Genomic DNA, 144179 nt, shown 5'->3' with positions numbered 1-144179 from the left:
AATGCACTACCTAGAGACCTGAAAATAATCAACGAAACAACTATCTTTCGCAAATCCCTCAAGACATATTTCTTCAACAAAGCCTACAATGAAAATCTAGAACCTTACTAATCCACCTCTGAAAACCCACCGTCTAGTATACCTAATAAATTCATTCCTTCTTCTCTATACTTCTTCTCTAATCAATCTCTGCACAACAATAATTCGTACATGACATCCTAGATTAACTGTATTTAACAAAATTATGTAAACCACTTTGAGCCTGCAAATAGGTGGGAAAATGTGGGATACAAGTGCAATAAATAAATAAATAAATCCCCCAAAAGGACCCCCTGATGCCCTGACCCCCCACAGCTCCCCGACCCTAGGAAGAACCCACCCCCCAGAGATGCTCCCCATTCTCCCCCCACCGACATTACCCAAAACTCCCTGGTAGTTTAGTGATCCCCCCACCCCAACACCAGATGACTCCTTATATTCCTGCCCCAACACCCCTAAAATATCCCCAGTAGTCTAGTGAACCCTGGCTCACCTATCCCCTCCCTGTGTACCTCACTCACTGCTACCTCTGCACTGCCTGACCCCTCGCTGTGCATCCTGGGATGCATTGCACTGGGTCAGTCTGCCAAGTAAGGAAATTTTCCCTTATTTGGTAGTCTGGGAGGAGTCTACCAAATAAGGCAAAAATGTCCTTATTTGGCAGACTGACCACATGTAGCAGGGGGGTCATGGGGGGTGTTGGGGTCCACTAGATTACCAGGGATACTTTTGGGGTGTCGAGGGGATCCAAGATCGATTCTCAGCCAATCAAGAGGAGTTTAGTTTATACGTAATAGAGATACAGATTGAAACTCTTGATGACAGAAGTATGAAGACCTGAGGCCTCATAAAGTTTTAATATTAATAAATCTGTTTAGATAAATGAGAACAATATACTGTTGAACATAAGAATTGCCATAGTGAGTGAGACCAAACATCCATCAAGCCCAGTGTCCTGTTTCCAACAGCAGCAAAATTCCATGTTACTTACCCTCAAGGATAAGCTGTGACTTTCCTCAGGTCTAACCACAGGATCTTGCCTAAACCATTTTAAACCCATCTAAACCCACTGGCAATTAATTCCAGAGCTTAACTATGCACTGAATGTGTTTTAAATGTGCCACTGCTTAACCATGGCCATGTCCTCTAGTCATTGTACTTTAAAAAAAAATAGATTAAACAATCAATTCATACTTACCCATTCCACTCCACTGAGGATGTTATAGACCTCAGCCCAGGGGCGTAGCCAGACTTTGGCGGGAGGGGGGTCCAGAGCCCGAGGTGAGGGCGCACATTTTAGCCCCCCCCCCCCAGCGCCAAAAAAAAAAAGGAAGTCTTTTTGACAGGCACGCTAAAAAGCGGATCGGCGCGCACCCAAAACCCGCGTCTAGACTGTTGAAAGCCATTTTTCAGCGCACCTTAGTAAAAAAGACCCCATAGTGAGCCGAGAACCAGGGAACTTAGGACTTAAATTCTGCTTCTCCTGCTGACGTTGGACAAGTCATATCACCCTCTATATCTACATGTACAAACTAGATTTATTGAGAGACATTTTCACACCTAAACAGATATTACTTTCCACAGCTCCCATCTACTGCATTGGGATCTAATTAATAACAACATTAGGTCACGCACTTTATTAGATCCAGCCCTAAGAGGCTGTTCACTAACCTGCAGTATCCTGCATTAACATTAACAGCTGTTATTTACCATTGCACTGCATGTAGAATCTCAAATAGTAGCAACCACTAGGCTACTCTTCCACTCCTTGGGATTCCGGAATCTTGCTATTCTTTGGGGTTCTACATGGAATGTTGCTACACTTTGAGATTCTGCATGGAATCTTGTCACTCTTTAGGGTTCCAGAATCTTGCTATTCTTTGGGGTTCTACATGGAATGTCGCTATTCTTTGAGGTTCTACATGGAATCTTGTCACTCTTTAGGATTCCAGAATCTTGCTATTCTTTGGGGTTCTACATGGAATGTTGCTACACTTTGAGATTCTGCATGGAATCTTGTCACTCATTAGGATTCCAGAATCTTGCTATTCTTTGGGGTTCTATCTGGAATGTTGATACTCTTTGAGATTGTGCCTGGAATCCTGTTAATGGGTCGATACACTGCCTTTCTGTGGTTTTTGCAACTACATTCAAAGTGGTTTACTTATTATATACAGGTACTTATTTTGTACCTGTGGCAATGGAGGGTTAAATGACTTGCCCACAGTCACAAGGAGCTGCAGTGGGAATCGAACCCAGTTCCCCAGGATCAAAGTTCGCTGTACTAACCACAAGGCTACTCTTCCACTCCAAGGCAGTCAGCAGGGGTGGCAAAAGACAATCTGCCGCCTGAGGCAGAAAATGAGCTGACGCTGCCCCCCCCCCCGCCCTTCCCTCCTCAACCCCCTTCCCTGAAATTACCTTTTCTTGTTTTTCAAAAGAAGGTGGCGACAGTGACTCCCATAGGCTGCCCTGCCGCCAATCCAGCTCCTTCTGTCTACTGTGGGCAGCCTGCCTCTCTGATGTAATTTCCTGTTTCCTCAGAAGAGGCCGCCAGCAATAGAGAGAAGGGGCAGGGACCGGCAGCAGGGCAGCTATGGGAGTTGCTGCCCCGCCTTCTTTTGAAAAACAAGAAAAGAAAAAGGTCATTTCGGGGAAGGTGGCTTGGGAGTGAAGGGCGGGGAAGGGCAATGACATCTCACAAGAGTACTGCCAGAGGCCCCCGCCAGGGCCACCGAGAGGGGAAGGCAGGGGGGACAAAATTCGCCGGGCCTGGGCCTCCAAGGGGGGCCTGGCGCCGCAGTCCCACCCGCCCGCCCTCAGCTCCGTCGTTGACCGTCTGCCATCAGGCCGGGCCCCCTGCATTGAAATCACAGCGCCTCTCACCTCCGTGTGAAAGCAGCAGATCGTCTCCCTTTGGGCCTCCTTCCCTCCCTGTGTCCCGCCCTCATCTGATGTAACGTCCGCAAGGGCGGGACACATGGATGGAAGGAGGCCCGAAGGGAGACGATCTGCTGCTGCTGCCTGCAGTGCTTTCACACGGAGGTGAGAGGCACTGTGATTTCAATGCAGGGGGCCCGGCCTGGTGGCGGACGGAGGGGGTGGCGGTGGCCTCGGGGGGGGGGGGGAAGTGGTGGCGGTGGTGACCTCGGGGGGGGGGGGGCCTTGCCCCGGGCCTGGCCCAGTCTCTCGGCGGCCCTGGCGTCCGCCTCGGGTGGCCTAACGGTACGGCCACCACTGGCAGTCAGGTAACATAAAGGCTGTCCTAATTCTAGAGTCCTTTAACAAAGGTGAAGCGCGGGATAAAGTGGCCTTAGCGTGCCCTTAGGTGGGTCTTTCCCATGCGCTAAGGCCATTTCTTCCTGCAGCTGGAAAATGTCCGATTTCAAATTTCCGGCATTAATGGTCACGTACTGATGTAGCCGTTAAAAAGTATTAATGCGTGAGACCTTTCCATCACCTATTTTGTAGCGTGTCAGCATGTAGTGATTAGCATAGAAATGCCCACTTTCCACCCCCCCCCCCCCCCGACACACTCCTCCACAAAAAAAAGAATACCTTTTAGCACAAAATTAACATGGGAACCTCAGTGTTTCCCACAGCAGCGAGAAGTTCTTACCCTGCGCCGCGTCATTCGCAAAAGTTCAACTCCCGTGACTATGAGATTGCAAGATTTTGTGCAGTCCAATCATGAGTAACTCTCTATTATGCAACATCTTTGTTTATTCTCATATTCTGTACTCATATTTGCTGATGCTTTTGCCATGCATTATGTAGTATCATGATTTGATGTGATTTGATGTGTTAAGACATTATTACTAACACCATATTATTGTTCCAGTATTCCGTAATTTGCTGTATTAGCATTTTTGAATTTAAGTTTGAACAGTGTGCTATGATTTCATGAAGTATTTGAAGTATTTGCTTCTAGTTTTCATTGACCGACTGTTAGTTTTGAGTTGCTTCTCTCTAGTCTTGACCATGAGTCCTGGTCTAACCTGTCTAGTTGTATTGTTAGTTAGGTTGGAGAAGGCATTTACTCCTTTGTAGTAATTTCCATCTGCAAGGGGGGGGGGGGGGATCTGTAGGGGTATTTACCTGAGATCTCACCTTTGCTGGACTGGGCCTATACAAGCCTGAACCATTCTTATAACAAAATGGAGTCTACAGCCTGTGCCTTGAATACATCTGTGACTATCAGAATCCGGCTTTCCTGCCAAGACCAATCATTGCTGAGCATTTCAACATTACTTCATCAAAGGACATATACTTTGGTGCAAACTAGCCGCTATCTCCTGGGAACTTTTGAGGAGTATAGCCAGGCAGGGAGTTTGCATACCATCTATAACGAAAGCTCTGTCCTTGACCATGCAGCTGGCTGGACATTAGGTCATCGTATTTGATTGATCCACAGGTATCATCTGACGCTTGGGTACCAAAGGTTTGGACCGAAGAAAGTTCAGAAGTTGGAAGAAGCCCAGAAGAGAGACACACCGGAAGATTTGCAGGTGAACAGAATGCTCGGAAGAGCCAGAGACTGATTTTCCTAACACCAGTGAACTGTGTGTCTCGTAACAAACTCACAGTGTCTGCTCAGCTACAACCTCAGGCCTTATCTAAGACTGTGTAATCTACATTCAGATATACCCTGGGACTTATCTCTGAACTGAGACTTGCTGAGACCTCAGCTCGAGTTGGAGGAAGAATCCGCTTCTCTTCCATTGGGAGTCTGTCATAGACGGCAAGGTGAGATCAGGATTTATTACCTATAGACGGGGAAAATTAGTCCTTAGTCGTCTGAGAAAGATAGGTTTACGGCAGGACTTTTGGTCTGTGCATTCAGCTGTTAACTGTATATTGGTATGATGTGTGATAAGTTCTTATAACAATCATTAGGAATTCATGATTGTACTGGGTTGTGTAATCACTCCTTTGTTAGTGTTTGGATAATCAGATGATATATATATATCTTGGTAATAATCTAATTTTATAGCAAGTGCTAGGCACTCAAAGAATGGGGAAGAAGTTTCAGGAAAAATCCTGGTTACCCAGATAGGTTGGGCAGACTGGATGGACGGTGCAGGTCTTTATCTGCCACCATGCCCAGTGGTAACATTCCTAAAAAAGGTATCAGGCCATGGCTCAGCAACAGCCTTCGCCATCCAATCGAAATGCGAAGGAGATAAAGAAATGAGTTCATAAAAGTCCCAGAACGGTGATCCCTGCACATATTGGACCTGTGGTCTGCTACGTCTCTCACAAAAAGCCCACATATTAATGAACTAAGAAATCTTATTTGTCAATGATGAAAAAACAAAGCCCCCCCCTCCCCCCTTTAGACAAGAGGTACGTGTGCAGAAGATATACAACTTTTCAAGAACACAGTAGTTCAGTGTATGTGGTGTGGAAAGTGTAACAGGTCAGAGTCCTGTTGACATAAGCAGGGTTAGGTACCCTGTCAAAGAATTGCTTCAGGGCAAGCCGTCCACTACGGCTCCAAGCTCTGTTTACACAGACATTGTGGATTAATTTCAAGCCTTGAACAGGCCACATCTTTTGATCCTGTCAGGAGATCACACACCAAGTGCACGTTTTAAAAGTATATCTATTTGGGGACCAGTCTATTTCCAAATGGGTGACCTGAGAGATTGGGGTCAGGTACAAAAAGGTCCCTTTTGCTTGGTTTGCTGCTTGTCAGTGTTAAGGGCTCTGCATTCTTAAGAGAAGACTTTCTTTTTGTAATAAGAATCAAAAGTTGGAACTGTGTAAAAGCTACCAGCAAAGCAGCCTTAAAGAAGACTTTTTTTTTTTTGGGGGGGGGGGGGGGGGGAATGATTATTTATTTTACCTTTGTTATTTTTGTGATTCAACGCCATAATGTATTTGACTGTAAGTGGTTCACCTCCATAGATTTGTTTAAATAGATTGTCTGTTTTATTTACATTTCTTTTTCCCTCTTCCCTCTTCTTTTTTTTAATCCACACAGAATTGTAGAAGGCACAGTCACTGAACATTTGCACGAGACATAACAAAGTAGATATAGAAAATAGTGTTGGTAATGAGGCTGGTAATTTTCTTGAAATCCTATGTAACCCTCTCCCAGGCCATGAACCAGCCCTCATGCAGTTCGCTCACTCCCGAAAAATTCAAGTCCGCTGAACTTCATTATTCCAAAGAAACTGAACTTTAAAGTAGAGACAAGAGCAGTGGAAACAAAGATTAAATCACTCAGGGTGGTCCCTGGTAGAAATCCAACTCAGAGAGAAGAGAGAAAAAGCAGAACCGACACCACATACACTTTCCATGTATTGTGACTGCAGCAGATTCCAAATCTACTTACTGGGGAAAGTCCCAAATCCTTCCTCCAACCAGGATTAGAAGACTCAAGGGTCCAGTATGCTCGGTTGTTCCTCTCTTCTGATCAGCTGCCAGCTCGTCCTCAGCTGATCTTTTCCTCCCACACTCCTCCTGCTTCTGTATCTCTCAGACACAATTATTGTACAAACAATTATCCTCTTCCACTTCAATAGAAAAAAAAAAACAACCTCTGACCCCTCTCCCTCAACCCCCTAAGCTCTCTTCTTTCCCCTGTCTGTGCCCTGAAGAGGACAGGTACAAATCAAAGTAGAGTATACACAAAAAGTAGCATATATAAGTTTATCTTGTTGGGCAGACTGGATGGACCGTGCAGGTCTTTTTCTGCCGTCATCTACTATGTTACTTTCCCATGAGCCCCCGTGCTTTCTTCTCTTCTTCCCTCAACCTACTCCTTGCAACCTACTCCATGCTCTTCTTCACTCCTTTCCTGCAACCATGTGCTCTCACACCCTTCCCCCAATCCCCATGCTCTCTCCTTCCCCCCCAATCCCCCATGCTGTATCCTCATCCCCCATTTCTACGACCCCCCCCCCCCCTCCCATGCTGTTTCACTTCCCTATTCCACTCTTATGGCCCTTTTTCCAACCACGTTCTCTTCCCAACGTACAGCAAGGATCTCCTACCTCTACAGTCCACCCTCCATGCTGTCCCTTCCTTGTCAGTTACTGGAGTGTGGCTGTCACATAACACCAGGGTACAACACAAACCCCCCCCCCCCCCCCATTCTCTATAGAGCAAGCCGTTAGGCCCACAATAGGACACGCAGTTATAGAACAGCACCAATCATGCATGAAACTTAAATAGTTAACTGGGGCTAAATTGGCAATAAGTATCAATAACTTGTTTTAACAAGCTTTATTTGGCACTAATTGCAGTTATGCACATAACTGACATGACATTATTCTATAAACTTAGCTCCTAACTTCTAGAGTGTGCAACTGGTAAAGGGGTGTTGATGTGGAAGGGGCATGAGCGGGTCACACTCACATGTGAAACTGAGAGAATACTGTAAGTGGGGGGTGGGGGGGGGGGTGCTCGAACGCACGCAGTGGCTGGCAGTGCAAGAGGTGAGCTCCTCCGGCACAACGAACAATACATCAAAGACAATACCGGCTGGAATTCTTTTCACAGGGCCTCCTTATATGTGAAGATGTCCTCGTTTAGACAAAGATAGAAAATAATTTTATATCTGATCCAGGTATAAAATGTCACAAATCAGATCTGGCCTCTCTGACAAAAAGCCTGCGGAATGAAGATAGTGTTGGCATCGGTATGCACATTGATATTACAGATCACTTAAATTGCATAACAGCCATTTTAACAGAAAATAATTCTGTGGTTAAGGATATAAAAGCTGATATCTCTCAATTAAAGGATTGTTTTGATCACTTTGAGTCATGCCTATCTTATGCCGAATCCAGCTGGATGATGATGGCACCAGGAAAGCAACTTTAGTCCACTGAAGACTAACTCAAAATAACCTGTTCCTTAGCTGGGCTCTAGTATTACCATATTGAAAATGCAACCATACCACACCTCTGTGGTTAAGTTTCCGCTAATAAGTTAAACGATTAAATGACTTTCTTGAAATGCATGACTAAGAACAAAAACACAAACTTGTATATGCAATATCACTATTCTTCATGTAAAGCCACAAAACAATGTTTTAGGGTGGATAGTGTTCACAATGAGCTCCTTTTATTATCGCCCAGATAGAAGAGAGAAGAGTTTTCAGTTTTGACACAGTATAAGTCTTCACAAGAACAAAATAGAAGAAAACCAATGAACTGCATTAGGGGCCTATAGCCCATTTAGCAATACATTTTAATTGTAGCAAAGATGGAACATATAAATAGGTAAGAGAGTAAGAGGAGTTAGAAAATCATTAGTGTGCACTAAAAATGCTACCACGCCTAAAGACCCTCACTGAAATTTGGCCATCTGTATTGTATAGAACAGTGTAGAAGAATGAGCAGATTTTATAACTGCTGTTTCTACCAGCTACAATAATTTTTAAGCTGTTTTAGTGATATTCAATTTTTATTTCATGATATTTATATCACAGCGAAACAGAGAGGGATTTAAAGTACAAAGCAAACAGCAACAGGAGCCTTCAAAACTGATCAATGTTAAGCAAGGTTGTTCAGCTATGGAAACTTTGTACATTTTGATTAACTTTTTTAAAGCCTTTATGAAGCAGTATAAGACTATCTTGGAATTTCATTTATGTGGGTAGATGTTTTTAAAAACGCGCCATTTTGTGATCTCACAGGGACTCAGCATATGTTTATATTTATTTTTAACATTTTTTAAAACATTTTTTTTGTGATTCTAATGTGAATGATGGACTTGACTGTGTTCCTTAGCGCCAGACGCTAAAGACATTTTTAGATCAGTGTGACCACTAATTTATTTTCATTTATATATTTTAATGTTGATATGTTTTAATTTGCATGTGCAGACCCCCTGACGCAGGCACTGTTGAAACACTGCCCGTGTCGGGTCAATGATGTCCTGCATCGGTCTATATTACTAATTAAAGGACATGTTCCGGATTTGACGGCTCCTAGTGGTTTTTTTGTTTGTTTTGCATGATACTTATATCTACATATGCGAAGCTTTCAAATAATTTAATAAGCTGTCAAATAAAGTTAAAAAAAAATCTTTTCCCACCACCTTTTAAGGCAGTAGCCAACTGGAAGTGCTTTAGACTTTTTACAGATGGACCAGGCATAAGGCAATCTTTTGCTATTGTTTTGGGTGAGCGAATATGGCGGCAAGCTCCGCCCACTAGTGCCGCAAAGCTCCGCCTACCGGCTTCAGCTCTCATAATGGGGCTAGATCAAGGTATCTAATGTAACCGTCATGCTTGGCTGACGTCACACCGGCCCCTGTTTTCTTCAGCCTCCTCGTCGTCCTTTCCTTTGCTTTCTGACGTAACTTCCTGTTTCCGGCAAGGCGGAAGGGAGGAGGCCTCCGACACTCCGAGAGAAGAAGAAGTTGTGCGATAGGAGACGGGGGCGTCGGAGAAGGAAAAGCTGCGGGATTGTTAGTGGGGTAACCGCAGGTGTGAGTTGAACAGGGGGGGGGGGGGATGTCAGACCCCCTCCCCGAATGCCTCTGACCCGCCTCCACCTGCAGCTCAGTCCGGATCCCCTCAGCCCGTCCGGAGCTGACCCCAGCGCACGCGAACGCCCGGGCCGCAGTCGTATGAAAACAGCCTAACGGACGGCGGATCCGGGGCCCCCCCACCCCTCCCCTCCCCTCCCCCTCCCCCTTAGCAAAGTCTTCACCCGGAGCTTCATGCTGACCTTGTAACATAGTAGATGACGGCAGAAAAAGACCTGCACGGTCCATCCAGTCTGCCCAACAAGATAAACTCACGTGTCATTTTTTGTGTATACCTTACCTTGATTTGTACCTGTCTTTTTCAGGGCACAGACCGACAAGTCTGCCCAGCACTATCCCCGCCTCCCAACCACCAGCCCCGCCTCCCACCACCGGCTCTCGCACAGACCAACAAGTCTGCCCAGCACTATCCCCGCCTCCCAACCACCAGCTCTGCCACAGACCGACAAGTCTGCCCAGCACTATCCCCACCTCCCAACCACCAGCCCCGCCTCCCACCACCGGCTCTCGCACAGACCAACAAGTCTGCCCAGCACTATCCCCGCCTCCCAACCACCAGCTCTGCCACAGACCGACAAGTCTGCCCAGCACTATCCCCACCTCCCAACCACCAGCCCCGCCTCCCACCACCGGCTCTCGCACAGACCGACAAGTCTGCCCAGCACTATCCCCACCTCCCAACCACCTGCTCTGCCACAGACCGACAAGTCTGCCCAGCACTATCCCCGCCTCCCACCACCGGCTCTCGCACAGACCGACAAATCTGCCCAGCACTATCCCCACCTCCCAACCACCTGCTCTGCCACAGACCGACAAGTCTGCCCAGCACTATCCCCACCTCCCAACCACCAGCCCCGCCTCCCACCACCGGCTCTCGCACAGACCAACAAGTCTGCCCAGCACTATCCCCGCCTCCCAACCACCAGCTCTGCCACAGACCGACAAGTCTGCCCAGCACTATCCCCACCTCCCAACCACCAGCCCCGCCTCCCACCACCGGCTCTCGCACAGACCGACAAGTCTGCCCAGCACTATCCCCACCTCCCAACCACCTGCTCTGCCACAGACCGACAAGTCTGCCCAGCACTATCCCCGCCTCCCACCACCGGCTCTCGCACAGACCAACAAATCTGCCCAGCACTATCCCCACCTCCCAACCACCTGCTCTGCCACAGACCGACAAGTCTGCCCAGCACTATCCCCACCTCCCAACCACCAGCCCCGCCTCCCACCACCGGCTCTCGCACAGACCAACAAGTCTGCCCAGCACTATCCCCGCCTCCCAACCACCAGCTCTGCCACAGACCGACAAGTCTGCCCAGCACTATCCCCACCTCCCAACCACCAGCCCCGCCTCCCACCACCGGCTCTCGCACAGACCGACAAGTCTGCCCAGCACTATCCCCACCTCCCAACCACCTGCTCTGCCACAGACCGACAAGTCTGCCCAGCACTATCCCCGCCTCCCACCACCGGCTCTCGCACAGACCGACAAGTCTGCCCAGCACTATCCCCGCCTCCCAACCACCTGCTCTGCCACAGACCGACAAGTCTGCCCAGCACTATCCCCACCTCCCAACCACCAGCCCCGCCTCCCACCACCGGCTCTCGCACAGACCGACAAGTCTGCCCAGCACTATCCCCACCTCCCAACCACCTGCTCTGCCACAGACCGACAAGTCTGCCCAGCACTATCCCCGCCTCCCACCACCGGTTCTGGCACAGACCGTATAAGTCTGCCCAGCACTATCCCCACCTCCCACCTCCCAACCACCAGCCCCGCCTCCCACCACCGGCTCTCGCACAGACCGACAAGTCTGCCCAGCACTATCCCTGCCTCCCAACCACCGGCTCTGGCACAGACCGACAAGTCTGCCCAGCACTATCCCCGCCTCCCACCACCGGCTGTGCCACCCAATCTCAGCTAAGCTCCTTAGGATCCATTCCTTCCGAACAGGATTCCTTTATGTTTATCCCACGCATGTTTGAATTCCGTTACCGTTTTCATCTCCACCACCTCCCGCGGGAGGGTATTCCAAGCATCCACCACTCTCTCCGTGAAAAAATACTTCCTGACATTTTTCTTGAGTCTGCCCCCCTTCAGTCTCATATCATTTCCTCTTGTTCTACCGGGGCTCCCCTCTTCCCCCCCCCCCCCCCCCCCAGCAAACTCTTGATTTCACCCAGACCTTGTACGTGAACCATTGCAGCCGCATTTCAGCACTTTGACATATGTTCTTGCAAGTTTTCAACCCGGCCCGAATCCAGCTCTACCATAAGTGTTGCCATACTGGGACAGACCAAAGGTCCATCAAGCCCAGCGTGCTGTTTCCAGCAGTGGCCAATCCAGGTCAGAAATACCTGGCACGATCCCAAAAAAAGTACAATACATTTTATGCTGCTTATCCCAGAAATAAGCAGTGGATTTGCCCCAAGTCCAATTTAATAATGGTCTATGGACTTTTCCTTTAGGAAGCCAGCCAAACTTTTTTTTAAACTTTGCTAAGCTTAACCGCCTTAACCACATTTTCTGGCAACAAATTCCAGAGTTTAATTACACGTTGAGTGAAGAAAACTTTTCTCAGATTAATTTTAAATGTACTACTTTGTAGCTTCATCGCATGCCCCCTAGTCCTAGTATTTTTGGAACGCGTGAACAGACGCTTCACATCTACCCGTTCAACTCCACTCATTTTATAGACCTCAATCATATCTCCCCTCAGCCGCCTTTTCTCCAAGCTGAAGAGCCCTAGCCCATTGTCCTCTTTTTAGCAGATCTGACTGCACCAGCTGAGAGGTCCAGAGCTCATGTACCGTGGCAATTATCTATCGATGTCTTTGGACTGGTAGTGCTTATAGCGCACAGCTCTGATCCTGCTGACCGCTGGAAGTAGATTTAAATTTATTAATCCACCCTTATCAAGAGTAGCTTGAAGTTTGGATATAATAATGTTAATTGCACATTTGTTATACACAGCAGTGACTGTGCAAGGACAATATGGACACACGGAGTAGGTGAAAAAAAATGAGATATGCAGTACAGAGGAGAATAATTCTGTAGCACTTATAAGTACATCCCCTGCCCTCAGAAGCTTAGCAGAGATTGGGTGGCAGAGCTGGTGGTGGGAGGCGGGGCTGGTGTTTGGGAGGCGGGGATAGTGCTGGGCAGACTTATACAGTCTGTCCCAGAGTCAGTGGTTGGGAGGCAGGGATAGTGCTGGGCAGACTTATACGGTCTGTGCCCTGAAAATGACAGTTACAAATCAAGGTAACATATACACAAAAGTAGCACATATGAGTTTATCTTGTTGGGCAGACTGGATGGACCATGCAGGTCTTTTTCTGCTGTCATCTACTATGTTACTATAAGTATTGCCATACTGGGATAGACCAAAGGTCCATCAAGCCCAGCATCCTGTTTCCAACAGTCAACTTGCTAATAGACAGCAGTCGCTGACAGCCTGAATTGTAAAGCATCCGATTTGTTTTCCTTACAGTGATGTGCTGACTTCTTATTTGATTTACTTAATACTTGTATACTATTTTCCTGAACTGTACCTACAGTGCATGATCATTCATCAAGTACATACATAATCATCAACAAAAATGACAAATCTCTGTAGTACCCACATGATTGAAGTTCATATTCAAAAATACAGTATAAGGCTGTGGAGGGTCACGTCCCAGCTCAGAATTACATAGGTGTATCATTTTGACATGCCTGGGGTCATGGTCCTAAAACATGTGCTCATGTCATTGCTCAACAAAATGCTATCACTATAAACCCCTATAGATTTATCCCTCACTAAAGAAGCCAACCATCCTAGAACCAAATATTGACATCATGGGCTTGACATCTGTTTAGTAGAATCTTGATATGAACCAAATTAAAGCGGATGAGATTTGATATATTGCCTTTCTGTGGTTGCAATCAAAGTGGTTTGCATATTATATACAGGTGCTTATTTTGTACCTGGGGCAGGAGGGTAAAGAGACTTGCCCAGAGTCACACAGCGCTGCAGTGGGAATTGAACCCAGTTTCCCGGGTTCTCAGGCTATTGCACTAACCCATTAGGCTGCACCTCTAATAGGAGCATTACCAGAACCTGTTGATCCTTAACTGAATAGCTGCTTCTATGTTTTTCACACAGACACCAAAATGGATTCTGTACTGTAATGTTTATGAAAATCAGCCTGGGAAATATCCAGATGACCAATATCTTTCAAAAAAGCAATCGGCTGATAGAACACTGCACTCTCCGTTAGTCTGAAAGAATCTACACAACTGGGTAAGAAGTGGGCAAGTTACCCCGTGGAAGATTTAGTAGTAGTAGATTTATCCACTAACTGTCTAGCACTGCATATGCTCTGGATGGTTCCTAAATCAAAATAATGTGTGCTTCATAAAGTTTCTCTCCTGTAATCAGATTTTCTGATTATAGATCTTTAAAGTGTATTTTCCAAACCTGGTTGAAGTCAGCATAAAAGAAATAAAATCATAACAAGTAGGTACGTAAAGATACGTTCTAGATATTAATCCACAGATCAGTTCTTGCATGTGTTATAGATTGGGGTTGATGGTCACGGGCAGGCATCTAATATGTTGGGAAAGAGAAAAGGCAGGGAGGGGTGTGGAGATTTATATGTTTGGACTATTTTTTTTTCTATAAATGTGTATTATGTTGTACACTGCATTGGGCAGGCTTGGTCAACTGGTATGGTATTATAGAAGATAAATGAATATATATTTTATATATATACACACGTTTTCATCAATGGTTTGCTTACTATCAATAATAAACGTTCATTATGAAGTAGTACAGTAATACCAGATCCCCAACTCAAACCGAATGGAATAAGTTGGTGTCTTCAGCATTGTGGAAAGACCAGCTGTACTAGAATCTGGTTTGCAGCTGTGATGATAGGGTAGCATAGCACAGTGCTTCTTAACACTCCCCTGGAGTCGTACCTAGCCAGATGGATATTCCAGATTATTGCAATGAATTTGCATACATTGAGTTTCTCATATGTGCGGCTTTACTTCATGCTTGTTCGTCTTGGTAATCCTGAAAACATACCTGTCTTGATATTCCTCTGGGAGAGGGTTGAGAAATGTTAGCAAAGCAACTTGACTTTGAATGTTACACTTCAAAAGAGCTTTCTGTGTGCTCGGTAGTGAACAGTTCAGGACCCAAAGCAGCCATTAATTTCTTGAGCTGTTGAATTTTCTGGAAGGACATTGGAGATTGGATGGCAGAGGCGGGGCTGGTGGTTGGGAGGCGGGGTTAGTGCTGGGCAGACTTCTACGGTCTGTGCCCTGAAAAAGACAGATACAAATCAAGGGGCTGGTGGTTGGGAGGCGGGGCTAGTGCTGGGCAGACTTCTACCGTCTGTGCCCTGAAAAAGACAGATACAAATCAAGGTAAGGTATACACAAAAAGTAGCACATATGAGTTATTTTGTTGGGCAGACTGGATGGACCGTGCAGGTCTTTTTCTGCCGTTATCTACTATGTTACTATGTTATGACACTTTTGCTGATCGCTCTCTCTTTCTGTTTATCAGATGATGATCACAGGAACATCCGAAGAATTTGGTCCGGAAGTGAAAGATGCCATGGAAAAGATGGATACATCCGATACACAGTGGGGCTGGTTCTTCTTGGCTGAGTGTGGGAAATGGCACATGTTTCAGGTAGATGCATTGGTTGTGCATTGCCTCAGTGAGAAATGTATTAAAATTATGCTAAAATTGACCCTTTTTTTTTAAACTTTGAAGATGGATTCAAATACTCAGTGCTCTGTTAGCAGCGAAGACATAGAAAGGAGTTTCAGACTAAACCCACATGGATCAATTTCTTTCTCCACTGCAAAATTTAACTACAAGATAGACTTCCCAGGTATGTTGTCAGAAGTTTAACCTTCTATGTGCTGTTTCAGAAAAGAGCAGGCTTGGTGGGCCTCGTCTTTGTTCTGTGTATAACAACTACAGGTCCCTTTTACTAAGTTGCGCTAGAAACGGCTCAGTGCGTCCTTATGATGAGCGTCCCTCGTGAGCTTTTTTTTTCTATTTTATTTCTGGCTGTGCAGTAGAAATTCAGAAAAATTTCCACAGGCCACTAGCTGATCAGTGCATCCCCACGCCCCTGACACACCTCATCCCAAAAAGTTACAAAAAATAAATACCTCGCACAGCAAAAGGAACGCAAAAGACTTTACCACATCCTGCGTTAGGGCCATGTTTGCTGAATTAGGTGTGTGTGAGCACCTAACATACCTTAGTAAAAGGTCCCCTGTGTAAAGCAGATTTCAGAATGCTCTGTTACCGGATTGCATATGTGCAAGTGTGTTTTGATACCATTTCTGAGACGTGTGCACCACTATCATTCAGTCAGTAGGACAGATGTAGCTTTGGATTGCTGTGAGTAGTTGCAAAAGAAGCACGTTAGAGTTTCAAAACTAACGACTTAAAGGTGGACATTTTACTGGTAATGGAAACAATATTTCCCTGTTACTGACTGCAGAGGAGGCCCCTCAAGGTCACACGGCAGAGATGCCTGTTAATGGATTTGTCCTCCAGAAACTTGTCTAAACCTTTTTCACAGCTGAAATTGCACAGTTTTGTAAGTTGACCAAAAATTTGGGGCACATTGACATCTTTCACTGTGTGGCTCAGAAACTCGGCTGTGGATGAGAAGGGGGGTGTGTGTTGGGGGGGGGGGGGAGGGAGGGAGCGCTGTAATTACACCTGCAGGTTAGCGTTCCTTGATTCTAAATAACGGAATGGATGCTCTAGATTTAAGCCACCTCGCTAAGTGTTTTTATGTCCTTTTTCTTTCACATTGTGTTTACATTCCTAGTGATGAAACAAACCAATTTAAGTACCGGAAAGCAGCGCCTGATAAGGCGAGCTCCCTTTTCCATTACTGCATTCAGGTAAGAGGCCAACCAGTTTTCCTGTTTCTGAGCGTCTACCTTCTCTGGAAGATCTTTGAGGGAAGAAACTTTTCTCATTGCTAGTTAAACCGGTCATCAAACATTTCAGTTCCTTTGCATACAAACCTGATGCTAGTTATTCCCTTAACAGAACATAAGAATAGCCATACTGAGTCAGACCAGTGGGCCATCTAACCTAGTATCCTCTTACCAACAGTGGCCAGTTCAGGTCACAAGTAACTGGCAGAAACCCAAATAGTAGAAATATTCCATGCTACCAATCCCAGGTCAAGCAGTGACTTCACCCATGGCTGTCTGACTAGCAGATTATGGATTTGTCCTCCAGGAACTTGTCCAAACCTTTTTTTTTAAACTCAGACATGCTATCTGCTGTTACCACATCCTCTGGCAATGAGTTCCAGAGCTTAACTATTCTTTGAGTGAAAAAAATATTTTTCTATTTTGTTTTGAAAGTATTTCCTTGTAACTTCTTTGACTGTCCCCTAGTCTTTGTACTTTCTGAAAGAGTAAAAAAATCAGTTTTCTTTTACCTGTTCTGATTTTGTAGACCTGAATCATGTCTCCCCTCAGCCGTCTCTTTTCCAAGCTGAAGAGCCCTAACCTCTCTAGCATTTCCTTATACGAGAAGAGTTCCATTCCCTTTTATCATTTTGGTCGCTCTTCTTTGAACCTTTTCTGATTCCACTATATCCTTTTTGAGATCTGCCAACCAGAATTGAGCACAATACTCAAGGTGAGGTTGCACCATGGAGCGATAGAGAGGCATTATAGTATTCTTGGTCTTATTTACTGTCCCTTTCCTAATAATTCCTAGCATCCTGTTTGCTTTTTTTGCTGTTGTCGCTGCACACTGGGCAGAAGATTTCAGTGTATTTTCTACTATGACACCTAGATCTTTTTCTTGAGTGCTGACTCCCAATTTGGATCCTAACATCAGGTAACTATGATTTGGATTATTCTTCCCAGTGTGCATTAGTTTGCATTTGTCCACATTAATTTCATCTGCCATTTGGATGCCAAGTCTTCCAGTTTCCTAAGATCTTCCTGCAATTTTTCACAGTCCACATGTGTTTTGACAACTTTGAATAGTTTCGTGTCCTCTGCAAATTTTAATCACCTCATTCATCATTCCAATTTCCAGATCATTTATAAATTTGTTAAATAGCCCCAGTCCCAGTACAGATCCCTGCGGCACTCCACTATTCACCCTCCTTCATTGGGAAAAATGGCCATTTAACCCTACCCTCTGTTTTCTGTTCAAATAACCAATTCCTAATCCACAGAAGGACATTGCCTCCTATCTCATGACTTTTTAATTTTCTCAGGTGTCTCTCACAAGGAACTTCGTTAAAAGCTTTCTGAAAATTCGGCTCACCTTTATCCACATGTGTATTCACGCCCTGAAAAATATGAATCCTGTTCAAACTTCTTCTACTAACCTATAAATGTACTCACTCTGCTGCTCCCCAGTCCTTCCCTACACCCCTTCCCGTGCACTCCGCTCCATGGATAAATCCTTCTTATCTGTTCCCTTCTCCACTACTGCCAACTCCAGACTTCGCGCCTTCTGTCTCGCTGCGCCCTACGCCTGGAATAAACTTCCTGAGCCCCTACGTCTTGCCCCATCCTTGGCCACCTTTAAATCTAGACTGAAAGCCCACCTCTTTAACATTGCTTTTGACTCGTAACCACTTGTAACCACTCGCCTCCACCTACCCTCCTCTCCTGCTTCCTGTACACATTAATTGATTTGATTTGCTTACTTTATTTCTTGTCTATTAGATTGTAAGCTCTTTGAGCAGGGACTGTCTTTCTTCTATGTTTGTGCAGCGCTGTGTACGCCTTGTGGCGCTATAGAAATGCTAAATAGTAGTAGTAGTAATGAAGCAAATTGGTGAGGCAAGACTTCCCTTGGCTGAATTCATGTTGGTTCTCTCCCATTAAACCATGTTTATCTGTGTGTTAGTGATTTTATTCCTTATAATAGTTTCCGCTGTTTTGTCCAGCACTGAAGTAATTTTCCGGATCATCCCGGAGCCCTTTTTAAAAAATGTACTGAATTTCTACAGGAAGGTCATTTTGTGTGGCAGAGCTTGTGAGGCAACATGAACGGCCTGATAAAGTGGCTCCCTTCTCTTTCTGACTTGAGGCCGCTATACCTGCTCAGCTTACAGAATAAACTTCCTATTTTGTTCGCATGGTTAGACGGCATTGTTTTTTGTTTTTTAATGTATTTCTTTTGCTGATGTTCATATCAGAAGGAATTATCTCTGGGATTACTTTTCCACTGCAGTTACTTTGTTTCTGTGTATTTTGGACCAATGTGTTCACACGACTTTTCTTGTTTTGTTTCTCCTTCTCCCTCCGAAGTTATATCTGTGAAAACGAGGCCATCCCTATGCCGTCCCACTGGGAGAACGTGAACATGGAGGAGCCTTACCAGGTGAGAGCTGAGCATTGCCTGAGTGTTTGCAGTGGCAGAAGAGGAGGCTGGGAATGACACGATGCTCACCTCTCTTTCCAGCTTGTTCCGTTGCTCAAGCACACAAACGAGTATAATGAAGTTGCCCATCTCTTTGGCAAAACTGTGGATGGTGACCGCATTAAACGGGTTCAGAGAATTCAAAACTTAGACTTGTGGGAGTTTTTTTGCAGGTGAGAAGTTCTGCGCTGCTAGAAACGCCATCATTTCAATAGAACTCGACTCAATACTGGCACGTGCTAGTAGCTGGGAGTAATTTTAGTGGCTCATTTCATTAATTATCACACTTGTTCTTTGGAGTCTTTGTTTCTTTGCCACCAGTAGTTTCAGGAAACGGTATCTGTCATGCAGACCAGTGTTTTGAGAATGTAAATTGTGGGTAATAATCACCAGGTGAAATGTTTTATACTGAGTATTTTTGTTTCCTTCTGATTATCCTGGAAGCTGCTTCTCTCACAAACGACCTTTCCGAGGGTCTGACAACAGGAGAAACCTTTTTAGAAATGAGCTGTCAAGGGGTCTGATTGGTGTGTGTGGTGTGGAGTTGGTCGAATTGCTCCTGTTGCTTGGGGGGGGGGGGGGGAGGAGGGGTGGCATTATTAATGGAGACAGGTCAGATGTTAATGTGTGCTTGGAAAGGGAAGACCTGCTCGAAAGACTGTTTATAAATATTGTGTCTGTGTAGTTTTGTTTGTTTTTTCTGCTTCACTTTGCTTAGAGGGCTTGATATTAAATAGCGTGCCATTTTCCAGGAAGAAAGCTCAGCTGAAGAAGAAGAGGGGCTTGTCTGAAATTAATGAGGAATTGCTGTTTCATGGTACCAGTAACAAGTTTGTGGAAGCGATATGCATTCATAACTTTGATTGGAGGATTAATGGGATCCATGCTGCTGTGTATGGAAAAGGTACAAAAGCAACTATTCTTTTACCCTGAGCCCTTATCCAAAAGACTGTTCAATTCATTATATTAGTTATGACAAGCACTAGGCAGCTTGTTTTGGGTTATACAGCAGTTCACCACTGGAGGGAGCTCAAGACAGCGTATGAGATCTCTGAAAGGAATGCAGGGAAATGTAGTTCATTGGAGTCCTGAACTGGCAGGAAGTTAACTCATATTCAATAGGACAGTTTGGGAGATGTAGCGAGGAAGCAGCTGAGGTACGTAACAGCTGTAGGTAGTTAATCATCTGTAACCAGTTTGGAAAGGTGCTGGTGAATGAAATAAAAAGCCAGACTGTTTGTAGAAGCAAGAGGATGCAGACTGGAGGAAGATGGGAATGAGCTTAGTTACCAGGAAGCTAAGACTGTGAGTGAGGTAGATGCTTCATGGAAAGAATGACGCTATTAAGGAACAAAGCGTGGCAGGTTAAAGCCTCAGACTCTAGTGCATCCTGGATTCAGTTATACGGGGGGGGAGAGGGGAGGCTGTGTTGACAGTGAAAAATCCTGATTACAAGCCATGGATAAGTATCCGCTTAGTAGATTAAAATACCTGGATAGGACGTCAGCGAAAGTTGGGCAAGCTGAGATGTAATTTTATTACCTGTTGGAAATTCACCCCTGGGGTTAAGTTATGCAGGAAGGTTGTGTGCTGACTGGGAATGTTACTGATTTAGAAGTCCATGGTGAAGAATCTTCCGCTCCTGACAATGTGCTGTAATGTGCGTTATTTATCACTTGATATTTGCAGTGGGAGATATTTGTTAATAATATGACTTGATAAACAATATTCAGTGTTGGACAGAACAAGGTAGGGTTTGTTGTCAACTACTGATTGAATTCTTTACAAGAAAAAGTTGCATAGATTCTAGTTACGTGTCCCTGCCAGTAGAATTAATTTCTTCTATTGCGAAGAATACTCTAAGGCTGTGGTTCCCAAACCTGGTCCTGGAGGCACCCCAGCCAGTCAGGTTTTCAGAATATCCACAATGAGTACTTATAAGAGAGATTTGAATGCAGTGGAGGCAGTGCATGCATGCAGCTTTCTCTCGTGAATATTCATTGTGGATATCCTGAAAACCTGACTGGCTGGGGTGCCTCCAGGACCGGGTTTGGGAACCACTGCGTGCATGCATGCAGCTTTCTCTCCTGAATATTCATTGTGGATATCCTGAAAACCTGACTGGCTGGGGTGCCTCCAGGACCGGGTTTGGGAACCACTGCGTGCATGCATGCAGCTTTCTCTCCTGAATATTCATTGTGGATATCCTGAAAACCTGACTGGCTGGGGTGCCTCCAGGACCGGGTTTGGGAACCACTGCGTGCATGCATGCAGCTTTCTCTCCTGAATATTCATTGTGGATATCCTGAAAACCTGACTGGCTGGGGTGCCTCCAGGACCGGGTTTGGGAACCACTGCGTGCATGCATGCAGCTTTCTCTCCTGAATATTCATTGTGGATATCCTGAAAACCTGACTGGCTGGGGTGCCTCCAGGACCAGGTTTGGGAACCACTGCACTAGAGCCCATCAGACAGAAGAGTTAGTGTCCTGATTGGCTGCCACCATGTCTGCAGCACCCTGCCTATTTTGTCCACCAGTCAGGACTGAGTTTCCTCAATATGTTCACTCGTGCTTGCAGGAATGTGACTGGTGGTCCCTTGTACACTGGTTTTTCCTGTGAATTGTTTGATGAGGAATGCCACTTCAGCAGCAGGGAAACTGAGTGCATGCTTCTGTTAACTCTTGCCATGCCAGTTTCTGAGCCTCTTTACTGGAGAGGGTGGAAGCCAGCCTCACTTGTGTTAATCATTGTAGAAGTGGACTTTTGGAAACTCTTGTTATGGGGGGGAGGAGGAACAGGTGAGGAGATGTATTGTCATTAAAATAACACTTTTTGCTTTGTGCTCAGCGAGAAGGTAGATTGTCAAATCTAAGAAAATAAATGAATGAATGACACGGAGGCCACACAGTTTCCCTGTATTGTCTGTCTGTCATAGCTATTGCCATTCTAAGCCTCAGATTATAAGGTTATAAATGCTCAAGAAATAAATAAAATAAAAGCTATTTATATTCTCATGTTTCTTTCCTCTCATTCTCTCCCCACATAAAAGGAACGTACTTTGCAAGAGACGCTTTGTATTCGAGCCATTTCTGCAGGAATGATGGGAAGCACGGGGACAAGTTTCAAATCCACGGCGTGAGCATGGTGCAACAGCGTGTCCTGCAGTACTGTAAAGCCATGTTTCTGGCTAGAGTTCTAGTCGGGGACTACATTAATGGCGACGCCAAGTACTTGAGGCCCCCGTCCAAGGATGGAAGCTTTGTGAACTTGTACGACAGCTGTGTGGACAATACCTGGAATCCCAAGATTTTTGTCGTTTTTGACTCAAATCAAATCTATCCAGAATACTTAATTGAGTTTTGTTGAGAGCCCCATGCCATGCTAGGTAACTAGTATTTGTGTTTGGTCAGTAGGTCTTGTTGGACAATAAGATAAAAATCTGCTGTTACAATAAACAGCTAAATATCCACATATCTGAATTAAGATGTGAAAAGAGAGACTGTGTTCGCCTGAGCCCGTGGATTGGCTGTAGGACTACTGCACTTTGTGAGTGATTGGTGGCCTGCTGGTGAGAGAAAAAAAAATGCATTGAAAAGCAACCACCAGAGCGCCGAGTCATTTGGTCTGTGCCATGCAGGCCATATTTGCACAATCAATTAGACACTATATTTTTAGCACTTGAACACTGCACTGAAAAAAATGGACCTGGAAGTGGAGGTGAAAGTGAGTGGTTCTGTAGGCTGAAGTTAACCCCAGCGCAGGACGGTTCTCAGGTGATAACCGTTGATTATTAGATTGTCAAGTACAGAAAGGACCTATCTGAGGTGGGGTTTTTATCCTCGTTCTGCAGCTGCATTAGCAGAAAGGTTAGTTTCTGTACCCATGGAACAGGAACACTCTAGGGAGATGTTTTAGACAAAACCGTTAGTCACAGTATATCAGAACCCTCTAGTACCATGCCTAACACCTACTGGATAAAGCTCTAAACATGGTCCAGTGGACTTTTTTTCCCCCTGTACTTGGTTTATAAATTAAAAAGAACTGACAAGATAGCTTCCTTTAACAGGACATGGAAGAAATACCGGGGCCGGTGTTTCCCAGTCACCCTTACAGATCAATAGAGTTCCCTAAAAACTCATCGCAGTGCTGATAAGAGGTTTCAGAGTGAAGCGCTGTCATCGATGTGATTATCATGGGGACCATGAAGTGTCTTTAGTGCAGCTCATAAGAACATTGGATCGGGACTCCCCTGGTCATTAAGTTGAGTGTTTAAATCAGACACAGGTTAGCCAAAGTCAGGATTTGTATCATGTGATTATGTAAAGCCCGGGGGGGTGGGAATTCAGGCCACTAGAATGAGACACAGCTGTGTAATCTTGCTGCTGGGTGCACAGGTGTCTTATGTGTGTGGAAAAGTGGAGCTCAGGTAAGTGACTCTTGTAAATGTACCTGTTCAAGTCTGTTCCGGAGCCCCTTCTCTGTGTGACTGTGGAGGTCCTGCCTTTCTCCTGTGAGCACTCAAAAATCCCATTTTTTTTTGTCCTTTTACCTGCCCACCTTGAACCTTTTTTGATTGATTATATGTAGGAGCCTCTCCCCCCTCTCCACATACCACAAGGTGTGTGACACAGCAGCTCAGTTGCCGTTACTGGAAAGCTCACTTTTTTGTGTGTGTGTGTGTTCTTTCCCAGGCAAAGATGTTTGACGTCCCCTAACAAAAAGCATTGCTGGCTTGTGAATTCTGTATATTTTCATGAGAGACATCCTGAAAGTCTTTGCAGATTATGAAGAGTGTTACTGGAGGGCCTGTTCTTCAGTTCTGGTGCTGACTGTCTCTCTGCATTGCTTAGCTTATAGCATATTTTATCCTATTTGTAGTCCTGCTATCGATTCTGCTGTGGGTCACAGTTAAGTCACTGACTGACCTGTCATTGAAAACATGTAGCACATCCCTGAGCCTTTATCAGATGAAATACATTACCCGTAATGCTCCGACCCCAGTGCCTGAATATATCTGGATGGGGACCTCTCTGCCTCTGTATTCAGCAACCTGCGTCCTTCCAGCTGTAGTTAATATATTTTGCTGTAAAAAATGTGCCAGCATTTCCTGCCTTAATTTTCACTTTGATTTTTAAATCTGTGTTTCATTAAGCATCCCGTGCAATTAGTCTCCCATGTTTCCAGGTTACATGCTGCTCTAACTCCTGAAAATTGGTTTTGAGGGACAAAGAGGGCGTTCCCAACGTCTCACAACAAGCAAAGCTAAAGTTTTGTGTCAGCACTTAATGTTATTTTCAGTGTACAATACCTGGGAGTTGCTCAAAGTAATTCAATGTAACCTGAAATTGAGTGGGCCAATGTATGTCCTAAATTTTCCTTCCTAAAGCGACTTGAAGCAGTTTGGAGATATCTGAGGTTTCTATAGAAGCTGCACAGTTGACAGTGATACAAATATTAACTTATATTTATATATAGGCGCTTATTTTCCTTTCTGAGAATGGACTTAAGCTTATCCACTTTCTCTTTTTACTGTGTACATTGAACATTCTGGGGTCAATATTCAGACGGTGCAGAAAGCACCTGGGCACATAATGTGATACTATATTTATTGGTTCTGGAAATGTGTGTTGGCTGGTAACGGTGCTGGCACTGTCTAGTAGGATAGTGGCTGAACGTGACAGGAGAAGTTTAGGGCCACTTCATCCTGCCTCTAACCTTGTCTACGGACCCTTTTGCGATTCTAAATAGCCTGATATTGTAAGTTTTGAAATTCTTTGGATGTATTCACCAGCCCTGGCTAACACACCATTTGCTTTGATTATCAGCCTGTCTGTGTGTGTTTATTCTGACTGCATTTTTTTTATAAAGATTTGGTGTTCACTATTTTATATCTTGTACCCTGTATGTTATTTTTAGGTGCTCTTTTTTACCAGAAGAGCATCTTACGGGCAAGTCCTGTCTGTCCATCTGTTTGTAACTTTAGTATCTGCGGAGAAACCTGTGGATGGGATTTGATGAAATGTGAAAGGTACAGGTGCACCCTAAGGAGAGTTTTTAAAATATTATTTCAGCAGAAGGACTGCACCATGGGATTGGGGAAGTGGAAGGGCCCCATGTCCCTGACAGTCCCTGAATTGGGGGGGGGGGGGGGGAGGAAGTTAAGAATCCTTTTTAGAAGTTTGTATCTTGTGGCTGTACTTCACGTTGGTACCACTGATGGAATGAAGAGCGAGTGCTAGAAGTCCAGGGTGGCTTGTGTCGTTTGCCAGCAGGATTACCACACGTCTCTCAGGATGTCATTACAGTCAGGACTCATCCCAAGCTTTGATCAAGGGCTGAATTTAACTGGAGCAGACATGAGCTGCCGTTTCATGTTGTTTGGAAGTCTTACTGGTACACGGGTGCTTGTCTTTCAGTATGCGCCTTGATGCCATTTCATTTTTCTTGTTTGAATGCTAAGCCAACCGTGCCAAAGAATTCAGATTTTAAATGTCTTCTGCCATGGGGACAGGGGAGGTCTCTTGATCTCCTGTGGGATGGATGTTTGGGGGGCATTTAGCGTGTAAATTTGCACACAGTAGCTGTTACTACTCTGGCATGACTGTGCATGATGTTCACGTGGTAATCTCTGACCCAGTTGTGGGCAGTAACCACATCCGCACTACTGTTACACTTACCTTCTGGTAAGTGTATGAAAATATGCTAGGAACATCCCCAACAGTTATCACACAGGCTTCACACTTGCTGTGTGGTAATTTGGGGGCAAGTATTGCCCAGTAAGTGCAAATCATTACTATAGTAAAGCATCTGTTCACACTTTCCAAAAATACTAGGACTAGGGGGCATGCGATGAAACTACAGTGTCGTAAATTTAAAACAAAAAGAAAATTTTTCTTCCCCAACGCATAATTAAACTCTGAAATTCGTTGCCGGAGAACGTAGTGAAGGCGGTTAGCTTGGCAGAGTTTAAAAAGGGGTTGGACGGTTCCCCAAAGGACAAGTCCATAGACCGCTACTAAATGGACTTGGGAAAAATCCACAATTTCGGGAATAACGTATAAAATGTTTGTACGTTTGGGTAGCTTGCTAGGTGCCTTGACCTGGATTGGCCGCTGTCGTGGACAGGGTGCTGGGCTCGATGAACCCTTGTTTTTTTCCCAGTGTGGCATTAATTATATACTCCTTAGACAAAAGGTCCCTGCAATTCATGTCCCTCATATTAGCTATTTTTGTACAATTTTTCGTGGCAGTTTCCCATAAAATTCAATGTATGTCAAGGCTTGACAAATCTTGGGTGCCAGCTCACCATGATGCCTAGAAATTGCACCCTGGTGCCTGGGATTTCATGCCTCTGAAAGTTTTTCTACCTCAGAAACAATGCATCTCCTGCCTCTGCACTGCGGTTCAGCTCTCTCTAACCTTCAGCTGCGAAGTCCAGGAAGTTGAAGTTTCGAGTTTCATGGAAACTGGACGCTCAAATGAGCCATCAGAAACAAATCAGAGAGCATTAGAAAAAAACCCACTTAAAATGGTGACATGGAAATGGGATCTGGGGGGCTTAAGCAACTGTAATTGATGGAGCAACCTCTGGATAACTGGACTTCACAATTCATTGAACTATGCTGTTAACAAAATTGTAAGTTTTTTTTTTTTTTGTCAAACTGTACCTGTGATGAATCTCTTCATAAAGGAAGTTTAATAAATCCAAAATTGTTTCTCCTTAACTTTGCAAGCGCCTTTGAGGTGGAGAGAGCACACAGGGTTCTGATGCAGCAAGACCTTGAAGCTGTTTTTGATAAAGGTTTTGTGCTACCCACAAGTTGCAGAAATTTTAGCAAAGTATGACAGCTGATTCTCAAGTGCGTGTAAATCTCCACAGACTTTGGCAAAGCTACAGCAGATAAAAAAGAAACGTGGATGGCTTGATAAATCATTACATACCAGTTGTTTGGCTTACTAAGTGGGAGCGGTGTAGATATCACACCATTCACGGAAGAAAGTGTTTATGAAGAAGCGGAAAAACTGAAAGTGCGCAACGCCGTTGGGCTGGATGGATACACTCAACGGTTTTGAAGGCATTCAAAGAGGGTCTGGTAGACCCACGGAGATGGAGGTTCCATGAGATTGAAGAAGAGCTGATGGAGTCCCTCTTCATAAAAATGGTGATAGAGAAGAAGTGGGAAACTATAGGCTGGTAAGCCTCAAACGATCCAAGGCAATGTGGCTTTACCAAAGGAAAATTGTGTCAGATGAAACTGATCATCTCTGGGTGACCAGAAAACTGGATTTAGGGCAAGTTCTAGATGTGGCCTATTTGGATTTTACTACTACTACTATAAATCACTTTTATAGCGCTACCGGTCGTATGCAGCGCTTTACAATTGAACATGAAGAAGAAAGTCCCTGCTCAAAAGAGCTTACAATCTAAAACAGGACCAAAAAGGATAAGGGAAGGACAGACCGAAGGACACACAAGGATAAGATAAAAGTGACAAGTCAGGAGTCGAAAGCAGCATCAAACAGAGGTAGGCCTTTAGCCCGGATTTGAAGGCAGCCAGGGATGGAGCTAGACGTAATGGCTCAGGAAGCCTAAGGTGTGGCGAGATAGAAGGAGCAGAGTCTGGAGTTAGCGATGGCAGTTTTGCCCCTTTATCTGGCTATAAAGTTAATTGGGATAAAACAGATTTAATGCCAGTAGGGTCAATAGCTTTAACTGTGTGGGTGTCCAGTTTAAACATTTATAGAACAGATCAGTCTGTCTACTATGGCCATCTTGGTAACTGCCTTGATCTTTTTAGCGGTAGCTTTTTATTCTGTTAAAAATGATGACTGCCTCTTGGTACGGTACATGTCCAATATGCTGCTTCTAATATTCCTGAGACACTTTTATTAAACAATTGAGTTTTATTTATCATTGTATCTATGAGCTGCCAGCCTTCCTGTCCCTGTATTCACTGAAACTAAAGCTTAATAAGTTAAAACTCACATAAGAATGTAAGCACATTTTTTATGGAAGTAATTGAATATTTTGAGCCTAATTTTATAACTTTTATTTAAGAATGTTTAAACAATACACACTCATTTGTAATAGACAGTACAAAACACACAAAATAATCATAATATAAAACAACAGTCTGAAACATCATTAAGAGGGGAAATCAAATGCTTCCTGGAACAGTTTTTAAGAGCTTTTTGAATTTCTCCATATTTTGTAAGGCTTCGGAGCTGAATAGGTAAGAAGTTCCACAATCTAGGTCCTGCAATAAAGAAAATCGAGTTCCTATATTTATCCAAAACAACAGCCTTGAAAGAAGGGAACATCAAGCATATTAGAAGATGCTGTGACATCCAGGACTGAGAAGGCTGATGTAAATGCAGGAGCGACTTTATTGGTTATCACTTTACATACCATCAACAAGCTCTTGTATTGCATTCTATATATGACAGGCAGCCAATGCAAAGAGAGAGAGAGCGGGTGTAATACGTTCAGAACGGTTCATTCCCAAAAGAACACGTACAACAATGTCTGCAATCTGTAATGATTGTAAAGCGTATTGGCAATCCTAAAAACAAAGCATTACAATAATCAAAATGAGGCCTTACTATGCTTTGAATTACTAAACTAAAATTCTCAAGGGACAAATAATCCTTCAATCTGCCTGGGTTGGGTGGTCACATTGGTGTCTGTTTTGGGCCTAATGGGAGGTGTATTTTCAAAGTACTTTGCCTTACAAAATATTACATAACTTATGGAACTTTGTAAGTTCCATAGGTTATGTAATATAGGAGGAGTGGTTAGTGTGGTGGACTTTGGTCCTGGGGGAACTGAGGAACTGAGTTGGATTCCCACTTCAGGCACAGGCAGCTCCTTGTGACTCTGGGCAAGTTACTTAACCCTCCATTGCCCCATGTAAGCCACATTGAGCCTGCCATGAGTGGGAAAGCATGGGGTACAAATGTAACAAAAATAAAATAGATACTATTGGAGATTCTACATGAAATGTTGCTACTATTGGAGATTCTACATGGAATGTTGCTATTCCACTAGCAACATTTCATGTAGAAGGCTGCGCAGGCTTCTGTTTCTGTGAGTCTGACGTCCTGCACGTACGTGCAGGACGTCAGACTCACAGAAGCAGAAGCCTGCGCGGCCACATTGGTGATCTGCAAGGGCCAACTTCTACATGGAATGTTGCTAGTGGAATAGCAACATTCCATGTAGAATCTCAAATAGTAGCAACAGTGGAGGAGTGGCCTAGTGGTTAGGGGGGTGGACTTTGGTCCTGAGGAACTGAGTTGGATTCCCACTTCAGGCACAGGCAGCTCCTTGTGACTCTGGGCAAGTCACTTAACCCTCCATTGCCCCATGTAAGCCACATTGAGCCTGCCATGAGTGGGAAAGCATGGGGTACAAATGTAACAAAAATAAAATAGATACTATTGGAGATTCTACATGAAATGTTGCTACTATTGGAGATTCTACATGGAATGTTGCTATTCCACTAGCAACATTTCATGTAGAAGGCTGCGCAGGCTTCTGTTTCTGTGAGTCTGACGTCCTGCACGTACGTGCAGGACGTCAGACTCACAGAAGCAGAAGCCTGCGCGGCCACATTGGTGATCTGCAAGGGCCAACTTCTACATGGAATGTTGCTAGTGGAATAGCAACATTCCATGTAGAATCTCAAATAGTAGCAACAGTGGAGGAGTGGCCTAGTGGTTAGGGGGGTGGACTTTGGTCCTGAGGAACTGAGTTGGATTCCCACTTCAGGCACAGGCAGCTCCTTGTGACTCTGGGCAAGTCACTTAACCCTCCATTGCCCCATGTAAGCCACATTGAGCCTGCCATGAGTGGGAAAGCGCAGGGTACAAATGTAACAAAAATAAAATAGATACTATTGGAGATTCTACATGGAATGTTGCTATTCCACTAGCAACATTCCATGTAGAAGGCTGTGCAGGCTTCTGTTTCTGTGAGTCTGACGTCCTAACCATCCTCCTACCTCAGCCATGACAGTCTTGTGTCTGAGCACTAATGGAAGTGAATTTAAATACCCAAGTGCCCTCTTCCTTCCGTTTATTGGTTAACATTAGCTTCAGAGCCTGTTCCGGGTCAGGGGATGTCAATGGCATGCCTCCCAGGGAAAGGGGCTGCTTTATCTTTTGAGATGCTGTAGTTCTGCATGGCCACCAGTTACCCAACCTGTACCAATGAGAAAATAGTACTTCTGAGTACAGTACATAGTATTAGCATGAGTATGGACTCTGTACATCAGCTTTATGCTCTTAGAATATGAGGCAGGGGACTTGAACTGCTCATGAGCTCCGCTGAAGGACTCATCCCACCCTGCCAGCCATGTTGATGGTGGAATGGTCTTCAAACAAGTTTGTACCAGTTTTTAATCATGTTTTTAAAGTCTTGGAGTGACTAAAGTTTGCTCATCTGTTGCACTTGCAAGCAGAATCGGGGCATGCTGGCACCTAGTGATAGCACTGGTTGATGCAGCTTACTTTGAAGGGCTGATCGGTTATGAGTTAGTGCATGCTGATTTAATATGTAATATGCAGTAGCCAGTTTTCCAGTATATTTGCCTGTTTGCCCATGACTCTGTTGCCACTAGATGGTGCACTTTCACCAAAAATCAATCCCAAGTTGTGGGCTTATTTCTAGGCCAACTGTCCATATACTACACAGAGGGACACTTCAGTGACAGTATACAGGCTGAACTTGCGGAGGGGTGGGTAGGCTTTTCTCTGATGGTTTGCCACACACGTTTCACCTCAGATGGAAATGGGACTTGATATACCGCCTTTCTGCGGTTTTTTGCAACTAACATTCAAAGCAGTTTACGTATATTCAGGTACTTATTTTGTACCAGGGGCAATGGAGGGTTAAGTGACTTGCCCAGAGTCACAAGGAGCTGCAGTGGGAATTGAACCCAGTTCCCCAGAATCAGAGTCCGCTGCACTAACCAGTAGGCTACTCTTCCACTAGCAACGTTCCATGTAGAAGCCTGTCCTTGCAGATCAGCAACGTGGCCGCGCAGGCTTCTGTTTCTGTGAGTCTGACATCCTGCACTTACCCACACTAGTAAGATTAAAACTAAGACTATGAACAGAGTAAGTCTTTTAACTAAATGTGAGGGCCATGCAGAGGCTGAGGTTGCCTGGGATGTCGGCCACGGGTCACCCCCCTAATTCTATTATCCCCTTGAGACTTGGGCCCTGAGAAACTCCTCCATTTTATGGGTGTGTAACGTAGGTATCTGAGCACTCTACAAAATGGATTTTCTCCAGTTTTATTTTTCACACTAATCGAGACACGTACATCTAAGCAAGTCTGACCCTGTGACGTACTTCACAGGGATCTTCAGGCCTTCTCATCCCAGGCCCATATCAACCAGCACACAGCTTGGGGGTGGGGGAGGCTTTCCTTGGTGTTTTGGGGCAGAACATTTTTTGTGAAACGTACTTTCCAGTCATAGTAACATAGTAGATGACGGCAGAAAAAGACCTGCACGGTCCATCTAGTCTGCCCACGATAAACTCATATGTGTATACCTTACCTTGATTTATACCTGTCTTTTTCAGGGCACAGACCATATAAGTCTGTCCAGCAGTATTTCCCGCCTCCCAACCACCAGTCCCGCCTCCCATCACCGGCTCTGGCACAGACCCCGTATAAGTCTGCCCTCCCCTATCCTAGCCTCTCAACCACCAACCCCTCTTCCCCTCGCCACCCAATTTCAGCTAAGCTTCTGTGGATCCATTCCTTCTGCACAGGATTCCTTTATGCCTATCCCACGCATCAACCGCAGTCAACCGCATCCCTGGATTCTAGGGCAGTGGGAAGGGCTCCAACGTCATGTCCGTACAAACAGTGCATGGCAGCTATTAACAGAGCGAGAAAATGACCCCTAGCAATGGTTCTGCTCTTTCTCTTTTGTAACAATAACTTCTGTACAGTTGTAAGCTTTCACTTTTCAGAAGTGCTCCCTCTCCCGTCTCTTTTGGCATAACAGGTGCTGTGGTTGTGCACCGAGGGGAGAAGTGCTTTGAAAGTGCATCTAGTAAATTGCAAACAGCAGTGTGAGGGTGGGTGGGTGGGTAGTCAGCGAGCCTGCCCTGCACGAGACTGGCGCTCCTCAATCCTCTCTGGAGCAAGTGATGAGAATTGGCACTTTCTGCTCATTAAGGGTCTGTCTTCTGACTTTCTGTTTCCATAGTAACAATCTTATTATACTAATACTTATTCAGCTTCACCAGTGGGGATTAAAAAAAAAAAATCATATTTAGCAACACTGCACATATAGCTAGTGCTGGTAAATAGCCATTTAGATCACTGGCTGCTAGGAGCTGAGCCTGCTGCACAAATTTTTCGCTACTATATTTATTATTAAACTAGTAAAAAAGGCCAGTTTCTGTAGGCAAGGAAACGGGCCTTGGGCAGGCAATTCCCCCCCCCCCCTCATGCTACGGCCCCCTCGAACCCACCCCCTCCCGCGAACCTGTCGATCCCCCCCCCCCGGAACGCCAAAAACTGCCGCCGCCGTTGTGCTACCTTCCCTTCCCTTCCCGTAGGTTCTTCAATCATCTTCTTAGAAAGTTTAACTCCGTGCATCTGACGTCAGACGTACAGAGTTAAACTTTCTAAGAAGATGATTGAAGAACCTACGGGAAGGGAAGGTAGCACAACAACGGCGGCGGCAGTTTTCGGTGTTCCGGGGGGGGGGGGGGATCGACAGGTTCGCGGGAGGGGGTGGGTTTCGAGGGGGCCATAGCGTGGGGGGGGGGGGGTGACAGCTGATTCTGAGGCGCGTTTCCCTATCCTCCCCTTGCCTTGGAATCAGCTGTGTTGACGTCAGTGACGTCCATGCTTGTCTGCCTCGCAGACCACTTGCAGCCAGGGAGCCACGGTCCCAAGCATAGAACGTTGGAGGTGAGAATTATTTTATAGGACTAGTAAAAAAGGCCCGTTTCTGACACAAATGAAACGGGCGCTATCAAGGTTTTCCTCGGAGTGTGTATGTTTCAGAGAGTGTATGTGAGACTGTGTATGAGAGAGAGAGAGTGAATGTGCGAGTGTGTGTGTGTGTGAGAGAGAGAGAGTGAGTCTGGGTGCGAGTGTGTCTGTGAGAGAGAGTGTGTGTGAAAATGAGAGTGTGTGCAAGTGCATATGTGAGACACAGTGTGTGAGAGAGAGAGAGAGAGAGAGAGAGAGAGAGTGAGTGAGAGTGTGTTTCACACAGATACAGTGTGTGCGAGAGAGAGAGAGAGAGTGTGTGTGAGACACAGACTCTCTGTGAGACAGAGTATGAGACCAAGAGAGTGTGTGAGTGACTGTGTGACACATAGAGAGTGAATGTGATACAGTGTGAGAGACAGTGTGTGAGAGTGAGAGAAAGACATTGACTGTGTGAGAGAGAGAGTGTGAGAGAGAGTGTGTGTGTGTGTGACAGAGATACCTCCCCCCCCTCTGGTGACAGGCCCCCCTCCCTCCCTCTCTTTTGGTGTCAGGCCCCCCCCCCTCTCTCTCTCTCTGGTGTCTGAGCGTTACTGTGCAGGACACTGAGCTCTGGCTATGCTTCAAGGAACTGACCAATCCTATTTAATAGAATGCACCTCCAACATTCTGAAGCCGAGAAACCTCGTGTGGTTGGTCACTTCTGCTTGTGACGAACCCGGAAGTACGTGATGTCAATTCAGGAGATGGATACAGAGAGCAGGAATGCCTCAGCCATGCAGTCAGCTTCAGAATGTTGGAGGTGTGTTTCATTATATAGGATGGGCTGCTCACATAAAGAATGTATTGGGTTGGAACCGACAAATGCCTGGAGGTGAAGGCAGTTTTACCACGCACTCTGCTCTCACCACTCTACCACTGGTGTTCTGAGCCAACAAATTGACTTTAAAGTTACTTTAAGCAATTAACAGGTACAACACAATAGCAGAGGCAGTAGAACAATATTTACATAGTCTCTTCATTACAGCAGGTGTACATTATCTTCCTAGCAAGAAGTATACTTTGTGCCACAAAAAGACAGTCAGAATCTTTGTTGGGGTGCTGAGGCTCCAAAGTAGCACCTTAGTTTCTTGGTCCAGGTTGGATGTCTGATGATTGAAGTTCCCTGAGGTACACCAAATGACAGTGGGATAGACGTAGAGGAGGATCCACTAAAGTATACACTAAAGGTACGCTGGGAGAGATAAGAAGAAAACCAGGAAAGAACAGAGCCCTGAAATCCAAGTGAGGACAGCCTATCAAGGAGCATGCCTGGAATAGACTTCCTGAGCCAATACGTCAAGCTCCATCTCTGGCCGTCTTCAAATCTAAGCTAAAAGCCCACCTTTTTGATGCTGCTTTTAACTCCTAACCCTTATTCACTTGTTCAGAACCCTTATTTTATCACCCTCACTTTAATATTCCCTTATCTCTTGTTTGTCCTGTTTGTCTGGCCTAATTAGATTGTAAGCTCTGTCGAGCAGGGACTGTCTCTTCATGTTCAAGTGTACAGCGCTGCGTACGTCTAGTAGCGCTATAGAAATGATAAGTAGTAGTAGTAGTCTTTGAGATTCCGGAATCTTTGCTACTCTTTGGGATTCTAGAATCTTGCTACTCTTTCTCCTTAGCCCTTATTTGTCCTGTTTGTCGGTCTTGATTAGATTGTAAGCTCTGTCGAGCAGGGACTGTCTCTTCATGTTCAAGTGTACAGCACTGCGTACGTCTAGTAGCACTATAGAAATGATAAGTAGTAGTATGTGGTTCATATTTCCTCAGCCTCTGGAGCTGTTTCAGGATCCCCAGCAGCTGACAGATGGTTTTGGTCACCTTGCTGGAAGTACACAGCTATGTCAAAAGAACATAATAGCCATATTGAGTCAGACCGAGGATCCATCTACCCCAGTGTCCTGTTTCCAACAGTAGTCAATCCAGGTCACAAGTACCTGGCAGAAACCCAAATAGTAGCAACATCCCAAGCAACCAATTCCAGGGCAAGCAGTGGCTTCCCCATGTTGCTCTCAATAGCAGACCATGGACTTTTCCTCCAGGAATTTATCCAAAGTACATATAAGTACATAAGTACATAAGTAGTGCCATACTGGGAAAGACCAAAGGTCCATCTAGCCCAGCATCCTGTCACCGACAGTGGCCAATCCAGGTCAAGGGCACCTGGCACGCTCCCCAAACGTAAAAACATTCCAGACAAGTTATACCTAAAAATGCGGAATTTTTCCAAGTCCATTTAATAGCGGTCTATGGACTTGTCCTTTAGGAATCTATCTAACCCCTTTTTAAACTCCGTCAAGCTAACCGCCCGTACCACGTTCTCCGGCAACGAATTCCAGAGTCTAATTACACGTTGGGTGAAGAAAAATTTTCTCCGATTCGTTTTAAATTTACCACACTGTAGCTTCAACTCATGCCCTCTAGTCCTAGTATTTTTGGATAGCGTGAACAGTCGCTTCACATCCACCCGATCCATTCCACTCATTATTTTATACACTTCTATCATATCTCCCCTCAGCCGTCTCTTCTCCAAGCTGAAAAGCCCTAGCCTTCTCAGTCTCTCTTCATAAACCCAGGTACGCTAACCACTGTTTGGTAACACATCCTCCGGCAATGAGTTCCAGAACATAACTATTCGTTGAGTGAAAAAAAAATATTTCCTCCTGTTTGTTTTAAAAGTATTTCCATATAACTTGTCTTATCATTTAGCGCATGCTACATCTGTTAGCATGCCTTAGTAAAAAGGACCCCTAGTTCTCCACACATGGATAGAACCACAGCGATGTCAGTATGGGAATAGAGGGAAATTAAAAGCCAATTTCCTTCACTACTGCATTAATAATATTTCAAAGGACTGTTATAAAAGCCCAATCACTGTTTCTAAATTCAGTGATGCACCTAGTGGACCCCGTCATTTCGTAGTTTGTAGGGGGGGGGGGGGGGACCTAAATTCCACCTCTGGTGTCTGCAGCCCTTTTTAATCTCTTATTTTCTCCTTCCGTCCTTCCCCCATCCACTTGCTGAAACTGTCTCACTGAACTAAGAGACTATAATAAGTTCATCACATTGGTTTATATCAGTCGATTTAGGCCTTTCTTTTCTTATTCCTGAAGCCTGTTTGCTTGTTGATGCAGTTTGATGAATACTTCATTTGTTTTTGTTTTTTGTGTCCCTCCTCCCCCCAAATCTTGCCACTCTGAGGAACACCTAGTTTGCCCAGTCACGGTTGAACCAGTCCTGCCTCTGGTTAGAGGGCAGGGTTTCCCACAAACATTTCTTTATACTGTAAATACAATGAACAAGCAAGCCCTTTCCTTTCTTCAACGTAATCTCTGTCGATTTCCTACCAAGCCTGGGACTGCGAAAAGCAGTTATCCATAGCCAACACTGAAGTACATAAGTACATAAGTGTTGCCATACTGGGAAAGACCAAAGGTCCATCAAGCCCAGCATCCTGGTCCCAACAGTGGCCAATCCAGGTCACAAATACCTGGCAAGATCCCAAAAAAGTACAACACATTTTAAATTGCTCATCCCAGAAATAGTGGATTTTCCCCAAGTCCATTTAATAACGGTCTATGGACTTTTCCTTTAGGAAGCCGTCCAAACCTTTTTTAAACTCCGCTAAGCTAACCGCCTTTACCACATTCTCTGGCAACGAATTCCAGAGTTTAATTACACGTTGAGTGAAGAAACATTTTCTCTGATTCGTTTTAAATTTACTACATTGTAGCTTCATCGCATGCCCCCTAGTCCTAGTATTTTTGGAAAACGTGAACAGACGCTTTATATCCTTGGGTCTTTATATCCTTCCAAAGCAAATGGGAACAGTGGGCTCCAAAGAATTTGGTTTCCCATATAAAGTTTATGTACAGCTCTGGAAATGAATAGATCAAAGTGTTTTAGATTACTCCTATGATCCAGGGCAGATCTGCTGTGCTCCTGTCCAGTGTAACCCCCTTGTCTAAACATCTAGGCAGTTGCCTGGTATAAGCCCGGGAAGCTGGGTGGAAGGGGCACATGTCAAATTTGTTGGTTTGGGACCAGGGGTGGGATGCGGGTTTATCTGGGGAGGCTGCAGCAAACCGCACCAGACTTTTACCCCATAATTCACTCCACACACAATCTTTCTGTCTGAACCAAACTTTACTGTCCTATAAATGATTTCTGCAGAGCGCACTTTATCTTCTCTGATCAAGTAGTAACTATTTACAGTTCTTTCCTCCTCTTTCCAGACATAGATGAAAATACAATTAATGGTTACTTTAATTCCCTTAGATGGTTGGTAACGGTCTTTCAAGCACACAGTTTAGGATATCCTACTGTTCATACTGAAAGATTATAACATATTCAGTGCTCAGTTACTATTCACGTACGGTTTCCCCAATATCCAGATGTTGGCAGGAGGCTTCAGTAGACAAGATGGTAATAAGTACATAAGTATTGCCATACTGGGAAAGACCAAAGGTCCATCAAGCCCAGCATCCTGTTTCCAACAGTGGCCAATCCAGATCACAAATACCTGGCAAGATCCCCAAAATGTACAGAACATTTTATACTGTTTATCCCAGAAATAGTGGATTTTCCCCAAGTCCATTTAATAACGGTCTATGGACTTTTCCCTTAGGAAGCCGTCCAAACCTTTTTAAAACTCCGCTAAGCTAACCGCCTTTACCATGTTCTCTGGCAACGAATTCCAGAGTTTAATTACACGTTGAGTGAAGAAACATTTTCTCTGATTCATTTTAAATTTACTACGTTGTAGCTTCATCGCATGCCCCATAGTCCTAGTATTTTTGGAAAGCGTGAACAGATGCTTCACATCTACCCGTTCCGCTCCACTCATAATTTTATAGACCTCTATCATATCTCCCCTCAGCCGCCTTTTCTCCAAGCTGAAGAGCCCTAGCCGCTTTAGCCTTTCCTCATAGGGAAGTCATCCCATCCCCTTTATCATTTTCGTCGCCTTTCTCTGCACCTTTTCTAATTCCACTATATCTTTTTTGAGATGTGATGACCAGAATTGTTCTACCCTTCAGCCCTGTATAGATGGAAAAGGGCTCCTGGTCATTGTAGCAGAACCACAAACTGACCTCCTGCTCCTTTATGTTAGGATTTTACAGGGGCGTAGCCAGTCAGCAGATTTTGGGTGGGCCTAGACAAGAAGTGGGTGGGCATGTGTTCTCCCCCTCCCCAACCAACTTAAAAAAATATCTCAGCTGGCAGGAAAACACTGCTCTCTACCTTGGCAGCCTGCAGCAGGCATGCGCTGAAAACTGAGCATGCGCAGTTGCCAGTATCGGCAGCTTAGGAAGCTCAGACTTCTGAAGTGGAGAGCAATGTTTTCAGCACCATCAGGAGGAGCTTGGGATCCCCACCAGCTACCACTAAATGTGTGCTGCTGTTGGGTGGGCCTGAGCCTTAAGTGGGTGGGCCCCGGCCCACCCAGGCCCACCTGTGGCTACGCCACTGATTTAGTAGTGGTGGACAGGTTCCCCAGTCCTGTCCACTAAAACAAGGCAGTAACTGTTCTACTTCTGTTTCTTGTCCCTAATCCAGGTGCCTTTAATGACCAAGCTGTGAAGGTATGAACTGGCTGGTTCTTTTTCATTTAGGTTGCTGCTTCAGGCATAGTAGTTGCAAGGTCAGAGGTGGGAGATGGACCTAAGACAAAGTGGGATAGCAGCGAGTGGGCTTAAGTACTCAGAGGGTTCTACCACTAGAACCTTCTCTCCAACCATAGCAAAGCTCTCCCAGGCTTCTACCAGCTTCCAGTATCTTCTAAACTGTCAGTTCCAGAGATTTCCTATACTGGAACCTTCTTTAAACTAGCTGGAGCCATTTCTAGCAGGTGCAGGATGCACAGAGTTCAGCAAAGGCCATGGTTAGAACGGGCCTCAGGAAAGTGCTGGAATAACTTGCAAGTAGCTCTCTCCTATTGGCTGGCTGATCTCTCCTTAGTACCACGGCCAGCAGTGAGAACACTGACACCAAATGGACTTTTAAGGAACAGCAGCGAGAATTCAGGTGGATTTACCCTGCTGAATATCTCATAATGTTACACCAGTAGTAGACATGACAACATGTGGAGTCCTTAAATACGCTAATGCAGATTTCTCCTGTGGTCTGAGGCAACATGTGGCATCCTTAAACATGCTAATGTAGATATCTCCTGTGGTCTCCTCTCTGATAGTCGTGGGCAGAGTTCCTCTGCTCCTGTCCTGGTGAACAGGCTTTCCTTGCAGGGTCTCTACATCCACCTACTGTAAACCCAAAGCGATGCACAGGACTGTAGTGCAGTCTCAGTTAGAGAATGTCTTTATTCTTTTAGGAAGACACTCGTATGCTTCATATTTTCACAGTATTTTGAAGGAATTAGCCTGATAATTCTTGTTGGATTTTAATGATTTCACTATAGTGACATCTCCTGGATCTTATATTCTTCAGAGCAGTGAACATAAGAATAACCATATTGGGTCAGACCAAAGGTCCATCTAGACCAGTATCCTGCTTCCAACAGTGGGCAATTCAGGTCACAAGTACCTGGCAGAATCCCAAAGACAGCAAGATTTCATGCTACTGATCCCCAGGGATAAGTGGTGCTTTCCCATGTCTTCCAAATAATGGTTTATGGACTTTTCTTCTAGGTACTTGTCCAAACCTCTGGTAATGAGTTCTAAAGCTTAACTATTTGTTGGGTACAAAATATTTTCTTCTATTTGTTTTAAAAGTATGACTATGTAACTTCATGGAGTTTCCCCTAGTCTTTGTGATTTATGCCCACCTGCTCCACTCCACTCAGGATTTTATAGCCCGCTATCATGTCCCTCCTCTGCCGTCTCTTCTCCAAGCTGAAGAGCCCTAACCTCTTCTTAAGCCTTTCCTCATACGAGAGGAGTTCCATCCCCTTAATCATTTTGGTTGCCTTTCTTTGAACCTTTTCTAATTCTGCTATATCTTTTTTGAGATACGGCGACCAGAATCGGACACAATACTCAAGGTAAAGTCACACCGTAGAGCGATACAGAGGCATCGTAATATTTATCTTATTTTCTATCCGTTTTCCTAAAAATTACTAACACTGTAGTTGCTTTTTTGGTCCCCGCTGCACACTGAGCAGAAGAGTTTGATTTTTTGTCCACGATGACACCTAGATCATTTTCTCTGGTAGTGACTCCTAATGTTGACTCTAGCATCAAATAACTGTGATTTGGATTATTCTTCCCAGTGTGCATTAGTTTGCATTTGTCCACATTAAATTTCATCTGCCATTTGGATGCCCAGTCTTCCAATTTCCTAAGGTCTTCCTGCAATTTTTCACAGTCCACATGTGTTTTAACAACTTTGAATAATTTTGTGTCATCTGCAAATTTAATCACCTCACTTGTCATTCCGATTTCCAGATCATTTATAAATATGTTAAATAGCACCAGTCCCAGTACAGATCCCTGCGGCACTCCACTATTCACCCTCCTCCATTGAGAAAAATGGCCATTTAACCCTACCCTCTGCTTTCTGTCTTTTAATCAGTTTCCATATAAAGCTTTTATACTGAGATTGTGAAGTACATAAAGTATTATTTAGGTTAAATTATTTAATGAACTGTGCAGTAGCACACTATCAGATATGCACAGCCATGTAAGTCACATCAGATGAAGACCCTGCCTCAGAGAGCTTATGCTCTAGATGTGACTACAAAGAGGTGAAGCGACTTGCAGAGTCAAGAGAACACGGATCCCATTTTTCAGGTTTTTCAGCTCTGTGCTCCAAGGCAGCTCAATTCCTACTCTGACATAGGCTGGTAGTGTTCAGAGCCCTTGCCTGCTGCTTGCTGAGGGTTATCTGCAGCTTTAAAAATGATATGTTGGATCTGGTAAAAACCTCTATTAACCATGCGGGGCCCAGGGCAGAAATTTGGGATGGAGGGAACCCAAAGCCTACCAGCAGGCTGAATCTCCTTCAGCTTCAGACAGGCTTGGGGCTCCCTGTAACTGGGGTGGGGGGGCCCTGCTTGTACCCATTAACTGTAGCCCTCGTCCTAGTCCAAATCCTGCCTATGTTCAAAAAGTAGGGACTTTACTCACCTTGCCCATTGGGTTCCTTCCTAGCCATGCTGACACTAGCCTTGTTCAATGTCATTTCTATCCTGCAGTTGCCAAACTGCCAAAGTCTATAACGTTGGTTTTCAGAAGATGGGCACGCCACTTGAAATACTGAACGAGGATTTTTAATGACCGAAGAAAAGATAATCATATGAAGTATTCTGAAGTCTTTCTTTATCCCTGGGCTCCTGCGATCACACTAAGGTTTTCACAAGTTGAGCTCTGCAGGTCTGCGGCTTCCCTTCTAATCCTATGCCTGGAGTCACTTTTCTTGATAAACCTGTTTCTGGGTTGTTTGACATTTTCCACATGTATGACCTTTGCTGTTGCTTTTGCTGTGTCTCTTGGGATGGGGGAAGAGGGGGGGGGGAAGGAAAAAAACCACATTTGTTTTCTTCATGTCCCAAAGTAGAGAGGTTAGGTAATAAGAAAATGACATCCGGGTTTGACAGTGACTCCGCTGGCCAATGCACGTCACCAGCAGATGTTAGACCCCTGCTGTAATGTAAAGTGTTCCTTCTGGGTGTTCCTTCAGGGATCTCCCTGGAAGTCCTGCACCAGGAACATGTGGAGCTGTGTCAGAAATGAACTCTTGTGGTTGGTCTAGGCAGTACGTTTGATGTTACCTGTTACATCATACATAATATGAACTAATCTGAGGCCATGATGTTTCAGGCAATGTGGAGGCTTCGGAGGATAAGACACCTCCTTACCAGAGATTTGTTCCGTACCCTTGTTCACTGGCTCGTCCTCTCCCATCTGGATTATTGTAGTGGAATTTATGCGGGCTGCCAGGCCTCTTTGTTGAAAAAGTTCCAAACAGCTGACTCATCCTTAGAGAACGACGCTTTGCTCACGCCGAACCTTTGCGCTTTAAACTCCATTGGCTGCCAGTACAGGAGCGCATTGCCTTTAAACTTTGCTCCCTGACACACAAAATCATCTATGGGGCTGCCCCGGATTACATGCTCCCCTTGATCGACCTTCTGCCTAGAAATGCCAACCCTGCTGCTCGGTCCTATCTCCACCTCCACTTCCCGAGCTGTAAGGGTGTCAAGTACAAGAAGATCTTCACCTCGTCCTTCCGCTACTGGAGTCCCAAACACTGGAACGCTCTACCTCGCCGCCTTAAAACTCAAGAGGACCATACCCTCTTCAAGAAGCTGGTAAAGACCTACTTCTTTGCCAAGACTTACTCCCTAATTTCCGCTGTAGATTGATGCACCCCCTTGTCCCTTCCCTGCCTAGCTCACACTGTTAGATTCTCCTCCCCTTTTTGCTTCTTGTACGCTTTTCTGCGCTTTCACCTTTGTAATTCTTATTTAACTTTCTGTAAGCCACATTGCGCCTGCATGAGTGGGAAAATGTGGGATATAAGCAACCCATAAATAAATAAAATGCAGTATTTTGTCATTAGATTCCATGATTATGCCATTACTCTCCCTTCCTTGCCTTTGGCCATTTGAGTCTGTTCATATGTGTATTAGTTTGGTTTCTATTGTTCCTTTATCAATAATTTGTGCTTTGTCTTTGCCATGATGTACTCCGAATGGTGGTATAATGAATTTTGGTAAATAAATAAACCATTGCTAACATAACTACTTCCAAGTCTTAAAACTATTTATTTAGGTCATTTATACCCCGCCTTTTGCCGCAGTTTAGCAGCCCCAAAGCGGCTTACAGTGAACCAATGAAATAATTACAATGAGAATTGAGAGGGTAGAAGGAACAGAGAAAGGAAGGAAGGAAGGAAGGAAGGGAATATAAATACAATCTTAAAACAAATAATTAAGTAGGGCAGGGAAATGAAAGCAAAAAGGAGGAAGAAGGAAGGAAAAGTCCAAAATCAGGTCTTGACTCGCTGAGACTCATCAAGGCAGGCGAACAGGACAGCAAAGCCAAGAAGGTAGTGACAGATGCCTGAGACAAGCAGTGTAGGTGACGACCGCGGCCTGCGGGAGGCATTGGAAAGGCTGGTGAAGAATCGGGACACAAAGGCGCCAGGGAAGTGCTGATTGAGCGGCGTCAAACATCCACCTTGCAGATTGGCAATCATATAGGGGCCCTATTACTAAGGCCTGTAGGCATCAAATTGGCGCTACTGCGTTCCCCAGGCAGTACAAAATATTTTCTACCATGGGGCCGTTACCGGCACGCGCGTGAGACCTTACCGCTAAGTCGATGGGTGGCGTTATGATCTCAGGTCGAAAATGGACATGCACTGGTTTTCATTTTGCCGCACGTCCATTTTCTTGCACATTAAAAAAAAATCCCCCCTTTTCTAGGCACACTCAAGACATGGACCAACGCGTGTCCAAAACACACGCCTACACCAGCGCAGGCCACTTTCGGCCAGGCCTTAGTAAAAGGGCCCCATAATGCCCTCTGCTGAAATTGGAGGATGCACCTCACCTACCCCTTCCTCTCCTCTTCCAATAATAGTTCAGCCACAAGTCAGTCTACACCGCTTTCCAAGATGCCAGGCAACATCTTCACGCCCTCAGCTATGGCCCCGGAATGAGCAGGTGTCCTTGCAAAAGAGTGCAAAGAGCACAGATCATATTCTCTTTTACACGAAACCAAAGGAATGGTTAATTTGATGTCATAGTTAAGATAGGAGTGTGGAAATTAGTCTGCATAACAGTGCCAGGGATTATTTACTCAGCCCTCTGCTGTCTGGTACAAACCAAGTTCTCTGCCAAGATACATTTTTCCCAGCATGTGTGCAGTCCTCAGTGGAAGGAGGTTACCTTTCAGTAATATTCACGTGCAGCTACTTTTGTTCAGATCCTGTTTTTCTATGAGATCATTTCAGGATTATCGTGCAGTTGACAATTTTATCATTACTGGATTAGGGGAATTCTCTACTTGGGTTTCTCTTCTAAGCAATTTTCTAGAATTCAGATGATTCCAAATTCAGCTGCTTGGTTGATATTTCAGAAAACTCGGTGGGATCATGTTAACACCTCTGTTGGATGCCCTGCACTGGTTGCCAGTAGGGGCATGGGTTATTTTAAAAGTTCTCTGCTTGGTGTTTAAGTTTTTGGATGGCACTTGCCCCGAAGCTAGTTCCCAGATGGTGAATAGATTAAAGTTTAGGGCAAATTTCAGGAGTTGTAATAATTCGCCGTTAGCTTTTCCTTCTGTTAAGGGGATACGGCTTAAAACTATTTAAATCTTTTTTCATAAAGCTTTGAAAACTTATTTGTATACCAGGTTATGAGGTTTTTATTGTTTTTCTGATAAATTTACTCTTGCCTTTCCTTGTTAACTATTCTGATAGTTTATCAGTGTTTACTTCGTTCACAAATTTGTAACTTGCCTTGAAACTTAAGAGAGTTGGCGTATAACAAGTCCTCATTAACATAACATAACAACACGCAGTGGAAGGGATCTTTACCTACTACTATAAATCATTTCTATAGCGCTACCAGTCGTACGCAGCGCTTTACAATTGAACATGAAGAAAGACAGTCCCTGCTCAAAAGAGCTTACAATCTAAATCAGGACAAACAGACAGGACCAAAAAGGATAAGGGAAGGACAGACAGAAGGACACATAAGGATAAGATAAAAGTGACAAGTCAGGAGTCGAAAGCAGCATCAAACAGGTAGGCCTTTAGCCCGGATTTGAAGGCAGCCAGGGATGGAGCTAGACGTAATGGCTCAGGAAGCCTATTCCAGGCACAAGGTGCGGCGAGATAGAAGGAGTGGAGTCTGGAGTTAGCGATGGAGGAGAAGGGTGCAACTAGGAGAGATTAGCATAGTGAGCGGAGTTCTAGGGAAGGAGTGTAGGGAGAGATGAGGGTGGAGAGGTAGTGAGGGGCTGCAGAGTGAATGAACTTATAGGTCAACAAGAGGAGCTTGAATTGTATACGGAAACGGATAGGGAGCTAGTGAAGCGATTTCAGGAGAGGGCTGATATGGGCATAACGACTTTGGCAAAATATTAGTTGTTACCTCTCAGTAATATAACCTCTCAGTAATGTCCTCTTCTGTTAATATGTGCTCCGATTCGTCAGCTTCGAATACCATTTCTGGCACCAGTATCCCATCCTAATCTTTCTCGGTGAAGACCGAAGCAAAGAATTCATTTAATCTGTCCGCCACGGCTTTGTCTTCCCTGATCGCCCCTTTTACTCCTTGGTCATCTAGAGGTCCAACCAATTCTTTTGCTGGCTTCCTGCTTTTAATATACCTAAAAAATGTTTTACTATGTGTTTTTGCTTCCAACGCAATCTTTTTTTTCGAAGTCCCTCTTCGCCTTCCTTATCAGCGCTTTGCATTTGACTTGACATTCCTTATGCTGTTTCTTATTATTTTCAGTCGGTTCCTTCTTCCATTTTCTGAAGGATTTTCTTTTAGCTCTATTAGCTTCCTTCACCTCACTTTTTAACCATGCCAGCTGTCGTTTGGTCTTCCGTCCTCCTTTTTTAATACGCGGAATATATTTGGCCTGGGCTTCCAGGATGGTGTTTTTGAACAGCATCCACGCCTGATGTAAATTTTTGACCCTCGCAGTCGCTCCTCTAGGTTTTTTTTCACCGTTCTCATTTTATCATAGTCTCCTTTTTTAAAGTTAAACGCTAACGTATTTGATTTCCTATGTATACTTACTTCAAAACTAATATCAAATCCAATCATATTATGATCACTGTTATCAAGTGGCCCCAGCACCATTACCTCCTGCACCAGATCATGTGCTCCACTGACTAGGTCTAGAATTTTTCCAGCTCTCTTCGGCTCCTGTACCAGCTGCTCCATAAAGCTGTCCTTGATTTCATCAAGAAATTTTACCTCCCCAGCGTGCCCCTATGTTACATTTACCCAGTCAATATCGGGGTAATTGAAATCACCCATTATTATTGTGTTGCCCAGTTTGTTTGCGTCCCTAATTTCCTTTAACATTTCTGCATCTGTCTGTTCATCCTCTTTTGCCCTTATTTTCTTGGCCACTTGCTTGGAGAACCACATAGGCTTCCGGTTTCTTTTGTTTTTCTTTAATTTTCTTGTATAAAGATCTGTTGCCATATTTTTTAGCAGCTTTCAGCTTGGACCACTGCCTTTCCACTTCTCCTGTGCCTACCCATGCCATCAGCTCTTTCTTCAGGTCTTCCCCCATTTTACCAAAATCAACATGTCTGAAATCCAGAACTTTGATTTTTGTGCGTCTGCACCAAGGAGGTTTTATGACAGGAGACGGCATGACGCCAAAAAGTTGAAGCCATCTCCCCTGCGCAGATGCCATGTTGTGTGACCCCCAAACATTCACAGATGCTATTGAAAACAGTAGCAAACTTGTGAGGTTTATGACTGCCTATGCGTGTGTGTGTGTTTTTTTTTATTTATTTGAAAGATTCCCATATGTAACCTGAGATACATTTTTTACCTCTGGGTGGTCTTCAGAACTCGGCCCCGAGGCTCAGGCAGAACAGGGCCTTTCTTAAAGCCTTGAGCCTCCCGCGGCACCAAAACCAAGCCTGCTGCTCTAGAGTGACCGCATCCGTGGACCATGGCTCACTCCCCCAGGACCCCCCCCCCCCCCCCCCCCCCGAGGTTTAAAAAAAACCCTCGGATTACTTATGGGAAGCTTTCAAGTAAAAATAAAACCACACATAAACCTCATGTTTGCTATTATTTTCAGCAGCGTCCGCAAATATTTGGGGTCACAACAATATGGTGGCAAACTCCGCCCACTGGCTTCAGCCCATTGATAGGCTCATGCTGTCTCCTGTCATAAAACCTCCACTTTTGGTAATCCATTTCACTGGGCAAGATAGCAGTGCCCCCAAAATAACTAAAATGTTCCTGGATGCATGTTAAATCTAATAGATCTACCACCCAGAAACAGTTCCTGCTTTTCCCCGATCCTTCCTAAATTTATATTATCCAGACTGCAACGGCCTTAAATACAAATCTGCCTACGCACCCAGCTTCTCCTTCATAGGCACACAGCTATGGAATGCAGTACCCAAAATCTTAAGATCAATTCAGAACCATCTAAATTTCAGGAAATTACTGAAGACCACCCTGTCCAAGACGGCTTACCTTCCAGACTCAACCTATCTGTTGTCTTATACATTGCATATTCGATTACTATCTTATTATTACATTGTTTAATTGTATTTTACTAACTGTAGCCTGCACTACGGTATTGTGTAAGCCACATTGAGCCTACACCGAGTGGGAAAATGTGGGGTATAAATGTGTTAAATAAATAAATAAAAGAAATAACATGAAAGTTTTGCAATAAATTTCTATTTGGCTATGGCGTCCTATCCTGATTACAGGTTCAGATGGGGAAATTGGGTTACACCAAACAGCTCATCACGGTTTCTGCTTCTGTCAAGCAGGGACTGTCTCTCCATGTTCAAGTGTACAGTGCTGTGTACGTCTAGTAGCGCTATAGAAATGATAAGTAGTAGCAGTAGTGATGTTTCTCAGCTGATCAGCAGCTGGATCTCTCTTGCCCCAGATGCTGATTTTCAGACCATGTCACTTTACATACGTGAGTAACATAGTAGATGACGGCAGAGAAAGACCTGTATGGTCCATCCAGTCTGCCCAACAAGATAAACTCATATGTGCTACTTTATGTGTATACCTTATCTTGATTTGTATCTGCTATTGTCAGGGCACAGACCGTAGAAGTCTGCCCAGCACTAGCCCCGCCTCCCAACCACCAGCCATGATTTTCTTTTCCAAAGATATTTCAAAATGTACAGAGTTGTACTTTTTCACATACACAGCTAGAATCACCCTGATACCAATGCCCTGGACCTTACAATAACACTTCATTAGCTTTTAAACCCAGACACTGGTCACTGGGGGCTGGAGAAAAATTCAGAGAAGCAGGCGGAGAAGTTCTGAGCGGTTCACACTGATAAAAAAGCCACAAGCACAGACAGGACCAGACATGCAGAAAGCAAAGTCACAATTACAGGCAGAAGGCAAACGCCTTCATCACTCCTACACAGAGCCATGTTCACACCCCCCTTCCTCTTCCATCACTCACAGTGACTCTCATACCTGCCCTCTACACAGGAGCACAGTGACCGTCTCTCCCCATATAATGGGGCACAGTGACAGTCTCCCTTCCAAAACATACCTACTCACACAGACTTCCAGTGACAGTCTTAACTCCTCCCACCACACACACAGAGTGACAGTTTCACCTCCAACACAAAAACATTTGTGCACTGTAACCCAACAAACACACACACACACACACACACACACACACACACACACACACACACACACTCTCATGGTGACTGCTACACATAACCACACATACTCATAGTGACAGCCCCTCCCCCATACACAGTGACTATCTCGCCCATATGTCCCAATACACACAGACACTCACCTAGTTAGATCTCCTTACAAATCCTCCTCCCAGACAGACACACTTTCACCTTCATATATCCACACACACTCACTATGTGACAGCCCCCCCCTCCCAACACATACCTACAGAGTCACTCACAGGCAGAAGTACACAAACTCACAAAAACAGACTCAGCTCTGTCCCTGACACACACAATATATACATAGTGGCAGTCTCTCGTTCCTCAGTCCTACACAAACTTTGTGACAGTCTCCTCCCCTCCCCCAGACACAAATGTAGTGACAGTCTCTCCCCTCCCCCAGACACAAACTTAGTGGCAGTCTCCTCTCTCAATGACACAAACTTAGTGATAGTCTCTTCCCCCTCCCTCACTGACACAAAGTTAGTGACAGTCTCTTCCCCTCCCCCAGACGAAAACTAGTCTCCTTCCCTCCCTCACTGACACAAACTTAGTGACAGTCTCTTCCCCTCCCCCAGACACAAACTTAGTGGCAGTCTCTTCCCCTCCCCCAGACAAAAACTAGTCTCCTTCCCTCCCTCACTGACAGAAAGTTAGTAACAGTCTCTTCCCCTCCCTCACTGACACAAAGTTAGTGACAGTCTCTCCCCCTCCCACACAGACACAAACTTAGTGACACTCTCCCCCTCCCACCCTAGACAGTCAGTGACAATCAGCCGAGAGATTCGTGTCAGACTTTTGGCATCGACCCGCCTCACCCCAGCGAGCACTTTTCTTCCTTCCTCCTTTCCTTCTCCGCCTCTCAAGCACCTGCTTCCGCCGTGTCTGAGCACTGGGGGGCTCTGATCCGGCCCCGGCCCAGTATACAGCAGAGGGCAGCCCCCGTGCAGGTAGGAGAAGGAGGAGCAGATCCTCGAGGCTCTCGGGGCCAGGGACCGGATCCTTTGGCGTCTTAATTCGCTCTTGCGTTGTGCGTTCTTTTCCTATCCGGATGATGTTCACATTGTGTTTCCTCCGGGGTCTCGACCACAACAGGGTCAGGTACCAGTAGTAAAGGAGAGTTTGGGGCAAGTGGTAACTTGATGCACAGGAAACAGAGGCTTTGGTCTTTGGAGGGGAACAAATCGGTGGCTGATCTCTGGAGCTTAGGACTGGTGATGTATTGGTGTCCCCCGAGCCCCACATTAAATCTTTGGGGGTTCTTATAGGTTGTGGGCTTATGTTTAAGCCTCGAGGCTCAGAGATTGCTCCTAATGCATTTGAAGTTTCATTTTGTTTGCAAACTGAAACCTTTTTTTTTTTTTTTTTTGCTCTGGTTGCTTTACATACTGCGATTCATACCTTGGTGGTTTGCATGATTTTGGACCACTGCAACCTTCCTTGTCTTGGACTTTCTAATAAATGGAAGAGGCTTTTGCAGATGGTGCAACGTGTGACAGTGAGGTTGTGGCCAATTCACAGGGGTTCACTACTATTAGGCAGCGAGTCGTGCGCAGTTTCAGGCCTTGGGACAACTTTCTGGGATGCTAGTTCAGGAGGGACCTGGTATGTGGAGGCTGTGGGTTGTTCTGCTGCAGGAAGTTACCTTAATTATGTTTGAGAGACAACTTGGAGCCAATAGGCATAAGTAAAGATTTATAGATAGGCTTTTTGAAATACTGATTGTTGATTGAATAGAAGCCAAGAAGACAGGCAGTAAGTTACCTGTCACTTTTAGACCTGAGACTCGTTTTTTCACCTTTTGGAGGCATTTTGTTTCCAGCACTGCAGACTTTGTGGACTTCTTTAGGGCTGTGCTTCTATGTGAATATTAACCCTTTAGTGTCCAATGTTCCCGTAATAAGCCATATGGGAACAGATTGATGGGAGCATTGGACACTTAAAGGTTTAATGTACATTTCTTTATGTTGTATTATTTATCTTCCTGATTTTATTCTGTATATTATGTTCTGTGTTGTAGTGTTTGGCTTTGTTGATTTTATGTATTTAACTTTCTATATTATGTTTTGCATTGCATTGTTTGATTTATTGATTTTATTGTTTTATTCTGTTTTTATGGGAATATGATGTATAAGTGGTTTAAAGAAATAAATATCGCAACTACGCACACACTCCCCCACCCCATATAGGAACTGCACGTACGCACACACATTCTCGTATAGGGTCAGGATCCTAACGGAATTATGGAGAATGAAGAGGTTGTGATCAATTGGACACTGATAAAACGCTGGATACAAGAAACCCAAAAGCAATGATAAAAGGTGAAAAACATCAGAACAGCATTGATCACAGAGGCGTCACTTCCGAGCAATTACTCTGTGAATTGGGTGGAGATGGAGAAGATCTTTGAGCACCAAGAAAATGTGGCAGAAAGATACAGAAATATTTCCCATCATTTTTGGCCCCAGACCCGATTAAAAGGAATTTCTAAGCACACCTGGCCTATACACATAACTCCAGGGCCGCCGAGAGCTGGAGCCGGGCCCGGGACAAGGCTGCCCCCCCCCCACCCGAGGTCGCTGCCCACCTGAGATCGCCGGGCCCCGCCCACCCAAGGTCGCCGCCCACCCGAGGCCGCCGGGCCCTCCTCCACACGCTATCGGGCCGGGCCTTCGGAACTAACCTTAAGCCTCCTTTCACTTCGCAGCAAGCAGCGGCAGGGTAGACCTCTCCTCCTTCCTTCCGTGCCCCGCCCTCATGGACGTTATGTCAGGCGAGGGCGGGACATGGAAGGAAGGAGTGGCCTGACCTGCTGCTGCTTGCTGCGAAGTGAAAGGAGACTTAAGGTTAGTTCTGGGAGTGACGGAGGGCAGGCCAGGCGGCAGCGGCACCAGGCCCCCCTGGAGGCCCGGGGCCCCGGGACATTTGTCCCCCCTGTCCCCCCTCTCGGCGACCCTGCATAACTCCAGAACTATGAACTCCAGAAGGAAGCTTTCTTTGGCACGATACAAAATGGTAAAGGGGATGGAACTCCTCTCACATGAGGAAAGGCTCATCCACACCCTACCAAAACCCTCATCCACACCCTTGTCACCTCTCGTTTAGATTACTGCAATCTGCTTCTTGCTGGCCTCCCACTTAGTCACCTCTCCCCTCTCCAGTCGGTTCAAAACTCTGCTGCCCATCTTGTCTTCCACCAGGGTCGCTTTACTCATACTACCCCTCTCCTCAAGACCCTTCACTGGCTCCCTATCCATTTTCGCATCCTGTTCAAACTTCTTCTACTAACCTATAAATGTACTCACTCTGCTGCTCCCCAGTATCTCTCCACACTCGTCCTTCCCTACATCCCTTCCCGTGCACTCCGCTCCATGGATAAATCCTTCTTATCTGTTCCTTTCTCCACTACTGCCAACTCCAGACTTCGCGCCTTCTGTCTCGCTGCACCCTATGCCTGGAATAAACTTCCTGAGCCCCTACGTCTTGCCCCATCCTTGGCCACCTTTAAATCTAGACTGAAAGCCCACCTCTTTAACCTTGCTTTTGACTTGTAACCACTCGCCTCCACCTACCCTCCTCTCTTCCTTCCCGTTCACATTAATTGATTTGATTTGCTTACTTTATTTATTTTTTGTCTATTAGATTGTAAGCTCTTTGAGCAGGGACTGTCTTTCTTCTATGTTTGTGCAGCGCTGCGTACGCCTTGTAGTGCTATAGAAATGCTAAATAGTAGTAGTAGTAGTAGTAGGTTAGGGCTGTTCAGTTTGGAAAAGAGACGGATAAGGGGAGATATGATTGAACTCTACAAAATCCTGAGTGGTGCAGAACGAGTAGAAGTGAATCCATTTATTACTTGCTCCAAAGTAGGGGACAGTCAAGGAAGTTACATGGTAATACGTTTAAAACAAATAGGAGGAAATATTTTTTCATTCAGTGAATAGTTAAGCTCTGGAACTTGTTGCCGGAGTGGCAAGAGTGGTTAGCGTATGTGGGTTTAAAAAAGGTTTGGACAAGTTCCTGGAGGAAAAGTTCATAGTCTGTTATTGAGATAGACATGGGGAAAGCCACTGCTTGTCCTGGGATTGGTAGCATGGAATGTTCCTACTAATTGGGGTTCTGCATGGAATGCTGCTACTCTTTGAGATTCCATATGGAATGTTGCTACTAATTGGGTTTCTTCCAGCTACTTGTGACCTGGATTGGCCACTGTTGGAAGCAGGATACTGGGCTAGATGGAACATTGCTCTGACCCAATATGGGTATTCTTAGGTTCTTATGTACTACAGTGAGCTAACCACGCTGCCTGTTGCTGGCTGACTATCGGGGGGGGGGGGGGGGGGGGGGGGACGGGACTGTGTCCTGTCCCTGAAATATTTCAGATACACAGCTGATAGCAGCTGGCTCGTTTCAGCTGTCAAGACCTTTGCAGCTGGCACTGGCCTAGTCGCTGAGCAGTGGGTGACTGGGCTACAGAGGTTCTGTGGGGAAGGGTCACGGGACTGGGGGTCAAGTACTCATTGGGCTACCGTGGTATTTTTGCAGAGCGATGGTACAGGATGGGTTGAGGAATCCGTCCAGCCTTTTATATATATAAATGTCTGCCTTCCTGTCAGAGTATGAGTCAATCCACGCTCATGGACTTGACAGGAAGGGAGACGTTTTACTTGCGATGCAGCAAATGGTACATATTACCATGGCGGTGTCTGGTGTTCTTTTCTGACAGCGCTCACTTTCCTGCATTGGCCGTATAAAGGTTTTTTTCAGGATTTGTGTTAAAATTCTGTGTGCTGAAGTCTAGTGTGTCATTTTAGCCCATTGAATCAAGGCCTCAGTGAGCAAAAGTCCCTCTCGGTCCCAAACACCACCAGCTTCCTCTGAAGCCGTGTTGGTCAAACCTGTCCTTGACCTCTGTCCCTGAGCCCACAACTGACTGATGTTTTAGGATATCTCAGTGGAAGTGACATGAGATATAGAGGGGCATTTTCGATAGAACATCTAAATCAGAATTTCGATGTTTTACACAAAACGTCCAAATTCTGAACAGGAAAGAAGGTCATTTGTTTAAAAGATAAACATCTATCTTTTGTTTTCGAAAATATGAAGGGCGTTTTGCTTTTTGGACGTTTCTGATTCGGACTTCTTTTTGTGTGTGTGTGTGTGTGGGGGGGGGGGGGGCATTTTCGAAAAAAAAAAAAAAAAAGTCCAAACCGTCCAAAATCAAGTCATTGGGACGTAGGAGGAGCCAGCATTTTTAGTGGACTGGTCCCCCTGACATCCCAGGACAGCAATAGGGCACCCTAGGGGGCACTGCAATGGAATTCATAAACTGCTCCCAGGTACACATCTGACCATTGCTCCCTTACCTTGTGTGCTGAGCCCCCAAAACCCACCCCAAACCCACCACCCTCAACTGTACACCACTATCATAGCCCTTACAGGTGAAGGGGGCACCTATATTTGGGTACAGTGGGTTTCTGGTGAGTTTTGGAGGGCTCACAGTTTCCTCCACAAGTGTAACAGGTAGGGGGAGGTAGGAGCCTGGGTCTACCTGTCTGAAGTGCACTGCACCCACCACTAGACTACTCCAGGGACCTGAGTATAACATCTGAGGCTGGCAAGTAATGTTTTTCATCACATTTTTGGGGAGTGGGAGGGGGTAAGTGACCACTGGGGGAGTAAGGGGAGGTCATCCCTGATTCCCTCCAGTGGTCTTCTGGTCATTTGGGGCACCTATTTGTGCCTTATTCGTAATAAAAACAGGTCTGTCTAAAAATGTCTTAGTCCTGGACGTTTTTGTTTTGTTCCATTATGGCTGAAAAACGTCTAAATCTTAGGAACGCCCAAGTGGCATGCCCCCCTTGAGATTTAGACGCACTTCTGATGGGCTTCAGAGAAAAACGTCTAAAAAGAGGTTTTGAAAATACTGATTTGGATGTTTTTGTGAGATAAACGTCCAAATGCAGACTTATGTCCCTTTTTGGATGTTTTTCTCTTTTGAAAATGAGCCCCACAGTGACACAGTAAATGTTGGCAGAAAAACTCAATTGACCCACCCAGTCTGCCCAGTGAGTTTCTGTATGTTGCTACACCTACATCTCTGCTGTCAGGTACTGGGTGTGATCCTCTGTGGGATTTCTCAGTATTCAGGGTTTTCATCTGTGTACTGCAGCCTCTCCAGTAGAAGGAGTTCACAAGGTCCTCACTTTATTTATATGGATTTAGCTCACCCCTTTCAAAGGTGAGTTGTATTCAGGTATTTCCCTGTCCCCAGAGGGCTTCAGTCTGCCCACATTATTATAAATCGCTGGCAGTGAGCTCATTCCCCTGAAGAAGCCTCGTTGGGACCGCTCCTGTTTTTAAGTCAAATGATTTTGTTCATGCACGAAACATCCATCTGGAGACACTGTTAGCTGGTCCCTTGCATTTCTGTCCTGTTTGCTTTTTTGAAAGTAACCTTCCCTAGAGCTCACAGCCTTCATTCCTTCATTTAAACTGTTTATAACCTGTACATGCACAGCATACATTCATTCTCGTTGAGAAGATTTGATAAGAGTTTATGCTTATACCTTGGATTAAATATGGGAGGAGATCCGCCGGCAAGCGGAGAACTCAAACACCCCACGGTAAAAAACAGGAAAGTGCAGAGAGTGGGAGAGCGACCAAGGATGCCAGAAACTGGAGGATGTTCGTTAATAAGGAATTTTATTAAAAGTTTTGAAGACTCGACACAACGTCGTGTTTCGGCCGTCAGGCCTGCATCAGGAGTCTGCCGTGCAGAATGCTGCAGAACAATGATGATGGAGGTCCTTTGAAGATCTCACAGCAGTCTCTTGTGCAGAGTATTGCCGAATAACATTGAGGATAGTTCTTCAAAAGAAACGTAGGTAGTCTTTAAGAAGGCTGTTGAGGAAAAATCCGTCAAAAGCACTGCACGCACTGCTGGTAATACAGTGCGTGACGGCCGAAACACGACGTTGTGTCGAGTCTTCAAAACTTTTAATAAAATACCTTATTAACGAACATCCTCCAGTTTCTGGCATCCTTGGTCGCTCTCCCACTCCCTGCATATACCTTGGATTAAAAATTATGGAGTTTTTTTAAGACCAGTGATAGAGAACTGTTTATGAATTACAAATGTCTGTCTAACTGTGAGTTCGCCTGCTTTTTTTGGTTAGGTAAGATAGTCACAGCCAACTGAGGTCTTTTTCCTCTTTTTTAAAGAAATATATGAGAGAAAAACACATTAAACCAAAAACATAGAAAGTAACTATGCAAAAAGACATATATGGAATGTTATAAAGACTGTGTGGCTGTATGACCATTATATATTATAGGTTTCACGTTCTGGAGTACATTTGAAGTGTTATTGATCTACTATTTACATTTTTCGTGTGTGCACACTTACATAATGGTTCTTTTTTTTTTCTTTTTTAATTTTTCAGAAGTCTTTATTAAGTATTGAGAAATACAATAATTGAAAGAAGTACAATTCCCAACTTATTAAGAAATCTCAATAAGAAAATTGTAACAACGAAGACATAAACTTCTAACTTTTTTGGGAAAGTTTTTTTATCCCCCCCCCCCCAAGAAAAACCTCCCTCCCTGATAAACCCAAACCCCACCCCCTGTCAAAACCAACCCCCTTCCCACCAATGCCCAATTAAGAAAAGTTGGTCAAGAAAGGTTTCCCAAATGGCTTCCCAGAGTTTCTCCATTTCACAAATTTATCAAAGTTTATATGAACAAGAGAGGGAACTAAAGGAGATTTCCACTGAGAAGTCAAAGTCGCCCTGGCGGCCGACATTGCATGTCGCACCAACAAGGCCTGAGATTTTGTGAGCCCTGGCGGCTTCTTAGGAAATAGAAAAAATTCTGGGGCCCATTTAATAGGTTTCGCTAACCATCTCTGAAGCTGAAATTGAATGGCCTTCCAGTAGGCGCTTACACAGTCCTTGGGACATCCCTGCTCCTTGTGACCTTTGGTGAGTCGCACAGCCGCACAGAAGGGAGATGAAGTGTAAAAATCACTCCCTGTCCATTGTCCTCCCTACAGTGGGCGTGCTACAGTGGGCGTGGTAGGGGTGCTGAGGGGTGTGTCGCACAGGGCACGATTCCACTCTAGAAGCTCCTGATAAGGAGAGTGGGTGGGAAGGAACTGCATTTTAACCTGCTCTAACCACTAGGCCATTCCTGCGCTCCATCAGAGAAGGACCTTGGCTGGCCAACGACATGCCTGCAGATTTGTGGATGGAAGAGGAACCCATTTTATGATGGCTATATCTTTGAACCGTGAAACCCTCCTGCAGTGCGTGGGGCTGGTTATGTGAGAGATGGTTAGTGGTAACGGTTAATATTAGCAGGTACCTCTCCTTCCACAGTCTATGCCACATTTATGGCTGGGAATTTCTACAGCTCTTCGGCTTGCAAAGCATAGCTCAGAATAGCTGATGTGCAGTAACTAAATGCAATGCTGATGTTTGAGTCCTAAAATATTCTGGGAATTGTAAATCTCTATAACAAAGGCTGTTTTGATCCAGATTCACAGGTTCTGCATAGAAACCCCATCTGGAACTGGAAAAATAAGTACCAGTCCGTCCTAATAACTGAGCTCGATGGTCCAGTGGTGTAGTCAAAGACCAGGGGAGAATGGGACGAGCCCTATCCATTCTCGCAGGATGGTGGAATGAAACTACGTGGGAAAACTAAACTAAGAAACTTGAGAGACACTGAAGTATCCTGATGAGGTATGTCTGTCCCGTGTCCTACCAGAGACAAGGAGGAGGTAATGGAAAGGTTCCTCAATGTGTGTGATAAAAGGGTGGATCACTGTTTACCGATCACTTATTAAAACCTGACACTGCAAGTAGGCACCATCCAGACCTGCCAAGCACAGCAGAGGGATTCAGGAACTTCTGAATATTTAGACCCAGTTTTTTTTTTTTTTTTTTTTACAGAAGTGATTCCAGTCCAGGGACACCGGACGGACGTGCTAGCAATTTGGATTTCTGGCTGAGTCCAGACTCGGCATTGGTTTGAAACCCTCATCGAACTGCGTGAATTGAACCTGCAATTCCTGCTTCGCTTGGTGCAAGTCTGTTCCTGCACTGAACCAAGGTAATTTTGACAGACTGACAAAGGATGCCACTCTGTTTTGAGGTTATTACTCCTGAACAGAACTTCCCTCCTGATAATCCCCCCCCTCCTGCCCACAGGTAGATTCTCAGCAATTTAAACCTCCTGAGCAGTCAAAGAAGTGTCTGACTGTCTCTTTCGCACTGTTTATTGTTTTTTTAAAGGAAAGTGGAAAAGGGTCAAGAAGCTTCATAATCTTGCAGTCTAAATTCCCTAGAAATTTGTGACTGGAAGAATTTAGATTTACAGATTAAACCATTTAATTAATTCATTTGCAAAGATGTGGTATACCACCAATCACACTGCAAGTGCTGCTAAGTGGTTTGCAGTAACTCAGTGAAATAAAAGGTCAAAGAGAAGGACGTAAGGAGAATTAGAGAAACAAGAGGCAAAGAAGGAATCACGAAAGAAGGACAGGGGAAGAGGGTCAGGGAAAGAGAAATATTTGACATGGTTGCAGGTATGTTTGTTTGTTTATTTATTTATTTACAGCATTTATATCCCACAATTTCCCACCTATGGGCAGGACCAATGTGGCTTACAACAATCTACATAAAAACACAGCATGTCAGGGGTCAAACAATTAATGTCCTAGAAGTATAATGGGGAAAGGGCAAAGCCAGGTAAAGTAAAAGAGCAGAGGTGAGTAATGTGACACCTGGGTAAGACAGATCAGAAGGTAGAGATGCCTGGCAGGAGTGATGCGTTCGCTTTGCCAAACAGAAAGGTCTTGAGGCGCTTTTTGAAAGTATGGGGGATCAGTAGTAAGTTTCACCAGTTTAGGCAGTTCATTCCAGAGATGAGCGCTAGAGTAGGAGAAAGTTGATGCATAGGTGCTTTTGTATTTACTACTACTACTTATCATTTCTAAAGCGCTACAAGATGTACGCAGCGCTGTACACTTGAACATAAGACAGTCCCTGCTCGACAGAGCTTACAATCTAATTAGGACAGACAGACAGAACAAACAAGAGATAAGGGAATATTAAAGTGAGGATGATAAAATAAGGGTTCTGAACAAAATGAATAAGGCTTAGGCGTTAAAAGCAGCATCAAAAAGGTGGGCTTTTAGCTTAGATTTGAAGACAGCCAGAGATGGAGCTTGACGTACCGGCTCAGGAAGTCTATTCCAGGCATATGGTGCAGCACGATAAAAGGAACAGAGTCTGGAGTTAACAGTGGAGGAGAAGGGTGCAGATAAGAGAGAGATTTACCAAGTGAACGGAGTTCCCGGGGAGGAATATAGGGAGAGATGAGAGTGGAGAGGTATTGAGGAGCTGCAGAGTGAATGAACTTATAAGTCAATAAGAGGAGTTTGAACTGTATGCGGAAACGGATAGGAAGCCAGTGAAGTGACTTGAGGAGAGGGCTAATATGAGCATAACGGCACTGGCAGAATATTAGTCGTGCAGCAGAATTTTGAACAGATTGAAGAGGAGAGAGATGGCTAAGTGGGAGACCTGTAAGAAGCAACTTGCAATAGTCTAAGCGAGAGGTGATAAGAGTGTGGATGAGGGTTCTGGTAGTGTGCTCAAAGGAAAGGGCGAATTTTGCTGATATTATAGAGAAAGAAACGACAGGTTTTAGCAGTCTGTTGAATATGTGCAGAGAAGGAGAGGGAGGAGTCGAAGATGACCCCAAGGTTACGAGCTCATGAGACAGGAAGGATGAGAGTGTTATCCACAGAAATAGATAATGGGGGAGGAGGAGAGGTTGGTTAAGCCCATTATATACTGGGTAATGGAGGTTTAAGTACGTTCGTGAGGATCTGTGGGAGTTCCTTGGTGGCAAGTTGATTAGGGTGTCCATGTATGCAGGGGCTTCTCCATAGATGATTTTATGCACAAGAGCACAAATTTTAAATGTTGAAACAACCAAGTCTTAATCTGCTGTTTACATGTGGAGAGTGAGGGTGCAAGTCTAATTTAAGCGATAGAGAATTCCATTGCTGCAGCCCAGTGTAACTAAAGGCTGCGTCCCGTGAAATATCTGGGCAACAAATGAGAAGGAGGAGGAAGAGAACGAAGGACCTTTCGCGATGAATGGAGCATGCGTGAGGCGAATTAGGAATGGAATTTGAGATATAGTCTGGGGCAGATGAGGTTTATATTTACAAGTGCAGGCAAATCTGAACAGCACGCGCTCAGACTTACACACTGTGTAAGGTCACAGTGGGCACATAAATGCCAAAATTCCATCCAAGTGCTATTCTGTAAATATGCGTTATAATGCCTTTGTATCTGTCCATGGTGTGACCGCACCTCGAATATTGTGTTCAATTCTGGTCGCTGCATCTCAAAAAAGATAAAGTGGAATTAGAAAAGTGCAGAGAAGGGTGACGAAAATGATAAAGGAGATGGGAAGATTTCCCTATGAGGAAAGGCTGAAGCAGCTAGGGAAGGGAAAGGGGAAATGGGACTTGATATACGGCCTTTCTGAGGTTTTTGCAACTACATCCAAAGCGGTTTACATATATTCAGGTCCTTATTTTGTACCAGGGGCAATGGAGGGTTAAGTGACTTGCCCAGAGTCACAAGGAGCTGCAGTGGGAATTGAACTCAGTTCCCCAGGATCAAAGTCCACTGCACTAACCACTAGGCTACTCCTCCAGGGCTCTTCAACTTTGCGAAAAGACGGCTGAGGGGAGATATGATGGAGGTCTATAAAATAATGAGTGGAATGGAATGGGTGGATGTGAATCACTTGTTTACTGTTTCCAAAAATACTAGGACTATGGGGGCATGCGATGAAGCTACAAAGTAGTAAATTTAATACGAATCGGAGAAAATTGTTCTTCACTCAATGTGTAATTAAACTCTGGAATTCGTAGCCAGAGAATGTGGTAAAGGCAGTTAGCTTAGCAGGGGTTAAAGAACATCTGGATGGCTTCCTAAAGGAAAAGTCCATAGATCATTATTAAATTGACTTGGGGAAAATCCACTGCTTATTTCTGGGATAAGCAGCATAAAATATATTGAACTTTTTCAGGATTTTGCCAGGTATTTGTGACCTGGATTGGCCACTGTTGGAAACAGGCTGCTAGGCTTGATGGACCTTTGGTCTGTCCCAGCGTGGCAATACTTATGTACTTATGTATGTACATAGTGTGTGTTTTGTAGGTAGGCGGAGTCTGGCAGTGCATGGACGGGACTCATACTTAAAGTTATGCAAATATCATTGATACTTAGGGGCACTATGACTTGCGTCTAGGTTTGAATTTCCACGGTTACGTTCCTTTTTAGAACAGGCCAGAGTCATAGCACGGTATGTGCGGTGAGTGCAGCCACGCAGGGTGCAAGGGAGGCGGGGTTTGAAAATCACTCCCCATCTATTGGCTCCCTTGCTTTGCTGTGATGCAGTGAGATGGACAGGAGTGCCTGGGGGTGTCCAGCATGGGATGCCGCTGGAACGGGCCCCCGTTTATAGGTGCCTAGTTATAAAAATAATTCCACAGTGGAAGAATTCTGTATTGTAAAGTACTAAACATGAAAAAATATCAAAGCAAAGGAAACAGAGCCCTGATATATGTCACCTGTTCAGAAAGAGTTTACTGTTGTTACTATGAGGACAAAGCCACTAAGAGGAATCGTGCCACCGCTCTGACGTTTGTTTCTGTAAAGTCTGGATGTTTGATCATTGCCTTGCAAATACCGAAACCCTCGTGTTTGTTTATTTTGCTTTGTGCATACACCCTTGAGCAACCTTGCCTTAAACTGGGCAACTAGGTGACAGCAAGTGGCTCAGTGGTAGAGATGTGTCACCTACGTAACTGCCCTTTGGCATCTTGAAGGTTTCGAGCCGCCCAGGTTTACTGTGGGGAAGAAAAGTGGGTCATTGGCCCTAATAGAAGAGGGAGGAAGTGGGAAAAGGATCGCGGACTCCAGAGATGAAAAGGACAATCATATGCTTAAGTAGATTTAATGATCAAAGACTTGACACAACACTGTGTTTCGGCCCGAAGGCCTGCTTCAGGAGTCTTATAAATGATTAGATCTCAAAACTTTTCTTAGTAAATCAGGCAAGGTGGTCTTAAAAAAGACCTTTGTGATGGACATTGTGAGCCTTCAAATATGCTTGACTGAAAGTCAGATTCAAACAGAGTTCTCCGCATCCTGCAGATTTTTGTTGGAATCATTGGCCTTGAAACACGTTCTAGTTTGTGGCCTGTAAGGAAGAATTGCCTGCGTTAGGGGTCTAAGACAAATGAACATCAATAAATAAGCATTAAAAAACCCAATAACAAACATAAACCATAAATAGTCTAATAAGATTCATATAAATAATATTAATCATATAAAAAGTGGGTCATTGGCCCTAAAACATGCTTTAATTTGTGATCTATAAGGAAGGATTTACAGCCTGGCTCTGCCTCTTCCATTCCCATGAGTGTAGCTTTCAAAAGAGCCTCAAGTAGACAGTGAGTCATGAAAGTAGAATAGATGCAGGAATGTAAACTTCAACATGCTAAAATGCCAACTTGCCTTTAGTGCTTTTATTCCCAACCCACAGTAAATAGAATTAATTCTGATGGTTCAGAAGTAAAAGCTTAATGAGCAAGAGAATTAACTGGGAGCTGAGTCTGGGGGAAGTGACTTTGTGTGAGTGAGGACCCTTGTGTCAGAAAGGTGGGGAGGAATTGGATGCTTTCATGTCAACGCTGAAGGGTATTAAAACGCTGTGTCTACAGTGAGGCTTCCATTCAAGCCCCCATCAGCTAGGAAGGTTGTACATAAGGATATCAATAGAAATCAAACAAAATAAAACATGGAAAAGAAAATAAGATGATACCTTTTTTATTGGACATAACTTAATACATTTCTTGATTAGCTTTCGAAGGTTGCCCTTCTTCGTCAGATCGGAAATAAGCAAATGTGCTAGCTGACAGTGTATATAAGTGAAAACATTCAAGCATTACTATGACAGTCTGACAGGGTGGGAGGATGGGGGTGGGTCAGAGGTATGCATGGGGACATCAAAGCATATCATTGATATTCTAACAGGATGGGTGTGGATAGGTGAGGGGTGGGGTGATCAACAGAGACATACAACTTTATGGTTTATAATGGGCTAGGAACCCCAGATCCTTGTTAAGTCCTTTCTGTTGGGTGTTAAAATATTCAGAGGTCTTAAGTTCTTGTATGGTTTTAAAGTTACCTTTCAGGATTCTCACTGTGAAGTCACTGGTAGGGCAACCTTCGAAAGTTAATCAAGAAATGTATTAAGTTATGTCCAATAAAAAGGTATCATCTTATTTTCTTATCCATGTTTTATTTTGTTTGATTTCTATTGATAACCTTAAGAGTGGACTAACACGGCTACCACACTCATCTACATAAGGATAGAAAGCCTTTGAATTGATCTTGAATGAACAGTAAGAACAACTGTCCCGTCTGCTAGTCTAGAAACTACAGCTTATACAGCCACATAGTCGGAGTGCAGGAAGAGGTGAAGGAATGAGGGAAAAATAAGACAAGACCATCTTAGACAGGTGATAACTCAGATGTGGTCCTTTGAGTTCTAGTGAGAACATCAGGCAAACTCCTCTCTGTGCTTTCAAATGCAAATCTGGCAGAAGTCTTCAAATACTGGGGCACCACAAAGGAGGAAAGGGGCCAAGCTCTGTTCTTTATTGAGCATGAATTGTATTTCCCCAAGTATAATGAGTTCAGTTCTCAACTTCCAGAGGAAGCAGTGAAAGTGTCAGGCAACATTCACCCAGGGAACTTTTCCAGGCACTCTGTCCACAAGCTTTTGCCCCAAGGAGAAGTTGTGTGAACTCAACCAGTTGCCTGATCCTGGTCTCCTTAATGCTAGTCTTCCTTTTTAATCTAAACTGGCTGAGCGTCTTGTAATCTTCCCGAATCCTTTGACTTCTGTGACGGGGAAGGGATAGGACATGTTTTCTGATGCACTTAGACCCACTCGCACTCGCAGCCCCATTTTAGAAAGGACGTAAAAGTTGGAATTGAGACATCCAAGTCAGGACGTTTCAAGTTTCTTTGTGAGTGGCATAAACATCCATTTTGGGGGGAAAAAAACAGAGAAAATTTCTACGAGTTGAAAACCAACACATAAATGTGTGTAAACTGGCAGGTCGGTTATTATAGCCAGTTTAGAAATATAAATGTATATTTTCCTAATGCTGTCACAGAGACTGGTGTCCCTTGCCTTTTTGGCTTTATGGGGGGACAAAAACCACTGGGGGGGGGGGGGTTAAGAGGACAACCTCCCCTATTTCCTCCAGTGGAGAGCTGCTCAATTGGAGCAGCTTCCCAAAATCTAAATGTTCTTGTTGGTAACAGGTGTACATTTCCCTTCTGAAATGAGGAATAAATGTCTTATGAACTTACCACGCCCTAGTGTCACCCAAAATACACCCCGATCACACCCCCTTTGCCATTTGCACACGCATTGGTTTGAGACATGAATATCTCAGCTTTATAAAATGGGAACTTAGACGCTTATGCAAGAGAAATGTTATGTACTGGTTTGTGCATATCTCAGATGCAAACAGCCCTTCTAAAATGACCCCGTTGGGCATCTCAAGTGATGTAGCCAATTGGTTTCTTGAATTTTTATCAAATAGGCAGTAAAGTGTTAGGTTTGACCCATTAATTTCCAAGGCTTAGGTCTGTAAAGTGCTAAAGGATCCTTCCTTTTCTCTTACTTTAATTGATGTGATTCTACAGCTACTTGGGATAGTTGTTAGATCACTGGGGTGACACACTATAGCTACACAGATGCTGTTTGACTTTTATTCCAACTTGAAGGTTCCATCGACACGACATTTCAGGTGCTTTATACATTTGTTAGTAATTTGTCTGAACGCTAGCGGTCTTTAAAATGAAGCCAAATTTAATGGGCAAACCCCGTTCACATGTCCCAAGCTATGATCCATGGTTAGGTGCAGTTGGTTTCTCCTGGATCTGAATGAATGCAGTTTGGGATTTATTCTTGATTTTCTGATACCTATGACGGATCAGATTAATTCTGTAGTAAAAAAGAAAAAAGATTGTTAGACAAATTCAGCCTCTCCTTTGCCACTCTTTCAGACACGTTGTGTACCGTATTTTTCGGACTATAAGACGACCCGGACCATAAGACGCACCTAGGTTTTAGAGGAGGGAAATAGGAAAAAAAATCTTTTCAAGGGATATGTATGATTATTGATATGGTGGTAAAAAGACCTAAATCTTAATTACCGTATTTTTCGGACTATAAGACGCACTTTTTCCCCCCAAATTTGGGAGGAAAATGGGGGGTGCGTCTTATAGTCCGAAGGTAGAGATTTGGCTGGCTGGCGGGCTGGCTGGCTGGCAGGCAGGCCGCCCGCCCTCCCTCCCTCCCTCCAAGTTCGCGTTCACCCTCAGGGTTACCTACTCCCCCCTCCCTGGCCCTGTCACCACCTCTCCCCTTACTCACACGATCTTCCCTGGTGGTCTAGTGACGTCGGGGCAGGAAAGAGCCCCCTCTTTCCTGCCCAGCGCACTGCTCTCCATCCTCCTGTATGCATTGCTGCCTGACCGTCTCGGCGAGATTCAAAATGGCCGCCAAGAATTGAAGTCTCGGCGGCCATTTTGAATCTCGCCGAGACCGTCAGGCTGCATACAGGAGGATGGAGAGCAGCGCGCTGGGCAGGAAAGAGGGGGCTCTTTTCTGCCCCGACGTCACTATACCACCAGGGAAGATCGCGTGAGTAAGGGGAGAAGTGGTGACAGGGCTGGGGGGAGGGCGATCCCGAACTCGGAGGGAGGGAGGGCGGGCGGGCGGCCTGCCAGCCAGCCAGCCAGCCCGCCAGCCAGCCAAATCTCTACCTTCGGACTATAAGACGCACCCCCCATTTTCCTCCCAAATTTGGGGGGAAAAAAGTGCGTCTTATAGTCCGAAAAATACGGTAATTAAGATTTAGGTCTTTTTACCACCATCCCAGTAATCACACATATCCCGTGAAAAGATTGGAATGATAAAAGACCAGGCCACGTATGAGAAAGGCAATTTATTAACTTACCAATACAGTACACAGAATGAAAGAAAATTTCTCCTAGGAGTACAGTTAGCTTATACAAAAGTATCGGCTATAGACTGTCTCAAACATTTACTAATCAGGCTGCTGCTTATATGCTGTTTCTACACAAAGCCCTTTCACAAAAAACATTACTTCATTCTTTTCACTTATCAACTTTTTTTGTCTTGTGTTGTACAGCCAAAACCTCCCTGCTACATTGTTTCCTGAACTCCTGTACATACCATTCTAACTACAGTCATGTCTCTTAGTTTGGTCGACCTTCGACATCCCTTGATCCATGACCGTGCTGCCATTTCTTCAGTTGTCTTATCTTATTTGGATTATTCTAATGCTGTGTACATTGCCTGCGTTTGACGGTTCCACTTATTCTAGAAGCAAAACTTTCTACCGTCCCTTTCTCCAATAAACTTGATTGGACAAAGCTTCGCAATTCTGGAGCTCACAGCTGTTGTAGCTAAAATCTGGTTTCCTAGTCGGCTTTCACGTAGCTAAACTTTGGCCTAAAATCTTTTCAACTGAAGTGGTTCTAGACATTGGTGGTTCTATGGACCAGTGGTTCTAAATATTGGTGGTTCTAGATATTTATTACTCTTTGGTAAAGTCTTAATTTTGCTTTCTAGTCTATTTCTGTTCTAGATATAATCTAGAGAGCTGGATTTGAGGGGTTGAATAGATAAGGATTACGGCAAATGTATGTCAACATGTATGTTGCACCTTAATGCAGCACCATTTGTAATTCTGTTACCCGGAAATGGCAACCACCACTACGGCAAATGAAAGCCACATTGAGCCTGCAAAACGGTGGGAAAATGTGGGATACAAATGCTACAAATAAATAAATAAATAAATAAAGGATGAAGGTAGGATGTATGTTTAGGTCTTGTAGATATTATGCAGCTGTTGTTTTGGGTAACTTTAATTTTCTTTTATAATTATTCGTGTTGTAATCTGCTGTGAACAAGAATGTGTCTGGTAAACTCAGAATAAAAATGCAGATTTAAAAGCTCACACCTGGAAGCAATGGAGCCCTTGTGTCAGGAAGTGCACTGGCAGCTCTGTAGTATTATTAGAGGGGTCACTGTGTATTTTGAGATTTCACTCTGGACTGGTTATTTATTTTCAAGAAGCAGAGAACAAGACATCAAGAAAATGCTGTAGAGAATATTTTTGAACTGAAATAGTACATTATTTTGGGCTTTCCTCCGTTCCTTGTATAACTCTGTGTGCGTCCCGTGTTACCTCTGGGTAACTGCTTTGTTCTTGTACAAGACATTGATTATGAAAACCTCAAAGGAGCTTGTTGATTAGGAAGTTCAGGATAGAATAACAATGAGCTACTTCATTCAATGTTTTATATGGTGGATGTGACTTAGAAAGATCTGAACCAACCAACGTAGCCTTGGAGAAGTTGCACACCAGTACAATAACCCAACTCAGAAGGGTCCCCTCTAAGGATCCTAAGAACCTCCTCTTTTCATTACTACCAGTGTTCAAATGCTAGTTGCATTGTGTCTTACATATGCTTTGTTTATCAATGGCGGAGTTCTGAATTTAGGTTATCAGAGTCATATTTGAAAAGCAAACAGGGTGGAGTATTTTTGAACTGTGCATAATCCGTATGGCGTAATTATGACATTATTAAGCAATAAATGTCCTATTTTCTCTTGCTGCCTTATCTTTCCCTTTCATGTCTATGGACAGCTGGAATATCTGCACTGTTTCAGTATCTGACCTAGTCTAAAAATTGGCAAAGTACCTGAAAAATGAGCTCCTGAAGGGGTGAGGGAGAAGAAGCAACTGGGTTTTGCTGCTCTCCAATTTCAACCCATGGATGGGTATAATGTGGAGAGGAGGCTGATGAAGCCAGGTAGGGGAGTGGTAGTAGGTGGGCAGGAGGAGGGGGATATTTATTTTCACTGATTGGATGGGCAGAAGTGAGAAAGACCTACACCTGATACTGCTCTCAGCCTCTGGGATATAAATAAATATAAAATATTTCTTTTCATTTTGTTTTTTCTTGTCTTTTTGCTTAAATTCGTTTTAATCTAATTTAATCCCAGTTGGGAAAATCCATACTCATTGCATGTTAAATAATAATAATAATGATACTACATCATAGCAATTATTACATAAAAGGGTAAATGCCATTCAAAGCATGTTGGATGTAAAGTCTGTAGGTACTTGTGACCCACAGACTTTACATCAGTTTTCCGAGGTTGGAAGTAGGGAATGCAAATTGACGTCTTCCATTTGTGCCACTAGATTTTCTGTGAAAGCTTAAACATGCATGATGGGAATTGTGTGTGAAGGTTCCTTCTCTTCCCAAACCCAGATCCTGGGGACACCATCCCAAATACATTACCCTACTAGCACTGAGACCCAAATCACCACAGTCATTAGAAATATAGAAAATGTTGGCAGAAAAGGGCTGTTTTGACCCACCCAGTTGGCTCATTTGTACCTGCTGACATTTTGTCAGAGGTCTGACTAGTTTTGTCATCATCCTCCTCGCTGTCCACTAAGACCTCCATGTGCCTCTCGTACGTACGTTTAAACACTACCAATGGTTTGAAGCTTATAACTGTAGCTGGAAGTCTGTCTCATGCATCCACCACCCTCTCACCGGAAAGGTATTGTATATTTTTGTATCATCTGCAAAGAGGCAAACCTTACCATACAACCCTTCCACAATATCACTTACAAAAATGTTAAAAAGAACTGGAACAAGAACCGAACCTTGCCACACATGACTGGCAACATCCTTTTCCTGAGAGTGAGTTCCGTTTACCGCTACCCGTGTCGCCTTCCTTTCAACCAGTCTCTAACCCAGTCAGTCATTTTACAGTCTCTCCTGAGCACACTCAAATTATTTCTAAGTTGTCTATGCAGAATAGTGTCAAGGGCTTTGCTAAAATCCATATTTAGCCTTCTCCCTCATTCCAACTGTCTTGATCCAGCCAAAGAAATTATTCAGATCTGTCTGATAAGATCTGCTGTCTTGGGTCCTGTAATCCACTGGATTTCAGAAACCTCAGTGTTTCCATTAAGTTACTCACCATGGAGGTCAGATTAACAGGCTTGTAGTTCCCAGCCTCCTCCTTACTTCCACTTTTGTGGAAAGGGACAACATCTGCCATTCTCCAGTCCTCCAGAACCACTCCCAACTCTAGAGAAGCACTGAAAAGGTCAGACAGCGGAACTGCCAGAACATCCCTAAATTCCTTCAGTACCCTCAGATGGAGCCCATCCGGCCCCATCGCTTTGTCTATCTTTAGTTTAGCTAGCTCATTATGAACGTAGTCTTCTGAAAATCGTTCAAGGTCCTCCATACTTCATTCCTATTTGTGTTTGTCTTCTGTAGTCCTGCTTTCATCTCTTTACTTATGAACACAGAGTTCCCACTATTTCTGTTTCGTTTACTGCTTCCTTGTTCTCTGTCTACAACTCTTTGATCTACACATCAAAATCTATTGGTGATTCTGTCCTTTCAAACATATTTGTCTTCATAATATATGAAGTTCTATTTTCAGTACTATGGGTCCCTCATTTTGAAATTTGTTACTACTTGATCTTTGGCTAGAGTCTTCTTATCCGAAATTTATAAGCTGTCTTATAACCTTTCTCTTTTCTAAATGCTACTCTAAGTATGGTTTTGTGGATTGTCAAGTGAAGCGGGGCGGGGGGGGGGGGGATTTGATCTGGAACATATGCCAGAGTTGAATATAATGGATTTCTTTTCATCTGTTATTTTATTTACTTGAACTATATATTGTTTATTTTTATTTGCATTGTATTTGCATTGTGTACTGCTCAGGAGGCCTCCTGTTGAACAATATATCAAATTTTAAAATAACTTGAAACTTGACATCTCTGATATTGGGTCATGAATTTTCAAGGTGTCTTTAAATTCCACTGGAGCATCACCTTCCACTTCCCTCTAGAATCCCCAAAATTTTCAGATTGTTTCGCCAACTCTTCCTATTTATATCTTTAAAGTCCCTTTTTAGTTCAACAGTGATTTTGACTTTACCTTGCAAATGTGCTCAGCCTTATCTTCCATAAATCAACTTCAATAGACCCATATAGAAATCTCAATTCCAATATACGGGGGCAGAATACAATCTCTTATAGCCCAGCATTTGATACTTCTAAAATCCAGAGTTAGAGCAGGTTTTTTTTAGAATGAAAAGTCATAGACCTCAGTGACGACTCATTTTATAAGAGCCAGATCAACTCTTAGCTCGCCTTGCCTCCTCACCGGTCTATAATGACTTTAACTTTGAGCTCACTTATCTTCCAACAAGGACATTCTTTCTCCCATTAGAGAACCTCTGGTTTAATGTCTAAAATTGCTGCATGATTCTGTGTCATTAGTATCTTTAGGGATTGGAGCATCCTCATGATTGTGGTGAAGGACACTTCATTTTCTTGCTCTCAGCCATTTTCTCTGGTGATGGAGGATCCAAACAGCAAAGGCTTCTTCTATTTCACTTAATTTATCATTTCATTGTGACATTTATCCCCAAATCTGAGGAAGTTTGGATATCCTGTGATTTGGGTTAGTTTCTCTATTTATAAGTTTTTTTTTCAACTTACTCATGGGCATCAGAAAACAAATTCCCAATGAAACATCCCTCTGGAATTGCACTGGTTAAAAACTGCAGATTACCTGCCGTCTCTTAGAATCTCTGCCGTATTTGCTGAGCCACTGGCCAAGCAGAACTAGACATATTTACTGAACCCTGATGATGGTAGCAATGATCTGCATGAATACTCCACCTTTAAGTTAAATAAAATTCAACTAGCAGTGCAACGTATCACTTCAGAAACATGCAAACAGTCACTTGTAGGCAGGGCTTTTTTTTTGAAGGGGTACTTGGGGGTACTGAGTACCGGCACCTTTTCCATTGTTTACTAAAATTGACCCATGGTCCTCAAGTTTTAACGAAAGAGCTCAGGCTCTACACACCAATTCTGCCTTGTCATAGATTCTGTGACTGGCTGCAGGGGGCCTGGCTATTGTGGGGTGGGTCCCTCAGTGATCACCCCACCCCTGAAGGGTGGCCTGGCATTTGAGTACTGGCACCTTTTTCACTGCTTGTAGGGTGGTTGGCCTTTCTGCATGCTTCTGACACCTGGACCACATGAAACCCTACAGAGGGAGAACTGGAAATAGAGGTTGATTTTCCCAGGATCACTCGGAGAATCTGACCCAGTGCTGGGGCTTCTGCTCCTGAGAGCTGCACCTGTCCGAAAAGACTGACAGTGGCCAGGCAAAAGTGCAAGCTCGGTTTGTGTCATCGTGGAAAAGAAGGTAATGAAAAGCATTTTAATCATTGTAAATGTTCCTTTATGAGCTTTTGTGTTTTCATTTGGTCTGATGTAGTCAAGTCTTTTAATTTACTCTTTTAACATACGGTGATGCTGAGACATGGTAATTACTTTCCCCTGCTTCTTTTGCCATTGAAGTTGGTTGTGCAGGCTCACCCAGTCCATTAAAAGAAAAAGGCACTATGGCATGGGTTATCAAAGAGCTCTTTTCTTCTCCTCGGCTTTAGTGGCTAATTAAAGAGATGGTTGCTAAGAGATGATGAGACGCATCACTATGGGACTTTGATGTACTCTTCATATCTCCAGCTTCCAGGTCCCAGACCACCACTGGAGATCCAACACGATGGCCGCATCGGAAAACCTTTCCATGGCCAGACCTGGACAAGCCACCAAAAGTCAAGGGGGTCGCGCCCCTCCTGCACCCATGGTGGAGTCAGGGGCAAAGGTGCCCAGCGAACAGGACCCAGGATTACTGGCTATGCTGGGCAAAGCACACGAGTTCTTTCAGATCTGTGACATTGAGGACAAAGGCTTCATCACACGACGGGAAATGCAGGTAAGAAATTCACTTCTTTGTAGCAAAACCCAATGGTTTGCATGCTCCGATCCACTAGGCAATCAATGTGCTCATTCCTCATTAGACCGAATGGCCTGGAAGGGAGTAGGTGGGGTGTAACAGTGGCAGATGTTATAGAGAAGGGCCAATCTAATGTGTTCAGAGTTGCTTCGTTCTTGCTATACTTTAGCCTGTGTGATTGTGGTTTCTCTAGGAAAATTATCAGTTCAAATTTGTTAGATATATTGCAGGTAGTTTCCACAGTTTAGTGCATAAATATCGAAGAGACTTTGGAAGCAAAACGTGTTTTGTGATGAGTGTGTTGTACACACTGGCCAGCCTCATTTCCTTGTGTTTTTGTTTTAAATTTTTTTCTTTATTGCAGTTTTTAAACAAATATTCCAAGTAAATAACTTGCACAGAATATCAGACACCACCCAAAATAACTTCTGAAGAAGACAAAAAAAAGTACAAACACTAATAAAAGCAGTAGCTGATTCCAGTCCACAAGTTTAAAGGGAAGGAAGAAATCATCTATTAACAAGGAAAAAAATGCTTTGGATATTTACCAACACTTGTAAAGGAATTAACCCTTGGGTGGATTTAATATAAAAATTATAAATATAAATAAATATAAATATAAATATAAATTATAAATATAAAAAAGCAATATGGCTAATACAGTCACGACTGAGGGTCCTCTGAATGGGTAGAAGAGATCTGACTAGTAGCCACAAACTTATTACTTAGGAACACAGTCCACTGGGAATGTTACAAATATATAGGTTTGAGATTGATATTTAACTACACATTTACACAGAAATTTCATGCCCCCTGTTTACAAAGCCGCACGGCAGTGCCGACAGAGCCCAGTCAAAGTGTGTAGCTTTGTAAACAGGGGCTAGGAATCCTTCGAAGAAACCGGCGTCTACATTTTTGTGTAGACGTTGCAACATCAGGAAATACTTTAAACATCGTACTTCCAGTTTTTTGTACTTTGAAGGTTCAAGTATAATTTTCATAACAATCCCTATCATAGTCCAAAGCCAATGTTGCTAAAAGAGTGGAAGATTCCTAAAAAACCTGTCAGGTTCAGACTATCCTGAGATATTGGGGCCAGAACATCTACCCCATTCACCTCTTTCTTTCCTCCTAGCAGATGGCAAATAAAAAAAGCTCTGGAGACTGGAGGTAAAATCTGAGGGAACTTTCAAAACTTCCAATGTATAATGTTTAAACATTTCCCGGAATTCTGGGAAAATTAATCAAACAAAGATTCTTCTACATACTGCGAGGGAGAAGGAAGATGGACTGGAAGGGCCCTGCCACCTTGAGCCCCGTGCTCTCCTACCCCTTTATGGAATAAAGACAGCATAAGAAAACCAGTTGTGAGTAAACTTGCAACCAACAGAGGGCACCCAGGGTCTTCTAGTCTAAGGTTGCTATTTACCCAAAGAAAGGCAAGAAGGTTAAGGAAAGATCCATGTTACCCAGGCTGGTTGGGAAGGAACTACCTGAAAAGGGGGAGGGTTTTAAAACTCCTAGAACTTAGGACTTGGGGAGGGGGGCAGGAGGAGCATTTTCCCCAATCCATGGAAGTGGAAGCCACTAACACTAATATAAGTGATTGTGCGAGGGTTCTGCTTCAGACCTAGGCTTGTAAGAGGGTCCAAACAGATGTAAACAAAAACTACTCAGAACTCAAAAATGTCTATTTCATTAGTATTTTCATGGAGAGAAACTGTTTGTGAAGCAGGGAATTTGGAAACTTTCTTTATTGCCTAAAAACTGAACCATAGACTGTTTCCCTGGTAAACTCGGTTTCAGAAAGAGGAAGAGACATTGTGGTTTTAAAGAAAGGGGCCTTCTTTTGAAAAAGCAGTAAAGGGAACTGCTGTGGAGAAGCTAGGGTTACCATATTTTGTCCTCTCAAAAAGAGGACACATGTCCCGCCCCCTGTCCCGCCCACACCCCACCTCTTTCACATTCTTGCCCCACCCCCTGGCACATATTCCCTTCCCCCAGGTCACATATTCCCCTCCTCTGCCCCCCGTCACCTCCCCTCCCCCGGGTCACCTCCCCGCCCCTTACTTACTATCTACTGCCCTGTTGGTCTATTGACCTCTTTGGGGCAGGAAAGAGCCCCCTCTTTCCTGCCCGGAGCTCTGTCCTTGCCCTGCATCCTGTTGCTGTGACGGTCTTGGGATTCAAAATGGCCGCCGAGAGTTGACATCTCGCGAGGCTGCGTCAACTCGCGAGGCAGCCATTTTTATCCTGAGACCGTCACAGCAACAGGATGCAGGGCAAAAGCAGCGCTCTGGGCAGGAAAGATGGGGGGCTCTTTCCTGCCCCGAAGAGGTCACTAGACCACCAGGGCAGTAGATAGTAAGTAAGGGAAGGGGAGGCTAGGATAGGCCCACCGCCCACCCATTTGTCCAGAAATCCGGACAAATGGGAGGATTGGCAAAACCTGTCCAGACGCCCGGACATGTCCTCAAAAAGAGGACATGTCCGGGTAAATCCGGACATATGGTAACCCTAGGAGAAGCTCATTTACATAAAGCTCCCATAGTTCTTGATTGGGCTTTTGGCGGGGGGGGGGGGGGGGGGATTCTGTACAAAGGAAAGGAACAAAATAAACACATAAACTTGGTGGCAACATGCACCACTTTGGCAATATCTAGGTTTCAGATTCAAGTTGTGATGTTTGACTATGACTCCTATTTTGCCCTGAGTTAAAGGGGAATCCAAAATACTGACCCTGGAAAGGGGAACATGCTCTATGGCAGGATTAATCAAGAGCAAAATCAAATATCTTTAACAAAAGTCCTCATATTGTTAATATGGTACTTCAGCCCATTTTGCATCAAACTTGACTTTATGGTTTTTCAATGTCTCTTCAATTCAGTACAAATTTGTTGCCAAGATACAAACTTCGGACCCATTGGATCTTTCCAAGCTCTAGCAAAAGTCATCTTGGAGGCCAAAAGCAACGATAGAGCTAGCTGTCCGAGTGGTAGATAAGGGGGTGAGGATGGTAACAAGCCCAACAATTATATCGTAGGTTTGAGTTCCCAGTGAACATCACTCCACAACTGTGCATCACGGCACCCTGGTGTGCCACAGCAAATTTGCAGGGGTGTCCCGGCAAATCCTGAACTCCCTCCCACTGCCTCCCGAACCGCTGCTGCTCCCTCATTATGTCTCTTTTTCTCTTCCCTTCCCCGTGCCCTGTGAGTCCTGCATTTTTCCTTCTCCCTTTCGCCTGCTCTCCTCTGTAGCCCCAGGCTCCATACCACTCTGGTTGCAGCGATTGAAACAGTTTTCCAGCAACGTCGGAGCTGCCCTCTTCTCTGGAGCGTCCCGCCTACTTTGATGCAACTTCCTGTTATCTGCATAGGCGGGAGGTGCCTGAGAAGAGGCCCCGAGGCTGACGGAAAACTTTCTTAATCATTGTCAGTGCTGGAGAGGTCAGGGGACTGGGGCTACGGAAGAGAGTTGGCGAGAGGGAGAGATGCAGGGCTCACTGGGAGTGGGGAAGAGAGACTTGATTGGAGGAGGAAGGTTGAAGGGGAGAGAAGTCAGACTGTTCAGGGGGTGGGCAGGACTGGAAGAGAGAGGAAGAGATGTGGCACTCAAGTGGGGGAGGGCAGGGCAGGATTGTAAGGGAAGAAGGGAAAAAAGAAGGGAGAAGCTTTATATAGGGAACGACAAGGACAAAGAAAAGATGCTGGGCAGGGAGGAACATTGGGTCAGGAAAAGGGGGAGATGGAGACACAGGGGGGCAGAGGCGCCCCCCCCCCCAGGGCTGCTTAAGATGAAGGTGAGCAGTGGAAAAAATGCATGGGGAGCAGTAGAGAACTGTGGGGGGTGGAGACCTATGTGGTGGGGGGGGGGGGGGGGGGGGGGAAATGCCATGAAAAATTGCTCGGACACTAATAAGGGTGCAGTGAACCGAAAAAGTTTGGGAACCTCTGCTTTAGGTGAAGGCTGTTTTCTGTGATGGTGTCCACTTCGTGGAATGCCTTGCCAAGAATGGAATCTGATGTACATCAACTCAAAAACATTGCCTTCAAATTTATTTTGAAGGAATGTTTCTGTTGAAATCTGTATAAGATATGAAGGCTTATAGTAAGGAGTGGGGTGTTGAGATCCTGTATGTTGGAGGGAGAATTGTTTTTATATTTCTGGGAACGGTGTTGATAATGTGCCAGTTATTTTTTGTTTGATTATGTTTTGGAAATTTACGAATGTATTTCTGTAAACTGCTATGAACTGACATTTGTTAGTATAAGCGGAATAGAAATCCTATATAATAATTCTCACCGCCAACGTTCAAATGTGCAAGGGACCGTGCCTCCCTCGAAGGTGGTCTGCTAGGCAGGCACGCACTGACGTCAGTGACAGCTGATTTGAAACCAAGATTTGGGTCCCCCGTCAGCACAGGTAGTAGACAACAGCGGCAGGGGGGGCGGTTTTCGCCGGGAAGGGGGGGGGCGACAGGGTCGCGGAAGGGAGGTCCACGGGCCGCAATGCGGGGGCAGGGACGGGGTTGAAAATGGAGGGAGGGCAGACTGTGAAACACTGAGGGAGGGTGGGGGATTGCCTGCCTAGCGCCCGTTTCCTTGATTTCAGAAACGGGCCTTTTTCCTAGTTTTTAATAAATATAAAGATAAAGAATGTATGTCTCAGCAATAACATGTATTCCCCCCCCCCCTTTGAAAACATGGAATTATGTTTTCTTTATGTAGGAAATATTTTGACAGATCTGTTTTATTTTCATACAATTTTCTATTGAACTTCAAAACGACATACCGACAGAAAGACAATTAGAACTAAGATCATGGTTCTTCTGTCCTTTTTGATGGCAGCAGAAATCAGGACAACGGAGAGCCACTGGGAAATAATTACAGTTGCTCCAGATTTAGTCTGAGCAGGATATTTTAATTACATATTGATACACCCTCCTTAAAATAAACTAAAAATCCCACTCGTATAATATTATCTAGTGCACTTATACTGAGCATTTGACAGGAAAACTCTTTTGTACAGATGCAGGTTAGCATAAATTAATTGCTTCTATAAAGATGCACACTTTGTAATGAGAAACAGAGAACGGAGCTGCAACAGAATATCTGCGACAAAGAGAACAGCTGCCTTTCCCTCTACAGAGCAAGAATCGTGCATTTATCCACCACTCCTTAGTGCGAGAAAAGTGCATTCATACAGCACCCCTCAGCAAGAGAAACTTGCATTCGTTCACCACTCCTCAGCCTGATAAACTTGCATTCTTCATTCCCCCTAGTGCATGGCTCATGCATTTATCCACCACTCCTCAGCCTGAGAAACTTGCATTCTTCATTCCCCCTAGTGCATGGCTCATGCATTTATCCACCACTCCTCAGCCTGAGAAACTTGCATTCCTCATTCCCCCTAGTGCATGGCTCATGCATTTATCCACCACTCCTCAGCCTGAGAAACTTGCATTCTTCATTCCCCCTAGTGCATGGCTCATGCATTTATCCACCACTCCTCAGCCTGAGAAACTTGCATTCCTCATTCCCCCTAGTGCATGGCTCATGCATTTATCCACCACTCCTCAGCCTGAGAAACTTGCATTCTTCATTCCCCCTAGTGCATGGCTCATGCATTTATCCACCACTCCTCAGCCTGAGAAACTTGCATTCCTCATTCCCCCTAGTGCATGGCTCATGCATTTATCCACCACTCCTCAGCCTGAGAAACTTGCATTCATTCACCACTCCAAATTTGAAAGCTGTGCATTTACCACCAATCCCACATCCTGTAATTGCTTTCTTTCTTTACTTAAAACTTGCCTTACCATTTTAACTGACTCACAGGGCAAAGCGGAATACAGATTAAAATAACATAAAAGAAAGGAACTACATTAACCAAAGTAAAGGCAATCAATCAAACCAATACAAAGTAGACATACACATTTCAGGAGAGGTATTTAGAACAGCCATGGCCCTCCTGAGTCAAGTGCTGTAGGCCTGCTGAAAAAGCAATGTTTTTAACTGCCAATTTAAAACATTTTAAGGAAATCGCTCCATGGATCATTGGGGGTAAAGAATTCCATAAAGATGGGGCAGTATAATAGAATGCACTGTGCCTAGTGCTTTCTAACTGGGCCAACCGGGGTCTGGGAAAGACCATACGATAGTCATTTAGGCAAGAATTGTGCATTCATCCATCATTCTGAGTTTCTTTCTGCTCCACCAGTGACTATTTTTAATAGTAATCATATAGACCAATATTTTGTTTGCGCTTTCAATAAATAAAGTTTCCAAAAGTGTTTTGTAAATATCTTTATCTTTATAAGATCCAAAGCAGCTTGAATTAGACTGGAAAGATGCAGGAAATCACCTCTGACCTCTCCCATGTGAAGGAAGAACAGAGTCAATTTAAGGCAGCCTGGAAGAGCGAGATTAGAATGTGGTTTAGCTTTTCTCATTTTCATTCATTTTTCAGTTAGACATTAAGTACAGAAGTATTGCCATACTGGGAAAGACCAAAGGTCCATCAAGCCCAGCAGTGGCCAATCCAGGTCACAAATACCTGGCAAGATCCCAACAAAGTACAAAACATTCTATACTGCTAATCCAAGAAATAGTGGATTCTCCCCAAGTCCATTTAGTAATGGTCTATGGACTTTTCAGTTTTTAAACTCTGCTAAGCTAACCGCCGTTACCAAATTCTCTGGCAACGAATTCCAGAGCCCAATTACACGTTGAGTGAAGAAATATTTTCTCCGATTTGTTTTAAATTTACTACATTGTAGCTTCATCTCATGAATGGCAAACATTGTAATATAGAAAAACTAGAAGCACAATTGGGTTTTTTTTAAGCCGTCTAGTTGATGTCAACTCATAGTGACCCTCTGGACAGTTATCCTGAGCTGTGTTCAGTTTTCAGTCAGGTAGCTAATTGTTGATAGAGGGGCATCCATAACTATTGTTATAGTATGGATCAATATTGAACCATACTATAACTGTTGATGATAATGAGTTTTTATCCACTCAGCAGGTAGAACTGTGCTTGACCCATGCAAATAGGCTTGCTAAAATCACAGGTGCGCTTATGTGTGTACCTTATGTATACCTCAGGGTTGTCCAACCTCGGTCCTTGAGGGCTGCTATCTAGTCGGGTTTTCAGGATTTCCACAGTGAATATGAATGAGATCTATTTGCATGCACTGCCTCCATTGTATGCAAATAGATCTCATGCATATTCATTGGGAGAATCCTGAAAACCTGGCAAGGGTGAGGTTGGACACCCCTGGTTTACCTGTTTGTTTATGTGCTGTTTATGGAGGCATTCCTGGGGCAGAGCTGGCAAGGGTTCACAGTCACCAATGCTTTTGAAAATTCAAAAATGCGCATGTATTTTATTCCAGAAAAATGGTGCCCCTTAAACTCCACCCTCACGTGTGAATATAAATATGTGCATATGATGTTTCTGAGGTCGTATTCAAAGCAAAACTATACACGTACACCCGGATTCTATAAAGGTCACCCAAATATGGACACCCAAACTTGGACGTGGATACCAGATCTGCATGCAAAATAATTTGTTAATGGGCTCCAATTATTTTATTATTTAATTGGCACTAATTATGATTTGCACATGGATCTGGTTGTGTGCTATTCTATAACAGGCCATGGAAGGGTCATGGGAGGGTCAGGGGCCTTCACAAGATTTAGGCACAGTGTTATAGAATAATGGGATCTGCACCCAACTTGCATGCCAGGGTTCAGCTGGTGTAAAGTCCTTGTGCCCAAAGTTGGGTGTGGAAATCTGCGCTAAGCGCTATTCAGTAAAGGGCGTTTATCCCAGAGCACTCTTTATTGAATAGCGCTGAGCGCAAATTTTTCCTGGCACTTAATTATCGGCCTCATTCACAGAATCTGGCCCATACTGTCATTTGAACATCCATCAGAATCTGCATCTTGAAAAGCACGTGCGTACGTTTCATTAACGTGGGCAGTTATAAATTTACTCCCCACGTGGACGTGGTATCTGGTTAGAAGGTCACAGAATTCTTTCTGTCTTTTATGTGCATTATTTCAGAGGCTTCATGGGGAGTTGCCCCTTAGCCTGGAAGAGCTGGAGAAAGTGTTCGATACCTTGGATGCTGATGGAAATGGTTCTCTTTCGCTGGAGGAGTTCACCACAGGATTCAGTGAGTGATCGGATGTCATATGCTCCCGGTGTGCTTTTCAAGAACTGGTTGATGAAAATGCTTCAGAGCTTACATGCAGCCACAGTTTAGTAACATGCAACTCTGACATTAGTGTGCTTTAAGGTGCTTAATGCATGTTATTTACCACAGGTTCCATTTTATGCAATGGGTCTGGCTACTCATAAGATAAGTTGGATCCTCAGGAGCTTAACCGAGATTGGATAACAGAGCCGGTAGTGGGAGGCGGGGCTGGTGATTGGGAGGCGGGGATAGTGCTGGGCAGACTTATACGGTCTGTGCCAAAGCCGGTGGTGGGAGGCAGGGCTGGTGGTTGGGAGGCGGGGCTGGTGGTTGGGAGGCGGGGATAGTGCTGGGCAGACTTATACGGTCTGTGCCAAAGCCGGTGGTGGGAGGCGGGGATAGTGCTGGGCAGACTTATACGGTCTGTGCCAAAGCCGGTGGTGGGAGGGGGGGATAATGCTGGGCAGACTTATACGGTCTGTGCCAGAGCCGGTGGTTGGGAGGCGGGCATAGTGCTGGGCAGACTTATACGGTCTGTGCCAGAGCCGGTGGTGGGAGGCGGGGATAGTGCTGGGCAGACTTATACGGTCTGTGCCAGAGCCGGTGGTTGGGAGGCGGGCATAGTGCTGGGCAGACTTATACGGTCTGTGCCAGAGCCGGTGGTGGGAGGCGGGGATAGTGCTGGGCAGACTTATACGGTCTGTGCCAGAGCCAGTGGTGGGAGGCGGGACTGGAGGTTGGGAGGCGGGGTAGTGCTGGGCAGACTTATATGGTCTGTGCCAGAGCCGGTGGTTGGGAGGCGGGCATAGTGCCGGGCAGACTTATACGGTCTGTGCCCTGAAGAGCATAGATACAAATCAAAGTAGGGTATACACAAAAAGTAGCACACATGAGTTGTCTTGTTGGGCAGACCGGATGAACTGTGCAGGTCTTTTTCTGCCGTCATCTACTATGTTACTTTGTTAAAGTGGTGGTGCATGTTAATAATTCTAGCTATAGAGTGATATGGTAAGATGCCATAACAAAGCTACTTTCTCAGTCTCTAGTGCATTATAACTCCTCTTTAATGATGCGTGACTAATGTAACATTTTAAGCCATGCCTCAATAAGCTGGTTAGTCTATATGGTGCCTTTGGCAATTTCAGGCCAGTTTCTGTTTGGAGAGAAGATTCCACTGAACGAAGCTTGTGAAGAACACACCAAGCAGCTTCAGTTTGAAAGTGTTTATCAGTCCAAGTGGGAAGAGAGCGTTCACAAAGATGAAGACGAAGACCTCCAGTTCTACAACCTGGTAGACAGTCTGGGAGCCAACAGGTTTTTAGAGGAGTAAGTTCGTTTTCTTCTGCTCAATAGACCTTATGAAGGTTGGGGTAAATGTCACGATCAAGACACAGGCAGAAGGTTAAACTAATGATTCCCAGTTCTGTTGTGGCTATGCCTTCTCCGTGGTCCTTGGTTCTGGTTTGACGTGATATGAATTACAGAAAGCGACGTGAAACGTGCCTGCTGTGCGTTGTGGTGTATTGAATTATGTTTTAAGGGACATTTGGGGGGGGGATGTGTACTGTGTCACACAAAGGGCCCTGATTACTAAGGTGCGTTAGCGTTTTTAGCACGCCTACAATTAGCATGTACGCTAACCATGTAGCCGCCTATAGGGATATTGTAGGCGTGTACACAGTTGACACGCGTAGATGTTTAATGCACGTTAAAAATGTTAACACGCCTATAACGTAGCTTAATAAACAGGGCTCAAAGTCAGTTCAAACATTGCAAAGCGATCCTAAGAAAATCTGGTAAAATAAGTGACGAAAATAGTTATATTAACAGCAGTAGTGCTCATTGGTTCAAACTTCAGTGGAGCATGACAAAGACGTTTTCTGTGGCTGAGGAAAAGGATTTGACAGCGATAAGTTTTCTTACTTCTTTCACTGGTTTTATTTCATTTTCTGATGCATATATAATGGTTAATTGTTCATTAGCTCCTTTCTGCATCTAATTTACCTTTTATGTAGCAGTGGAGCACAGTCTTTTCAGGGGCCCACTCCCCACCTTGCTCTATTTTATAGATATGGTGGGGGGGAGGGGGGGGGAGGCACAATCTTTGTATGTTGTTGCTTTTCCCAAATTTTATTGAGACATTGAGGGGCATAATCGAAAGGGACATCCAAGTTTTGATGAGGATGTCCTCACAAAACGTTCTCAACCCGTATTTTTGAAACAAGATCGACGTCCATCTTTCGTTTCGATAATACGGTCAGGGACGCCCAAATCCTGAAATTTGGTCGTCCTTAGAGATGGTTGTCCCTAGACTTGGTCGTTTCTGATTTTCGGCGATAATAGAAACCAAGGACATCCATCTCAGAAACGACCAAATGCAAGCCATTTGGTTGTGGGAGGAGCCAGCATTTGTAGTGTACTGGCCCCCCCGACATGCCAGGACACCAACCGGACACCCTAGGGGGCACTGCAGTGGACTTCATAAATTGCTCCCAGGTACATAGCTCCCTTACCTTGTGTGCTGAGCCCCCCAAAACCCACTACCCAGTACTGTACACCAAACTGCTCCAGGTACCTGCATACTGCTGTGATGGACCTGAGTATGACATCTGAGGCTGGCAATCAATATTTTTAAAGATGCTTTTTGAGGGTGGGAGGGGGTTAGTGACCACTGGGGGAGTAAGGGGAGGTCATCCCCGATTCTCTCCGGTGGTCATCTGGTCAGTTTGGGCACCTTTTTGTGCCTTGGTCATAAGAAAAACACGACCAGGTAAAGTCGTCCAAGTGTTCGTCAAGGACGTCCTTGTTTCTTTCAATTATGGGTTGAGGACGTCCTCGTGTTAGGCATGCCCAAGTCCCGCCTTTGCTACGCCTTTGATACGCCCTCTTGAACTGTGGCCGTCCCTGCGATGGAGTGCAGTTGGGGACATCTAAAATCGGCTTTCGATTATACCGATTTGAACGACCCTGTGAGAAGGACGCCCATCTTCCGATTTGGGTCGAAATATGGGCGTCCTTCTCTTTTGAAAATGAACCCAATTGTCTTCTGGAGATCCGCTCACTGATTGGTGTTGAACACTTGGTCATTTGAGAGATTCTTACATTGTTTTAATGTAGACTTCTACTTTCTGATAACTCCGTATGTTATTTTGGGTTGTCTTGATAGTTTAAACAATATGACCTAATATATATATCTTGTAATAAGCTTGTATTGCTAATTATAGTTTTCCATGATGGTTAATGCAGTACAGAAGTATAGTTTAATTTAATTTAGTAACAGATGTCGGTGGTGTACGGAGATCTGGATGGAAAGGTTTCATTTCTTTCTTTGTTTTTCAGTGAAACTCACATCAAAAAGCTTTGGAAGCAGTTGCAAAAGGATGAGCCTCATTTGCTTCCCAACTTTGAAGAGCTGCTGGCCAGGATTTTTTCCCAGCTCCACGAGGCGAATACTGAAAAGACAGAGATCGAGAATGCACTGAAAAAGTTTGTACACGTATATTTCCTTGACAGTATTGTGCCTGTAGATTTGCTGAACTGGTGTGGAGTTCTGATACTGGTCCTGACATTAACTAGCAAAAATAGCAAGAGCCAATGCTAAACCTTTCCATAGACCCATTGTATGGCCTGAGCCAAATTTATAGAAGATAGAAGGTTGATGTCTTTGCATTTTCTTGGCTGAAGCACGTTGGAGACACCCATTGGTTCTTCCTTCCATCGATGTTCAGTTCACCAATTAGAAGCAGATGACAGACAATAGGCTTCATTCTACTACTACTACTACTTAGCCTTGGGGGGGATTTCTTCAAAAAAAGCAATAAAATAAGTAATAAATACAGTATTCAGTTTTTATGTCAGAGTTGACGGACTAGAATTCCATAGCCTTCCAAACTTTTTAACTTGTACTGTAAGGGCCGGATTCAGTAAATGGCGTTCGAAAGTTGGCACCAGAAAAAAATTCAGCTCTCAGTGCTTTCTATAAGGTTGCTCCGGGCTGAGCGCCGTTTATAGAACAGCACGTGGCGCCAATTCTCACGCCCAGATTTGGATGCTAGGACTTATGCCTCGCTAAAGGAAAGGCGCTTCTATTCCTGTATAGAATAGGCTTCTCCAGGCACCCTCTGAGTGCTTATACATTGAATTACCCCCGCAGGGCTTGATCACCTTCTGGAAACCCCCTTCTTTAAGGCCATTTTCCAATTATGTTAATGGTCACAGATAGAAGTGTTTCAGGCGTCATGGGGTCAAGGATAATAAATTGTCCAGTATGATCATAGATTTTCTTGTGTTGCTGGGTGTGGGGATTTATGTTGGATCGGTGGGATAAGCTTTTTTGAAGAGGTGGGTTTTCAATGATTTCCTGAAGTTTAGGTGGTCATGTATTGTTTTCACTGCATACGGGAGTCCATTCCATAGTTGTGCGCTTATGTAGGGGAAGCTAGATGTGTGAGACCCCCAGCTCTACTTTGCTATCTGTGTTGCTGCTCCCGGCCCTGATGTAGTGTTGGCTGCAATGCTGTCACAGTCCCTCATGTCCCATGTGGCTTGAGTAGTCCTAGTTGTAGCCCAAGCACAGTAGGAAGTGTGGGCTGATGATGTGGCTTTCCCCTCTATCATGGTCACGGTCCAATTTGAGATCACATCCCACATTTTGGGAAGCATTGGACTGAGGGGAAATGGTTAAGGGCTCAAAGTAAATCAAGCCATAAATTTCCTTAAATGAAATCTGCATATCTGAGTTGAAGAGGTCTAAGCTCCAGCTAAGTTATAAAGCAGACGTTTGTGGAAAGGGATTCATAGACTCCCTTTGGACAGAGGGGTCTCCATTTGCTTCATTTAAAAGCAGTGGGAGCAGATAAACGGGAGACACTGCCAGACATTTTAACCTTTAAAATAGAAACTTTCATACCGCTTTAGAAATAGAAAAATATCGGGATCACATTTTCCATTGTAGGATTTAATCAAATAAGCTGCCTAGACATTTTTCGTTACTAGCCTATCTTAAGTTAACCTGTATTAGCTTAGGAGTTAATTGTAAGCCACATTGAACCAAGCACTAGGGTGGAAAATGTGGGGTACAAATGCAATCAATCAATCAGTCAATAAATAAATAAAATCTGAGTTGGCCTGTTAAGTAGATGTGGAGGTGGAAGGCCTGACGACAGTGACGATCTGTCTTTTGCTCTTTATTCAGGAAAATAGCAACTTACGATGAGGAAATGCAGAACCTGTATGAGGAAATGGAGCAGCAGATCAAAAAGGAAAAGGAGGAATTTCTTCTTCAAGTGAGTCGTTCTTTATGGGCTGAGCTGAGAATGGTATTGTAGCGTATTTACCCTTGAACATGGTGTTGCTGAGTGCATTACAATCCTTGCACCAGGTCACTTCTCCAGGAGGCCCAGCAAGGCAGGTTTCCAGCGTGACCATATCTACAAATTAATTTGGTTCTTGGATTAAATGTTTGTAAATACATCTCATGAATATCCCTAGTGCACAGTCCCGTCAGGAGTAAAACCTCTGCACTGATCCATTTGCGTTTCAAAGGATTTTGGACAGGTCAGGCCAAACTTCTGCTATTAAAATATTTCCAGTGGCAAATTTTCAGCAGTATCATCAAAATAGGGATAAATGTATTAAAAGAGATTTCCGGTATGAGTGGTTTGAAACCATTTGAGAATCTCTGTCATACAAGGGTGGGGGATTTAATGCTATTGGGAGTACAGTGATATAATAAGCCTCCCAGAGCAGGGAATTAAGCTTCCTGGTCCAAAAACTGTGCGGTCTGCTGTGACCAGTGAACTGTGGGGTTTATTCAGAGCTTTACGCTCACTCAGGGACAGATGCACTAAGGGTCCTCGGAAGAGCCCTTCCCTTACCGATTCCATAGCGAATCGGTAGGGAACGGCCATGCATCAAGGAAATGGAATGCAAATGAGCTGCTCATTGTAGCTCACTTGCATTCTCTATTCCCTCGTTACCCATAGAAATCAAACAAAATAAAACATGGAAAAGAAAATAAGATGAAACCTTTTTTATTGGACATAACTTAATACATTTCTTGATTAGCTTTCGAAGGTTGCCCTTCTTCGTCAGATCAGAAATAAGCAAATGTGGTAGCAGATAGTATATATAAGAGAAACATCAAAGCATTACTTTGACAGTCTGATAGAGTGGGAGGGTGTCCCCATGCATACCCCCACCCTCCCACTCTATCAGACTGTCAAAGTAATGCTTTGATGTTTCTCTTATATATACTATCTGCTACCACATTTGCTTATTTCCAATCTGAGGAAGAAGGGCAACCTTCGAAAGCTAATCAAGAAATGTATTAAGTTATGTCCAATAAAAAAGGTATCATCTTATTTTCTTTTCCATGTTTTATTTTGTTTGATTTCTATAGATTCTACATGGAATGTTGTTATTCCACTAGCAACATTCCATGTAGAAGTCGGCCCTTGTAGATCACCAATGTGGCCGCGCAGGCTTCTGCTTCTGTGAGTCTGACATCCTGCAGGACGTCAGACTCACAGAAACAGAAGCCTGCGCAGGAATGTTGCTAGTGGAATAGCCATAACACCAAACCAAAGACAAAGAACTAATGATAAACACCCCCTCTACCTATGGGAATTCTTCTATATTTTCTATTGGATCTAGAAGATCTCTATACTTTTAAAGTAACATAAGCCCAAACATCTAAAGATTCAATGACATGAATATGTTCTAGAAAATGTTTGGGAGTCCTCAGAAGACACCACTTCCGGCACATTCAATAAAGATTTTTAGCCTAGTGGCATAGCGTCTCCTCATCGGACAATCCCTTAGGTAACTATTTTTAGTGCTATTGCAAACACATATACTACAAAAGGTGCTCAAAGCTATATGTGCTCAATGCTACAAGTGCTCTAAATCAAAAATTGTTTAAAAGGACTTATCTTCAGTTCCTCTCCGTGTATTATACTGTTGGAGTCCTCTTTGGCTTTCCCTAGATAACGCCCGACACCGCGGGTTTCAACATTTTCGTCAGGGACTCGGGTTAACACTTGCCCATCTCCCCTTCACAACAGTCTGTACTTCCGGACATCAATAATTCTCCCAGATGCACTCGATTGTTCTTCACTGGCGCTTTTTAAAGGCTGCACGATGCTGTCTCGTTATCATGACGTCACTGTGTCAACAAAAATACAGCCTTAGTAATGATTTTTTCAGAACCTGTTGGAAACCCCAGAAGTAACTTTGAATAAATAAATAAATACAGGTACGTCTTACTTAGTCTAACCTATCATGAACAAATTCAAAAAATACACAAAAAACCTAACAGATGAAAATTAGGATTTAGAAAAACTGAATTCCAAACGTATCAAAAGAATAATAATGAATTTTCATACATCAGATGAGCACCATAAAATTAGAAATTATGATTAAATCATGGAGTTCCATTCCACCGATTCATTGAGCCCGTAAGGACTCATTGTCTGCAACCTATGAATCCACCATTGCTCTCTTCTAGTTAGGGCTGTCATGCGGTCCCCTCCCCCGCTCGGTTCCAAAACCTGCTCTATTATAAACCATCTGAGGTCAGTAAAGCTATGCCGATGTTCTATACAGTGGGGTACTAATGGAGCTGTTAACATTTTTGTATGTACCCTGCTCTTATGTTCTATCAATCGTATTCGCATAGTTCTAATCGTGCGACCTACATAGAACAATGAGCAAGGACAATAAATAATGTACACCACACGTACGTGCAGGACGTCAGACTCACAGAAACAGAAGCCAGCGCAGCCTTCTACATGGAATGTTGCTAGTGGAATAGCAACATTCCATGTAAAATGTCCAATAGTAGCAACATTCCATGTAGAATCTCCAATAGTATCTATTTTACTGTCATAGTAATGCTTGAATGTTTTCACTTATATACACTGTCAGCTAGCACATTTGCTTATTTCCGATCTGAGGAAGAAGGGCAACCTTCGAAAGCTAATCAAGAAATGTATTAAGTTATGTCCAATAAAAAAGGTATCATCTTATTTTATTTTCCATGTTTTATTTTGTTTGATTTCTATAGATTCTACATGGAATGTTGCTATTCCACTAGCAACATTCCATGTAGAAGTCAGCCCTTGTAGATCACCAATGTGGCCGCGCAGGCTTCTGCTTCTGTGAGTCTGACGTCCTGCACATACGTGCAGGACGTCAGACTCACAGAAGCAGAAGCCTGCGCAGCCTTCTACATGGAATGTTGCTAGTGGAATAGCAACATTCCATGTAGAATCTCCAATAGTAGCAACATTCCATGTAGAATCTCCAATAGTATCTATTTTACTGTCATAGTAATGCTTGAATGTTTTCACTTATATACACTGTCAGCTAGCACATTTGCTTATTTCCGATCTGAGGAAGAAGGGCAACCTTCGAAAGCTAATCAAGAAATGTATTAAGTTATGTCCAATAAAAAAGGTTTCATCTTATTTTCTTTTCCATGTTTTATTTTGTTTGATTTCTATAGATTCTACATGGAATGTTGCTATTCCACTAGCAACATTCCATGTAGAAGTCGGCCCTTGCTGATCACCAATGTGGCCGCGCAGGCTTCTGCTTCTGTGAGTCTGACGTCCTGCACGTACGTGCAGGACGTCAGACTCACAGAAACAGAAGCCTGCGCAGCCTTCTACATGGAATGTTGCTAGTGGAATAGCAACATTCCATGTAGAATCTCCAATAGTATCTATTTTACTGTCATAGTAATGCTTGAATGTTTTCACTTATATACACTGTCAGCTAGCACATTTGCTTATTTCCGATCTGAGGAAGAAGGGCAACCTTCGAAAGCTAATCAAGAAATGTATTAAGTTATGTCCAATAAAAAAGGTATCATCTTATTTTCTTTTCCATGTTTTATTTTGTTTGATTTCTATAGATTCTACATGGAATGTTGCTATTCCACTAGCAACATTCCATGTAGAAGTCGGCCCTTGCAGATCACCAATGTGGCCGCGCAGGCTTCTGCTTCTGTGAGTCTGACGTCCTGCACGTACTCACAGAAACAGAAGCCTGCGAAGCCTTCTACATGGAATGTTGCTAGTGGAATAGCAACATTCCATGTAGAATCTCCAATAGTAGCAACATTCCATGTAGAATCTCCAATGGTATCTATTTTACTGTCATAGTAATGCTTGAATGTTTTCACTTATATACACTGTCAGCTAGCACATTTGCTTATTTCCGATCTGACGAAGAAGGGCAACCTTCGAAAGCTAATCAAGAAATGTATTAAGTTATGTCCAATAAAAAAGGGATCGTCTTATTTTCTTTTCCATGTTTTATTTTGTTTGATCTCTATTGATAATCTTTAAGAGTGGACTAACAAGGCTACCACACCTCTCTATCTGAAAGGACAATGCAATTATGGTTTATTTAAATTTGCTGTACCTTCCTTCAGAAATCACAGGCCGGTGTAAAATCAATCAATAAATAAAATAGTAAGAAAAGAATGCCAATTATTGTAGAACAGCTACAATCACTCAGAGGGAGAGAGAGAAACAAAAAAGAGGAAGAAGGGGGTTCTGTGAACTTGCAACACAGTGCTGCAGTCCATAGCGCGCTCGTTGGAAAAGTTACGCTTTTAAAGCTGTACAAAATTGATTTCTTGTTCACCCTTTGTAGTCATCTGTGGGCTGCCAATTAGTGCCACATGAGCAGAAGAGAGAAAACAAATGTGGGGCTTATGCTGACACTTTTCACCAAATTAACTGCTTCTCTCTTTGTTTCTGCGGCAGGACACTGAAAAGTTCCAGTCACGCAGCCAAGACCTGGAAGAGAAACTCCTGTCAAAAGAGCAGGAACTGGAGCATCTGATCCAGAAGCAGAAAAAGGTCCTTGCACATCATGTCCTTCAAACGACCTTCGTTAGCTTGAGTGCTCCGTTTACCGCGCTTCTCTTTTCTGTCTGTCGCTTTCGTGATGCAGTGCAATCGATGTTTATCTGCGAGGCTCTTGTTATTTCCCAGTGAAAAACAAAATCTCTTTGAAGTAGTGGAGCCATGAACATAATGAGCTGCCCTACATTTGTTTCATATTTATGAGAGCCTGGCATGCCCGGCTTTCAGTTTGTACATTTAAAGTGCTGCTCTTATGTTAGCCGCTAGAATGAATCCTGGTTTTTCAAGACTGAAACACAAAAGGCAGCAACAAGGCGAGGGGGCTGCGTTTTCCGAATTGAGTAATGATGGAAAATTGCTCAATTCATTACTCATTTCTGTATAGGCTGCTTCATCATTTGTTGAGTTAGAAGATAGTTATTTAAGTAGCTGATTAATATTCTGTTCCCCTTACCCCCCCCCCCCCCCCCCCCCCCCCCCCCCCCGTCTATGAGGAGGTTAATAAAACTCCTGTTTTCTGGTACAGTAACATTTTACTCAAAGAAATCAGGGCTTTAATTAGTGACCAACCGATTCCTTGGGTAAAAACACCTAAGTTGCTCAGGCATGAGGATAATTTTGCCCACAGACTAAAAAGGCAGTCCTGGGGGCATGGAGAACGCAGTGCTCAGAGCAATAAATACTTTGATTAGATTTTACAAAATTCCATGCATTGCTTCCAATGGAAAAATCATCTGCACAGGATGAAATGGAAAGCTCTCCGGATAAGAATTCTTTAAGTAAGAATGAAAGCAGAACTGCTTATACAGCTTTGCTTTGTTTCTCCTCCAAGCACCCATGGGTTAAAATTATCTGTGGGGTTTGCCGAATCATGGGTAATTTTAAGATTAATTAATATTTAAGAGAAAATGCTTAGTGTATCAAGCCTTGCAGGTCAATGATGGACTCTGTCAGCTATTCCTCTCAGTCCCGGACAAGCACGCAGGCAAAGGAGCCAGCTCTGTGGGTGTTTTGAGTGCTCAAGCACTCCCAATCAGTGGCGTAGCTTCCAGGGGCCACAGGGGCCTGGGCCCCCCAAATCGACTCTGGGGCTCCTGATTTGGCTGGTGGGGTCCCCAACCCCCGCCAGCTAAAGCGTTTGTGCGAGCATGCTCAGTTTCATTAAAACGAGTGTGCACAGCAACTGAAAACAGGACAGGGCGCCAGGCAATGTGAGAACAGCGCGGGACAAACGCTTTAGCTGGCGGGAATTGGAGACCCTTGCCAGCCAAGGTGCCTTCACAATGGCGATGGGGGGAAGCGTGGTGAAAGCGGAAGCAGCGGCAGGAGGGAGGCAGTGGCGAGGCAGTAGCAGCCACGGGGGAGGGGCGGAAGTGGCGGCGGCAGGGAGGTGGGCCAAAGTGTGCCCCCCCACCTTGGGCTCTGGCCCCCCCCCCTCCCGTCAAGGTGTGGCTATGCCCCTGCCCCCAATATTGAGCAAATTCCTTGACTTTGCCCAGAGGTTGGTTAATTTCCATTGGATTTAGCATCCCCAATCATTTTGAAAAGTTGGTTCCTATTCACACAGGTGGTTCAAGGATTAGTTTTCTCATTATGTGCCCTGTGGAAGGATGGCTAAGGCAAAGGAACAGCTTAAGAGCCAAGTTATCAACATGGGCTGCCATTAAGATGTGTATTTTTACTCTTAATCCCAGTTATTAGTAACTAGATCTCATTGCATAAAATGGGACCTGTGCCAAAATAGCATGAGTTAGTGGTAAAATAAATACCACATCTTGGTATCCCACATTGATAACTTTCCCCCTTAGTGTGAAGAGTTTCAGTCTTGTAACCAGAGTTGATATTGTGATGCGTTAATGCCTCATTCCACCAATAGGAGCCAACCTCATTAGTGATGTCAGAATGGCTTCATTGCCCTATACTTGGCTCAACTCTGAGATTGTGATGTCATAATGGCTCATTCCACCAATAAGAGCCAACCTCATCAGTGATGTCACAATGGCTTGATTGTCCTATACTTGGCTCACTTTTATTACATATAGCAGTGGATTCGATTTTAGGGACATTTCTTTTTCCTTAATTAATGGGCAAATTAACATGTTTTTAACAGCAACCCACATTGATATTTTACAGCTAACTCCAGTTATTAGTAACCACGTCTCATTGCATAAAATGGGACCTGTGCTAAAATAGCTCGAGTTGGTGGTAAAATAACACATCATAACAGTAGCCTGTGTTGATAATTCCCCCCCCCCCCCCGCCCCTTAGTGATTTTGTTCCTTAATCTAATGTGTTAAATTGCTATTGCCATTAAAATTTACATGTCTGTAAGTCAATTGGCTACTGAAATATTAAGTTTCATTCCACAACGTGGGTGCTTTTTCTTTTTGTTAGCATAATTGTCATTGCATGTCTGGAACATTCTCATGCAGTCCAAACGTCTATTGTCTTGTTGTTGAACAGAAGCAGTAAACATTAGTCTAAATATTTCACCCCTCATTATCTCACAGAGCCCCTTCTTAGCCCTAGTGATTGGTTCCCAGTGTGTGTTAGTGGGGCAATAGCTGATTGGTGGAAAATGGAGATTATGGGATAAGAAAGGGAGGGAGGGAGGATTGGAGGGGAAGAGAGAAATGAACGAGACTGGGTAATAAGAGGATGGTTGAATGAGAAAGTGGGTAAACAACGGGTTGGGGGGCATGAACAAGGAGGGGAGCTGCTGGCTGTGCATTTCTGACAGAGGCAAAGGTGCCAGATTTACTAAGCTGCTTTCTCCTTCGACACAGAATGGGGAAAACGATCTTAATAGATCAGGCCCTGAAGGAGCAGTGATAGACCTTAGAAAGGATCTCTCCCCCCCCCCCCCCCCCCCTTTCTCACTGTGCTTTTCAACTTCTGTGTCTGCAGTTGAGGGTGCTGGCTCCTAAATTCAAAGAAAACTATTTGAGGAAAACCTTAGGGCTCCCCCTCTATTCTTGGGTTCTTTGAATGAGGAACTCCTGCGTCTGAGGGTTCCTCCTCAGTTCCTGAGTTCTTTGCAATGGGAACTCCTACTCCTCAGGGTTCCCCAACTCCGTTCCTGGGTTCTTTGAATGGGGAACTCCTGCTCCGTAGGGTTCCCCCTCCATTCCTGGGTTCTTTGAATGAGGAACCCTTACTCCATAGGATTCACCCTCTATTCTTGGGTTCTTTGAATTGGGAACTCCTGCACCTTAAGGTTTCCCCCTTCATTCCAGGGTTCTTTGAATGAGGAACTCCTGCGTCTGAGGGTTCCTCCTCAGTTCCTGAGTTCTTTGCATTGGGAACTCCTACTCCTCAGGGTTCCCCAGCTCCATTCCTGGGTTCTTTGAATGGGGAACTCCTGCTCCTTAGGGTTCCCCCTCCATTCCTGGGTTCTTTGAATGAGGAACACTTACTCCATAGGATTCACCCTCTATTCTTGGGTTCTTTGAATTGGGAACTCCTGCACCTTAAGGTTTCCCCCTTCATTCCAGGGTTCTTTGAATGAGGAACTCCTGCGTCTGAGGGTTCCTCCTCAGTTCCTGAGTTCTTTGCATTGAGAACTCCTACTCCTCAGGGTTCCCCAGCTCCGTTCCTGGGTTCTTTGAATTGGGAACTCCGGTTCCATAGGGTTCTCCCTCCATTCCTGGTTCTTTGAATGGGGAACTCCTGCTCCTTAGGGTTCCTCCTTCATTCCAGGGTTCTTTCAATGGGGTCCTTTCTACCATAATGTAATATGCATAGCTTTGATTAATTTGGGTACAATGAAATTGCACAATATGACAGGTACTAGATTTCTCTCGGTGTACTGTTGTGTATAAATTACAAATAGAAAACAATAATAACAATGAGTAGCTATAATAACTCTCCTTCCCACCACCACCCTCTACCCTTCCAACTAGAAAATGACACGGGGACAAAGTTTGTCCCTGTCCCTGTTGGCTTTGTCCCCACCCCCACCTTGTCCCCGTGGGATCTGTCCCCGTCCCCTCCCCGTCCCAATGGGATATGTCCCCCCAATCCCTGAGAGCTCTGTCCCCATCCCCATCCCCGCAGTTACTGCTGTTCCCCATCCCCGTGTCATTCTCTAGAATAGACAGACCTATGTGAGTAGTGATAGCTTTAGTTATCTCATAGGGTCTCTCCCAAACCTTTGGGCCCTAGGCACATGCCTGGTTTGCCTATGCTTTAATCCTGCCTTGCTCATAGTTCACATAGATGCTTGGAAGCAAAGGTTTTACAAACAAATGAGTGTTTCAGCTGCAAGTGACTGGTGCAGAGTTCTGTTTGCTAGGCGGGGCTGTGTCTTTAGGATGCTGTTTGCACATCCCTTAAGGTCCAGCCCTGTGCACCGATTGTGTTCATGTTGGTTGACTATATGAAACCTCAGCTACCCTTAGGGCCAAATAGGAGACGATCATGCTTGTGACCCTTCCCCTCTCTCCTTTTCCAGGTAGAAAAACAGTGCATGGAGCTCAGCAATGACAAACAGGAGACGAAAGTAGAGAATGAGAAACTGAAAATGCGAAACAGTGAGATGAGAAGAGACCTGGACAGAACCTCCCAGGAGCTTCTCACTGCTCAGCAGCAACTCCGCGTGCTTCAAGAAGAGGCTTCTCAGCTGCACGAGGCCAGGGAGATGTGAGTTGCTCATGGCAGGCAGCGATTTCAGAGCCTTCTGAACGACCCACCTACCATGACTTGAGAGCTTTCTTATATGATCTTGAAATAGTGTGCAGCTAGACTTCAAAACGAGAGATTAAAAATTTGTGTGTGTGTCAGCCAGTGGCTCCGGTGGCAAGCGCTATTCACTGCCATCCCGAAGGCCCCCAGTTCAGTCTCCGCTTAGGCCTTCCACTGCTTGAGTTGACTGAATTGGAGATGATGTGGGGGCAGCATTCACAGCTCCTGGGGAAGGAAGTCATGGACATTTCGAAACAGTGCCACCTAGGGGCTAATTCTATGCCTATGTGTAGGCAGCCAGACTGACACATATTCTATAGAGGAAAGTAGGTGCCTATATTCCTGTATAGAATACTAGCTTAACAGGATATATATGCATGTCCGTACCTTGGCATGAGCCCTTAGGCCAGCCATAGAGCAGTTGTAAATGTTCGTGTCTGAGTTCCAGTATTCTGTAAGTTATGCATGTAAATATGTGCCTTGCCCATGCTTTGGCAAACAGTCTATGCTTGTGCCCACCTGCAAACCGCGCACTGTCATGGATATGTTTGCAGTTACAGAATAGTGCATAAGCGGTACATTGGCGTCTATGTACATATGTAGATACAGGGCCGCCGAGAGGGGGGGGGGCAGGGGGGCAAAATTCTCTGGGCCCGGGCCTCCAAGGGGGGCCCGGCGCCGGGGTCAGGCCGCCGGCGCTGCAGTCCCCGGTCTCACCTGCCTGCTTCCACGGCTCCGGGCCCCCTTCATTCAAAGCGGCAGTCGCAGATCGCCTCTCTTCTTTCCTTCCCTCCCTGTGTCCCGCCCTCACGGAAACCGGAAGTTACATCAGACGAGGGCGGGACACAGGGAGGGAAGGACAGAAGAGAGGCGATCTGCGACTGCCGCTTTGAATGAAGGGGGCCCGGAGCCATGGAGGCAGGCAGGTGAGACTGCGGATTACAGCAGCGGGGGGAGCGACGGGGGGCAGCAGTGGCGGGTGACGGTAGCGCGGGGGGGGGGGGGGGGGACGTAGGTAGGACGGCCTTGCCCCAGGCCCGGCCTAGTCTCTCGGTGGCCCTGTACAGATATATTAGCATTTTAAGCATTTGTGCCTAGAACTGGCAGGTCAATGTTAGAATCTACTCTTCTAAAATTAGCTTCTTGTGACAAGAGTCGGCACAATGATCGCAGGCTTCCGGCACATGGCCTACGCTGAGAACTGTCACTGCAATCAGTAGACTGGATATGTTGGGGTGGGGACATGAAAAATTGGGAGGAGGGGGGGAAGAAATATAGTAACAAATGAAGGCTCATTGCTCCAGATCTGAGCTGAAAGTACAAGGAGGAAAGTGCTGAGTCAGAAAATACGTTGGTCTTCTTCTAGCTGGACTTCAAAAATCACAACCAATGTTTGCTGGTATCTGTACGCATGAGTGTTGCCATACTGGGACAGACCAAAGGTCCATCAAGCCCAGCATCCTGTTTCCAACAGTGGCCAGTCCAGGTCACAAGTACCTGGCAAGCACCCATTCTGTTTCCAGGTTCAGTGGGGAGAGAGTTAAAAGAGGAGCACTTTGAGTGTTCTTGTGAGCGGTAGAAGGTGGAATAAACCAGAGATGGTCCACTTAGGAGCTGTCCATGGAAAGCTACAAATCCGGGCTGAAAAATTCTCCACTGTGATGTTCACTCAAATGTCAGCAGAAGTTAAAAAATCCTTCTGTTCGCTCAGGATGGTCAAGTCTCTTACTCCCTTTCTTGACAGGAAAGTTGTACAGATGTTACTTTTGGTTTCAACTAACTTAATTATTATAACTCCATCTTTACAGACTGAGTGATTTCAATGTTTGTAGGACCCTGCGGTGAAGCTCCCTTATAAGGTGAAACACTGTCCATGTTGTTCCTCCACTATTCCAGCATCCGTTGGTTTCTGATTTCCTGCTGTATCAAATTAAAACTCTGACCCAACGGCCTTTCTGTCTGAACTCAAGTTCCCTCTCATTGTCTTTCCTGTTCTCTGAATTCATCTCGTGGAGGAACCTTCTTGCAATTCCTCCATCCACGGATTCTAGCCGCAGACCACCCTTCTCTTTCCCAGCCCTGACACAATCCAGTTCTCTCCCCTTTGATATCCTTATGGAAAACTCCTTCCAAAAATTCAAAAAAGGAGTGAAATCCCAAACCTAGTAAAGGAAACCTCTTCCCTCCCCTACAGTTCTCTGTTCTCTAGATTGTTTTGTTTTCTTGTATGAAATTCTTCTTCTGTTCTTTCCAGCCTTTCGCCTTTTTGTCTTTATGGCAGACTTTTGTTGTTGGTCTGTTTGAAAACCACAGCGCTGAGAGTGTTGTTCAAATAGCAGTATTATCAAATTCCTAAATAGATAAATATAAAACAAAGTGAAACAACATGGAGGCTTTTTTTTAACTAATGCTTGATATGCTGTAAATGAAACCCTTGAGCTTCTTAGCATTTAGAATGTGCTAATTCCATTACTGTTTGTACTGTTTTAATCAGGGGCGTATCTGGACTCCTGCGGTAGGGGGGGCCAGAGCCAGAGGGAGGGGGCACATTTTAGCCCTCCCCCCGCCGCCCCCCCTCCCCGCCATTGCCGGACACCCCCTCCCTTCCCGCTGCCAACCCTCCCTCCCCGCCGTCGCTTACTTTTGCTGGCGGGGGACCCCAACCCCCGCCAGCTGAGATCCGCTTCCTCCTCCGAGTCCTACCTTTAAAAATATTTCTTCAGCTGGCGGGGGACTCCAACCCCCGCCAGCCGACACGAGATCTTCTTTAACTTTCTTCTATCTTCGTCCTCCGCGTGGCCGACGTGTTGCTGCTGTTGTAAAAAGCTGAAATCCAGTTTCGGGTGATGTCAGTCAGACTCCGAAACTGGATTTCAGCTTTGCACAACAGCAGCAACACGTCGGCCAGCGCGGAGGACGAAGATAGAAGAAAGTTAAAGAAGATCTCGGGTCGGCTGGCGGGGGTTGGAGTCCCCCGCCAGCTGAAGAAATATTTTTAAAGGTAGGACTCAGAGGAGGAAGCGGATCTCGGCTGGCGGGGGTTGGGGTCCCCCGCCAGCAAAAGTAAGCGACGGAGGGGAGGGTTGACGGCGGTAGGGGGGCCAGGGTGAAATCTGCGGGGGCCCAGGCCCCATAGTTTACAATGTAAGTAAAGAATATACGATCAATTCAGAAGATTTGAATGGATTAAAATCAATGTAAGGATTGTATACAGTAATGTTAGGGATTACAAGCAGGCTACATTTAGCTACAGTACAGGGGAATATTGTAATGATATTAACAATGATTAATTTTTAGATTTGTGTCCACCTTTCCAAGTAACGTTCAAGGTGGCTTTCAGGAGTTGCGTTTGGCACACTCTCCAGGTTCAATGGATAATTTAAGCAGCCCTAGAGCCCAACAGTCACCTGAAAACATTTTACAACCAGGTCCTCTGAGCATTTTTAAGCCTTGAAACCGCAGCCCTGTTTGTAGCCCCAGCGAACGATAAAAGGTTTTTCTCTAGTGCTTCGCTTATTCTCTCCAATTCACCTTTTATTCTTTTCACTTTTCTTTTCTGTATCTGTCTTACCGCCACACAATAGGCTAAAGAAAGTCCACGCGTTACATTTTAAGGATCGTTTTTCTTGATTTTGTTTTGATGTTCCATACGGGCACTGCAACACGGGAAACAGCAAAGCAGCGGGAGCAGCCGGCAAGAATACGACATTAGGAAAAGCTGCTTTATAATGGTAAACTGAAAGTGCTTTGTGTGGCTTTCGATTACTCGCTGAGTGCTTTTCCTGGAATGAAATCTTTGGGGTCGCTTTGATTTCATGCCTTAATAGAAATACTTGTGAAGCTAGAAGGGCCTTCGTGACCTAAAAAATAATCCCAGAGAAAAATGTCTAATCAACCGTCCTATTGTAAGATCTTTTAGTGGACAGGACATGGATCCTAAACAGATTAGAAAAAGTCATCAGTTGCAACTAATTAGTAGAATTAGGAAAAGAAACGGTTGTAACGCAACGCATGTTAGTCTGCATTTCATTCTCAATTTAATGAGAAGGAGGAGTTTTGTCCTGGGTTAGTTATTCGTGTTGTTGTGTTAACAAACAAGTTAGACTCAAAGTGATGTTGGAAATCCTGAGTCAGGAAATAGATGGAAGGTATATCCAATAGGAGGAAGGGGAATTAAGCATAAATACCACTTCTTGATCTGTTGGATCAAGGGTTACAGACCTCAAGGCTCTCTGGATCAACTGATGTAATCAGATGCTGGAGGGAAGCAGTAAATACACTTGGGTGCCACAGAGGGGCAGTATAGCACAAATGTACAGAATAAGAGCTCAGTGAACAAAGTAGATGCCACTGTTATCTAACTACACATGAGATAACACTGTGTGGTTCATAATCTTCAGATATGTTATCTCAGTGATTAATCCAATGAAAGTTTTTTTTTATCATTCTCTGGTCTCTATTTTAAAAGCATTGCCACATTTACATACATAAGTAATGCCACACTGGGAAAAGACCAAAGGTCCATCGAGCCCAGCATCCTGTCTACGACAGCGGCCAATCCAGGCCAAGGGCACCTGGCGAGCTTCCCAAACGTACAAACATTCTATACATGTTATTCCTGGAATTGTGGATTTTTCCCAAGTCCATTTAGTAGTGGTTTATGGACTTGTTCTTTAGGAAACCGTCTAACCCCTTTTTAAACTCTGTCAAGCTAACCGCCTTCACCATGTTCTCTGGCAATGAATTCCAGAGTTTAATTATGCGTTGGGTGAAGAAACATTTTCTCCGATTTGTTTTAAATTTACTACACTGTAGTTTCATCGCATGCCCCCTAGTCCTAGTATTTTTGGAAAGCATGAACAGACACTTCACTTCCACCTGTTCCACTCCAACCATTATTTTATATACCTCTATCATGTCTCCCCTCAGCCGTCTCTTCTCCAAACTGAAAAGCCCTACCTCCTTAGTCTTTCTTCATAGGGATGTCGTCCCATCCCCGCTATCATTTTAGTCGGCCTTCGCTGCACCTTTTCCAATTCTACTATATCTTTCTTGAGATGCGGCGACCAGAATTGAACACAATACTCAAGGTGCGGTCGCACCATGGAGCGATACCACGGCATTATAACATCCTCACACCTGTTTTCCATACCTTTCCTAATAATACCCAACATTCTATTCACTTTCCTAGCCGCAGCAGCACACTGAGCAGAAGGTTTCAGTGTATTATCGACGACGACACCCAGATCCCTTTCTTGGTCAGTAACTCCTAACGTGGAACCTTGCATGACGTAGCTATAATTCGGGTTCTTTTTTCCCACATGCATCACCTTGCGCTTGCTCACATTAAACGTCATCTGCCATTTAGCCGCCCAGTCTCCCAGTCTCGTAAGGTCCTTCTGTAATTTTTCACAATCCTGTCACGAGTTAACGACTTTGAATAACTTTGTGTCATCAGCAAATTTAATTACCTCGCTAGTTACTCCCATCTCTAAATCATTTATAAATATATTAAAAAGCAGCGGTCCTAGCACAGACCCCTGAGGAACCCCACTAACTACCCTTCTCCATTGTGAATACTGCCCATTTAACCCCACTCTCTGTTTCCTATCCTTCAACCAGTTTTTAATCCACAGTAGGACATTTCCTGCTATCCCATGACCCTACAGGTAAAGGGCTCCCCTGGAGGAGTGGCCTAGTGGTTAGAACACTGGTCTCGCCATCTAGAGGTGGCCGGTTCAAATCCCACTGCTGCTTCTTGTGATCTTGGGCAAGTCACTTAACCCTCCATTGCCTCAGGTACAAACTTAGATTGTGAGCCTTCCTGGGACAGAGAAATATCCAGTGTACCTGAATGTAACTCACATTGAACTACTACTGAAAAAGGTGTGAGCAAAATCTAAATAAATAAAATAAATCAGCAAGAGGGGAGAGTGTGCCAGCAATATCCCAGCACTGGTCAAATAGAGACATCAGCTGGGTCCCATGGGGGGGACCTCGGCTGCAGCAGTTGTGGGGCTCAGCAGCAAGTTGTGGGGCTCAGTCAGCTAGGTCCAGGCACTTCTTTGAAGTAGCGATTTTCCTAAAAATGCTCACTGAATGTAAAAAGGATGGCATCGTGATTTCTTCATAACTAAAATGTGTCTCTTATGGGCAGTGTGAGAGACAATTTCAAGGCTTTTTACAGTGAAATTTTGAAAATTATTCCCACAGAGTATGTGCATAATGACATTGCTTTTTCTATCACATAAATCATGCAGTCTCTCCCTCTGGTATGAGCCTTCATCTGTAGTTGCAAAGGAAAATATCAGAGTAGAAAATACATTTTTAGATTTTTCTCTCTCCTTTCACAGGGAAGTTTACAGAGTGACTGAAAGCTCACAGCGAGAGAAGACCATGCTGCAGAAACAGCTGAATCTTCTAAGGTAGATGTCAAGGGATTTTGCATGAATAGAAACATGGAAATCTTGACCACTCCCCCCCCCCCCCCCATATTCAAAACCATTTAACTGGCCAAGAACGGCAACTGGCCCCTATCTGGCAATATTCAGCGGGGCATAGCCGGCCATATCGCACACCATAACCAGTTATCCCTGAATAGCCAATTCATATCTGGCCAGGAGCGTAGCCAGACAACAGATTTTGGGTGGGCCTGGGCAAGAAGTGGGTGGGCACCAAGTGTTCTCCCTCCCCCACCACCACGAAAAAAATATCTCAGCTGGTGGGAAAACACTTCTTTCCACCTTGGCCGTCTGCAGCAGGCGTACGCTGAAAACTGAGCATGCGCAGGTGCCGGTATCATGGAGAGTAGTGTTTTCATTACCATCAGGGGGAAGTCTTCAGCTGGTGGAGCTTGGGATCCCCACCAGCTACTGCTAAACATGTGCTACTGATGGGTGGGCCTGAGCCCTAAATGGGTGGGCCCCGGCCCACCCAGGCCCACCTGTGGCTACGCCACTGTATCTGGCCATTATAAGCAGTCATATCAAGCTGCTTAAATAGCTGGTATATCTTCAGCCAATTTAAAGTTAACCGCCTATCTCGCCTATCTTTGAATATTGACGTAGCCAGTTAAATTTAAACTGGCTAAAAATAAACCGGATATTCAATGCCGATCACCAGAAATGGCCCGGCATTGAACATCCGGGCTGGCTGCAGGAGTTGGCCAGACTCCCTCCCCCGGTCTGAATCGGCTCCTGAGTGATTATTTTAATATTCACAGATTACATTAGATCTATATAGTAGGACTGTATTTCAAGCCTGCAGTGTTAGTTCTGGTGCTCATACATGGTGGGATTTTGAGATGCCTTTAATGGGATCAGGATAGTAGTACTTTGTCAGTGTGGAGCAGCGGTCAGTGTTTTTACATCTGCCACCAGCTGTATTCCAGGATATTCAATGCTGGCTATGTCCAGGCACCAGCATTGAAAATTCAGTTATATACTGGCCATTAAAACGTAGGTGGTTAAGTGCAATATTCAGCCCTTAACTGCATATGAAGAGCCACATAAGAGAGGACTGCTTTGTATGCAGCTCAGTTTATCAGGTTATGTTACACGGTTCAGGGCTGAATATTGATACCATCCCATCAATAGTCTCGTATTCTGCATATTTTTTAAAAGATTCTAAGTATATTACAAAAGAGAAAAACCTGAACAGTAGAGGGAATTACGAGACACAGTTAACAAATCAATGCAATTTTGGATACAAATATGCCTTAATAAATTTCCGAAAAAGGGAATAAGAAGGTAATTCTCTGCTTGGCCTCGGAAGACAGTTCCAAGGCTTAAACCTCTTGATAAGGAAAAGACAGTTCAACCTGCCTCTTATTTCTAACGCCTTTCAATGATGGAAAATTAAGCTTCATTTTATGGATCTCATGCATAATAGACTGAACACCCAGTCCCTACCTTTAAATTATTACCTAGAGGTACATGGATCAGGGTGTCAGTGAAGGTACATGGAAGGAGAATTATGATCTACATTAACTTTGACCTCTGGGATCTGAATCCCTAATTATTATATAGAGCTACACGGATCAGAGTGTCAGTGAAGGTACATGGAAGGAGAATTATGATCTACATCAACTTTGACCTCTGGGATCTGAATCCCTAATTATTATATAGAGCTACACGGATCAGAGTGTCAGTGAAGGTACATGGAAGAAGAATTATGATCTACATTAACTTTGACCTCTGGGATCTGAATCCCTAATTATTATATAGAGCTACACAGATCAGGGTGTCGATGAAGATACGTGGAAGGAGAATTATTATATATATTAACTTTGACCTCTGGGATCTGAATCCCTAATTATTATATAGAGCTACACGGATCAGAGTGTCAGTGAAGGTACATGGAAGAAGAATTATGATCTACATTAACTTTGACCTGGGATCTGAATCCCTAATTATTATATAGAGCTACACGGATCAGAGTGTCAGTGAAGGTACATGGAAGGAGAATTATGATCTACATCAACTTTGACCTCTGGGATCTGAATCCCTAATTATTATATAGAGCTACACGGATCAGAGTGTCAGTGAAGGTACATGGAAGAAGAATTATGATCTACATTAACTTTGACCTCTGGGATCTGAATCCCTAATTATTATATAGAGCTACACAGATCAGGGTGTCGATGAAGATACGTGGAAGGAGAATTATTATATATATTAACTTTGACCTCTGGGATCTGAATCCCTAATTATTATATAGAGCTACACGGATCAGAGTGTCAGTGAAGGTACATGGAAGAAGAATTATGATCTACATTAACTTTGACCTGGGATCTGAATCCCTAATTATTATATAGAGCTACACGGATCAGAGTGTCAGTGAAGGTACATGGAAGGAGAATTATGATCTACATCAACTTTGACCTCTGGGATCTGAATCCTTAATTATTATATAGAGCTACACGGATCAGAGTGTCAGTGAAGGTACATGGAAGAAGAATTATGATCTACATTAACTTTGACCTCTGGGATCTGAATCCCTAATTATTATATAGAGCTACACAGATCAGGGTGTCGATGAAGATACGTGGAAGGAGAATTATTATATATATTAACTTTGACCTCTGGGATCTGAATCCCTAATTATTATATAGAGGTACACGGATCAGAGTGTCAGTGAAGGTACGTGGAAGGAGAATTATGACAGTAAATAGAATATTAACAGACTGGGAAAAAGTGAAGATGAGAGGCAGAAAGAAAGGGAGACAGGCAGGGAAATGGATTGGTGGGGAGACTAAAGACCAGTGGCATAGCCACAGGTGGGCCTGGGTGGGCCGGGGTCCACCCACTTAGGGCTCAGGCCCACCCAACAGTAGCCCACATTTAGCGGTAGCTGGTGGCGATCTCAAGCTCTGCCAGCTGAAGACTTCCCCCTGATGGTAACAAAAATGCTATTCTCCGTGATAGCGGCACCTGCACATACTAAGTTTTCAGCACATGCCTGCTGCAGACTGCCAAGGTGGAAAGAAGTGTTTTTCCACCAGCTGAGATATTTTTTGGTGGGGGTGGGGGGGGGGAGGGAGAACACTTGGGGCCCACCCACTTCTTGTCTAAGCCCACCTAAAATCTGTTGTCTGGCTACGCTCCTGCTAAGGACTGCTCCCCCAAGGTCTCATTGCAAGGTTTTCTGGGCCTCTACTACAAACACAGAGTGGAGGAGGAATACCTTACTAGAGCAGCAGAGCTGAGAGCCAGAGAATCCAGGGTTCAAATCCCATAACCCTCCTTTCCGTTGCCTCAGGTATGAGCTTAGATTGTGAGCCCTCCAGGGGCAGGAAAATAGCTGGTGTCCCTTAATGTAACTCACCTTGATCTACTGAGAAAGGTGTGAGATAGATCCAGAACTGTAAATTGAACGTTGAACCCTGGCAAGGAAGTCACCTACCGAAGCCAAGTTCGTAACATGGTGCACTTCACAGTTATTTTCTGATCCCTTATGCTCTGATACTTGTGTGTTCCCAACGGAAAGACTTCACAAGGAAACATCCTGTGTTATCAGCCAGTTATGTTCATTGCCTTGGATTATCTGCTTAGGCTGGGTTGGGCCCTCCAGGGTTCTAATTTGGGAATCCCCTGATCTGCTTGGATGGAAGAAGGCCATTACCACATATTTCAATAGAGTTATTCTTCCTTGTATAGTACCGAGTCCTTCATGAAAAATAACGCAAAAGGGGTCAGAAGCCTAAGTAACATCTGCATTGAACTTTGGTTTTCCACCACTTAAATTGTTTTATTTTCCTTTTAATTTCTTCCACAGGGAAATGAACAAACACCTGAGAGATGAGCATGATGGGTGTCTGCAGGTATGCAGATTGCGTTGCGTAGTAAGAGGTTATGTAGAGTAGCATCGTCTAATCCAGTATTTCCCAAGCCCAGTCCTGGAGTACCCCTTGCCAGTCAGGCTTTCAGGATATCCACAATGAATATGCGTGAAAGAGATTTGCATATAATGGAGGTAGTGCATGCAAATCAAGCTCATGCATGTTCATTGTGGATATCCAGAAAACCTGACTGGCAAGGGGTACTTCAGGACTGGACTTGGGAAACACTGATCTAATCTATATTATAAGACTCATTAATACACTAAGGCCCTCATGATCAAAAGCAAACTCCGGCGCTAGAGGCTGTTAACGCCATACTAGCGCCGGAGTTTGCTGCCGACCCATGATCAGAGCCCTCGAGTGCCAGAAACAACGCACTGGAGGGCTCTTAGCGCAAGTAGTATGCAAATGCATGCTAAACAGGGCTTCGAGCGCAATTAGGGATTCATTCCTGGTACAGAGAATGGGTGGGGTGGGGGTGGGGAGGCAGGGAGCTGAGTCCCAGGAATAAAGGAATGTTTAAATGCAGTTTGTGAATTTATCCCCTGAAAGACACAATACTATGATTTATAGAAATCCAGGGCGAGCAGCAAAAACTCCTTCCGGAATCAGAGGTCGGGCTCCGTCATTGGGAATTACATCGACAGAAAATCATCAATGAAAAGGTAAGCAGAAGGCATTCAACATCATCTTTGGGTGGTGTGTGTAGGCAGTAGGGATGTTGGGCCACTCCAGTGGGTCAGGAGCAGCGCTGTGGCGTGCAGACAATTCCTGACCTGACTTTCCAAATAAACATGTATGTGACTAAAATGTTTAGACACATGAGTGTCAAAACATGAACATGTTATGTGTCTGGTTTTCCCCGTCCATGGTTTAGATGTGGTTTTCCTAAAATGGATGTTCTGCTGCATGTACAGCAGACAGATGTGCGTTTCAGCTTGTGTTTTAGAACACGGTCTTTATCAGCAGATCCTGTTCTAAGATACTAACAGACCTTGAGATGTCTCAGCCTCAGTGTTTCACTTCCAATGTGTCCGTCCTTTCTGTAATGCTTCTCAGTGTATCTGTATGAACTGGACTCAAAATAGACAGCTAGGTGGCCTCATGATTTAGGTGGCCTGTGATCAAATTACCCTCCACGAGCACTATTTTTGCCCTGTCCCACTGTCAGACCCTTTTCATACACACAAAATCTGGACATGCAAGGCTGCATTTTACATAGATCAGTGAGAATGAAAGTGACATGTCAAGTTCCAGAGGGATTTTAAAGAAAATCTGCCAAGCAGGAAACTTTTTGTAAGAAAAAAAACCCAGTAAGAATGGCAGGAGTCCCTGTGTATTTATTGGCATACGGGGGGGGGGGGGGGGGGGGGGGGGGGGGGCTGCCAATTTATAAATATACTTGTGAAAAAAAATGAGCAGTAAGAAACCCACAGCTATGGGGAGGTGGCGATTTTACAACTTTGACATGCGAGTGGCGTCACTTCTACGTGGAACCATCCCATTTTACAAATCTACACATGTTAGTGCTGTAAATTAAGTAGTGAGGCTGCAATTTTTATTTTCGTTGTGGAGGTGGAAATAAACATTGAGGGATTAAGGAGAATGGCTCCCTTAATTTGTCATGTAAAGCTCCTGCCAAGATGAGCACTTTTTAAAATATGTAGTACCCTGAGTCTACCACTGGGGGGTCACTGGTGCCATTTTGAAACCCGGTGCCAGCAAGGTCAGGAGCAACTAAGGATTCCTTCTGCCCAACTCCATCAGGGATCTTTGAAGGTAGGCCTGTGTGGGGTCTACCGGAGGAAGGGGGTTGTGTGTGTGTGTGGGGGGGGGGGCAGGTAGGGGTGAGGCTTTATTTAGGGGGGGGCATTCAGGAGGGCAGCATGATTTTGAGGACGTTGTGATGGAGGGGTTGGGGGTTCCAGGTGGCACAATGCAGCCCCTTTAAGATTCAGGCCAGGAATATTGGGCTCCTGGGACTTCAGAACAGCGTTGCTTGTGGGGTTGTTCACACGGAGCATTATTTTGATAGCATGGGAATGAGTAGCCTGCAGTACTGAGAGGCCGCAGGGTGATGACGTTTGTGCTAAATCAAGGTGTGATAAAAGCCCTCTTTTTACTGCACTTGATAACTTTCCTCTTAAGGGAGTTATGTATTCACCACTCGCTGATGAATGAATAACTTGCTTTGAACGTCAGGTTCTCTATAATTTTTATTTAAACCATTGTACTATGTCTAGTAGGGATTTTATCAATGCAATAAAAGAAACTGAAGTGAATAACCGGGAAGGTTAAACACAAAGGGACTTGAAACAGTTTGCGTGCGGGAACACAGGCAGTGAACATGGCCAGATCCCACTGCTTAAAGGAACAGGGGCTTGACGGACTCAGGACATGGGGATTGATCCCAGGTCCAGCCTGTTCACATGTGCACAAGACAGATCTCTTCCTCAGGATAACTCAGAAGGTGGGGATCAGCATAGCTGGAAAAGCTTTCTCCGCTGTACATTGGTCAGACAGAGAGCTTTCTCAGTGCGTTAATACTTTGATATGCTTGTAGTTAACTTGTAGCCTACTGAATGCAGTAATCAAAGCATTTTGCACAAGTAAACATGTGTTTGTCCTCGTAAAAATGCAGTTAGATGATTTAACTCCCAGCCCCCCTCCCCCCTGCACATACACACAATCTATCATGTGATTTTACCTTGCAAAAAAAAATGGAAGGGGGCGGAAGATGCCTGCAATATTTGCATTTCACTTTCCAGTGTATCTCTTGCACCTCTTTCGGTGCAGGCATGAAGTCCCCGGATACTTCTGCATCTACCTTGTACGCGCCACTGTGCCAGTGGGATTTTCAAAGGGAAATTCTACCAGCAGTTCCCTTTCAAAATAAGGTTGTAGTGTACCCCCGGGTGTGCGAGATCCATGCCTAGACTTTTTACTGTTCCAAGTAAGAAATTCTGTCTTCTGATCCATCTTTAGCCAGTCTTCGGAAGATGATGAGGTTTTCAGCAAGGTAAAGAAGAATAATTCTATCGGTGAAAACGGTTCCTGCGCTCCAGCCTCTCCAACGGAAGCGGACAGTAACCTGGAAGGTGGACTTTCTCCAAACCATCATCTGCAAAGGATCATCTCTATCGAGGAAGATGACTTCCCCCAGCATCTGGACATCCAGCAGGAGCGATCCCTAAATAACTGGGTAGAGGAACCCGAGGACCATGAAAAGAATTATCAGACAGAAGACACCCCGTCGTCTCCTAGAGGACAACCAGTGGGAAAGGAAACCTGGACAAATGTAAGTTAAAAACGTATCGAGTAGCATTCTGTTACCACAGCACAAATCAGGAAGCTCTGTTACCAGGGGCGTAGCCAGGCACCCAATTTTGGGTGGGCCTGGGCCCAACATGGGTGGGCAGAAGAACTCCGCCCTCTCCCACGAGTGATTTGGTCTCTCCCTCTCTTGCCTGCATGCCATATGGTCTCTCAAACATCCCTCCTCCCCCGCATACCTTTTAAGCAGAAGATTTTCACCGGCAGCGAGCAGCAACTAATACACACTGCTCATGTTGGCCCCACAGCCTTCCCTCTGATGCAACTTCCTGTTTCTGCATAGGTGGGAACATATCAGAGGGAAGACTGTAGGACCGGTGTGAACAGCATGTATCAGTCGCTGCTCGCTGCAGGCGAAGATCTGCTATTTACAAGGTATGCAGGAGGGACAGCTGTTGGGAATTTTTGGCTGGTAGGGCTTGGGGATCCCTGCCAGCCACTTCATAGGTGTGCTGCTATTGGGTGGGCCTGAGCCCACCTGGGCCCACCCTTGGCTACACTACTGTCTGTTACTAAAGGGCTTAACATGTTTTAACCCAGGACATTCCTGCAAACTAAGCCCAGATTTAACATGGCACCTATGGGGGGAGTTTAAAAACTATGGGCCCTTTTTACTAAGCCACATAGGCGCCTACGCACGCCGCACGCTCGCCAAATTGGAGTTACTGTGTGGCCCTTGCGGTAATTTCAATGTTGGTGCGCGTCCACCACGTGCGTCTGAGAAATAGTTTTTATTTTCCAGCACGCGTAATGGACGCGCGCAGGTCATTCCCACCCAGATTCTTTACCGATAGGTCTATGACTGGCGGTAAGGTCTCAGACCCAAAATGGATGGGTGGCAATTTTGTTTTTGCCGCATGTCCATTTTTGGCAAAAACAAAAAAAAGAAGCCTTTTTTACAGGTGCGCTAAAAAAATGGATCGGCACACGCCCAAAACCTGCGCCTACTCTACTGCAAGCCATTTTTCAGTGCGCCTTTGGAAAAGGACTCCTATATTTTAATGTTATTAGTACTCAGCATCTGCAGATAGTTCTCAGGAATGCCTACTCCCCACACATGACATTCTCCCTCCTAAAAATATTTGATAAAAATAGGTAATTCACAGGTTGCCATGCATTAGCAGGCACAATGCTGCAAAACGCTTGAATGCACTTTGTGATAGCTTGTTTTCACATGCTAACAATGTGTTAAGGGCTTAGTACCAATAAGTAAAAAAAAGCCTCCAGGTTCGAAATGTTGGATAGTTACCTTCACTCAAGTCATAGAACCAGAAACTGAGCAAAGATCCAAGCTCAAATCTTCTTGCGTGCAACCCAGAAAGAGGCATGACTGTGGGAAGGGCATGGGCAGTTCAGGGGGTGTTCACAAAATATGCGTGCAGTGTTACAGAATTTCAGGGATCCGTGTCAAACTTGTGTGCCAGGATTTACACCAAGTTTCAGTTGGTGGGTGCGGGAATCCTACCTAGGCACTGTTCTAGAAAGGGCAATCCAGGGGGCGCTGATCCTGTAGCACTCTTTATAAAATGGCGCTGAATCCTTCGGCAGTAAACCCAATGCGGGCTTACCGCTCGCTCTTCCAGGACCGTTATTGAATGGACTTGGGGAAAAAAACGCTATTTCTGGGATAAGCAGTATAAAATGTTTTGTACTTTTTTGGAATCTTGCCAGGTATATTGTGACCTGGATTGGCCACTGTTGGAAACAGGATGCTGGGCTTGATGGACCTTTGGTCTTTCCCAGTATGGCAATACTTATGACTACTGTCGGCCCAATGCGGCCACCAGCGGTAGTCCCGCTCCGAGTGCGCACCATTTCCAGGAGGAAAAGATAATCAATAGAAATCAAACAAAATAAAACATGGAAAATAAAATAAGATGATACCTTTTTTATTGGACATAACTTAATACATTTCTTGATTAGCTTTTGAAGGTTGCCCTTCTTCGTCAATTATAAACCATAAAGTTGTATTGCTCTGTTTATCACCCTCCTCTCACCTATCCACCCCCACCCTGTTAGGCTATCACTGGAATGCTTTGATGTTTCACTTATATATACTGTCATCTAACAACATTTGCTTATTTCCGATCTGACGAAGAAGGGCAACCTTCGAAAGCTAATCAAGAAATGTACTAAGTTATGTCCAATAAAAAAGGTATCATCTTATTTTATTTTCCATGTTTTATTTTGTTTTATTTCTATTGATTACCTTTAAAAGTGGACTAACACAGCTACCACACCTCTCTACTCAGGAGGAAAAGGAAACCCCCTGAAAATGGCTTGAGCAGCAATAACCTGGCGGTAATCGGACATCTCCGCATGCTGCCCGGTTAGCGTGACAGGCCCTTATCGCCACCTTAGTGGGTGGTAGTAAGGGCTGTCCGCCACATGGCCATGCGGTAAGAGTTCTCTTACCATATGGCCATGTGTGTCTGGGGGCTTTTTTACCTGTTCCGGGGCAAAGGGAGCATGAAAACGAAGAGCCGACAGGCGCACGGCACCCCCCCCAGCGGCGTGCACCCGGGGCGGACCGCCCCCACCGGCCCCTCCTTGGTACGCCACTGGGAAGCAGAAAAGACAGTAAAGCTCTATTTGACAATAAAATAAAATGCAGGGGATACTTAATCTAGGGTGTGTTGCCCAAAAAGTTTTGTTTTTGTTTAGTTTCTCATGTTGGTTATGGGAATTGTTTTTTCAGGGGCAAAGTTGTATCTAATTTATATTCTTTTTTAATGGTTGTATTCTTGCATTAAAATGAATTGTCTTGTAATGCTTCTTATTAATTTGTCACGTAAGCCGCATTGAACCTGAGGTCAGGAACATGTGGGCTAGAAATGTCATAATAATAATAAAAATGCATCTCGCTTATACGTCCTTCCCCATCTCTGCCATACCTTTTTGATTCCTGAATGTTGTGTCTGCGAGTCAGGCCCTCGGTGTTTGCTGTTCCTTATTCCATCATTATGTACTGGGGAGGGGGAGGGGGGTTTAAATGCCCTTTTACACTCCTGGTCTAAGTTTGTATAGCTCAAGGACCTCTATGGATGATACTAGGAGTGACCCACCTTTGTACACTGAAAGGTCGCAGGCGTGAGGTTGGCTGATCAATAATACTAATTTTTAAAGTAATTTTTGTTATTCTAAAGACGTACAGTTGTAGTCATATTCATAGGTGTGGGACCCTCTCTGCTCCAATGTTTGAACTTTACTGAACATGATGAAATGGGACGTCATAAATTTTAAAATCAAATCTTGTGTGCGCTCTAACTTGCTCTGACGATTCTGTTTTCACCAGTTAGACAGCTGCAATTTCATGCATTTACTTACTTTGTTTTTTCTATGTGCTGCATAATAATATTTTAAGCTGGGAAATCTTTGGAGTTAAGAGTTTTTCTCAGGTGGATCTTGTTGCTGCAGAAGGAATAGAAAACACTGTTGTGCTCTGCCGTTCCAGAGGATTTAATCTTGCGTATTTTTGGCTCGTTTCTTTTCACAGGAAGAGCGGCTGCACTATGCACCAGATCGCTTATTCAAGATTATTTTTGTGGGTAATTCAAGCGTGGGGAAAACGTCGTTTTTACGAAGATTTTGTGAAGACTCTTTCTATTCGGGTACATCTGCCACTGTAGGTAGGTTCAGAGGACCTGTATTTCCTGAGTCTGTGGCTCTCTAGGCTGGGGGGTCGAGGGGTCACCACTGAAGCGCTGTTCGGCAGGCAAGCCCCAGTGGTTCACTGATAGTGAAATCGAATTGGAGGTGGTGGAATAGCCTGGTACTTAAATCAACAGGCTATATGATCTGGGGAAGATGAGGTTCAGTTCCGTCCACTGACACATGTAGTTTGTCATCTTTGCTGGGTCACTTCACGCTCCACTATTCCTGAAGTGTAACTTGCATTATAGGTTTGGAAAAGTAAGTAGTTAAGTCCGAGAGAGACCTGCCGTCCAACCTGTCTAATTTACTTCCTGTTACAATGCCACAGGCTCCAGCTGATCACTCTGAATTTCCAAAACCGACCTTGAGGGAAGTGACATATTCAGGTACATCAGTTATTCCCCTGCCCAAATTGTCTTATTCTAGTTGTACCTGATTCAGTGGAGGGTGATGTGACTTACCCATGGTAATAAAAAGTGTCAGTGAGAGAAGGGGGATTTGAACCCTCATCTGGAACCCACTTCTCTGATCATTAACCTGCTCCTTCCTCGTCACTTCTTTGTAACAGAGGATCCTGTGTGCTTATCCCAGGTTTTCATGAATTCTGCGGGAAGGCCATTCTATGAGAAGAAATACCTTCTAATGTTGCTCCCACTTGGAGTCTCATACTTGGCTCTCTCGTTCTAGAACTTTCCACGAAAAGGTGCTTTACATCTTCTGGTTCATTTATACCTGTGAGGATTTTGAATGTCTCCATCATATCCCCTCGCTCCCCCATTTTGCCTGGTTATGCCTTCATATTACTGCTGTCACAAAAGAGAGGGTAACATAGGGTTACCATATGTCTGGGCAACCGGGCGGGTTTTGCCCATCTGCCTGTTTGTCCGGATTTCTGGACAAACGGGCAGATTGCTAGCCTCCCCTCCCCTTAGTTACTACTGCTCTGGTGGTCTAGTGGCCTCTTCCGCTTTCGGGGCAGGAAAGAGCCCCTTCTTTCCTGCCCGGAGCGCTGCCCTGCATGCTTCCTTCCTGTTGCTGATCTCGGCGCCGATTCAAAATGGCCGCCGAGAGTTGAAGTGACCTCGCGAGACTTCAACTGTCGGCGGCCATTTTGAATCGGTGCCGAGATCACGAACAGGAAGGATGCATGCAGGGCAGCGCTCCGGGCAGGAAAGAGAGGGCTCTTTCCTGCCCCGAAGAGGTCACTAGACCACCAGGGCAGTAGTAAGGTAAGGGGAGGGGGGTGACAGGGAGGGGGAGTGACGGGGTGTGTGACAGGGGGGAGGGGAAATGTGACAGGGGGTGGAGTGAGGGTGTGAAAGGGGTGGGGCGGGGAGTGAAATGGGGTGGGTGGGTGTGAAAGGGGCAGGGCATGCGTTCTTCTTTTTGGGGGACAAAATATGGTAACCCTAGGGTAACAGCATACAAATATGAAGAGAAACACAAGAAAAGCAAACACTGGGCCTTCAGGATTGAGATAAATGTTATCCTTTTATTCTGAAAATGACCTTTCAGAATAAAAGGATAACATTTTTCTCAATCCTGAAGGCCCAGTGTTTGCTTTTCTTGTGTTTCTGTTCGTATTGCTGCTCCCAGGCTGGAAGCTTTGTGAATTCTTCCCCCTTTCACTTTATCATTACAGGTCAAGGGATGCTATATAATGTCTGAACATTCTTTCTTGTGGAAATCTTAATATTTACGACTAATGGGGAACTAAGAATGATACTACGTGAAGATGAAGAGAATGATCACATGTGTGTGACTCCTTCACTTTAAACTCCCAGGCACTGATCTCTGGCACCAAATTGAACCCTCTGGAGAGAGCGGATACTTAACATCTTTTTGGGGGCAAGGGTATGAGCCAGGGGCGTAGCCAGACACCCAATTTTGGATGGGCCTGGGCCCAAGGTGGGTGGGCAGAAGAACCCCACCCCATCCCACGGGTGATTTGGTCTCTCCTTCTCTCGCCTGCATGCCGCATGGTCTCTCAAATATCCCCCCCTCTCCTGCACACCTTTTAAAAAGCAGATTTTCACCAGCAGTAAGCAGCAACTAATACACAGTACTCATGTTGGCCCCACATCCTTCCCACTGATGCAGCTTCCTGTTTCTGCATAGGCGGGAATAAGTCAGAGGGGAAGGCTGTGGGGCCGGTGTAAGCAGTATGTATCAGTCGCTGCTTCCTGCAGGCGAAGATCTGCTGTTTATATGGGATGCAGGAGGGACAGTTGTTGGGAGTTTTCAGCTTGGGAATCTCTGCCAGCCACATCATAGGTGTGCTGCTACTGGTGGGCCTGAGCACAAATTGGGTGGGGCCTGGGCCCACCCAAGCCCACCCTTGGCTACACCACTGGTATAAGCGAGTCCTCTCTCCCTATCCATTCTACCAAGCCGTGATGAACCATCTATCTTCTTCATGCTTGCAGGAAGGGGAAGGGGGTGCAGGAGGTGACAGACTGCGCTTGTATCACGCCTGTAGTATTAGTGAGGGTATCAAAGTCAATGCTAAAAGACAAAATGGCCGGTGAAACATGAGAGCCCAGTATAAGATATGGGTCTGCCCGAGGCTGTAAATAATATAGAGACAGAATAAGTACATTAAATGTAAGAAGAGAATGTAATAGTCCCCTTGTGCTTTTACTTCTTTGAGGTATCGATTACAGTGTGAAAACGGAGATTGTGGATAATTGCCAGGTGGCTCTACAGCTCTGGGACACAGCTGGACAAGAGCGGTAAGACAATCTACCACTTACACCACTTTCCCACAAGCCCAAAGCTGATTGAGGACTGGACTCCAGTTACCGTCCTGGAAGGGGATCTTGTCGGCTGAGAACTGTTTCTACACATTTAAGATGCAGACGTTTAAAGGTCACTTAACCATCCATTGCCCCATGTAAGCCGCATTGAGCCTGCCATGAGTGGGAAAGCGCAGGGTACAAATGTAACAAAAATAAAATAGATACTATTGGAGATTCTACATGGAATGTTGCTACTATTGGAGATTCTACATGGAATGTTGCTATTCCACTAGCAACATTCCATGTAGAAGGCTGCGCAGGCTTCTGTTTCTGTGAGTCTGACGTCAGACTCACAGAAGCAGAAGCCTGCGCGGCCACATTAGTGATCTGCAAGGGCCAACTTCTACATGGAATGTTGTGCTAGTGAATCTCAAATAGTAGCAACAGTGGAGGAGTGGCCTAGTGGTTAGGGTGGTGGACTTTGATCCTGGGGAACTGAGTTTGATTCCCACTTCAGGCACAGGCAGCTCCCTGTGACTCTGAGCAAGTCACTTAACCCTCCATTGCCCCATGTAAGCCGCATTGAGCCTGCCATGAGTGGGAAAGCGCAGGGTACAAATGTAACAAAAATAAATAAAAATAAAAGAGTCCCGTTCATGACAAACGAACGGGCAAATAAAAACGTAGAACAAGGGTCCTTTGTGGGCTCTTCTGGGTGGTTCATTGAGATGATTTTGAAATAAGTTCAAGTCTCTGTAATCAGAGGTTGAGATGCCCATAAGGAAACTTAGAGAGGAGCAAGATGGGGAGTGTAGGGGGGGGGGGGGGGGGGGGGGGGGGTATAGGAACAGGAAAGGGGTCTCACTGCACTGAAGGATCCGCATTACTGACTTCAGAACCATATTCAGGTTTGTATCTCAGACCCAATTAACTTGGTGATTTCCTTGTTCAAACTTTGTAGATTAACCAGTCAATATTCAGCCAGCCGAATCCAGGAACCAGCATTGAATATTGACCGCTGACTGGATTGTGTCAGGTCTGTAGCCCTTATTCAGATCCTGTCCGATATTTAACTGGGACCTACATAAGATACTTATGTGTGTCCCAGCTGAATGTCGACCATGACATGCATAAGTGCTGTATCCATGGTCTCCCTCCCCCCAACATATAAGTAATTCCCATCCCACCACTTGATAGGTAACCACCCCCTCCCACCCACCTCCAGTCAGACCCTACCTGAATTCCATGGTGGTCTAGTGGGGAAATGGGGGCTGGAGTGAACCACACTCACTAGAATGGCTGCCACAAACTCGAGCAGTGGTACCACAAGAAGTCGTGGGCAGCCAATTTTAGCATGGAGCTGCTAGGGGCAGTAAATTGCCCGGATCTACAAGTTAGTTTGGATGGTATAGTAAGTCTTAATAAACAATAAACGTCTTCACCGGCCCTGTAACTTACAAATAATTAATCTGGCTTGTGAGAATAGATGTTTGGTTGTTCTGACTAGAAAGACGAGGTCTCTTGTGTCCCACCATTGCAGGATTCCCAGTTTTCCTGGAAAATTTGTAATGAGAATTTGAGCATAAATCACATGTATGTGCATGCTTGTGTGAGCCTGTGTACCGTATGTTTGCAGGTACCGCAGCATCACAAAGCAGTTCTTCAGGAAGGCAGATGGCGTCATTGTGATGTATGACATTACCTCCAAGCCAACATTCATGGCGGTTCGGCAGTGGCTAGTCAGCGTAGAAGTAAGGTCATCCTTTGCAAATTATCTACAATCCGAAGTTCTTTCAGAGAATCCCTTATTTGTCCTGTTTGTCTGTCTTGATTAGATTTTAAGCTCTGTCAAGCAGAGACTGTTTCTTACATGTTTTACGTACAGTGCTATGAACGTCTAGTAGCATTATAGAAATGATAAGTAGAAGTGGTAGTTGACGTTTTTCTCAACATAATCCACAGATACAACCAAATCGCTAGGGAGTATCCAGCCTATGGATCTCATCAAGTTAAAGAATTCTAGCCAGTGGTTTTCCTAGGACAGCTGCCACCCGGGGCAGATCGCCACTGTGCACCCCCCCTTCCCCCGGTGGATCATCACCCTCCCGTGCATCATCTCCATCCCCTGGCGCATCTTCACCTCCACCCCACCCCCCATGTACATCACTCTTACCTCCAGGGCTAGGGTGCAGGGAGCAGTCACGTGGCTGTTGGTTCCACCAGTTTCCTGCCTCAGAACAGGAAGTAACATCAGAGGGAGCAGGGAACTGGCAGAGCTGACAGTCCTGCGGCTGCTCCTTACACCCTGTTGCAGCATTTCAGTCCCGTATCTAGAAAACTTCAGTTTTTTCAGGCTTTAGATTCTAACCACTCCCCTGCATCCATCTCAAAAGAGTTAAACATATAAGCATAAGTTATAATTAAAGGAAAAATTTAAAAATGTCATTGGTTTAAGAATAATAAGATAATTTCATAGTTCATAAGATGGTGTCCCAAGCAGCAAAAATATAAATTAAATAAAATTGTCAATAAAGGAGATCCCTGAGGAACCACCATACTGCTAGATACCTCCCACGCCAGCTAACCTGTATTTATGGAAACTTGTAAGCCAGTTCAAAACAGTGCAAGATATTCCTGCAACTCCGAGGCAAGATAACAAGGACATCATTAGAGACAAGAGCAGCAGATAAACCCAGCTGTATCACCTCATGCAAAATCACGAGAGACACGATCACAGGCAGCAGATAAATGCAGCTGTATCGCTTAATGCGAAATCATGAGAGACACGATCACAGGCAGCAGATAAATCCAGCTGTATCGCTTAATGCGAAATCATGAGAGACACGATCACAGGCAGCAGATAAACCCAGCTGTACCGTCTAATGCAAAATCACGAGAGACACGATCACAGGCAGCAGATAAATCCAGCTGTATCGGCTAATGCGAAATCACGAGAGACACGATCACAGGCAGCAGATAAATCCAGCTGTATCACCTCATGCAAAATCACGAGAGACACGATCACAGGCAGCAGATAAATCCAGCTGGATCGCCTAATGCGAAATCATGAGAGACACGATCACAGGCAGCAGATAAATCCAGCTGTATCGCTTAATGCGAAATCATGAGAGACACGATCACAGGCAGCAGATAAATCCAGCTGTATCGCTTAATGCGAAATCATGAGAGACACGATCACAGGCAGCAGATAAACCCAGCTGTATCGTCTAATGCAAAATCATGAGAGACACGATCACAGGCAGCAGATAAATCCAGCTGTATCGGCTAATGCGAAATCACGAGAGACACGATCACAGGCAGCAGATAAATCCAGCTGTATCACCTCATGCAAAATCACGAGAGACACGATCACAGGCAGCAGATAAATCCAGCTGGATCGCCTAATGCGAAATCATGAGAGACACGATCACAGGCAGCAGATAAATCCAGCTGTATCGCTTAATGCGAAATCATGAGAGACACGATCACAGGCAGCAGATAAACCCAGCTGTATCGTCTAATGCAAAATCATGAGAGACACGATCACAGGCAGCAGATAAATCCAGCTGTATCGGCTAATGCGAAATCACGAGAGACACGATCACAGGCAGCAGATAAATCCAGCTGGATCGCCTAATGCGAAATCATGAGAGACACGATCACAGGCAGCAGATAAACCCAGCTGTATCGTCTAATGCAAAATCATGAGAGACACGATCACAAGCAGCAGATAAACCCAGCTGTATCGTCTAATGCAAAATCATGAGAGACACGATCACAGGCAGCAGATAAATCCAGCTGTATCGCTTAATGCGAAATCATGAGAGACACGATCACAGGCAGCAGATAAATCCAGCTGTATCGCTTAATGCGAAATCATGAGAGACACGATCACAGGCAGCAGATAAACCCAGCTGTATCGCTTAATGCGAAATCATGAGAGACACGATCACAGGCAGCAGATAAACCCAGCTGTATCGTCTAATGCAAAATCATGAGAGACACGATCACAGGCAGCAGATAAATCCAGCTGTATCGGCTAATGCGAAATCACGAGAGACACGATCACAGGCAGCAGATAAATCCAGCTGGATCGCCTAATGCAAAATCATGAGAGACACGATCACAGGCAGCAGATAAATCCAGCTGTATCGGCTAATGCGAAATCACGAGAGACACGATCACAGGCAGCAGATAAACCCAGCTGTATCGTCTAATGCAAAATCATGAGAGACACGATCACAGGCAGCAGATAAATCCAGCTGTATCGGCTAATGCGAAATCACGAGAGACACGATCACAGGCAGCAGATAAATCCAGCTGTATCACCTCATGCAAAATCACGAGAGACACGATCACAGGCAGCAGATAAACCCAGCTGTATCGCTTAATGCGAAATCATGAGAGACACGATCACAGGCAGCAGATAAATCCAGCTGTATCGGCTAATGCGAAATCACGAGAGACACGATCACAGGCAGCAGATAAACCCAGCTGTATCGTCTAATGCAAAATCATGAGAGACACGATCACAGGCAGCAGATAAATCCAGCTGTATCGGCTAATGCGAAATCACGAGAGACACGATCACAGGCAGCAGATAAATCCAGCTGTATCACCTCATGCAAAATCACGAGAGACACGATCACAGGCAGCAGATAAACCCAGCTGTATCGCTTAATGCGAAATCATGAGAGACACGATCACAGGCAGCAGATAAATCCAGCTGTATCGGCTAATGCGAAATCACGAGAGACACGATCACAGGCAGCAGATAAATCCAGCTGTATCACCTCATGCAAAATCACGAGAGACACGATCACAGGCAGCAGATAAATCCAGCTGGATCACCTAATGCGAAATCATGAGAGACACGATCACAGGCAGCAGATAAATCCAGCTGTATCACTTAATGCGAAATCATGAGAGACACGATCACAGGCAGCAGATAAATCCAGCTGTATCGCTTAATGCGAAATCATGAGAGACACGATCACAGGCAGCAGATAAACCCAGCTGTATCGTCTAATGCAAAATCATGAGAGACACGATCACAGGCAGCAGATACATCCAGCTGTATCGGCTAATGCGAAATCACGAGAGACACGATCACAGGCAGCAGATAAATCCAGCTGGATCGCCTAATGCAAATCATGAGAGACACGATCACAGGCAGCAGATAAATCCAGCTGTATCGCTTAATGCGAAATCATGAGAGACACGATCACAGGCAGCAGATAAACCCAGCTGTATCGTCTAATGCAAAATCATGAGAGACACGATCACAGGCAGCAGATAAATCCAGCTGTATCGCTTAATGCGAAATCATGAGAGACACGATCACAGGCAGCAGATAAACCCAGCTGTATCGTCTAATGCAAAATCATGAGAGACACGATCACAGGCAGCAGATACATCCAGCTGTATCGGCTAATGCGAAATCACGAGAGACACGATCACAGGCAGCAGATAAATCCAGCTGGATCGCCTAATGCAAAATCATGAGAGACACGATCACAGGCAGCAGATAAATCCAGCTGTATCGCTTAATGCGAAATCATGAGAGACACGATCACAGGCAGCAGATAAACCCTGCTGTATCGTCTAATGCAAAATCATGAGAGACACGATCACAGGCAGCAGATAAATCCAGCTGTATCGGCTAATGCGAAATCATGAGAGACACGATCACAGGCAGCAGATAAACCCAGCTGTATCGTCTAATGCAAAATCATGAGAGACACGATCACAAGCAGCAGATAAACCCAGCTGTATCGTCTAATGCAAAATCATGAGAGACACGATCACAGGCAGCAGATAAATCCAGCTGTATCGCTTAATGCGAAATCATGAGAGACACGATCACAGGCAGCAGGTAAATCCAGCTGGATCGTCTAATGCAACAAAAAAATGGAGTACAGCGGGACGCGCTGAGGCATCCTGCAGTAATTTGGAAATCTGTGCCTGCTACCTACACACTAAATCATGTTTATAATTTTTTAAAAGGGGCCTGTCAGAGAGTGGACCTTCCTGCACTAACCAGTTAGCACAACTACATCACCCCATGCTATGGCGTGGCGTATGGATACCACGTGACCTCTTATCACCTACAAAATGGGTGGTGGAAAGTGCTCACACAGTAATTTTAAAAATGGCCACATGCTGATGGAAATATTAGCACATGGTCATTAATACAAAAAATAGACGCCATTTTTGCAGCCTTGGTAAAGACGACCTTAACATGCGTAAGAACGCAGTAAAGGTCACTTTTACTGCAGTTTACTGAAAGGGACCCCTTCATCTTTTGGACTGACACAGCAGCCACACACGTTCTTATGCTGAAAAGTCTATTTTTGGGTTGGGGGTGGTATTCAGTTCTCTATGAAAGAGATTTGACCCCGTGCACGGTTTTTGCACTTCTCTGAATTCTGCATAAGAATGAGTGTGAATCCTTCAAAAGAAAAAGAAAAAATCTGCCTTTGGTTACTGTGTCCAATTGTGTGTGTTTTCTGTCCCATACAGGAAGGAGCAGGGGGGACCCTCCCCCTTCTTCTACTGGGAAATAAGACAGACATTGAAAAGGAAAGAGAGGTCCCCCATGGATTAGGAGAACAACTTGCCAAGGTAGATAAAAGCCAAATTTCACTGCTCTAGGTAACTAGCCTTCAACAAAGATGAAGAGGATGAGGTTCTAGTAAGAAATGCTTACTGTCTGCTGCTTCACACCTGGACATCTCCTCTCCTCTCCTCCCCTCTCCCTGTCTGGACTGGTCTCTGCTCTTTCACACCTGGACATCTCCTCTCCTCTCCTCCCCTCTCCCTGTCTGGACTGGTCTCTGCTCTTTCACAACTGGACATCTCCTGTCCTCTCCTCTCCCTGTCTGGGCTGGTCTCTGCTCTTTCATACCTGGACATCTCCTCTCCTCCCCTCTCCCTGTCTGGACTGGTCTCTGCTCTTTCACACCTGGACATCTCCTGTCCTGTCCTCTCCTCTCCTCTCCCTGTCTGGATTGGTCTCTGCTCTTTCATACCTGGACATCTCCTCTCCTCCCCCCCCCCCCCTCCCTGTCTGGGCTGGTCTCTGCTCTCTCATACCTGGACATCTCCTCTCCTCCCCCCTCCCTGTCTGGGCTGGTCTCTGCTCTTTCACACCTGGACATCTCCTCTCCTCCCCTCGCCCTGTCTGGGCTGGTCTCTGCTCTTTCACACCTGGACATCTCCTGTCCTCTCCTCTCCTCTCCCTGTCGGGGCTGGTCTCTGCTGTTTCACACCTGGACATCTCCTGTCCTCTCCTCTCCTCTCCCTGTCTGGATTGGTCTCTGCTCTTTCATACCTGGACATCTCCTCTCCTCCCCCCCCTCCCTGTCTGGGCTGGTCTCTGCTCTTTCATACCTGGACATCTCCTCTCCTCCCCCCTCCCTGTCTGGGCTGGTCTCTGCTCTTTCACACCTGGACATCTCCTCTCCTCCCCTCGCCCTGTCTGGGCTGGTCTCTGCTCTTTCACACCTGGACATCTCCTCTCCTCCCCTCTCCCTGTCTGGGCCGGTCTCTACTCTTTCACACCTGGACATCTCCTCTCCGCCCCTCTCCCTGTCTGGGCTGGTCTCTGCTCTTTCACACCTGGACATCTCCTGTCCTCCCTGTCTGGGCTGGTCTCTGCTCTTTTACACCTGGACATCTCCTCTCCTCCCCTCTCCCTGTCTGGGCTGGTCTCTGCTCTTTCACACCTGGACATCTCCTCTCCTCCCCTCTCCCTGTCTGGGCTGGTCTCTGCTCTTTCACACCTGGACATCTCCTGTCCTCCCCTCTCCCTGTCTGGGCTGGTCTCTGCTCTTTCACACCTGGACATCTCCTGTCCTGTCCTCTCCTCTCCCTGTCTGGGCTGGTCTCTGCTCTTTCACACCTGGACATCTCCTCTCCTCTCCTCTCCCTGTCTGGGCTGGTCTCTGCTCTGTCTCTGGTCTTCCAGCTCTTTTTTTCCAAACTACCCCGTTTGCTTATGGGACTGGCCGCTTGCATCATGGTTTCATGGTAGCGGGATTGTTTGCTGTTACCTCGCCTAACCACATGAAGATGGAGTGGTTTTCACTCACATTTTGGCATGATAAGAACCAGCAGAGGATCAGTGAGCCCATGGGACTGGGAGGGGGGGAGGGGGGCTCTTTCATGCCCTTCTCAGTCCTCCTCTTTCCCTAGTGATGCCATGGGGTCCCCAAAACTTTCCATCACCAGGCCTTTCACCTCTAGTTTGGGACCCTAGACTGGGCTTCTTGGCAACCCTAACCTACTCCAGTAAGAACCCTTTTCTACATCTAACGCAAGGTTTAAACCTGGCAAATGTTTATAAAATGACCCCCATAGAGAGAGAAAGGTGTGGTATTATTGACCGTGGGTGCAGAATATAAGTTCGAATTGTACTGAAAGTGCCGATGAGGTCTGTTACTGCTCATTTACTGTTGCTATCAAGCTTCAATGAATATCATTAGAAGTTATGCCCCGGATTCTATATAGCGTGACTTAAGTTGCGTGTGCAAATCCAGTCATATTCCGGATTTGCGCACACAATTTAATTAGTTAACAAGCCAGTCAGTGCCGATAAATGCCACTTAACAAGCAATTATTGACGCTAATTGGCATTAATTAGAATTTACACACAGAACTGTCTAAGCATTTTCTGCGTAAATTCTAAGTCGTATACTTGAAAAGGGGGCGTAGAATGGGCGGATCATGGGCACTTCAAAAATTTATTCATGCAGTTATAGGATACACCCAGTCCGCGCCTAATTTAGGCGTAGACATTCACTTGGTGTAACTTCCTGCGACTAAATTTAGTTGCATGGATTGCTCTTGGCGTATTCTATAAACTGTGTGGAAATTTAGGCTTATTCTATAAAGCATGCCTAAATTTAGAAGTAATTTATAAAATGTGCCTCGGTGTATTTCATTTCGCCACCGATTTTATAGGCGTGATATATAGAGCTATGCTAGTTGGTTAATTGTCAATCCTGGGGCAGTCTGGGGGCAGCACTTAACTTTGGAGGGAATAATCAGTCTGCTAATCGGTTAAATGAGCAGATAAAATTAAGACCGCTGAAAGGCTTTTACCGCCGATTTAACCTGGCGATGGTCTCAATATTGGGCAGTGTTTGGTTAACCAGAATATTCAATTGCAGAGGCCAGACCTGCCTCAGCATTGAATTTCGAGGTTAATTCAGCCCACGGCTTACAACCCGCTTATCACCGTAGGCTAAATATTGGGCCCTGTGAATAGTGTTCATGATAATATCTTGTGAGCTAGATTTGCATTTTTAGAATATCCGATTTTTTTTGTAATAGACGCTCATTTTTCTCCACCCTTGGTGGAATTGAGAAGTGCTTAATTCCAGCCTTGTAGTGAACTGAGGAGAGACCAGTGGCGTACCAAGGGGGGGTGGTGGGGGGTGGGGGGGGGGTGCCGCGGGCCTGTTGGCCGAGTCCGCTCGTTCCCTCCCTGCTGCTCCCTCTGCGCAGAACAGGTTACTTCCTGTTCCGAGGCAGAAGGAGCACCAGGGAACGAGCGGATTCAGAGCCGACAGGTGCGTGGCACCCCCCCCAGCAGGTAAAATGCACCCGGGGGGGGGGGGGGGGCCGCATCGACGATCCGCCCCAGGTGTCAGCCAGCCTAGGAACGCCACTGGGAGAGACAGTGGATGTACCATATAGAAATCAGGTTTAAAGATTCCTAATTCCCAGGTCCGTGTCTTAGGGAAAGCCCTGCTTTAAGAAAGTGTTCTGATATCACCCCTGGGCTTCTGGCACTTTTCTACTACTAAATCCTCAGTAATTAGTAGAAAGACTCACTCTGCCTAAATATTGACTTTAGTCTCTCCGTCTGCTCTAGGACTGCAATTTAATTTTCTATGAGTGCAGTGCCTGCACTGGACACAATGCCAAGGAATCGGTACTTCACTTAGCCAGGTAAAAAAAAAAAAAAGAAAAGAATTTTATTGCCATTTTCTTAAATTGATTATGATGGAAATAAATCAGCTGTGACAATACTGGCAGGAAAGCAGAACCCAAAACTGCAGCGTCATGAGGCTTGTTCAGGAGACGTTCAATCCATCCTGTCCAGTTCCCAGAGCAGTTCAATGGGTGTTACTGCGACAGCTCCGTGGGACCCCCCCCCCCCCCCAGCGCAGTAGTTAAGGAGGAGATTTTCAAACGGCCTGCGCCGTTCTAAACGACACAGGCATAAGTACATAAGTAATGCCATACTGGGAAAAGACCAAGGGTCCATCGAGCCCAGCATCCTGTCCACGACAGCGGCCAATCCAGGCCAAGGGCACCTGGCGAGCTTCCCAAACGTACAAACATTCTAGACATGTTATTCCTGGAATTGTGGATTTTTCCCAAGTCCATTTAGTAGTGGTTTATGGACTTGTCCTTTAGGAAACCGTCTAACCCCTTTTTAAACTCTGCTAAGCTAACCGCCTTCACCACGTTCTCCAGCAACAAATTCCAGAGTTTAATTGTGCGTTGGGTGAAGAACAATTTTCTCCGATTTGTTTTAAATTTACTACACTGTAGTTTCATCGCATGCCCCCTAGTCCTAGTATTTTTGGAAAGCGTGAACAGACGCTTCACGTCCACCTGTTCCACTCCACTCATTATTTTATAGACCTCTATCATGTCTCCCCTCAGCCATGTACTTTATAGGCAAGTTTCAGGGACGTGACTTGCATTGCTTCTCTTTTTTATAATTAGTGCACACCCATGAACTTTGCACTTTGAAAGATTTTCACTAAACTGTGCGAAGGTTTCGCTGTGAGCACACATTAATGGCAACATTGAACAACTGTTAGCAGCAAAAACCTGTGCAATAATGTATTTTAGTTGAAGGGGGTGCGGTTACCATGTTGGAGTAACCAGCTATGACGTTAACGTGCTAATGTGTATTAAAGCAGCAGCTGTTTTCCAAGAAATGGTTAAATTTCCATAGTACCCACCTGCTTTGCGTTACTTCACTTTAAAGTTTGTGCCACCCTCCCAACACTTCTCCACCCCATTCCTGCCATTCACGAAATCCTACGTTAGGAATTTGACATGAGGTTTAACATGTGTTAAAGGTATTGTCTACACGTTATCCTCGTAATGCACATGAAAACCCATGTAAAATGCCTAGTGCACCTTAGTACATAAGCACCTTTGTGCAGGCAGTGAAAGTGGGTTCTAGCACTGACCCCCCCCCCCCCCCCCCCCCACTAAACACTATTCTATAAACAGTGCTGAAAAATTAGCGCTGGGATCGTAGACACGAGGATTTACACCAGCTAAACCCTAGTGTAAATTCTTGCACCTAAATAAGGCGTGAATCCCCCTTATTGTATAACAGTGTGCATAAATTGTTGGAATGCCTCTGATCCGCCCATGACCCTCTCATGACTGCGCTCCCTTTTTTTAGCCATGTGTAAAATTTATACCTGGATCCCAGTGCCTTATAATGCGCTGTTCAAAAAGGGATACCCTACCGACCCAACTTAAATGCCTGTACCCTGCAACACAACGAAACCAAAACCCGTAATGGACATATAATAACTCTTCCTCTCTACGATTTCCTAATGTGTCTGTGATACATGAACCTTACTCTACCATAACATCACTTTGTATTTCTTCATACCGGATTTGGCAACCGCCATACGGTAGTATGTAAGCCACATTGAGCCTGCAAAAAGGTGGGAAAATGTGGGGTACAAATGTAACAAATAAATAAATAAATAATTGATTATTAGTACCCAATTATCAGTGCTAATTGGCTTGCTCAATTAAATTGCACATCTAAATTGGGTGCATGCCCAAATTTGCATAAGTACATAAGTAATGCCATACTGGGAAAAGACCAAGGGTCCATCGAGCCCGGCATCCTATCCCCGACAGCGGCCAATCCAGGTCAAGGGCACCTGGCAAGCTACCCAAACGTACAAACATTTTATACAAGTTATTCCCGAAATTGTGGATTTTTTCCAAGTCCATTTAGTAGCAGTCTATGGACTTGTCCTTTAGGAAACCGTCCAACCCCCTTTTAAACTCTGCCAAGCTAACCGGCTTCACTATGTTCTCCGGCAATGAATTCCAGAGTTTAATTACGCGTTGCATGAAGAAAATTTTTCTCCTATTTGTTTTAAATTTACTACACTGTAGTTTCATCGCATGCCCCCTAGTCCTAGTATTTTTGAAAAGCGTGAACAGATGCTTCACATCCACCTGTTCCACTCCACTCATTATTTTATGTATAACCCTCCACAATTTGGGGGTTAAATGTGTGCATGATGTAGCTCTCCCTTGATGTAAACACAACTAGAGGAACATCTCTTTTTAATGCAGCTGAACATACATGTGCTGTGGAAGCCATCATAGAGGCTTTAGCAGTCATCGAGGAGGCCAATGATCTTTCCTGATCGCCCTCATAATTCGTGTAGACCAATCCAGACTCTATGCAAAGAAGAGTTTCAGTGTACTTCTAGGAGAACATTGGGTGATGCCCAAGAATGGTCAACTGCTCTTGGGCAACCAACATCTTCAGCTCCTGGAATACATGGTCAGGGTGTACATGTAGATGAGGTGTTCTCAACCCGGTCCTCGGGACACACCCAGTCAGGGTTTCGGGATACCAACAAGGAATATGTCTGAGATAGATTAGCATTTATTGGAAGCAGCGATTTCCAAATTTATCTCATGCACCATTATGGATATCTTGACAACCTCACTGACTTGGTGTGTCCTGAGGAATAGGTTGAGGACCCCTGTTTAAGATTAACAAAAGGTCCCAGGAGAAATGTAATCAGTGTTTGTCCTTTAAAATGAAACACATTGTCATTATTTTTAAAACAAAGAATGGTGTTTGTAACCCTAAAAATCAAAACATGTTCTGAGCCCCTCCTTAAATACTTATCTAGGTAACTTACACAAAATTCCACTTTCAAATAACTCCTTTTGCATGCGTGTGGGAGGGAGGTGGTGTGTGGAGTCCATACTAGGGACTGAACCACAATGGCATGCCTAGGTTGGCTGCCACCCCGGCGTATCACCCCCGTCCCCCCAAAGTGCATCACTCACCTTTTCCTCCTCCGAAGCACATCATCCTAACCTCCTTGATCCTCACCCCCTGGGGGTGTATGGAGCAGTCGCACAGCTGTCGTCTATGGCAGTCCCCTGCCCCGGAACAGGAAGTGACATCAGAGGGGGCAGGGCACTGGCGGAGCTGACAGTCGCACCGACTGCTCCGTGCACCCCCTTGCTGTCTACATCCGGTGCAGACCGTCCCCACTGCCCCACGGTACGCTACGGCTGAACCATATAATACACACAGAAATAAGACTGTCAGGCATGTGACACGTGGAATGATGTGCGTCAGGGCTTATTGTTTCTTCTGTTACGAATAACTTATTTTAACGTTATTTTTCCCAGGGTATTAAAAGAACAGGAAGATAAGGAGAAAGAAAAAACTATACAATTACTTCAGGATTCAAAGAAAAAATCTTGTTGCTCCAGACAGTAGAAGATTATTGGACAACTTGGCCACAAATGGAGCATCAACACCAACGTTAACGGCCATTTAGAATTGTAAAATATCGTATGAGGTTCTTACTGGAAGCCCAACTGAATTGAAATGATGTAGGCTGGTCCATACAGATGGTTGGTTAAAATCTCCAGTACTTGGCCAGAAGCAGGTACCCTAGTAAGGGGAAGATGGGGGTGCAATGCTGCTCTTCTGATACGTCCTCAGGGAGATGCGACAAATGTTTTTCCGTGACTCAGGTTCATACATGCAGATGTGGCTTAAGGTAGTGAAGGCATTGATTTTTGACCTTTTTAGGAATCTTAGTTCAGTCCAGTGCTGTCATTGTATAAAAGCAAAGAAGGTGAAGCTGGATTCCTCACAAATTTGGATCATTGAGAGATATTGGGGCCACAGAGCCCAGTAAATTCAAGCCTTACCAGATGACTTCATGATCACCGAGATACGTCACGCAAGTCTCATTTACTAAAATAAATACCCAAGAGCGCTTCATTCCTCACGGAGACATTTTAGGTACTGGCTGGACTGGCCAAAGTAGACCAGATGGATTGTCTGATTGAGGCCCTGCTGTTGAGTGAGATCACTGGGCCTACGATGGTCTGCGGATTTGATGGCTGAATGGAAAGGCCAAAGAAGAATGGACTTAATCTCCTGGCTCAAAAGTCACGCCTCTGGATTCATCAAGGGCATTGTACAATTATGAGGTTGTAGAAGAATCAATCAAAGAGACTAATGGACAATTGCCACTTGCAGTCCAAGGTCACATTTATAAGAAAAATCAATGTGGATGAAGTTTATCCTCTTGACATATTTGTACAACAACAAGGATTATTTGCTGCTAGCAAGATAAGGTATTTACAAGACTTGTCGTAAAGATTATTTTATGATTGGTCACAAATGTGATTTTAAAAGCCTGTAATAATTTTTAATGAGCAGATTGTTTACTTTGTTAAGTTATGTGTCTATAATTTTTTTTTACAGCAAGCAGACACTACTGTATTTCCTGGCTATTGACACTGGCGTGAGGGATCTTCTTAATTTTTATTCTTATACTGACACTCACCTTGCTGAAACCAGATGTGTTGTTAGCTGAAGTGTAACAGGTTGACCCACAGGGTTTTTGCCCTACATGGGGATGAAATATGGGGGTGCATTTTAAAATGTTCTCGTTTATTTTTAGAGGTTAGTAAAGCATTTTATGTTAATGTGCAGATTTTTTTTTTTTTTTTTGGTTGGGAAGAAAAACGAGTGAAAATTCTAACTAAGGTGTCATTTTGGGGATGAAAAATGTATTTATTTCACCTAGTGATCCATTTTTGCACCTCTGTCTTTCCAGCTCAGTTGGAACCAGGACTGAGATCCACCACCCTAAGCTTCATTCGCAACTACTTGGGGATTTTTTTTTTCTCTTCTTGTATAGCCTCCCCCCCCTCCCCCCCCCCCCCCCCCCAAAGCTCCTAGAGCCCAGTGTACTGAACATTTTTACCAGAGACAGAAAATAAGAAAACCCTTTAATACATGAAAACACCGGGCTGGTCATAGCAGCATCAGGTCCTTAGCTGAGGGTCATTCGCCAGACTCCTCCTGGAACTCCACTGTTGCAGACGAAGAAAACATTTGAAAATACCAATGTTTGCACACAGTTCTGAGCCCCTTCCCCCCCCCCCCCCCCCCCCCCGCTACAGCTGTAACAAGTGTGCAGAACATGGCACTACACACATATAAGGCCCATTTCTGCAGACATTGCTTCGAAAATTACCCTCCTGGGGGTCAAATAAAATAAAAAAGAAACATATAAAGATCTAATAGACACCAAAGAATCCTGTCTAGAAGATATTTTCCCAGAGATTTACAATAAGGGCATTTCTTGTCAACATTAGTATCACGTTAAAAAGTACAAGCTATCAGGAAAAAACAGCACACAGATCCCCCAACCAATTCTATAAAAGTTGCTAAAAATTGCGCATGCAAATTTGGGTACCTGCCCAATTTGCAAATGCATTTTAATTGAATGAGTTAATTAGCACCAATAATTGGCCTTTCAACAAGCAACTATTGGCACTAATTAGATTTAACTGAAATGTATACACGAGTCAAAAAAGGGGGGGTGTGGAAATGGAAGGGTGAATGGCGGATCGGGAGCGTTCCTTTAAGTTACAAGCGTAGTTAGAGAATAAGGGTATCTCCACCTACATTTACGCACATTTAGTTGGCGCTGTTCAATAAACCGCGCCCAACTTGCAGAATAATACGACCTAACAATCTTCCAAAAACTACTGAAAACTGACCTATTCAAGAAGGCATATCATAATGATCCATCATAAATACTAGACAACTAGCCTTTACATGAACTAGACAAAACTGAACTTCGTTACACTTGAATGATAACCGTTGATGCTACTAATGAATGTGACACAATACGCACCACCACTTTAATTCTCATGTCGGAAATGAACTTTCTATAGTTGATTATCTAACTTATGTTATATTTTACTCTATCACTCAGGATCTTCTATGCAATACCACTTTGTACTCTACCTTACCATGTATGCACCTTAACGCAATACCGTTTGTAATTCTCTATCCGGAAATGGCGATCGCCATTATGGCACAATGTAAGCCACATTGAGCCTGCAAATTGGTGGGAAAATGTGGGATACAAATGCAACAAATAATAATAACATGGCTTCTCCAAACGGAAACATTTACCTCTAAAAAAAATGGGAGAAAAGCAACGTTTCCATTTGTAAGCAGTTTTTCAAATCCTGTTTCAAAAATAAAACCCCAGCGAGCAGGATGTGACTCTTTAATACTCTAAAAACACAGGATTTGGCCAGAATGTGTCGGGCACGGACTGATTTTCACGATCATAATAAAAGCAATACAGCTGCTATTTTTTAGGCTGTGAAAGTAAGGCTCAGTGAAGCAGCTTTAAGTGATACCTTTTGTGACCTTATTGTTTATCGTTTTTTAATTTTCCTAACCCGTATCTATTTGCAGAGCAAGTCAGAATATCTTTTAAAAAAAAAAAATCCAACATGCTAAGAAAAGAACTCCATAAAATCATAGGACACATTCCATCCACAGCGCATCAACCTAATACATTTGTGACTCCCAGTTACAGAGATCAGATGACGTGTGTTTCCCTCTTGTAGTGAATCACAAATCTCTTATGCTAGGAATCATCTTCACCTTGTTGGTTTTCTGTTATTTCAGCACCCCTAAGGGTTTTAAAGTCTAGGTCGATCCCTAGTGCCCCTGCCATGCGGAGAATCTGCATTTGATTCTCAGACTCAGCTTCCATCCCTGAAAGAATTCCCAGCCCCTCAGAGGAAACAAGCACAGAGAAGGAGTCACGAAGGATGATGACAAAAAAAACCCTCTAATGGACTTAATGAGTTCACATCAAAAGTTGACTTGACACGAGTTGTGTTTCGGCTGCTCAGGCCTGCCTCAGGACTCCCTGTAGTTTATATCTGTGGTGATTCCTGGAAGCAAAACTGTTCCTCAGAATTGTATATCAGAATGGAATCACAATTCAAATATAAACTTGACTGGAATGTACGTCGCCAAACATTGACAAACATCATCACAAGACGTCCTGAGGCAGGCCTGAGCGGCCGAAACACGACTCGTGTCGAGTCAACTTTTGATGTGAACTCGTTGAGTCCATTAGAGGTTTTTTTTGTCATCAACCTTCTTGTCTCCTTCGCTGTGCTCGCTTGCTTTGCTTGACCTGTGCGGAGGTCTTTTGTTCTTCTGTATTTGTCGTCAGCCCCTCAGAAGAACAGGTTCCCAGCCGCGGCACCCCGGCTGCATTTACACTGGGCTCCAAAGGGAAGAGCAGTCTGTAGAGCTGTACCAAGGACTCCCCCCCCTGTGAAGGTTGGTTATAGAGGGCGAAGGATACAGGAATAACATTGATAAACAATGCAAGAGTTGCAAATGGAGGTTTAAGGTGCTCCAACCCTAACTGGGGCAGGTTCTGACTGAACTGGAAACTCAGAGGAGAAGGAGGGACCTACTAGACCAATACTCCCTTCTCCCTCCTCCTCAAGAAGCGTCTGTAAACCTTTGCTGTGTTATTTATTTCAGTTTCGTTGTGCAGCTCTTAGGACTATTTTAAAGTGACAGGTGTGTGCCTAGTGCTGGAAGTAGTGCAGGAGGGAACCCACATTAATGAGCCCACTAGTCATTTCCTCCGAGGGGACACGAGACTGCTCAAAGTCTGTGGTATCTCTCTTTATCCCGAGAAGCACAGCCAAACCTTGCACCATACACAAGGTGCTGCTCAGGCGTCCAATGGCTTTTTGCGGATTTACGAGTGCTGTACTTGTGATAATCTGCCTCAGACCTTACAGGAGCCTCTTCTCCAGTGCCCTTGGTGCCATGATCACGGTTTGTAAGTGTGACAAATTGAAACCTGCTAGTTACACAGTTCTATTTATTCTAAATACACAGGAGATATACTTTGTGGGGAAAAAAATTGCAATGATGTAGAAGCAGAGAAAATGACAACAGAAAAAGACAGACCTGCACACGGATGGGGCAATCATAAAAAGGATGTTAGACTGTAGGATCATTGAACGTTTAAGAATAACAGGAGATTATATATGTAGAGTATTGTTTTACTGAGCTAGAACATTTGATATCTAGATGTCATATAAGTAATAGAGGGAAAAAGGCCTCGGGAAGCCCCCAGCTCAATTTTAGCTTCGGGGGCTGGACTGCTTCATCATCGGCCAAAAACCTCTTTATTTTTCATTCAATCTCGAGTAGAGGAGTGTGGTAGCAGTGTTAGTCCACTCTTAAGGTTATCAATAGAAATCAAACAAAATAAAACATGGAAAGAAAATAAGATGATACCTTTTTTATTGGACATAACTTAATACATTTCTTGATTAGCTTTCGAAGGTTGCCCCTCTTCGTTTTATTTCCGATCTGACGAAGAAGGGCAACCTTCGAAAGCTAATCAAGAAATGTATTAAGTTATGTCCAATAAAAAAGGTATCATCTTATTTTCTTTTCCATGTTTTATTTTGTTTGATTTCTATTGATAACCTCATTCAATCTCAAAATTATCTTACTTTTACTTGTTTATAAATATTGACTTTTCAACGTATCAGATTACTTAGCTTTATCTGTTACTTCTAAGCTTGTCTCGGCTTGTTTGTTGCTTTTTCATCTGGGTCTTTCCTGCACCTTGGACTCCGACCACGACCAAGGTGTAGGAAAGACCCGGCCAATGATGAAGCAGTCCAGCCCCCGAAGCTAAAATTGAGCTGGGGGCTTCTTGAGGCCTTTTTTTCTTCTATTACTTGTATGACATCTAGATATCAAATGTTCTAGCTCAGTAAACCAATACTCTACATATAGAATCTCCTGTTATTCTTAAACGTTCAGTACAGTGGTATAGGAGATCACCTCTAGCAGTGGTGTTAGACTGTAGGATCAGACAGATAAATGGCATTATTCCGGTGGTAAAAAGGGCTGAAAGGTAACACAAGAAAAGCATTCAAAAAGCCCACCCTGCACCCTGAAAGAAATGAGTGTGGCTGAGCCCTTATGCACAGTGTGTTTGAACTAAGCACCTTCTCTGCACCCCAGGGGCGTAGCCAGACAACTGATTTTGGGTGGGCATTGACAAGAAGTGGGTGGGCACCAAGTGTTCTCCCCTCCATCACCACCACCAAAAAAAATATCTCAGTTGGCAGGAAAATGCTTCATTCCACCTTGGCACTCTGCAGTAGGCAAGCGCTGGAAACTGAGAATGCGTGGGTGCCGGTATCGTGGAGAGCCGCATTTTTGTTACCATCAGGGGGAAGACTTCAGCTGGTGGAGCTTGGGATCCCCACCAGCTACCGCTAAACGTGTGTTACTGTTGGGTGGGCCTGAGCCCTAAGTGGGTAGGCCCTGGCCCACCCAGGCCCACCTGTGGCTACGCCACTGCTGCACCCTGAAGAGATGAGTGTGATCAAAGTGCTGTGCACAGTGTGTTTCATCTTCACTTGAAAGGGATGAGTGTGATCGAGCAGTAGTGCACAGTGTGTCAGAAGCACCTCTTTGCACCCTGAAAGAGGGATGGAATTGTGCATGCGATTTTTGTAAGGGCAGAGCCGGGGTAATGAAAGAGGGATTAGAAGTCCAGTTATGGTGACTGATGGAAGGAAGATGAGGCGCAGACTGAACTGAATCACTTCTACTCTGCATAAAAGCACCTTATCCAGAGCAATTCTTTTATGTTATTAAATTATATTCGTAAAGAGGTTTTTCATAATATATGAGGGCGAATGATTTACTGGGTTCTGCTTTGTGCCTTTCCTGCTCAAGGTAGCATTTCATTTGCACTGTCATCTCTAATTAAAATGTTGTTGCATTACCTCTGTGTGGAGTTATTCTTAAATAATAAATAAATAGATATATGTTCATGGCTGACTGGGGCACTGCTAAGCTTCTTAAATCATCTGCAATTCAGCAAATGACGTTCTTCCAGGGACTGGATGGCTCCGGGGGCTCAGACAGAGATTCAGAGCCATCAGCACAATTTCGGATTGGGTCAAAGTATTGACAACGCCACTATCCTTCAATCTGTCCAAAACTCCGCCGCACGTCTTATCTACCGCGTGAACCGATACTCTCATATCACCCCTCTCCTCAAGTCGCTTCACTGGCTCCCGATCCGCTACCGTATACAGTTCAAGCTTCTCCTATTGACCTTCAAGTGCACTCAATCTGCAGCCCCCCATTACCTCTCTACCCTCCTCTCCCCGTATGTTCCCACCCGTAACCTCCGCTCTCAGGACAAATCACTCCTTTCTGTACCCTTCTCCACCACCGCTAACTCCAGACTCCGCCCCTTCTGCCTCGCATCACCTTATGTCTGGAACAGACTTCCCGAGCCCATACGCCATGCGCCCTCCCTGCCCATCTTCAAGTCCTTACTCAAAGCCCATCTCTTCTCCCTTGCTTTTGGCGCCTAACCACCTTCCCCACTCATGTCACTTACACTGACTACATAGTTTGTAACCTTTAGATTGTAAGCTCTTTTGAGCAGGGACTGTCCTTCCCCATGTCTTAACTTGTACAGCACTGCGTAACCCTGGCAGCGCTATAGAAATGCTAAGTAGTAGTAGTAGTAATATCCTCTGAAAGCCGGCAAGAGTCGTGGCGCAATGAGCTGGTTCAGTTCAGCTTCCAGAGACAGATGTTTGTATCGCTGCCACTGCTTTTATAAACTGGCTTCTGGGACGGAGAGACTGACTGTGACCCTCTCAACTAAAGAAGGGGGTCGCTCCAGAATACCATGGTGGCACATGGACAGCTCACTGTTAGGGAAGCATTCTGTAGGGGGAGGGGAAGCATGCACTGTAATGATTTTAACATAAGAACCTAAGAATAGCTATACTGGCTTAGACCAATGGTCCATCTAGCCCAGTATCCTGCTTCCGAAGGTGGCCAAGTCAGGTCACAAATACCTGACAGAAACCCAAATAGTAGCAACATTCCAGGCTACCAGTCCCAGAGACAACAGTGGCTTCCCCCATGTCCATCTCAAATAACAAGACTATTGACTTTTCCTCCAGGAACTTATCCAAACTTTTTTTTAAACCCAGATATGCTAACCGCCATTACCACATCCTCTGGCAATGAGTTCCAGAGCTTAACTGTTCTTTGAGTCTGTTTCCTCCTATTTGCTTTAAAAGTATTTCCATGTAACTTCATTGAGTGTCCCCTAGTCCTTTGCACTTTTTGAAAGAGTAAAAAAAAATTGATTTACTTCTATTCATTCTATACCATTCAGGATTTTGTAGACCTCAATCATATCCCCTTCAGCCATCTTTTTTCCAAGCTGAGGAGCCCTAACCCCTTTAGCCTTTCTTCATACGAGAGGAGTTCTATACCTTTAATCATTTTGGTCGCTTTTTGCCATCCACTTCTGCTGCTCATACTGTTTGCGTTTTGGCCCTAAGGACTACCTTTATCTTTGGCTGCTGTAGACTGTCTCAGTTACTGAACCAAAGATATAATGCCACTGATGCAGACACATAGCACTGTATTCAAACATATAAATTTATTATTATTTTATTTGTATTTATGTGTGTAACTTTAAATTTTTAAAGAGAGCCCTCAGACAAACCACCACTTTTAAGGCAAACACATTTCTTTCTGCCCAGTGAAATAGCACCTCTTTCATCGGGCAATCTCTTCTAAGTGAACATACGTGCTATTACGTCAACACAACAGTGCTCTAAAGTGCAATGTGCTCCAAAACACAACATAACTTAAAATACTGAAACATGAACTTATCTTTAGTCGTTGTTATTTGTTCCCGTATTCATTTTTCATTTCTCCATATATCGTCATTATTCACTCCTCCATGTTTCGCTATAAATTTTATAGTCCTTGCCACTCTCAGTCCCAAAATCCATAAAAATCTATGATCAGTAAGGCTTAATCCGCGAGGCTTCCTCTGCTAATGCCCGACACCGCGGCTTTCACTATTCACTATAAAATAATAATAAATTTATATGCTTGAGTACGGTGCTATGTGTCTGCGTCAGTATATCTTTGGTTTAGTAATTGGGTTTCATTAATAATACCAAAGATGTAAGGGAATTTCAGTGGTTTATTTCCATTTTGTAGACTGTCTCAGTTGCAGCCTACAAAGAGATTTAAGTGGTTAAATGATTTCTGGTTTAGACGATACATTTTTGCACTACTTGGAACTCTCCATAGTGTAGGTAACACAGAGTTTTACGAAACTCAAACATTGCCCTGTAGTCTGCTTAATGCAGTGTTCTAAAAGGAAAAATCTGGATTTCGGTGTAATGCGCACTTTTCCCATGGAGGTTAAGGTAGGAAACCAACCTGAAATGATCACGGACTGATAACAAAGCCCAAACGCTGCAGGAAGGGAAGTAATTAGGAGGATCACTCACCAACACGCTGCTCACTATGTAAAGCAGACACTGGCTGAATGAGATCCGAACTGTATCCAATGTATTAAATTAACCAACTGACAAAATGTGGATACCCTCTGTTAGACAGCATCAGAGCAGGTACTGTGTTTGTGGAAACCATGTGTACGATATGGCCCTGCTGGGGTTTTGGGCCTGATATTCTGCAAGACTTACCAGGTCGAAGCGGCTACTAGCCCGATAAGCCCCCCACTCATCAGGTCATACCTGGATTTTCAGTGGCAGTTAACCATGCAACAGGGGCGTAGCCAGACACCCAATTTTGGGTGGGCCTGTGCCCAAGATGGGTGGGCAGAACTCCGCCCTGTTCCACAAGTGATTTGGTCTCTCCCTCTCTCGCCTGCATGCCATATGATCTTGCAAACATCCCCCTCCCCCGCATACCTTTTAAATAGCAGATTTTTACCGGCAGCGAGCAGCAATTAATACACACTGCATGTTGGCCACACAGCCTTCCCTCTGATGCAACTTCCTGTTTCTGCATAGGTGGGAATACATCACAGAGAAGGCTTTGGGGCCGGTGCGAGCAGTATGTATCAGTCTCTGCAGGCGAAGATCTGTTATTTACAAGATATGCAGGAGGGACAGTTGTTGGGAGTTTTCAGCTGGTGGGGCTCGGGGATCCCTGCCAGCCACATCATAGGTGTGCTGCTACTGGGTGGGCCTAAGCCCAAAGTGGGTCCTGCCATGTAATGTTATTGACTAACTGCTCAGACCTATCTGGCAGCAGAGTCCAAGTGAACTGAGAGTTACCGGCTTCAGCAAAAGGCTGTTCTAACCTGATCCAGGTAGTTATCCGGGTTCCAATTTGAATATCACCAGTCCTGGATAAGTGCCCGGGCTGCATTTACACAGATATTCAGTGCCAGTGTTTAAAATATCACCAATTTCTGGCTTGCAGTTTGGTGTGTTATAAACTCACAATTTGGAGGATATATCGGGAGGAAACATGAGGATTCTGACTGGATCATGGATGGACGGATCCCTGTTTCCTAGAAACTGGAGGTAGGGCTGAAACTTCCTTACAGAAAGCCATTCAGAACATAAAGCTACAGGGGACATTTTCTGTTAGAAAGTTCTGGCTCTGCAGAAGCACCACTGCATGCTCGCACCTCTTTTAATGGTTTCAGGAAAGTCAGTTTGCAATATGTAAAAATGCACAAATTACTACTCATTGCATTGGTGATGTTGAGTCTGGGACCCTTCGGGGAGGGAGGGAGAGAGTGTTGTTTTGTAAAGGTTGGATTACTGTAAATCTGTATATTGTGGAATCAGACTTCCTGATCTTTGTCACTTGCAAACAGTTCAGAATGCAACTGTCTGATTATTATTGGGGATAGGCAGTCGTTTCCCATGTATTGTCTGGGAATGTTCTTTTTTTTTTTGTGGGCATGTGTTTATTATGGGAGCTAATTTATAAAATCCACTCATATGTGCTGATTCTTACCAGCAAATACACGTGAATTTGCTTCTGCTTTGCAGTTTCCTTAAGGTACATAGGTAGGTGCAATACAGGAATGTGCCTTTCCTTCCTGTTATATAAAATGAGCCTCTGTGCAATCCTGGTAACTCTCAATTCCTCACCACTTGTAGATTATATCACTGGAAGTAGTGCTACGTACTATAAGCACCTGGCACCGCTACCTCTGAATGCCATCTTCTACCAGAGAGCAAGTACTCCAGGCAGAGGTAAAAGCCTCCCACTTCCACCCCCTTAGCCTTGGTTTCTTTACCCTGAGGTTTCAAGCCTGTTCTGAACCACTAGGCAACCACCTATGCTGTGCACAACTAATTCACAGTCTCTACAGCCTGCTTGATCACTAGATAGATAGCCTATTCCTGCAGACTGTCTACCAGCCCACAGCCTATACATCCTGCCCTACCAGGTCGTTAAGCAAGTCTGCACTGTGGGCAGTCCTGCAGCCTATACTCCTAGCCAAGGCTTATATAATTCTTTTGGTATCCCAGAGATATGTACAGATGACACTCAGACATTTAGCATAGGTAATAAATACTTCGCTTTTATTTGATTCTGGGGATCAATCTAGCTCTGCATACAGATTTGGGATGAGTGCAGTTGTAAGGTAGCAGGAATACAGCATGATAGTAACAGCAAACTTCAAAGTCCATTCTGCCTGTGACAGAACCAGTGTCTTTTAAGCTTGCAAAACTGCCGTAATCCTTGAAGTGTATTTCTCTAGTTTGGTCAGCAGATGGTGTATGTTTTATGTTTTATGGAGCGGAGGAGTAGCGTGGTTAGTGCAGTGGACTTTGATCCTGGGGAACTGAATTCAATTCCCACTGCAGCTGCTTGTGACTCTGGGCAAGTCACTTAACCCTCCATTGCCCCTGGTACAAAATAAGTACCTGAATATATGTAAACCGCTTTGAATGTAGTTGCAAAAACCTCAGAAAGGCAGTATATCAAGTCCCATTTCCCTTTCCCTTATGACATCACAATATCAGAAGTGAGCCAAGTATTGGGCAATCAAGCCATTGTGACATCACGGATGAGGTTGGCTCTTATTGGTGGAATGAGTGGAGGAGTAGCCTAGTGGTTAGTGCAGTGGACTTTGATCCTGGGGAACTGAGTTCGATTCCCACTGCAGCTCCTTCTGAATCTGGGCAAGTCACTTAACCCTCCATTGCCCTGGTACAAAATAAGTACCTGAATATACTATGTAAACCACTTTGAATGTAGCTGCAAAAAACACAGAAAGGCAGTATATCAAGTCCTATTTCCCTTTCCCCTTTCCCTTTTAAGCCAGTGGTTCCCAAACCTGGTCTTGGAGGCACCCCAACCAGTCAGGTTTTCAGAATATCCACAATGAATACTCATGAGAGAGATTTACAGTACATGCACTTCCTCCACTGCATGCAAATCTATCTCGTGAATATTCATTGTAGATATCCTGAAAACCTGACTGGGGTGCCTCCAGGACCAGGTTTGGGAACCAATGTTTTAAGCTGTTACAAAGAACTGACCTTTTCCCTCTTTAGTTAGCACAGATAAAGGAAATGCCTGCAATGTTGTTCTGGTTTTGATTGACCCAGGAGCTCAATTTCATTTGAATTTTACTGACTTGTGCCCAGTCTTAGACTGGGAGAACAGAAAGACAGATCTCTTTGCTGAGGCCCTGTGATCAGTTATATTTGATAATATAATGTGAGCAGCATATGTCCTGATCTCTCCAGGTACTTTTTAGAAAGTAAACAAATGTTTAGTTAGTGTTATAATTGATCCATATTTCAGTTACCTGTTATTGTTTGCTGATTGCACTTTTTATGTTCATTGTTCAATATTTTTAAGACAATAAACATTATTCTATTTATTGTCTCTGCTGTCTGGACTGATAAAGAATCCTGGTGGTTTGCGTGTTGGGTCTGTGAGTGCTTTATGGGAACTGTGAGACAACTGGGAGTGTGGCCTCTAGTAATCTAGAAATCACTGGGGATAATTTGAGAGTAGGAGACTCACCCAGAGGTGATTGGGACCCAGTTGGTGGGAGGAGGGTGCTAGTGTAGAGCACAAGCAGCAGGTGCAGGCGGGCCTGAGCTGTGCTGGGGATAGACCCTCTTAGGGTTACCATATGGCTCCAGAAAAAGGAGGACAGATTGAGCCAGCTGGGTTTTACTTCCATTGCTTTAAGCAATGGAAGAAAAACCCGGCTGGCTCAAATACTTCCATTGAAAGCAATGGAAGTAAAACCCAGCTGGCTCAATTCGTCCTCCTTTTTCTGGAGCCATATGGTAACCCTAGACCCTCTAAGTGGCCACGGGGTAACTCAAGGTGGGCGGCTAGGTGTTTTGTGACACTGCCCATCCTTGGAACTCTTGCAGGGTGGTTTTGCATTAAATTCAGTAAGCCAAGAAAAAGGAACTAGCAAAAAGGAGTTGAAATCAAAGAGCTCCAAAGTAGAATAGCACAGATTCAGAAAAGAAAAAAAAAAGCAGAGAGAGAGAGAGAGCGCCCTCCAGCCAAAGGTACTGTAGGATATTTCTTCAGTTCTAATTGCCCAGGTTGGCTATCAGCCAATAGGAAAATTCCAGCTCTGACTGCCCAGATTGGCAATCAGCCAATGAGGGAGTCCATAACCATGTAAGGAATAGAGGGAAAAAACCTGCATTCTGACACAAATGCATGAGAACTGACCAGGTCAGAGTGGAAACCTGCCTTTAAACACTTAGGAACTTTAAACAATGGAGCTCCTTTTCCCTTATCAGTAAGGAAGGTTTTGAGGAATCTGGGTTTTACTCTGCCTTAACTCTTGATGCTGTTTTACAAAAGTATGTAGTTTAAAATTCGCCCTTTCCTCTCTGAGCATACCACCCGAACTCTCATCCACTCTCTCATTATCTCTCGCCTTGATTACTGCAACCTACTCCTCACTGGCCTCCCACTTAGCCATCTATCCCCCCTTCAGTCCGTTCAGAACTCTGCTGCACGTCTTATCTTCCGCCTGGACCGATACACTCATATCACCCCTCTCCTCAAGTCACTTCACTGACTTCCGGTCAGGTACCGCATACAGGTCAAGCTTCTCCTGCTAACTTACAAATGCACTCAATCTGCAGCCCCTCCTTACCTCTTTACCCTCCTCTCCCCTTATGTTCATACCCGTAACCTCCGCTCTCAAGACAAATCCCTCCTCTCAGTACCCTTCTCCACCACCGCCAACTCCAGGCTCCGCCCTTTCTGCCTCGCCTCACCCCATGCTTGGAATAAACTCCCTGAGCCCATACTCCAGGCCCCCTCCCTGCCCATCTTCAAAGCCTTGCTCAAAGCCCACCTCTTCAATGTCGCCTTCGGCACCTAACCACTACACCTCTATTCAGGAAATCTTGACTGCCCCAACTTGACATTTCGTCCTTTAGATTGTAAGCTTCTTCGAGCAGGGACTGGCCTTCTTTGTTAAACTGTACAGCGCTGCATAACCCTAGTAGCGCTCTAGAAATGTTAAGTAGTAGTAGTAGTTAAAAAGGAAATAAACTTCATACTATTATACTAATGTTAGCTAAAATATATATCCATGTGCGTGTGTGCCCAAAACCGGTAGTTTGGTATTACTTAGGCAAGTGGCTAACTTCCACATAGTTAGATTGCTGTGGTTCTCATTAAAGCCTATCTTTTTCTTTTTTTAACTATCTCCTCACTCTCCAGAACCTATTTTGGGGAACGACTAGCATGTCACTGCAATGGGAGGAACCAAAATCCAACCAATTTCTGTTGCATTTTGGGGTTTGATTTTTTTTTTTTAATGCTTCAGAATTAACAGTTACAGATCATTAGAATAAAACTCTCCTTCCAATGGGTCTGAAGTATCAGGGGTTACAGTAGAGGAATGGAAATTTGCCATCTGTCCGATCCATGCAGTTACTGTACCACCAGCCCTTGAACACATTCAGACTAACCCCACAGGACTCTCTGATTTTTCATCTTCAACTCATATCAGCACAGATGAATCTTCACCCTCCATCCACCCAGGGATTCTGCTTCCAGCTGGTGATGTTTGCAATGGAGAAAGACCGCAGTTGCTCATTTCTGTGCCAGACTCCAGAGTCTTAGGGCATGAATCCAAGCAGGTGCATGTCAATGGTTATTAACTTTATAAAAGCTCAGAGATCACTTTTCCTTGCCAGTGAACTAATTCCTGCAAGTCTGGCATTGCTCCATTGGCACCTTCAGAAAGGTCATTTTTAGAAGACCAACCCATAAGGTTTTTAGACTCTGTGGCCCTGTGGCATGTCATGCTCTACAGATTATATATATATATATATATATATATATATATATATATATATATATATATATATATATATATATATATAGTGATAAGGTGGGAGAATTCAAGCCAGGCAGGATGAGGTGCGGGGCCAAACTACACATCCCAGAAGGTAGTGGGAAAGGGAAGCAGGACGGTGAATTCAAAAACCTGTCATGGACTTCACATTGGGGAGGTGGAGGGAAAGACTGGAGGGAACAGCAGCTATGGCGCTCAATGACCAGGAGGGGGAGCAGTAATGGGAAGACTCAATTTCCCTGGATCAAAAATCAATACAAGATGCCTTCCACCTGGGAGGCAGAGGGGGAAGCTAACCCACAGGCTGGGAAGGAGCCAGAGTTAATGGAGTGGGTGGAAGCAGGAGAGGGGGAGAGTGCAGTACTGCCAGGTTCGGATGAACAAATGGATGTGGACTGTGATTGTACTCTGGTGGAGGGTTGCAAGGGTTTGAAGGCAGTGGGGTGGTCACAGGAGTCCAGTGCTGTGTAGAGGGGGAGGTGTGCTGCCATCCTACAACCGCTCAGGAGGAACCTGCGCTCTTTGAAAATGAGCCAGTGCGCAGGGCTGGTCCTCCCACTGAGCGACTGTGTTTTTTGCACACGGCTCCACTTTTCATCCCCTACAGAATTATGCAAATGAGTCTCCTCCTCCTCCCAAATGAGTCTCTTCACATGGTTCACTACAAAAAATATATAGGGAACACAAGATGATAATTTATATAACACAAAACAACTTAATAACAATCCTCTTTAAGGCGAATACTTAATTTTTATAATTTTATCAGTTTTCTTAAAAATAGGGAGGAAAAAGTCTCAACAGACTCCATCTGGGCAAGAAAGCCAATAGATTACAGGAGTTCTCTCTGTCATCATGGGCTAAAGAACCTCCCAAAACTTTAATTAAACATAGTCCAGAAAAGCTTTCACTTAGCTTGAAAGAGGTACAGACTCTTTCCACAACTATTCCACAGCCGACAATGGCCAAAGTTTCGGTGAATTTTTGTATTTTTAACGGCTTGCGTTCCATGGACCCTGACGCAGTGGCCGAAACTTTGGCCATTGTCGGCTGTGGAATAGTTGTGGAAAGAGTCTGTACCTCTTTCAAGCTAAGTGAAAGCTTTTCTGGACTATGTTTAATTAAAGTTTTGGGAGGTTCTTTAGCCCATCATGACAGAGAGAACTCCTGTAATCTATTGGCTTTCTTGCCCAGATGGAGTCTGTTGAGACTTTTTCCTCCCTATTTTTAAGAAAACTGATAAAATTATAAAAATTAGAGGATTATTATTAAGTTGGTCTCTTCGCGTGGTCTCATATTCCTGCACATCCTCCCTGGGTTGTTTCTGAAGCTTCTGTGTACCTTGTAGACGGTCAAGACGGGATAAAACAGCACACATACTTTTGCAAATCCCATGTGTGTTTGTTAGATCCCCCCCACCCCGCCCCCTGGTAAACACACCCAAAGGAGCACCTCTTTTTAATGGATGTAATAAAACCAATACACACTTTACCTACATTTCAGTAGAGCCATTTCATCCAGGGAAATCACTATTTCTTTATGTAAATGCCATGGCTTTGTATCAAAGGCCACCTGTTATAAATCTGTCTTTGTTAACCAGAAAGTTCATT

General features: G+C 44.6%; 2 protein-coding genes across 5 annotated transcripts; both read left to right on the top strand.

Annotated features, from left to right (window-relative positions):
• The first annotated feature begins 9359 nt into the window (after positions 1-9359).
• Positions 9360-24873, top strand: PARP11 (poly(ADP-ribose) polymerase family member 11). Of its 2 annotated transcripts, none has more exons than XM_030214182.1 (9): positions 9360-9474; positions 13698-13835; positions 15111-15239; positions 15324-15444; positions 16405-16480; positions 18872-18944; positions 19026-19156; positions 19736-19887; positions 22035-24873. In XM_030214182.1, exons 3-9 carry the CDS (start codon positions 15111-15113, stop codon positions 22349-22351), a joined length of 999 nt encoding a protein of 332 aa, XP_030070042.1. In that variant the 5' UTR covers positions 9360-9474; positions 13698-13835; the 3' UTR covers positions 22352-24873. The 2 variants fall into 2 exon arrangements, with proteins under 2 accessions (XP_030070042.1, XP_030070041.1); XM_030214181.1 differs by having other exon boundaries at positions 9360-9484.
• Positions 24874-49207: 24334 nt separating this feature from the next.
• On the top strand, positions 49208-129442 carry CRACR2A (calcium release activated channel regulator 2A). 3 transcript variants are annotated; one of them, XM_030214178.1, is made up of 20 exons: positions 49208-49294; positions 56882-57088; positions 57299-57458; positions 71140-71389; positions 79481-79592; positions 80759-80939; positions 82953-83099; positions 84808-84898; positions 89390-89485; positions 93945-94132; positions 100528-100599; positions 104450-104495; positions 105087-105178; positions 107499-107811; positions 111343-111475; positions 114151-114232; positions 115875-115989; positions 120761-120862; positions 124119-124195; positions 127682-129442. In XM_030214178.1, the coding sequence occupies exons 4-20, from the start codon at positions 71177-71179 to the stop codon at positions 127770-127772; spliced, it is 2151 nt and encodes a 716-aa protein (XP_030070038.1). In that variant the 5' UTR covers positions 49208-49294; positions 56882-57088; positions 57299-57458; positions 71140-71176; the 3' UTR covers positions 127773-129442. The 3 variants fall into 3 exon arrangements, with proteins under 3 accessions (XP_030070038.1, XP_030070040.1, XP_030070039.1); XM_030214180.1 differs by lacking the exons at positions 56882-57088; positions 57299-57458 and having other exon boundaries at positions 49263-49294; XM_030214179.1 differs by lacking the exons at positions 49208-49294; positions 56882-57088 and having other exon boundaries at positions 57237-57458.
• Positions 129443-144179: the final 14737 nt, after the last annotated feature.

Source organism: Microcaecilia unicolor, chromosome 9, assembly GCF_901765095.1.
Source record: "Microcaecilia unicolor chromosome 9, aMicUni1.1, whole genome shotgun sequence".
NCBI classification, from domain to species: Eukaryota; Metazoa; Chordata; class Amphibia; order Gymnophiona; family Siphonopidae; genus Microcaecilia; species Microcaecilia unicolor.
The sequence above is the reverse complement of the archived record's forward strand: the minus strand, read 5'-3'. Positions and strand labels throughout refer to the sequence as shown.

What these genes read in the sequence shown, in the direction of transcription:
- PARP11 (XM_030214182.1), top strand. Translation starts at nt 15,111, where the DNA reads ATGATGATCACAGGAACATCCGAAGAATTTGGTCCGGAAGTGAAAGAT. An exon ending in CTACAAGATAGACTTCCCAG is followed by an intron (nt 15,445 to 16,404) that starts GTATGTTGTCAG and finishes TTACATTCCTAG; the next exon opens with TGATGAAACAAACCAATTTA. An exon ending in ACATGGAGGAGCCTTACCAG is followed by an intron (nt 18,945 to 19,025) that starts GTGAGAGCTGAG and finishes CTCTCTTTCCAG; the next exon opens with CTTGTTCCGTTGCTCAAGCA.
- CRACR2A (XM_030214178.1), top strand. Translation starts at nt 71,177, where the DNA reads ATGGCCGCATCGGAAAACCTTTCCATGGCCAGACCTGGACAAGCCACC. An exon ending in TCACACGACGGGAAATGCAG is followed by an intron (nt 71,390 to 79,480) that starts GTAAGAAATTCA and finishes GCATTATTTCAG; the next exon opens with AGGCTTCATGGGGAGTTGCC. An exon ending in AGGAGGAATTTCTTCTTCAA is followed by an intron (nt 84,899 to 89,389) that starts GTGAGTCGTTCT and finishes TTTCTGCGGCAG; the next exon opens with GACACTGAAAAGTTCCAGTC.